Below are 115,000 nucleotides of genomic sequence, written 5' to 3'. Positions count from 1 at the left end.
GTAGAACTCTTAGTCTTGACCATCACGGCCTATGTGTCCAGAATGCAAGGTGAACAAACACCTACCATTTTGATTTAGTCAGTTAAATTGCCTGGACTAAGATTTCAGACCGGGCTGCTCCGGGGCCCCTTGGGAGAGGAATCCTGCGCGAATACGGGTTTATTATATTTGATGTTTATACATTCCGAGCATGTAAGAGACTTAGGTATACACTCTGGTTAGTTATAGGTTAGATTAGTAGAAAGTTGAGTTTTGATTTTCTTTTTTTGTTTCTTTTTTTTCTCTTTTTGTTTTCTTTCTTTCTCTTTTCTTTGTTAAATTATGACTATTGTATATATGATTTAATTGTACATCAATGTTTGTATTTGAGAGTTTTGTTTATTTTTGTAAATTTGCAAAAATGTTAAATTTCAATAAAAATATCTACAAAAAAAAATTGCCTGGACCGCCAGTGTGCGTCAGATTGGTGTTAACAACACAGGGCTGGATTTAGGAATGCTTTCCTAAACCTTCCCCATGCTGCTGTCTTGGTCTGGCCACCAGAAGAATTGTTATATCCACCACCTGCTGATAGGGGAGATGATGACCTAGTGGTATAATTGCTGGACTGTTAATCCAGATCTGCCTGTATTGCTCACAAGACAAAACTTTTCACTGTGCCTCGGTGCAATAAATTCAATTCAGTTAATGTTCTGGGGAAGCCAGGTTCAAATCCTGCTGTGGTAGGTGGGGAATTTGAATTTTTTAAAATAAAAATTCATTCATGGGACGAGGGTATTGCTGGCTCGACCAGTATTTATTGACCAGAGTTAACCACATTGCTGTGGGTCTGGAGTCACATGTAGTCCAGGCTGGATAAAGATGGCAGTTTCTTACCCCAATGGGAATTGGTGAACGAGATGGGATTTTCTGACAATCAACAATGGACTCATGGTCACTATTAGATTTCTAACTCCAGATTTGTACTTCACTCCCTGCTCTGGTAGGAATTGAACTAGAACCTTAGGGTAGTCACTGGATTACTAGCCCAATGATAATACCACTAGGTCATCATCTCCCCAGTGCCTCACTAAAGTATTTAAAACCTTGAATTATAAGTCTAATGATGACCATGCATCCATTGCTGATTGTCACAAAACCCTGTCCAGTTCACTAATGTTCTTCAGGGAATGAAACCATCATCCTTACCTGGTCTGGGCCTACATGAAACCATCATCCTTACCTGGTCTGGGCCTACATGAAACCACCATCCTTACCTGGTCTGCCCCTACATGAAACGGCCATCCTTACCTGGTCTGGGCCTACATGAAACCACCATCCTTTCCTGGTCTGGGCCTACATGAAACCACCATCCTTTCCTGGTCTGGGCCTACATGAAATGGCCATCCTTACCTGGTCTGGGCCGACATGAAACCACTATCCTTACCCGGTCTGGGCCTATATGAAACGGCCATCCTTACCTGGTCTGGCCCTACATGAAACCACCATCCTTTACTGGTCTGGGCCTACATGAAATGGCCATCCTTACCTGGTCTGGGCCTACATGAAACTCCATCCTTACCTGGTCTGGGCCGACATGAAACCACCATCCTTACCTGGTCTGGCCCTACATGAAACGGCCATCCTTACCAGGTCCGGGCCTACATGAAACCACCATCCTTACCAGGTCTGGGCCTACATGAAATGGCCATCCTTACCTGGTCTGGGCCTACATGAAATGGCCATCCTTACCTGGTCTGGGCCTACATGAAACCACCATCCTTACCTGGTCTGGGCCTACATGAAACCACCATCCTTTCCTGGTCTGGGCCTACATGAAATGGCCATCCTTACCTGGTCTGGGCTGACATGAAACCACCATCCTTACCTGGTCTGGGCCTACATGAAATGGCCATCCTTACCTGGTCTGGGCCTACATGAAACCACCATCCTTACCTGGTCTGCCCCTACATGAAACCACCATCCTTACCTGGTCTGGGCCTACATGAAACCATCATCCTTACCTGGTCTGGGCCGACATGAAACCACCATCCTTACCTGGTCTGGGCCTACATGAAATGGCCATCCTTACCTGGTCTGCCCCTACATGAAACCACCATCCTTACCTGGTCTGGCCCTACATGAAACCACCATCCTTACCTGGTCTGGCCCTACATGAAATGGCCATCCTTACCTGGTCTGGGCCTACATGAAACGGCCATTCTTACCTGGTCTGGGCCTACTTGAAACCACCATCCTTACCTGGTCTGGCCCTACATGAAACCATCACCGTTCCCTGGTCTGGCCTACATGAAACCACCATCCTTACCTGGTCTGGGCCGACATGTGACTCTTAACTGCCCTCTATAAATGCTGATTTTTCAGACACACTCATCCTGTGAATGAATTTAAAAAACACATTTTTTTTCAGTTTTAGATGCACCATCCAATCAGTGTTCTTTTCCTATTTTGAAATAAAATCCTGGACCTGTTCATGAGACACTATATTCTGTCTGTTTGACCCCACATCTTCCATACATTACTTCAACCATCTGTTCCGCCCTGGATCCCAGCCTGCATTACACATGCAGCCGGCTCTTGGCAAGAAAAACTTTGATTTTACAAGTTTGTTTGGATTTAGTTGCGTACATCCAGATATTGTTGTATCTGCCTCAGTACAGTAGCTGTAAGAAATACAGTTTGATCATTTTAGCCTGGCAAATAATGTAATGTAGAATTCATATCTACATTCATAATGTAGAGTCATAGAGATGTACAGCATGGAAACAGACCCTTCGGTCCAACCCATCCATGCCGACCAGATATCCCAACCCAATCTAGTCCCACCTACCAGCACCCGGCCCATATCCCTCCAACCCCTTCCTGTTCATATACCCATCCAAATGCCTGTTAAATGTTGTAATTGTACCAGCCTCCACCACTTCCTCTGGCAGCTCATTCCATACACGTACCACCCACAAACTTGATTGAGACGCTTCCTATCAGAAAATAAATAATTCCCCTTGTAGTGTCGTGCATTATTTTGCATCTACTTTGCTGGACTCCATAGTTGTGGTCATGTTCACATTACAGTCACTGCTATGCAGTTCAGTCCGTCCTGTCCTTCCATGAGATTGTGGGTAATCTGATAATCCTCCACTTTCCAGCCTTTCTCTCCCAAAACCCCTGATTCCCATCCTGACTAAAATCCTGTCTGTCTCAGCCTTGAACAGCCCTCTGTGTTAAAGAATTTCACAAATATACTGTCTTCACAGAGAAAAAACGATTCTCTCCCCCTCCTCTCTGTCTGAAGTGGACAATGATGCCCTCTGGATCAGTGGTGCTGGAAGAGCACAGCAGTTCAGGCAGCATCCAAGGAGCAGCGAGATCGACGTTTCGGGCAAAAGCCCTTCATCAGGAATAAAGGCAGAGAGCCTGAAGCGTGGAGAGATAAGCTAGAGGAGGGTGGGGGTGGGGAGAGAGTAGCATCGAGTACAATGGGTGAGTGGGGGAGGAGATGAAGGTGATAGGTCAGGGAGGAGAGGGGGGAGTGGATAGGTGGAAAAAGAGCTAGGCAGGTCGGACAAGTCCGGACAAGTCATGGGGACAGTGCTGAGCTGGAAGTTTGGAACTAGGGTGAGGTGGGGGTGATGCCCTCTGGTCCTCGAATCTCCTGCAAGGGGAAACAACCGTTCCCTATCTACCCCGCCAAGACTCCGAGGCATCTTCTACGTCTCAATAGGGTCACCTCTCTTGCCTAGAAACAGATAACCGAAAGAACTGCAGACGCTGGAAATCAGAAGTTGCTGTAAAAGTTGAACAGGTCTGGCAGCATCTGTGGAGAGAAATTCTGTCTCTCCCCCAGAACATCTGATTTCTCTCCAGAGATGCTACCAGACCTGCTGAGCTTTTCCAGCAACTTCTGTTTTTGTATCTTTAAACAGAGACTTTGGTGAGGGTGGAGTGGTCGCGGGAATGAGACATCTGTTTTAAGGACAGGCCCAACGAAACCAGATTATTCTGATTATTATTTATTATAGTAGGATTTTTACAATTAAGGGTAAGGCCTTGGGTGTTGTTAGTTTTGCATCGTTCTGGAGGTCATCCCTCAACCACCGACCTTTCAAGAGAGTTGGGTAGAGTTGTAGAACAGGGACAGAGGGGTTCAGTTACATTCAGTTACTTTTCTCCTTGAAGCATCCGAGGCTGATGTGCAACCTGATAGGGGTTTATACAATAATGAGAGGTATTAGATGTATGTTTGCTTTGCTGGGTTGGAAGGTTCGATTTCAGACGTTTCATCACCATACCAGGTAACATCTTCAGTGAGCCTCTGGGCGAAGCATTGGTGGTGTAGCCCGCTTTCTATTCAATGTCTGAGTTTCCTTGGGTTGGTGATGTCATTTCCTGTGGTGATATCATTTCCTATGGTGGTGCAATTTCCTGTTCTGTTTCTCAGAGGGTGGTAAATGGGATCCAAGTCAATATGTTTGTTGATAGCGTTCCGGTTGGAATGCCATGCTTCTGGAATTCTCGCGCATGTCTCTGTTTGGCTTGTCCGAGGTTGGGTGTGTGGTCCTTCCTCATCCATATGTAAGGACACTAGTGAGAGTGAGTCATGTCGTTCTGTGGCTAGTTAATGTTCATGTATCCTGGTGGCTAGTTTTCTGTCTGTTTGTCCAATGTAGTGTTTGTTACAGTCCTTGCACGGTCACTAATTGACATTAGTTTTTCTTATTGTCTGTATAGTTCATTAGCTGCTGCTTTAGTGTGTTGGTGGGTTTCTGGGCTACCGTGATGCCAAGGGGTCTGAGAGGTATAGACAAGGTGCATGGCAGGTATCTTTTCCCTAGGTTGGGGGATTTAAAGGTGGGGGGGGCACATTTTTAAGGTGAGAGGAGAGAGATTTAAGAAAGACACGAGGGACAATTTTTTTTTACACAGAGGGTGGCTCATGTGTGGAATGACCTTCCAGAGGAAACGATGGATGCGGGTACAGTTATAACTTTGAAAAGACTTTTGGATAAGTTTATGAATAAGAAATATTTGGAGGGCCTTGGGCCAGGAGCAGGCAGGTGGGGCTAGTTTAGTTTGGGATTATGTTCAACTTGGAGTGGTTGGACTGAAGGGGCTGTTTCCGTTCTGTGTTACTCTATGACTCCTGTGAGCACAGGAGATTAAGGGAAAATTTAACTGAGGTGTTCATGAGGGCTGGATTTAAACCCAGTGGCAGACAGGCAGCAGAGAACATGTTGAAGAGACATCAACCAGAGGGGGCAATTTGGAGAGTTGATTCTCAATGCAGCAAGTTGTTCTGGTCTGGGATACACTGCCTGGAACCAGCGACATTGGAAATTTCTTGAGAATGAACTGAGGGGAGTGAGCTGTGTCAGAGGCTTGATGAATTCAGTATGTTCCTGTGTAGGAAACCATCGAGGGTGAATAGCAACCTCTTCCATTAACACTGATCCCACTGCGGTCTCATATTTTGGCTTCGAACCTCCAGGGAGATGCAAGAAACATCCTGCAGACCCTCTCGGCCCAGCAGCCTATGACAGCCAGGTACAGAGGAGGGTGGGAACGGAAGGATAGATCGAGTGAGTGCGATTTTGTTGGTGCGAAGAGGAGACGCAGTGGGGCAAGGGAATTAATTGGTAGTTCTCTCTGGTTCATTCACGTTCGACAAGCTGCCCGGTAATTGTATTGGATTTTACAGCCACAGGACCGGATTTTTTGTCACTAAAGATGAGGCACAAACATTTTTTTGACAAGCAAGAACAGAGAAGCTCTGGTTTCGAGTGGACGACTTGGGAAATGAAACTGAAAGTTAAAAGACATCCTGAGGGTTTAAGTGTGATTAAAACAAACATTCCCCAGGAGCATTACAACATAAAAACAAGTTGAGATTTTATTTCAGACTGTTGATTTTTTAAATAAATGGTGATTCATATATTTTCCCTTTACTTACAAGGGATTGCCATCACTGCTCCATTGATAAGTCATGGAACAGACACCTTCTGAATTACTGTCGGAGGGTCAGTGCTGAGGGAGTGGGCACTGTCAGAGGGTCAGTGCTGAGGGAGTGGGCACTGTCGATGGGTCAATGCTGAGGGAGTGGGCACTTTTGGAGGGTCAGTGCTGAGGAGCGGGCACTGCTGGAGGGTCAGTGCTGAGGGACGGCCGCACTGTTGGAGGGTCAGTGCTGAGGGAGTGGGCACTGTTGGATGGTCAGTGCTGAGGGACGGCCGCACTGTTGGAGGGTCAGTGCTGAGGGAGTGGGCACTGTTGGAGGGTCAGTGCTGAGGGACGGCCGCACTGTTGGAGGGTCAGTGCTGAGGGAGTGGGCACTGTTGGAGGGTCAGTGCTGAGGGACGGCCGCACTGTTGGAGGATCAGTGCTGAGGGAGTGGACACTGTCGGAGTGTCAGTGCTGAGAGCGTGGGCACTGTCGGAGGGTCAGTGCTGAGGGAGGACCGCACTGTTGGAGGGTCAGTGCTGAGGGAGTGAGTACTGTTGGAGGGTCAGTGCTGAGGGAGGGGGCACTGTTGGAGGGTCAGTGCTGAGGGAGGGGGCACTGTTGGAGGGTCAGTGCTGAGGGAGTGAGTACTGTTGGAGGGTCAGCGCTGAGTGAGTGGGAACTGTTGGAGGGTCAGCACTGAGGGAGTGGGCACTGTCGGAGGGTCAGTGCTGAGGGAGTGCTGCACTGTCAGAAGTCCTTGCTGGAAATCCTGCATTTAGAATCGACTGTGTGGAACTTGTACTAATGGTTGCTGAGCAACTCTCTCCGTACTTAGTTTCTGTTTTACAAACCTAGGAACTCAAATGAAACAGAAACTCGATAGCTACAGTAAGACACACCCTTGCTCAGTTGAAGTTCTTCGGAACCTGATAAACTTTCCAAACCTCAGTATTTGGACTAATTGACCAACCCAGTTGAAGCCCATCTTCCACCAGTCTCTGCAATTTGATTTTGTCAATTTAAAAAAAAACAATAGCATTTGATGTACTCTCACAGTCCAATCACAACAAAAATGGCTGGAGAAATACAGCAGGTCAGGTAACATATGAAAAAACGCCATTGTTTCGGTGGAGAAATGAGATGGACTGTGTTCTTAAAACTGCTGATTAAAAGCAATCTATACGGAATCTCAGTGTGATTTGACTCTGTTAGTTACCACAACAAAACTCAAATAACACCTTTACCATTGTTGAAGCTTCCAAACCACTTTATGAGGACATTTTAAGAACATTAGAAAGGTTGGTACATCATCAAAACATTTGACACTGAGCCACATAAGCAATATTTAGACAGGTGGCTGAAAGCTGTGTTGAATAAGTTTACAGAAGTGTCTCAGAGGAGTGAGAGGTTTAGAGAGGGATTTCTACAGCTAGGGGCGCAGGGGGCTGAAAGCACGGTCACCAATGAAAATCTGAGGATGCTGTAGGGGACAGAATTGAAGGAGAAAGGAGATCTGGAAGGGTTGTAGAACTGGACAATGTCATAGCGATAGGGGCAGTCCTATAGAGACATTTAAGCTGACTGGACTGAGAGAAATATATTTTCTCAAAGGGGTAGGGAACACTGATGCAAGTTTATCAGAGTCATAAAGCTGTATACCATGGAAACAGACCCTTTGGCCTGGCCAATATTTGTTGCCCATCCCAATTGCTCTTGAACTGATGAAGGGCTCATGCCCGAAACGTCAAATCTCCCGCTCCTTGGATGCTGCCTGACCTGCTGCACCTTTCCAGCAACACATTTTCACCTTGAACTGAAGAGCCAACCACATTATTGGGAGCCTGCAGTCACATGTAGGCCAGAATGGAGATGGATATGAGTGATCTGCAGTTGGATTCAGCAATGTCATAACTTAGAAGTATGGCAGAGGCGGGAATTGGCTAATTATCTGAAGAGCTAAAAATGTGTTGCTGGAAAAGCGCAGCAGGTCAGGCAGCATCCAAGGAACAGGAGATTTGACGTTTCGGGCATAAGCCCTTCTTCAGGAATCTGAAGAGAAAGGATTTCCAGAATAAAGGTGGGAGAGTAGCTCAAGCCAAGTTGCTCAAATAGGGGAGGGAATGGAAGCCCCACGCTTATTGCGACCATTCCCTTAGGCTACCACGGTAATTGCAGAACCGGTGAGTGGGTGGGCGCACAGAGGGAAACCGAACTCCGAACACCAGAGCAGCTTCAAAACAAATTTAATGGAGACTCTCCACCTGAGACTGGGCCATTCATAAATCCTTTCATGGCTGGGGAGGTGGGAAACGACGTGCGCACAGACCAATCAGAGCCCGACGGGCACAGGGCGGTGATGGATTGGTCACTATCTTGGCCATTTGTCCAATCGGAAACGGCCAGGGTGGGTCCAATATTTTGAATGTCAGTCAGACCATCCAATCGGGAGTGGTCATGGGCAGAGGCGCCGCGCGACCGGGCCGTTAACCGCAATTGACAGCACCTCAGTCCATTCATAGAGTCCGGGGACGGCGGAGTGGGCGGAGATCAGCCAATCGCCGTCGAGAGGAGGCGGGTCCGCCAGCACCCGCGCGCCTCCCCCCGTTTACGAACAAACATCCACCCTGTCCGGTCCGCACCAACGGACTTTCCAGGAATTCGCCCAGCGACCAATGGGGGAGGGGCGAAGGGCGTCGCGTCCAATCGGCGTGGCGCTACCTGGGGAGGGCGGGCGTTCGGGTAAGACCGACGGCCATGCGGACCAGTAGAAAGGGAGCTTGTGTGTGATGGATGGCGGATAGCGACCAATGGGCGCGACGAGATGAGCAAAGTGGTAAGCGATTGGTCAGACATGGCGTCCAATGAGAGGCAGGAGGTCGGGGGGCGGGTCGGAGACTGGTGGAGGGGGGGGCGGGGCGGTTTTTTTTAATAACCGGAGCCGAGCGGCCGGGAGGGTTTTTTTTTCTCGTCCGTCGCTGTCCCGTCGGTGAGGGCTCTCCCTTCCCCCGCCGCCCCCACCCCCCACCCCGAGCCCGGCCGCCCGGCTGGAGGGCGGGCAGCACCATGGACGGGCTGGCCGTGGAGGTGCGCGGCTCGAATGGCGCTTTCTACAAGGTGAGGCGAGCTGCCGGCGGAGCGGAGCGGACTCCAGGCTCAGGCTGCGGCCTAGTGTCTGAGGGCAGGGCCGGGCCGGGCCGGGGACACGCCGCTCGCGTTCACACCCGGCTCGGGGGAGGGGCGGCGGGGGGCAATACGGTGGCTGTAGGGATCGACGGGCCCTTGGACGCCCCACACCTACCCCCGCCTCCCCCCCTCACCTCTTTTTTTTTCCCCCCCCCCCCCACTCCCCTCACCTCCCTCCCCCCCCACTCCCCTCACCTCCCTCCCTCCCTCACCTCCCCCCTCACCTCCCCCTCACCTCCCTCCCTCCCCACCCCCTCACCTCCCCCCTCACCTCCCTCCCCACCCCCTCACCTCCCTCCCTCACCTCCCCCCCACTCCCCTCACCTCCCTCCCTCCCCACTCCCCTCACCTCCCTCCCTCCCTCCCCACTCCCCTCACCTCCCTCCCTCCCTCCCCACTCCCCTCACCTCCCTCCGTCCCCACCCCCTCACCTCCCTCCATCCCCACCCCCTCACCTCCCCCCCTCCCCACCCCCTCACCTCCCCCCTCCCCACCCCCTCACCTCCCCACCCCCTCACCTCCCCACCCCCTCACCTCCCTCCCTCCCCACCCCCTCACCTCCCTCCCTCCCCACCCCCTCACCTCCCTCCCTCACCTCCCCCCCTCCCCACCCCCTCACCTCCCTGCCTCCCCACCCCCTCACCTCCCTCCCTCACCTCCCCCCCACTCCCCTCACCTCCCTCCCTCACCTCCCTCATCCCTCACCTCCCCACCTCCCCCCCTCCCCACCCCCTCACCTCCCCCCCTCCCCACCCCCTCACCTCCCCCCCCTCCCCACCCCCTCACCTCCCCCCTCCCCACCCCCTCACCTCCCCCCCTCCCCACCCCCTCACCTCCCCCCCTCCCCTCCCCCTCCCCTCCCCCCCTCCCCTCCCCCCCTCCCCTCCCCCCCCCTCACATCCCCCCTCACCTCCCCACCCCCTCACCTCCCCCCTCCTCCCTCCCTCACCTCCCCCCTCCCCACCCCCTCACCTCCCTCCCTCACCTCCCCCCCCTCACCACCCCCCCCTCCTGAACTCTCAACTCCTCACCCCTCGCCTCCCCCCACCTCCACTCTCACCCCCCCCACCCTCACCTCCACTCTCACCCCCCCCACCCTCACCTCCACTCTCACCCCCCCCACCCTCACCTCCACTCTCACCCCCCCCACCCTCACCTCCACTCTCACCCCCCCCACCCTCACCTCCACTCTCACCCCCCCCACTCTCACCCCCCCCACCCCCTTCATCCCCCCCACCCCCTTCATCCCCCCCTTCACACATCCCCTCCCTCACGCCCCTTATCTCTCTTCCCCCCACCCCCCCTACTCCTCACCCTATCTCATTGGAGGCACCAGCCCTGGCTAAGGATGTAAAGACATGGGGGAAGTGCAGTACTGATTCACCATTGACTTTGTTCCTTATTGGGATGTGGAATCACTGGCTGGACTAACATTTCTTGCCCATCCCTAGTTGCCCTTGAGAAGTGTTGAGTTGCTGCTTGGAGTGGCTGCAGTCCATGAGGAGTGGCTGCACCCACAATGTGGTTAGGGAGGGGTTCTGACCCAGTGGTACTGAAGGAATGGTACTATTTCCAGGTCAGGATTGTGAGAACCTTGGTGGGGAATTTGCAGGAGGTGATGGTTCCATTTAAATGCAGCCCCAACCCTTCTCAATAGTAGAGTTTGTGCAGATAGAAGTTGCAGTCCAAGTATCCTTGTCTGTAGCTGGGTATGCTCTACTACTGTTACTGAGTGAGAGTGAAAAGAATGGATGTTGTAAGTTGTGGTGGGATGTCATTCAAGTGGGCCTGTTTTATCCTGCTTTACGGAGCCAAGCTGTTTGTGTTAGATCGTTGAATCCTTTGTCTCCTCAACATCTTCCTTGTGGGAAGGGTTTGGCAAGCAGGAGACTGGAATGGCTGGGTTGGTTTTGTCCTGTTTGTTTCCTTGATAGGACGTACCCAGATGCTTTTTGACATCTACCTGGTAAAGTTAATGTTGGTTCGGCTCTAGTACAGCTCTACCAGAGGTTTCACTAGTTCTGTTCGGTATAACACGTGGTAGTCGAGTCCTCCAGTCTTTACTGAATCCAATGGGTTCAGACATTACTTGATGCCATGCGTGAATTAAGTTAGCTGAAGTAATTACTGGTTTCTGTAATGGTTGGAGGTTGATGGATCATACAATATTACAAGCAGGAGGAGGCCATTTGGTGCTTGAGTCTTTCATGATCTTTTCAGTAAGATCATGAGTCATCTGCCTGTTTCAGATTCCACATTCCGCGTACCTTGGTAATGTTAGACTCTCCTGCTTAACAGGAATCTATCTCCAAGATATTTTAACGACTTTGCCACCACCTGAGGCAGAATTAAACTTTATACAACACTGGGGTTCTGCTTTTTGATGTCTAAATGTTTGACCCTGAGTTGTTGCTGATTTGTCATCTTAAATTGCTGCAGTCTGAGGAGTAGGAATACATAGTACAGTACTGTAAGTGCAGTTCAGGATTTTGACCCAGCCTCACTGCAAGTTTCAGAGATGTACAGCATGGAAACAGACCCTTCGGTCCAACCAGGTATCCCAACCCAATCTAGTCCCACCTGCCAGCACCCGGCCCATATCCCTCCAAACCCTTCCTATTCATTTACCCATCCAAATGTCTTTTAAATGCTGTAGTTGTACCAGCCTCCACCACTTCCTCTGGCAGCTCATTCCATATACGTACCACCCTCTGAGAAAGCAATATATTTCCAAGTCAGGATGGTGGGCGGCCTGAAGTTGGGGTATTTCCATCTGTCCTATTGCCCTTGTCCTTAATGGTATGGTTATAGGGTTATCTAAAGAGGTTTGGTGAATTTATAATGTATCAGTGGATGGTGCACTCTGTTGTTATACATTTGGGAGTGGAGGGTGTGGATGTGGTGCCAGCCAAGCGGATGCTTTTGTTGGAGCTGCACCCATCCAGGCAAGTGGGGAGTATTCCATCAAATGCCATGGAGCCTTTTTGAAATAGTGGACAGGCTTTGGAGACTTGGGAAGCAACTTATTCTCAACGTTGCCAGTTTTGACCTGATCTTGTAGCCACCCTTTCTGTAGTTAGCGTTCACTTGCTGGTCAGCAGTAGCCCCCAGGTTGTTATGAGGGATTTAGTGATGGCAATGCCATTACATTTCAAAGTAATGTTAGCTTTGTTTTTGTTTTGAGGTGGTGTGAATGTTATTTTCCACTTGTCAGCCCAAGCTTGATAGCTTCCAGATCTTGCTGCATTTACTATGGACTCTTCAGTATCGGAGGAGTTGAGTGGTGCTGAACACTATGCAATCATCAGCGAATATCCTGACATCATCTCTTTCTGATTCAGAGAAGATCATTGAAGCAATTGAAGATGGTTGGGACTAAGTCTACACTGAAGAATTCTTCACTGTTGTGGCACAGGTGGGGGAAGGGTAATTGTGACAGCATTGGACAGGAGCCAGTGAAATTAGATTGGGGTGACAGTTGAGGGTAAATTCACAAGACACAAATCCAATTGGCTGGAATGCTCCTGTTGGGATGAAAGACAAGATGGCAAGCTTCAGAAATCTTGGATGACAAGCCAGAAAAGGTTGGTCAGAAAATGAAAAGGAAGCATATGTAAGGCTTAGGAAACTGATATCAAACAAGCCCCGTGATAAGAAAGGAAGCAGAAAATTTATTGGAAAAGAAATTAAAGCGAGCATGGACTGTGAGCAATGTCTTTGGCAAAAAGGATTAAGGAGAATTCCCAAGGCACTTTATAGTAGGAACCGGAGGGTGGATCAAGAAAGGCTAGATCCATTCAGGGACAAAAGTGGGAATGTGTCAAGCCAAATGGGTGAGGTCCTGAATGAGTACTTCATGGTCTTCACCAAGGAGAAGGACATGGCTGGTGGGAAGATTAGGAAGGGGCATGATAAGGCCCTGGGGCTGAATGAGATCTATCTCAGGATACTAATGGAGATGAGGGGGGGAGATTACTGGGACCTTGATAATCTTTGTATATTCTTTAGCCACAGGCAAGGTCACAGGAGCCTGGCAAATAGCTATATTGCTTTAAGGGTGGCAGGAATAATCCAGGATGTTTTAAACTGGGGAGTCTCACATCAGTGGTAGGGAGGTTGTTGGAGAAGATTCTCAGGATTTATTCTCATCCGAAGAAGAATGGAGTTATCATGCATCATCAGCATGGCTTTATGCAGGGGAAGGTCTTCTATCTCAAACCTGATGGAGTTTTGCATCACCCTTCCCTCCCCTCCATGTTTGATCAGCTGGGTGATCTTGGCTGAACCCAAACTGAGCGCGAATGGACTGGTTAATGCTGACCAAGTGCTTGAGAGCACTGTTGATGACCCCTTTCATCACTCTACTGATAATTAGGAGTACATTGGTGGGGTGGTCATTAGCTGAGTGAATTTGTATTGGAACAGCTTGGCTAGTTCTAGCACATTGTGTTCTTCAGTGTGATTGCTAGCATATTGTCAGGACCCATAGTGTTTGCAAGATCCTGTGTCTTCAGCCTTTTGAGTGAGTTGAATGGGCTGAAGACTGGCATCAGTGATGCTTGGGGCATTTGGAGACTGAGGTATCATTTATTTGAAGATTGTTGCATCCTTATCTTGAACACTGATGTACTGGGCTTCCCCTATGTTTATGGATAGGCATTTCTATGAAGGTGCCTCATCTAATGAGTTGTCCACTTGTCCACCAGCATTCACTATCTGTGGCAGAACTGAAGGGCTTGAATCCAAACTGGCTGTGGAATAATTTAAGATGACTTGTTACCTATGCTGTTGGCACAGTGGTATCCCAGTGTTGTAACTTCACAGATTCCATTTTTACCTATGCCTGGTAGTGTTCCTAGTATGTTCTCTTGCACTCATTGAGCCAGGGGTTGATATCCTCTTGGCTTGCTGGTAATTGGGAGGGTTCAGGGTCCATATTTGACCTGAAACCCTGAGACTTCATGCGATCTAGAGTTCATGAGGCAAGTCTCTTGTGACTGTATGCCACTATTCCATCATCTCTGGGTGGGGTAGGGTGTACCTGTGTTGGTATCTGGGGCACTGCCTGGAATTAATGATTTTGAGAATGTCAGGCAGTTGCTTAACTAGTCTGAAGTGGTTCTCCCAGTTTTGGTGCTGACTCCCAGATGTTAATAAGGACTTTGCAGCATTAACAGGGATGAGATTGTTTGTCCCTTAGTCAATGCCAACTGTCTGTCTGGTTTAATTTCTTTGAAACGTTTTAGTTTGATTTGAGAAGGCAACCGTGTTGACTGTGGGTCTGGTGTTGCATGTAGGCCAGACTGTCTAAGGATGGCAGATTTCCTTCCCTAAAGGACTTTACAAAGTAGATGGGTTTCTGCAACAATTTTAATTCCAGATTCTTTGAATTCACTTTGCCATCTGTCTTGGTAGGATTCAGATCCACATTGCTTGGGTCCTTACTAGTCATAGCTTTAAGTATAAAGTGAGGTCTGCAGATGCTGGAGATCAGAGCTGAAAATGTGTTGCTGGTTAAAGCGCAGCAGGTCAGGCAGCATCCAAGGACCAGGAAACTCGACGTTTCGGGCAAAAGCTCTTCATCGGGAAGGGCTTTTGCCCGAAACGTTGAGTTTCCTGTTCCTTGGATGCTGCCTGACCTGCGCTTTAACCAGCAACACATTTTCAGCTCTAGTCATAGCTTTAGTCCGGTACCATTACAAGGATACAGCAGTATGCTTAGGTGATTACCTTTAAATTAGAATTGTTTGCTGGAATGTTTGTATTCTTTCAAGGCATGTGGGTGTTGCTGACTAGGTCAGCATTTATTTACCAGCCCTGGTTGGCCTTGGAGAGCTGCTCCCTTGTACTGCTGCAGCCTGTCATGTGCGTGTCATAAAGGGGCCTCTACATTGTTGTTAATGAGTGATTCCCAGGATTTTGACCAATTGATCATGAAGCAGTGGCCACAATGGAGCAAGCCAGGATGGTGAGTGGTTTGGGGAGGAATTTACACGTGGTGGTGTTCCCATATCTGCTACCTGGAGTCTTTAAGGCGGTTGACACCATGGCTTTGGAAGATGCTGTTGGACAAGGATCGGTGAGTTGTTGTGGTGCACAGTCCCACTGTCAAAGGGCCATGTTTTCTGATGCCTTTTTATGAAATAGTTTATTTCTTGCTTCAGTGAAAGGAGAGAGCCTGCTGTACTGATCCGTGTTTCCACCACCTTAAATCCGTTCTGCTCCTGGAAACTGGCATATGCCATCACAGTAAAGAAAGAGGTCATTGATCGCGTTGTGCATATTCTGAAATTTGGTGCATTGCTCAGGAAACGCTGTTCTCTACTACCATGAGTGTTAATGTACCACACTGACTGCTGATCAGTGCAGCTTGGCACCTCTCCAGGCTGGATCACATGGGAATTGGGATGCTGAAGGGGACACGATTGGAAGAGCTGACATCTTTAACATCCTGGATGAGGTTATAGACATGGGGGAGGTTATTGGGGCTGAGGGGAGGAGAGGTAGGTGATTATGGACATGGGTAAGGTTGTAGGGGCTGGGAGGGGGTTATGGACACGCAGAAGGTTGGAGGAGGTTATGAATGTGGGGAGGGATTATGGACATGGGAAAGATTGTAAGGGCTGAGGCGGGGTTATGGATGCGAGGAGGGTTATGGACACGGGGAGGGTTGGGGCTGGGGGAGGGGCGTTGTACACGTGGGGAGGGTTGAAGGGGCTGAAGGAGAGGGATTGTGGACACTGGGAGGATTATTAGGGCTGAGGGAGGGGTTTTGTGGATGCAGGGAGGGCTGTAGGGGCTGGGAAGGGGGGTTATAGACGCAGGGAGGGTTGTAGTGGCTGAGGGGATGGGTTACGGATGCGGGGAGGGTTGAAGGGGCTGGGGGAGGGGGGTGATGGATGCGAAAAGGGTTATTGGGGCTGAGGGAGGGGTTTTGTGGATGCGGGGAGGGCTGTAGGGGTTAGGGAGGGGCGTTGTGGACATGGGGAGGGTTGTTGGGGCTGGAGAGGGAGGTTATGGACGCGGGGAGGGTTGTGGGGGAGGGGGGGTTATGGACGCGGGGAGGGCTGTGGGGGAGGGGGAGTTATGGACGCGGGGAGGGTTGGAGGGACTGGGAGAGGGGCTTTATGGACATGGGAAGGGTTGGAGGGGCTGTGGGAGGGGGGCTATGGATGCGGGGAGGGTTGGAGGGGCTGTGGGCGAGGGATTATGGACGTGGGGTGGGTTGGAGGGGCTGGTGGGGGGGTTATGGATGTGGGGTGGGTTGTCGTGGCTGAGGGGGAGGGGTTATGGGTGCAGGGTGGTTTGGAAGGGCTGAGGGTGAGGGATTGTGGACCGGGGGAGGGTTGGAAGGGCTGAGGGAGGGGGGTTATGAGCGTGGGGTGGCTGGGAGGGGCTATGGACGCGGGGAGGGTTGTTGGGGCTTTGGAGGCGGGGTTATGGGCGCGGGGAGGGTTGGAGGGGCTGAGGGAGGGGGGTTATGGGCGCGGGGAGGGTTGTTGGGGCTTTGGAGGCGGGGTTATGGGCGCGGGGAGGGTTGTTGGGGCTGAGGGAGGGGGGTTATGGGCGCGGGGAGGGTTGGAGGGGCTGAGGGAGGGGGGTTATGGGCGCGGGGAGGGTTGGAAGGGCTAAGGGAGGGGGGTTATGGGCGCGGGGAGGGTTGGAGGGGCTGAGGGAGGGGGGTTATGGGTGCGGGGAGGGTTGGAGGGGCTGAGGGAGGGGGGTTATGGGCGCGGGGAGGGTTGGAGGGGCTGAGGGGGAGGGGTTATGGGCGCGGGGAGGGTTGGAAGGGCTGAGGGAGGGGGGTTATGGGCGCGGGGAGGGTTGGAAGGGCTGAGGGAGGGGGGTTATGGGCGCGGGGAGGGTTGGAAGGGCTGAGGGAGGGGGGTTATGGGCGAGGGGAGGGTTGGAAGGGCTGAGGGAGGGGGGTTATGGGCGTGGGGAGGGTTGGAAGGGCTGAGGGAGGGGGGTTATGAACGTGGGGTGGGTTGGAGGGGCTGTGGTGGGGTTATGGACATTAGGAGAGTTGTAGGAGTGGGGGTGTGGGGTAATTGGACGTGGGGAGGGTCGTAGGCGCTGTGGGTGAATTCACGGATGTGGCGAAGATGAGGTTACGGAGGAATTGAAAACCATGATGAACGTCTTAAAGACAGGGGCTTGTGACAGGCAAAAGGGACTAGTGAAAGTTAAGCTGTAAACCATGGTATTAGTGGCCCCTGCATACACAGCATTTACTCGGCTGGAAGGTGTGGATTTGGAGTCACGCCAGAGGCTGCCTGGGCCCTTAGAGAATCACTATGTTTTACTGCGTGGCTGGCTCCCTAATGTTGCTATTGTGATATTTTCTTCCGTCTCTTAGTGAATATTGTGTTTGGGGCCCACGAGAGGTTTCCAGAAAGCCACCTCATTCTTTGTGCGATGACACGAATGTTTGTGCACACGTTTCCTAACTATGGGCCATGTCATTAATGTTCCTGAAGCTCAGTGATGCAGAGCTCAAACAGCCCAGTCATTTAAACAAACCCAGCCTTGTTTCTGCTGCCAGCGGCTTCTTGTTCCACAACGTGTACAGATCCTTACCGGATAACGTCTGATGTAGAGTGCGGACAGAACGAGTGTCCCTGCATATTTTTGAGCAGAATTTGTCGATGGGCCTATATTTTTAGCCAACAGACAAGACGCTGAGGCTTGGTCTGGGCAGAGTTCCAACCAGAGTGGAGCTTCCCCCCCCACCTTCCAGGGTGGGGGTGGGGGGGGGAGCGAAGGCCTAGCAGTATTATTGCTCGACTGTTAATCTGGAGACCCAGGGAATGTGCTGGGGACCTGGGTTCAAATTCTGCCATGGCAGATGGTGAAATTTGAATGCAATTTCTTAAAAAAGCTAGATAAAGAGTCCAATGATGACCATGAATCAATCTCTGGAAACTCATCTGGTTCACTGATGTCTGTTAGGGAGAGATACTGCCAATCTTACCTGGTCTGTCCTACATGGGACTCCGCGCCCATAGCAATGTGGTTGACTCTCAACTGCCCTCTGGGATGTGCAGTAAATGCTGGCTCAGCCAACAACGCCCTCACCCTATGAGTCAAGAAATAAGGATGACTTACTGTTGAGCACTGTATCCCATGCCATCTCAAGGCCATTTTGAAGCTAAAATTAGGCTTTTGCTGGTGAAAGGGTTAAGCCCTTTGTGGTTCTGCTTCTTGAATCCAATTTCCTGATGTGCTGCATTGACATCACCTGTAAAGCTGTCCCCCGAACAGAAAGAAGTCTCTAATTTTGCTATTAGACACTCTCTGGATAGCTTCTGTAGTGCTGCAACTCGGTGATGGGCTGTGAAGTTTCATGGATTATTTTTCATTTGCTTTGAAGTTAATGCGTTGCTGAATGAGATTGTCTCTGGATTATAGTTAGAGGGTGTTTTGCTGGGAGATGGCGTGTTTGCTTCCTTCTGAATTTTTTAAAAAACCTTTTGTGATTAGGGAAGAGGACTTGAACAGGATTCAGAGCTTCTGAAAGATTTGTTTTTGGCCCCCTCCAAGTGCAAAAATATTTTGTTTTCCAAACCAGTTCTGTCAGCATTTGCTTCCCAGCCAGTGTTGAGTTGGGTTGTTTGAAAAGGAGTTGTTAACCAGTAACAAATGAAATCCAATCTAGGTGTAAGTGCTTTTGGGCATTGTCTACTAAACAGTTGAAACTACAGTCCTGTGGTTTGATGTTATCTGCCCACTTTGAAGATGCAGGACTGCAATTTAAACAGTTGAGTTATCCTTTACCTTCACTGAATATAGTAGTTTTAAAACCAGGAATTCTCCAGCTGTGCTGGCCCCTCAAATTTTCTCACGCTGAGTATCATTAAATTGATTTTTTTGTAAAAAGAACAAACTATCATTAGTTCTTGTGAAATAATGCCTTTGTCTTATAAAGGTGAAGCCTCTTGAAATCGAAACAATCGAGTATCTTACTGAACTCTGGGGTTGAGTTGACTAGCAAACTTTGTGTGTCCTTACATTATAAACATGGTAAAGATATTCAGCCTTTCAAGGATTTTCCAGTAGTCACTTCAATCAGGTGTCTGCTTTAGTTTGATAACCTTTAAAACTACCAACCACGAGTTCATTTATTTACTGATGGGATGCAGGCATCACTGGCTGTGGCAATGTTCATTTCCCATTCCTGGCTGTCCTTGGTGATGATGTGCCTTGAATGCTGCATTTCAATTGGTGTAGGTACAGCCACAATGCCTTAGGGAGGGAGTTCCAGGATTCTGGCCCAGAACTAATAAAGAAACTAATATTTCCGAGCCAGTGCTGTGCACCTTGGAGAGGATCTTGCAAATGCTGGTAATTCCCTATCACAGTATTTTATTGTGCTCCTGACTTAAGCCTTGATGACTGGATAGGTTTTGGGGTATCAGGAGATGTCACTAAGAGTCAGAGTTACGGAGGATATGCAAGTCCTGGGCCACCTGACACCGGAGGAAGAATGCCTCATCCTCCACCTTGGGACCCTCCAACCACACGGCACCAACATAGACATCACCAGTTTTCAAATCCCACCCCCAGCACATCCCTGATTCAACCTTCCAACTGTGCACCACCCTGTTTCTCTTTCTCTCTCTCTCCCCCCCCCCCCCCCAACCCCCCCATTCCCAAAACATCAACTCTTTTCCTTGGATGCTGCCTGATCTGCTGTGCTTTTCCAGCGGCACGTGTTTGCGACTCTGACTGTCCAGTATCTGCAGCCCTCACTTTCTATTAGTTCAGTTATCATCTTGTCAGTGGTAATGCCCTAGGGTATGGGTTGTGGGGGTTTCACTAATATCAAGGGGTAATGGTTTGATTCTCTTTGGAAATGGTAACTGTCTGGCACTTGTCTGCCATCAATGTTATTTATCACTTGAATCTAAATCTGGATATTGACCGATCTTTCTGCATTTGAACATGAATCCGTTTTGCATTTGAGGGATTGCAAATGACACTGAATGCGGTGTCATCATTGGTGAATGCTCCTACTTGCTCCCTTACGGAGGTAAGGTCATTGAAACAGCTGAAGACCGTTGAACCTATGCCGTTTACTGAACAACTTTGTGCACTGATGATTGAGCTGAGATGATTGCTCAGTGCCCGCAACCATCCTCCTTTGGTCTGACTCCCATCTTGCTGGGAGGTTCCCTACCACTTTCCATCGACTTGAGTTTTGCTTGGGCTATTTAATGCTGTGCCTGTGGCCAAATGGTGACCTTGGATCAGAGCAGTCGTTCTCACCTCCCCAGGGATATTCAGATTTCTCCAATCATTATTGGTGACCGTCCCAGCTATCATCAGTTCTTGTAAAATCTGTCTGGTTTGCTGTTCTTGAGGGAAGAAATTTCCAATTATTTTTTGATCTGCCCTGCATATGACACCAGACCTGCAGCAAATGTGGTTGACTCTTAACTGCCCTCTGAAATAGCTAAGCATGGCGTTTAGTTCACATTTCATGGGACCATGATGTTCATGTTCCATGGAAAGGTAGGACAGTGTCGTTGAATGGCTGAACTATACCAGTTTGCCCCTTCAGTTTCAGCTCTTCCTGACAGTAAGATGTGCATCTAGTCCTAGCAGCCTCAAGCTCTGAATCTGAGGGGACAGGTGGGTGACCTAAATGTTAAATCAGCTTGTCTTAAAACGTCTGAGCTAAGTGCAGTTGGTTTCGTTTAACTGCACAGACTAGTAAAGATAGTGTGCCCATTAGTTACCTTGAGTCTATTTTTGCAGTTTTCTTGGTCATTCATGCCACATCTTTTTGTTCCTAACTCCACTTCTCAAATCGGTGATCTCCCTGTTGTGTTTGGAAAGCAGTATTCTATTCTGTCTGAAGATTTGACTGATTTTGATTCAGATTTTCGGGTGTCATCACCATCCCACCCCCTCATGAAGAATGCTTCCTCTGTCCATTAACTGTTAAGTACCTCACTAATTGTGGCATACTCCTGCTATCTGATTTCACCCCTTCTCTTGCAGGCTATCATGTGCTCTCATGCTTGCATTTCTCTCTCTTCCCCCCCCCCCCACCCCCAAAAGTGTCTCAGGTTCTTGCTCTAAGACATTGACCAAAGTTTACCCCTGACCTAGCATGCCCTCTCAGTTTAGTTTTTCTTGGGTCCACTCCATGCTCCTGCAGACTATCTAACCATGAATTGTGGTCTTCTCCCTCCACAAGTCTGTCAGGGAAGATGAGAATTCATTCCAAGATAAAAAATGAGACGCGGGAGGAACTTGGGTTTGGCAACATTTCTAGAGAGAATGCCAGTGTATCCTGTCAGTGGAACTCTGTTCACTGTTTCTTCCCAAATACTGTCAGACCTGCTGTGGTTCTCCGTTCTTTTATTTTGTTAGATTTCCGGCAACCACAGTACAATGGTTTAGTTTTAGTATTTTGGCAGGTGTGGGAACGCCACCTGCAAACCACTCGCCTTCCTGATTTGGGACAATGTCACTCTTCCTTTCCTGTCATTGGGTCACATCTTGGCATTCTCTCCCTCGTGACCTTCAGCACATGGACTGCAGTGGTTCAACAAGACAGCTCTCTGCCATCTTCAGGGAAGATGGGAAATAAATGCTGACCATGCCAGCGAAGCTGATATCCCATGAAGGAATTCTTTAAAATTCTCAGTTGATTTCAGCCGTATCTGTTCCGTTAACCAGTGTGGCTGTCTTATGTGATGCTGGGATCCAGTAATGTGGTTTCCCATTTTAAAATGAGATAAATGGAGGTGTTGCATTTTGGGAAAGCAAATCTTAGCAGGACTTGTACACTTAATGGTAAGATCCTTGGGTGCAGGTTCATAGCTCCTTAAGTGGAGTCGCAGGTAGATAGGATAATGAAGAAGACATTTAGTAGGCTTTCTCTTATTGGTCAGAGTATTGAGTATAATAGTTAGGTCATGTTGCAGCTGTGCAGGACATTGGTTAGGTCACTTTTGGAATATCGCATGCAATTCTGGTCTCCTTCGTATCAGAAGGATGTTGTGAAACTTGGGGGTTTCGGGGAAGATTTCTGGGGATTTTGCCGGGATTGGAGCATTTGAGCTATAGGGAGAGGCTGAATAGGCTGGGGTTGTATTCCCTGGAGCGTCGGTGGCTGAGGGATGACCTTATGGGATTTGTGGAATCATGAGCATGGATGGGATGGGTGGGCAGTCTTTTCCCTGGAGTAGGGTGTCCAGAACTCGAGGACATGGGTTTGGGGTGAGAGGGGAGGAATATAGAGGAGACCTAAGGGGCAACTTTTTCATGCAGAGGGCAGTAAATGTGGAGTAGGCTACCAGGGCAAGTGGTGGAGGCTGGTACTGTTGCAACATTTGGGGGGGCATCTGGATGGATATGTGGATTGGGGGGGTATTGGCTGGGTGCTGGCAGGCGAGACTAAATTGGGTTGGGATATCTGGTCGGTATGGACAAGTTGGACTGAAGGTCTGTTTCCGTGCTGGACATCTCCATGACTGACTAAGATGGATATTGAAAGCGGTGAGTACCGAGAAGCCTCTGACAGTGTTTCTAGTGGTGCCTTGGGCAAAGTGAGTGGAGTAAGATGTGTAAAGGTGCTCCATCTTCAGTGAAAGCAGGTCCTTGCTGATTCTGAATATATGCCTGTTAAACGATTCACATATCGGGTTTCCTGCTGATTTTGCAGTTTAAAAACACAGCCAGGGCAGTCTATTAGAATGATGCAGCTTCATCACTGCTCTGTACTGAGTTTGCAGGCATCCAGTGTAGTCACTTGTGTTGTTTACCTCAGTATGGGGGTGGTCTGGGCTATGGCTGATATTTGAACCTAGCAGGTCGCAGCCATGAATGCTGGGTATTCAGAAAGCCAGCGGAGGGAAGGAAAGCGTCTCCGCTGAGGCCAGGGCTGCAATTCAGCGAGGTAGCTATCGTTTTGTATTCAGGCAAATTCCACAGTGAGAACCCAGGAGGGTGCTTGTGGGGAGATGTACCGGGGCAGCTGGAATTTTAAGGAGTTGCCAGTAGGCTCCCGTTGTCAGCTTGAGCTACAGGGAGAAGTGCTGCTGTCACGTCTGGGTTCAGGAGGTGGTAGATATTTTTAATCAACTGCATGTGTAATCATGACGTGTGAACTAAATAGGCTTGTAATGAGAAAACAAAGATCTATAAATTGGTACAACTCTCCATTTTCAAGGATTAACTTGTTTAAAGATGAAAAGTTAAGTCTGCGAGGCTCATATGTCCATTGTAAATTCCCACATGTCTGAGCATAAAGGGAATCCAAAGTGTTTAAATTCTTCCCCTGTTTTCCATCTGTTCTGCCATCTTGTCTGTAACCATGGCAACGTGGTGCTGGGCTCCCTTTTACAGATGTTGTAAAGCAAGTGATTAGTCAAGCTGAGCCAGTCTCCTATCTAACGGGTGGAGTGAAAGCACCATTGTAAAGGGATTGTCAAGTCCCAACTGCTTGTCATCTCTGTTTGCTTTCCTCCCCAAAATGATCTCCTCTGGTCAGGGTTTGACTGCTGACAGTGGATGTCACATCACTGACTCAGTAAGTGACTCTCCGAGCAGCACTCTTCATTAGAAATTGGCTGCCTTTTAAACCTAGGATGGCGACTTTGTATACTTTTCACTGTATTCATGTACAGGTGACAAGTGTATTGTGTGGAGCTGCTGCATCAGTGGAATAATGTGCGTTGAGAGAGGTTACAGATGGAATTTTGTGCTGTATCTGAACCTAACTAGCTGTGGTTAAACAATGTTGCACATGCATGTGAACTGGGTTATTAATATCCCCTCTCCTTTGCTTTCCTGATGTATCCTGGTGCCCAGCCAGGCTGATTTTATAAACCTCAAACTAGCTGTTTGGGAAACTAATACCACTGTTCAGCCAATCCATTCCTTTCCAATCATTCATGTACAAATTGAGTGGTAGGGGATGGAAGCAAGCCTTGAATTTCTGTAACACCGTTTGTAGCCTCAGCATTGCACAGAGCTGTGCAGCCCGTGAAAGCTTGTACTGTTGGAATGCCGGAAGTGCACCAGCCAGTTTGCACGCAGCAAGCTCCCAGCTGTCTGTGCATCACATTATTGGCTGCTGAAACCCTCCTTGATACCTGTCACCTTGACTATCCGAAAGCATCTCGCCAGCTTCCTCCTCCTGACAGAGTTTGAATTCATTCTGAAACTGACTGTGTCCTCGCTCTCCAGTTCAATTCACTCGTGATGCCAGTGCTGCTGATCAGAGCTGGTTCCTGGTGTGGATATGCCCCAACTTTAACATTCACTTCCTTGCTTTCAAATTGTCTTTATGGGGGATGTGATGGCCTAATAATATTATCAGGAGAATCGACGTTTCGGGCATAAGCCCTTCTTTAGGAAGGGCTTTTCCAGCAACACATTTTCAGCTCTGATCTCCAGCACCTGCAGTCCTCACTTTCTCCCCTAATAATATTATCACTAGACTATTCATCCAGAGACCCAGAATTGTTCTGGGTTCAAATCTAGCTGCAGTAGATGGAATTTGTCATCTAAACAACTGTCAATTGTCTGAAAATTCGACCTGCTTTCCTAATGTCCTTTTAGGGAAGGACCTTACCTGGTCTGGTCTACATGTGACTCCAGGCCCACCTCAATATGGTTAACTCTTGGAGATGCCAACAAAAGGCTGGCCTAGCCAATGGCACCCACATCCTGTGAAGCTATTTTTAAAAAAAAAAGGCCAGCACCACCTCATCTGTAAATCCCTCTCGCCCTGAGGTCAGCTGTTACTATGTGGCTTGGTGTCAAATAGTGGTCATGCTCCTAAGGATTCAAGGGAAAGTTTTATGCATTGAAGGTGCTTTATCACAAAAACTCCCCTCAAATAACAATTGGCCTTTTGTGTCCATGAGATTGCAGACAGTTCTTTGGATTGATCTTGTACTGCAGATGGTCTAAAACAGCTTCATTTTAGGACCTTTTTAAATATAAGAATTTTAGCTAATTGGCTTTCTGGTGAGCTAAGCTAGTTTGAACACAGTTGTGACCAGGAAATAATTCAATTTTCCCCCTGAAGGTGTTTGGGAGTTTTTTTGTGTGTAGTAGCGATCCTAATGTGCAGGTCCGTTTCTGTACCGGAGACAGCTACCAACTATAAATTGTCAATCTCCATCATTGAGCTTCAGTGACTTCTTGCCAGTGATTAGACAGCGGTAGCTATTGTTGTTTAAAAGAATCTGGAAGGATTGTGTCAACTCAAGGTGAACCAGTGATTAACTATTAACACCCTAATTGGCTTCATTGCCCAGCATGAGGAGTACCCCTATTCCTGCCTCTGGCATTGCCTTGCCTGGTCAGAACTCACGCTGTTGCTTTCTCACTGGCAGGATATTGCATTGTAAGTGTTCAGGCATAACCTTAAGTTCTGGATCCCTGAAATGGCTAAATCTGTGAATGAAGTTAGGTAGGTCTTGTCTGACCCCTGACCTTTTCTGGTTACTGCTAAGATTAGCTTTGAATCAAGGGGGAAAGATTGTTTAATCCTAATAGTTTTATTCTTGAAACCAAATTATCGTCTCAATGCTGATTGGATTAATCCAGTGGGAAATTCCGGCAGATGGAGCTCAGATGTTGAGGGGTGGTAGATACAGGACAGATGTCAGAGGTAGTTTCTTTGCTCAGTAGGAGCGTGGAATGTACTAACTGCAACAGTAATAGACTCGCCAGCTTTAAGGGCATTTAAATGGTCATTGGATAAATATGTGGATGAAAATGGAATCGTGTCGGATAGATAGACTTCAGATGGGTTCCACAGGTCGGCACAACATTGAGGGCTGAAGGGCCTGTACTACTACTGCTGTAATATTCTATCTATGGGCATGAAAAGTCATTAGTTCGTGTATAAACGTGTGTTTGGAATGTTCTCTGGTTTTTCAACATCAGAAATTTAGCAGATATCAAACGTGTGAATGGATTTTCTTTTTAGATACCTGGTATAAAGCTGGCCTATATCTTGAGGGGACTGAATATAAAGGGGAGGCAGTGATACTAGTTATATGACAGCCCCTTCTGGAGCAGCTGGATTCAGTTCTGGGCCCCTATGAAGCAGCTGTTTGCTTTGGAGGGCAAGCAGAACAGATTCACCTGAATGGTTCTGAGGCTGACCATTACACCTTGATCAGCTGCACAGGTTCAGTTTGCACACTCTCAGGCAGTGCAGAATGAGGGCAGAATCTCCAAAGTAGAGCCAGGCTGTTAAATGGAGGCAGCTGGTTAGGTGTGATTAGAATAATCGGGTTGAAAGACATCAAAGACATAGATGAGAGTTTCAGCAGCCAATGAGGTGATAGAGACATGCGGGAGATTAGAGCTGAAAATGTGTTGCTGGAAAAGCACAGCAGGTCAGGCAGCATCCAAGGAACAGGAGAATCGACGTTTCGGGCATAAGCCCTTCAGGAATGAGGAAAGTGTGTCCAGCAGGCTAAGATAAAAGGTAGGGAGGAGGGATTTGGGGGGAGGGGCGTTGGAGATGCGATAGGTGGAAGGAGGTCAAGGTGAGGGTGATACCCCACCAACCTCCATGTACGGCATATCATCCACTGTCATTTCTGCCACTTCCAAACGGACCCCACCACCAGGGATATATTTCCCTCCCCTCCCCTATCAGTGTTCTGAAAAGACCACTCCCTCTGTGACTCCCTTGTCAGATCCACACCCCCCACCAACCCAACCTCCACTCTCGGCACCTTCCCCTGCAACCGCAAGAAATGCAAAACTTGCGCCCACACCTCCCCCCTTACTTCTCTCCAAGGCCCCAAGGGATCCTTCCATATCCGCCACAAATTCACCTGCACCTCCACACACATCATTTACTGTATCCGCTGCACCCGATGTGGCCTCTTCTACATTGGGGAGACGGGCCGCCTACTTGCGGCACGTTTCAGAGAACACCTCTGGGACACCCTGACCAACTACCCCGTGGCTCAACACTTGAACTCCCCCTCCCACTCCACTAAGGACATGCAGGTCCTTGGACTCCTCCATCGCTAGACTATAGCAACACGACGGCTGGAGGAGGAGCGCCTCATCTTCTGCCTGGGAACCCTCCAACCACAAGGGATGAACTCAGATTTCTCCAGTTTCCTTATTTCCCCTCTTTCCCCCCCCCCCCCCCCCCCCCCCCCAACCGTGTCTCTGTCAAATCCCTTGAACTCAGCACCGCCCTCCTAACCTTCAATCATCTTCCTGACCTCTCCGCCCCCACCCCACTCCGGTCTATCACCCTCACCTTGACCTCCTTCCACCTATCGCATCTCCATCGCCCCTCCCCCAAGTCCCTCCTCCCTACCTTTTTTCTTAGCCTGCTGGACACACTTTCCTCATTCCTGAAGAAGGGCTTATGTCCGAAATGTCGATTCGCCTGTTCGTTGGATGCTGCCTGACCTGCTGCGCTTTTTCAGCAAGACATTTTCAGCTCTGATCTCCAGCATCTGCAGTCCTCACTTTCCCCACATGCGGGAGATTGCTGTGTACAAACTGATCTCTGCATTTCCTACATTATTACAACTCCAAAACTTGAGCTAGTCCGAGCTGAGAGAATTAAGCATCTGTTTAGCTCTGGAACCACAATAGGTTGATGGTGTTAAGGTCTAGATGCAAGCTGACTTGAGTGTATATGCCAGTGGATTCCTATGAAGGGAAGGAGCTGGTTGTGAATTGACATTTTGGTGGTGAGCTTCGGTCAAGGATTCAACATCTTGCCAAATCACCAAACCAGAGCAGAAGTAGTCCTTTTGGCTCTGAGAACCTCCACCATCCACCTGGATCTCTGCCGATTTCGTGCACTGCCCAAGCCCTTTTTTCTCAATATGAAAGAAATGGCTTTAATGTCGTTAAGCCTCCATTGCCCTTGGGAAGGAGAATTCTAACGATCCATAACTCTCTGAAGAAATTCCTCCTCCTTTTCTTCCTCTCCTAAATGATCTATGCTGTTATTCTGGAACTCTCTTCTCTAGTTCTGATCGCAATTCTGTTTTGTCGTCTCACTGCTCCCCAACCAGCTTTCACCATCTTTGCCTCCCCCAACTCGTTCCCAAACGTCAGAGGGCTGTCATCTGAACTAAGCTGCTTAGAGTTAAATTGTATATCCCAGTAAGAATTTTGATTGCATCAAGGGGATCACTGCTTATTCATCCAAATCTGCAGATCACAGGCTAGCTTTCAGTGGCCCAGTGGTTAGCACTGCTGTCTCACAGCACCAGGGACCCAGGTTCAATTCCACCCTTGGGCGGCTGTCTATGTGGAGTTTGCACTTTCTCCCCATGTCTGTATGGGTTTCCTCCGGGTGTTCCAGTTTCCTCCCACAGTCCAAAGATGGACCGGTCAGGTGAATTGGCCATGCTAAATTGCCCATGGTATTAGGTGCATTAGAGGGAAATGGGTCTGGGTGGGTTGCTGTTCAGAGGGTCGGTGTGGACTTGTTGGGCTGAAGGGCCTGTTTCCCTACAGTGTGGAATCTAATCTCCACTGACCTTCCAGGTACTATGCTCCAACTGTGAACCTGGGCTAGATTCTAACGATAGAATGTGGCTCACTGCTGAAGGTGTCACCAAGCTAATTCTGAAGTTCCCAACTGTCAGCTATCTTAGTGACAGCTGCTGTCCAGCCCCTAAACTGGATGAATGTCTTTTGAATAAGACACCAGTGCTAGCTAACGTCTCTGGAATTGGATTACTGAATTAGTAGGGTTTATTTGGAAGGGTGAATTTCCTTTTGAGGAATAAGAGAAAGATTGCAAGAAGCAGCCATTTGACCCAATTAAAATCTCCCTGTTCTAGTTGACAGCTAGATTTTTTTTGAATACGTTGGAACTTTGAAGAAGCTGATGTGGTTTCTGTGCTAGATTAAATATTAATTCCCAGCCTGGTCTGTCATGTTTTTCAAATTATTTCACAGTTTCAAATGTATTCCAGAAATGGTGTGTTAAAAATGTAAAGGATTCCAATATTGTAATTGAGTACAGAGCCCTTTGAACCATTAAAAAAAGTAGAGGGGTTTGGTCTTTCCCACTGTGTGGTATAGTGATCCTGATGGGTCACAGCAGAAACTAGAAGCTCTGTGCTTCCTATTTATTTAAAGTTGCCTGAATGTCCTGATGAAGGGCTCTGGCCCGAAATGTCAATTTTCCAGCTCCTCGGATGCTGTCTGACCTGTGCTTTTCCAGCACCACATTCTCAACTCTGAACGTACCTTTGGTACAATTGCTGTCTTGTTGCAGCATCACAACTGCTGTTCTCCTCTTTCCCCAACCCCCACAAATGTTAATTACAAACATTTTTAAGTTACTGAACTAAGCTGGTTAGAGTTAAGATGCAGGTCAACTATAATCTAATTGGAAAAAACATCCAATGATTGAATATCTACCTCTTGGTTTGACTTTAATGGAGTCAAAGTTTACCAGCCCATTGTTCAAGGATAGATTGCATTTAAAAAGAAGAAAATCATGTGTGAAACAGTTACTTGGCCCTCTTGTCTTGGTTCAAATATGAAGATGAGATTTCACCTTCCCTCTGTGAAATTTGGTACTGATTTTCCCCCAGCTTTATTTCTGGCTTTGTACATGTACATCGTTGAAGGCCTATTCTAGACCTGGGTCTTCATGCCAGGACATTGGTTTCCCACCCAGGGCATCCCCAGCCTTATCCCTTTAATGCCGTTCCCTGTTCAAAATTTAATGTAATTCCCAAAGTTTGAGAGAAGATTTGTAGCTCGGGTGCTCGTTGTTGTGGTTCTGTTCAACGAGGAGAAAGTGAGGTCTGCAGATGCTGGGGATCAGAGCTGCAAGAAATGCAAAACTTGCGCCCACACCTCCCTTACTTCTCTCCAAGGCCCCAAGGGATCCTTCCATATCCGCCACAAATTCACCTGCACCTCCACACACACCATCTATTGCATCCGCTGCACCCGATGTGGCCTCCTCTATATTGGGGAGACAGGCTACCTACTTGCGGAACATTTCAGAGAACACCTCTGGGACACCCGGACCAACCAACCCAACCACCCCGTGGCTCAACACTTTAACTCCCCCTCCCACTCCACCAAGGACAGGCAGGTCCTTGGACTCCACCATCGCCAGACCATAACAACACGATGGTTGGAGGAAAAGCGCCTCATCTTCCGCCTAGGAACCCTCCAACCACAAGGGATGAACTCTGATTTCTCCAGTTTCCTCATTTCCTCTCCCTCCACCTTGTCTCAGTCAAATCCCTCGAACTCAGCACTGCCTTCCTAACCTGCAATCTTCTTCCTGACCTCTCCGCCCCTATCCCACTCCGGCCTATCTCCCTCACCTTGACCTCCTTCTACCTATCGCATCTCCATTGCCCCTCCCTCAAGTCCCTACTCCCTACCTTTTATCTTAGCCTGCTTGGCACACCTTCCTCATTCCTGAAGAAGGGCTTATGCTCGAAACGTCGAATCTCCTGTTCCTTGGATACTGCCTGACCTGCGCTTTTCCAGCAACACATTTTCAGTTCTGTTCGCCGAGCTGGGAATTGTGTTGCAGACGTTTCGTCCCCTGTCTAGGTGACACCCTCAGTGCTTGGGAGCCTCCTGTGAGGCGCTTCAGTGATCTTTCCTCCGGCATTTGTAGTGGTTTGAATCTGTCGCTTCCGGTTGTCAGTTCCAGCTGTCCGCTGCAGTGGCCGGTATATTGAGTCCAGGTCGATGTGCATATTGATCGAATCTGTGGATGAGTGCCATGCCTAAAGGAATTCCCTGGCTGTTCTGTTTGGCTTGTCCTATAATAGTAGTGTTGTCCCAGTTGAACTCATTGCTTGTCATCTGCGTGTGTGGCTACTAAGGATAGTTGGTCATGTCGTTTCGTGGCTAGATGGTGTTCATGGATGCGGATTGTTAGTTGTCTTCCTGTTTGTCCTATGTAGTGTTTTGTGCAGTCCTTGCAGGGGATTGTGTAGACTACATTGGTTTTGTTCATGCTGGGTATCGGGTCTTCGTTCTGGTGAGTTGCTGTCTGAGAGTGGCTGTTGGTTTGTGTGCTATGAGTCCTAGTGGTCGCAGTAGTCTGGCTGTCAGTTCGGACATGCTCTTGATGTATGGTAGTGTGGCTAGTCCTAAAGTGCATAAACCAGACATCCCACTCAGACCCATAGTATCACTACCAGGGACACCATCTCTCAAACTGGCTCAAGAACTACAGCAGAAACTGAAACACCTGATCAGCAGATTCAGACACGCTATACAGTCAACACAGGAATTCTTGGACATCATCAGAAATATACACATAGACAAGGAAGAAACTATGGTCTCATTCGATGTAATGGCACTGTTCACCTCTATCGGCAAAACCCTAGCCAGAGAAACAATAGCCAACCTGCTGGACATACAGAAGAGACAACAAGACAGGGAAGTTATCAACAAAGACTGCATACTCAAACTACTGGACCTGTGCCTCACAACACACTTCACATTCAACAATCAAATATATGAACAAATCAACGGCACACCCATGGGCTCACCCATCTCTGGACTCCTAGCAGAAGCGGTAATGCAAAGGTTAGAACAAACAGTCTTACTGCAAATTCAAAGCCGAAAATGTGTTGCTGGAAAAGCGCAGCAGGTCAGGCAGCATCCAAGGAACAGGAAATTCGACATTTCGGGCATAAGCCCTTCATCCTGATTGATTCAATTGAAACATTGAATTTCCTGCTCCTTGGATGCTGCCTGACCTGCTGCGCTTTTCCAGCAACACATTTTCGGCTCTGATCTCCAGCAAGATGACACCTTTTGTAATCATTAAAAACACAGAAATAGAGAACACACACCGGATCATCAACGCCACACTCACAGGAATCCGATTCACTAGAGAGGAAGAAAAGGACAACCAACTCCCATTCCTAGACGTGATGGTACAGAGAACACCGAATGGTGAATTCACCACAGAGGTATACAGGAAAGCCACACACAGACCAAGTCCTGAACTACGAAAGCAACCACCCCAACACACACAAAAAAGAAGTTGCATCGAGACACTGTTCAAAAGGGCCACAACACACTGCAGCACACCTGGAACTGCAAAAAGAGGAAGAACACCTATACAATGCATTCGCCAAAAACTGATACCCGCGCAATTTCATCAGCAGATGCCCAAGGGAAAGACAACGGAACGAGGACATGCTGCAACCCAAAGGACTAGCCACACTACCATCAAGAGCATTTCCGAACTGACAGCCAGACTACTGTGACCACTAGGACTCATAACAACAGCACACAAATCAACAGCCACTCAGCAGAACGAAGGACCGATACCCAGCATGAGCAAAACTAATGTAGTGTACAAAATACCATGCGCAAAACACTACATAGGACAAACAGGAAGACAGCTAACAATCCGCATCCATGAACACCAACTAGCCACGAAACGACACAGCCAGCTATCCTTAGTAGCCACACACGCAGATGACAAGCAACATGAATTCGACTGGGACAACACTACTATTATAGGACAAGCCAAACAGAACAGCCAGGGAATTCCTAGAGGCATGGCACTCATCCACAGATTCGATCAATATGCACATCGACCTGGACTCAATATACCGACCACTGCAGCGGACAGCTGGAACGGACAACCGGAAGCGGCAGATTCAAACCACTACAAATGCTGGAGGAAAGATCACAGAAGCACTTCACAGGAGGCTCCCAAGCACTGAGGGTGTCACCTAGACAGGGGACGAAACGTCTGCAACACAAATTCCCAGCTCGGCGAACAGAACCACAACAAATGTAATTCCCATCTGGATTTAATGCCGCTTTTTGCCTACAGCTTATTCACCCCGTCACATCATGAAGGGTTGGAATGGGAAGCTAATGCTTTGTTGGAGTTTGAGTACTGAGGATGCTTTAAATGGCTTTTCTATACTGACTGACTTCTATCCTAATCCATCCAGGTTTGCAGAGTGAAAAACTGGGCTTGCACTTTGAGTATCCTTTGCTTTCAGTTTAGCGCTGCCTCTTGCTGAAGAGAGAGCACCAGGTGTTGGCATTGTGATGTTTGAAAATTTGTTGCATTAATTTGCTTTGTTACTTTGAAAGGAATAGTATGGGAGTCCCTTCATCTTTTGGGTAGAGCAGAACAAGTTCTCATCACATTCCTCATGTCAGTGTTGACGTGCTTGGCTAAGGTGCTCCAGTTCTCCAACTGCCAAGCTAATTTAGTAGGGATGCCTATGACCATATTATACACTGCACCTCTTATGTTCACTGTTAGCTGAGTATCATTAAACATGCTCTGTCCGTACTTTGCCGCCTTGCTGAACTTTCATGATAACTTGAACACTGTAAAATCGTGTGTTGCCAAACCAGTGGTTCAGTCCAATTTCCCTCTGCCTTCCTGCTCAATCCCAGTGCCTTTTTCAATTTACCTGTACCCAGGTACTGAGCTCGAAGGACAAAGCACACGGGCTGAATTTGTTTACTCGGGTGATACTTGCTACTGAACATCTGCAGTGTGTCAAATCAAACTCTCTCTTTTTTATTTTCGTGGAAGGATGGGCTATCTTAATTGCATTCCTGAAATTATTTGCGAGGAATGCAGTGGTGTGTAATTTAAGACTAACCTACCACTTGACTGCAAATTTGTCATCTGGGTTTGAGTGTGGTGCTCAGCAGGTCCTAGCCCCTCAAGGCCTATGTTTATGCAAAGGTGTCAACTTGCAGCTGAGCTGTCAATCTCTCATTTTGTATCTGTCTGTCTATCTAAAACTTTGCTCCCCAGTTAGAATTTGAACTTTGAAATTATTGCACAGTTGACTCTGTACACATTGTGGGTGAGATGAGCCATCATTTTACCCTTCAATGGTGATCTATCTTCCAGGTTACCCCAAGCTTTCTCTCTCATGCTCATGCCTAGGAGGCTGAAGCTCAGGACTTTGGGTTCTGCTTTATGGAATGTTTTGCGCCTTTTTGGATTGGTTACTGTTTGCCGACACCTTGTGTTCCTTTGTCTAACAGAAACACTTTGACCGAGCTAAAACCTGGGGCCATGGTTCTCTGTACTTCATACATGGGCATCTTCTCAAAGATCCATTTGTGTTCATTGTGAACGTCCTGTGGGAGATTGATAAACTTGTGAATGGTTCTAGTTTGAATCAATCTTCTGATCCACTGCTGTCTCTTTAAAGTTTTTTGTATTGAACAACTTAATGAATCTATTTGAACTGACTGACCCAGGGTGATATTTCACTATTAATGTGTGTTCAAATAATTTTGATAACTGAAAGAGTTTGCATTTTGGAAACTTGACTGTAATGCGTAACCCTTTTTGGGGCTGGGAGGTTTCTGTCTAACAGTATCGGATTCGGTTAGCCTGTTTATGGAATCTAACTCCCAGCAGGCAGGAACAGTTTACACATTGCCCTACAATTGTTAACAAAATTTTTGACATTGAGCCATTAAGCTAGCTTACTCAAAATGTAAAGGAACCGAGTTTAAGAAGGGATTTTCAGGCAACTGAATGCAAAATCACCAGCCTGAACCTGCTGGAAACTGTCTATCAGTAACAGGAGAAGGAAGCTGCTTTATGTCTGAGTTTCTGATAAGCCAAACACCATGATTGACTTTGGAAGTGGGCATTGCAATGGAGAGGGCTTGGCAAGAGACCAGGGGTTTAACCAAGATGAGAATTTCAAACTTTCAGATGTCAACCACTTGAGCCATTTTGTGAGTTTTTGCCCCTCCTGGAAGGAGGTGGTTAGCAGGTCAAAACTGACCTCAGCAAGTTCAAACCCAACTGCTGTTGTGTGGTGTGCTGCTAGCTGTGGTTTCTCGTGACCCTCTGGGAAGCAGAGAGGGTGTTCCCACTTGTGGGGGAAACTCGAACCACGGGGCATGCCCTCAAATTGAGGAGGAGGAGGTTTAGAATAGAGTTGAGGAGGAACTACTTCACCCAAAAGGCTGTGAATCTGTGGAATTTCCCATCCAATGAAGCAATTCAAGCTCCCTCAAATGTTTTTAAGGCAAAGATAGATGGAGTTTTGAAAAGTAAGGGAATTAAAGATTGTAGTGAGTGGGCAGGTAAGTGGAGCCGTGATCTTCTTGAATGGCAGAGAGGGCTCGAGGGCCAGATGGCCTCCTACTCTTATGTTCTTTTCCCTTCCAGTCTGTCAGCTTCCTCATTAGCATGGTCCTTGTTTCATGGTGGGGTTTTGAGTATAGGAGTATGGATATCTTGTTAGTTATGGGGCCTTGGTGAGACTGCAGCTGGAGTATTGTGTAGTTTTTAAAAGTTCCTCTTACCTAAGGAAGGGTGTACCCTCCCGTTTTAAGGAAACGAAATGGAAGGTCAGCTGCTTTGGGGCTGTACGAGGGAAAATGGGCTTTTATTCTAAAGGATGTTGAAGATTGGTGATCTTATTCAAGAGTACAAATCTTGTTAGGGAATGACAAGGTGGATATAGGTAGGATGTTTTCTCTAGCTAGCAAGTCTAGATTCAGGGGATGTAATCCCTGAATAAGGGAGGGCTCTTTCGAACTTGGATGAAGAATTTCTTCCAAAGTGTTCCTGAATCTTTGGAATTCTCCACCTCAGATTGTGGAGGCTCAGGCATTGGTCTCTAGAAATCCACTGCTTTCTGTCTTGAACATACTCCTTGATATCAGTGGAAATGACGGTAAGACTTTTCCTTGGTCAGATGTATGTGACAACATAGGATTGATTGGTTTGTTGACCTCTACGTCCCTTGTAATATCAGCACAGATGGTGAATAAAAGAATCAACTGAACAGAGAAAATTAATGCAATGTCTAGCATTTGTATCTAGCCTCTTAGAGACAATAAAAGTCTTTTTCTATTTGCTGCCTTTCAGGCTCCTTTGTTTTATTGCCAGTGTCAACTTTAATTTAGTCGCGTGAATCTTTAGAGCACCTCGCTGTCCAATTGGCTTTCAGTTTGCAGTTGTTCAGGGATCAGAGATGCATGTCGTACAATGTCCTTGGCTGTGAATTCAGTGGGAGAATGGAAGATATAGTTTCTGCCTCTTATGGGTAATGAGGAGAGAACTTAGACACTGATATAGCTCTGACTGAAAGCAAACTGAGGTGGTTTCAAGCAAGATGTGCCCATGTTGTAAGGGTTTCAAAAAAGCACCCCAGTCCCAGACATTTTTGATTTGCAGGCCAGTGTGAGTGATGATAGCAGGAGGCTGGGGGAGGTGCCTTTGTCTGCTGTATTGGTATTAGCGCAGGTTTTTATTGGAATGCCTGAGGTTAGCAAAACACTGAAAGTCAGTCCTTGTATTTTGTCAGCTTTAAAAGAGAGTTCCATTTTGAAACTGATTGTGGAGTCTGTAAAAGAGCAGAAGCTGAGTAATGTAACCGAACAATCCCAAATAAGGTTGTGTCATAGATACTGGCATCTGAAGCCTCCACGGTAAGATTACCTCGCATCACATCCACATGGTAACCAGCCAGTGACAGTCATGGGTCTCTTGGGCTGTTTGAGAAGTCTGTCTCTCTGTCTGTCTGTCTCTCTGTCTGTCTGTCTCTCTGTCTGTCTGTCTCTCTGTCTCTCTGTCTCTCTGTCTGTCTGTCTCTCTGTCTGTCTGTCTCTCTGTCTGTCTGTCTCTCTGTCTGTCTGTCTGTCTGTCTGTCTGTCTGTCTGTCTGTCTGTCTGTCTGTCTGTGTCTGTCTGTCTGTCTGTCTGTCTGTCTGTCTGTCTCTCTGTCTGTCTGTCTCTCTGTCTGTCTGTCTCTCTGTCTGTCTGTCTCTCTGTCTGTCTGTCTCTCTGTCTGTCTGTCTCTCTGTCTGTCTGTCTCTCTGTCTGTCTGTCTGTCTCTCTCTCTGTCTCTCTGTCTGTCTGTCTGTCATTTCCTCCCACTGGTGGTAGCTAAGTGCGGTCAGGGATGAGTTGAGCACTGTGATTAAAAATATAGCAGCGACTCCACCTCTAAAGGATTGACCGGCGTTGCAAGCTTTTGTTTCTGGTTTTTACCCTCTACACCTTTCTCACCTGTAGAGACTGATTGATTGTCCACAAACTTCTGAGCAGACAGCTTTTCACTTTTCCATGCAATCAGTTTCAAACTTTGTAGAAAGCTTAATGTCCTAATTGCTCTAACTTTAATTGATTACTGTGTACTATTGTACTGAAAGCAGTGCTGACTCATGAGTTCCAATCCTAGGGTCAATTAAAATGGGCCAAAAGCCCTGTTTCCATACTGTACTGTTCTGAAGTCTTAACCCCTCTTTTCTCTGTAATCTCATCTACAAACTTGCACCCCTCTGATTATGCCCTACAGTGGCTTTAATTTTCCCATAACTTGCAGGCAAACATTCAGCAGCTCAAATCCCAGTCTCTAAAATTCTGCCTAAATTCTCTCCTCCTTATCCTGTGCCATCCTGGAGAAAACAGCCTCGTCTCCTACTCTTTGACTAAGGTTTTGGTCCCCTGGCCTGAATACTTCCATATGTTGCTCCAAGTTCAATTTTGCTGGTAGCGCTCCACAGGTGTGGATATGTATTATATGCAGCAAAACCAAGGTGTTGCCTCTGGGTTAGTTCATTATCTATTGAAGGGAAGATTGAAGTGCACTTAATGAGAACAATTTGAGAGAAGTCATGAATTGGAAATGCTGGTGTTGGACTGGGATGTTAAAAATCTCACAACACCAGGTTATAGTCCAACAGGTTTAATTGGAAGCACACTAGCTTTCAAAGGGTGATGAAGGAGCGTCGCTCCGAAAGCTAATGTGCTTCCAATTAAATCTGTTGGGCTATAACCTGATGTAGTGATTTTTAAATTTTGAGAGAAAGCGGTGTTAATGTGTGGATTGTGCTGTCCTCCAATGAAACTGATGTCAAGACAATTAGTCAGACCCACATCTCACTAGTTAAGGAGGGGTGGACCTGGATTGGAGGTGGCTCAATGAAGGTTGCCTAGACATTCCAGGGAGGTAGGGTTGTCTTATGAGGGAAAATCAATAAAACTACAACATAACCAGCTGCTGTTTAAAGTTAAGGATGCAGGGAACTTGTAAGTCTACTTTAGAGATATCTGGGTGTGAAGGATACTAGCAGATCAAAGGTGTAGATTGGAAGTTTAACTTCGGGAGGAAAAAAAAGATGGTGAGCTTGTAGAGGGTTTAAATATGTGGATCTGGATCACATCTCGGCTGACTTACGGTCCCTAGTATTAAAGGATGGAGGAAGCTTGAAATTACCGTGACGTGGATGTCCATATGTAATGCTTGTCCAGAAAATATTGGGTGGATTGTCAAACATCTCTGGCATTCTGCAGTAATTGAGCATCTCTGGTCAATAAACAAGGTGCTACTTGTTTTTAGTCTTTCATGGGGTGTGTCATGAGTAAGGCCAGCAGTTATTGCCTCCTGTAACTGATCTTGAAGATCAGGCTAAGTTGAATCACTGTTGACCTGCAGTCTGAGAGATGTAGTTACATCTACCATGCTGTTGGGGTGTGAATGTTGGACAGCACTGTTCCTGCACTGGAATGAGTGAGTGTATGTTTCTCGCAAACACTAAGCTCTTGATGTCCAGGGCATCCAACATTGAAAGCTAGTCCCATTTGCCTACGTTTAACCCATATCCCCTTCAACCTTTCCTATCAATGTACCTGTCAAAATATCATTTTAAACATTGTTGTTGTAGTTGCATCTGCCACTTCCCCAGGCAGATTAATTAGATTACTTAGTGTGGAAACAGGCCCTTCGGCCCAACAAGTCCACACCAACCCACCCAGACCCATTCCCCTACATTTACCCCTTCACCTAACACTGTGGGCAATTTAGCATGGCCAATTCACCGAACCTGCACATTTATAAACCTCTCTCTTCTAGTTTTGGGCTCCCCTATCAGAAGGGATGGAACTGGTTATGTTAAACTGCTGGTCAGGTAGTTGTGTGATGGCAGTTAGGTCTGCAGCCCTTCAGCAGAGACCAGTTTGGTATTAGCACCCCTTCCCAGACTTGTCTCCACTTCTCCAGTCAATAACCAGTTACACTGGCCTAGTATTTGCAGTAGCAGAGCAACTAACTTGTCGAATTGGAATTGAGCCTGGGATTTTGGGATGTGAATGTATTTATGCTGTTTGAGGCTAAATCCAAGAAGGCTTAATGCTATGGATGAGTAATGGAGAGAGGTGGAAGTGATGAGTCTAAGAATGAAATGGCGTGAGAATTGAACACGGAAGTCAGATGAGCAGTTGCTACCATGAAACAACTGTAGATGCTGGAAATCTGAAAGCAAAACAAATTGCTGGAGAAACTCAGGAGATGTTTCCGAACGGAGGAGTTGTCACTGGACTCGATGGTTAACTCTGTGGTTTACTCTCCACCTGCTGCCAGACCTGCTGAGCTTGTCAAACGTCTGTTTTTGTATGGCATTGTTTCTGCCCTTTTAGATTTTTTTTTGTGTGGGGGTGGGAGGTGATGGTGTTGATCTTGGTAGAGTGTGAAGGGCTAATGGAAGGAAAGACAGCTGCCAAGTCAGATTATTGTAGTGCCTTTCACAGCCTTGGGAAACCTGAGAATTTATAGCCGATGGAACATACTGTGGGCAGTTCACTTGCTCAGCATTGTGGCATCTTTCAGTCATTTTGAACGCATATGAGGCTCTGCTTTAAGAAATGGCACCTCTGACTTTGCTGCCTTCCCTGGTCATTTTGGGGGGTGGCACTTGAGTCTGAAGACTTGCATTGTGTATGTAATGGGGGGGGGGATGAATTTTGAAGATACAGCCAATGCCACTCTCTGGAAAGTGGTTCTGAACCCGAGTGACTCGGTAATGAGTGGCACATGCAACAAATGTATGATCTGATCAAAGAAGTATTTGCTTCTCCTCAAACGTATTGATGGGGATTTAGTGAACTGGAATAAATGCAGCGATGGCAGAAACCCTGCCTGGTTTAATAGTCATTTGTGTTATGTACTGAGTGAAGTTGGCTGAGACTTGACAGTGGTAGGAATGATTTGGGACAGTGACTAACTTGGCAGATAGTCTGTTCTAAACACAGCACTTCCTGCTTACTAATGGAATGACTAGGATTTGTACCCCCACCCCCTTCAGTGCTCTGGCATATACCTGGGTGAGAATTGGAAAGCTGCATTTTGACTTTTGTCCAATACCATTCTTCCTCAGCTGCCAGGGCATGTGCCATAATGACCCCACGTAATGTTCTCACCATGTTTAACTTTGAGACCAATATATTGGGTAAAATCCTGGTGTGATATAGGTTTGGCGCAGTAGGTTATATCCCTGTCTCTGAATTCCAGGTTTAGCTCCCACTGCAGGATTTGCAGTGCACGTTTTTATATCATGGCCAGTCAAGTTGAGGATCAACTTGTAAACCTTCCCAGCGCACATGAACGGTAGGCAGTAAAAACAAGAGATTTCTGGTTAGTCGTGTGGCCGAAGGAAGTTTGGGGCCTTTGCTTTCACTGCCCATAACTCAGGGCTACAACATCCATTGTGTATATTGCCATGGCAACTTGAACTCCTTAGGGGCCAGTTAGATTGGCGATTTGGTGTCAAAACCACATGGTACAATCCTCATTTGAGCCTGCTGCCTTGCTGTATCTGTGATGGTGTGAATCAGACTGGCTCTTGGACCACAAACTCCCTTGAACAGGAAAACCATAGTGTGTTGTGTTGGAGGTTCCTGGGCTAGTTTAGGAGTGATGGGGGAGCTTGTGATTCTGTTTGAGCAAAGCTGTGTGTCAGGGGGTTTGTATAGAATTCTTCTTGTAACGACTTTATTTAACCTGCTTAACTTTCCCTTCTTGGGGAAACCTGGCATTTTGCACTAATCTTTTATCTGCCATTTATCGCTATGAACAGAAACTCTCATGAGCAAATTTAAAAATCTCTCAACACCAGGATATAGTCCAGATTTGATTGAAGGACTAACTTTTGGAGTGCTGCTCCTTCATCAGGTGGTTGTGGAGTACAAGATTGTAAGGCAGCGTTTATAGCAAATGTTTACAGTGTGATGTAACTGAAGTTATACATTTGAAATATACCTTGATTGTAAGTGTCTCATGTGTTAGAATGACCATGTTAGTTTCACGTTTCATTCGTAAATCTCAACTTGTTTTGAAAGTTACACACTCGGGTTAGTTTTACGAGGTACTTTCCTAGATTGATTTTTCTTTGTATTTATGGTTGGGTAGCCAGAAACACTCCTACAGAAAATACTCCCCAAATGCAGATCAGGATTGCTGAGGGAGAAAGGGAATGGGTGACCAAAACGTGGAGAAAGAGCAGGTGTCCCCTGCAGTCATCTCCCTCCAAAACAGGTATGCTGGTTTGGATACTGTTGGAGATGGCTCACCAGGGGAAGGCAGCAATAGCCAGGTTCATGGCACCGTGGCTGGCTCTGCTGTTCAGAATGGTGGGGAAAAAGAATGGAAGGGTTATATTCATGGGGGATTCAACTGTAAGGGGATTAGATAGGAGTTTGTGGTGGAAAAGAGACTTTCGATTGGTATGTTGCCTCCAAGGTGCGTGGGTCAGGGATGTCTTGGATCAGCTGCAGAACATTCTGAAGGGGGAGGGTGAGCTGCCAGCTGTTGTGGTGCACATAGACATCGATGATAATAGGTAATCAACAGGGTGAGGTCCTACAAGCAGAACTTAGGGAGATCGGAGCCAAGGGCCTCCAAGGTAGTAATCTTAGGATTATTACCAGTGCTCTGTGCTTGTCAGGGTAGAAATGGAAGAATCAGTAGGTTGAATGCGTGGCTTGAGAGAGGGTGCAGGAGAGAGGGATTCTGATCTTTGAGGCGGTGGGACGATTACAAAAATCAGATGGTCTACACCTGGGCAGAATGTCCTTGAGGGGGCTTTTGCTAACACTGGGGAGGGTTTGAGCTCCTGTGGTGAGGGGGATGGAAATCAAATGATAGTGGGCAGTAAGGAGGTAGTAACTAAAGTTTGTAAGGAACTAGATAATGAAGTCAGTGTGACTATGGGGAAGAGTAGGCAGGGAGCAGATGGACACGCAGGGTCAGGTGGTTGAGGTGCGTTTGTTTTAATATGTGAAGTGTAGTGGGTAAGGCAGATGAACTCAAGGCTTGGCTTAGTACCTGGGAGTATGAGGTTGCTATTACTGATCTTTTGATTCACAGATAAGTGAATGGGCAGGAAGTGGTGGGATACAGATTCTTGGAAAATAGGTGGCAGGTTTATATGGAGGCTGCAAGTTTGGGAGGCTGAGGGTCCTGTGCTGTAATGTTTTTCTGTGACTCTACTCCCTTTGTACTGGGAGGTGGCATTCTGGTATAATTTGGATAAAATGCTCCTTGGCAGAGGGTTTAAATGTCTGCCAGTTTTGAAAATGGGATGTTCTTCAGTGTACATGAAGGAAAAGGATGGTTTTCATCAGTGAGGTGGTGCATGTAGAGCTCGGGCTGTGCAGTCAGATATTGTTCCTCCTTTGCGATCTTTGATTCTGTGGTTCATGTTGCTGCTATCTGACATACCACTTTGGTCCAGAGGGGTTTATCCACTGGTTAACCATACAAGCCTATCTGGATGGAACACAGTTGTGGTGTGTCCTTGCTCAGTACAAAACAAGTGCAGAGCTTTCACCAGAAGAAGAAAGGTGGCGAGTGGCTCTGTTCCTGCAAGTATTCTCTCACATCAGCCTCGCTGTGGGCTGCCTCTAGTCTTGGCATTCATGAGTGAGATTGATTTCACAAGCTCCAGTAGCTGCTGGCTTTTTATAGCACTGCCCTTTTCCCTCCTCCATGCTGGCTGGCCAGTCTGGATTAAAAATAAACCAACGTGGAAACTTCTAACTTCGCCTTTGTTTCATTCTCTTTTAACTTCCAATATCACGGTTTTAAGATGATCTCCCTTTCTGTCTCTCAAGCACCACTTATCCCTCTCCCCCCAAACAAACTAAGGGCACACGGCTGGGTTTTGGAATGAATAAGTTGCTTTCCACATGTACTATCAAGTTAAGTGAGAGTTTTGTTAGGAAAATAGGGAGAATGTGGAACTTCCTCCCAAAGGGAGGAGCTGGGGTGTATATCAATATAGGAGGGGAAGCTGGATAAACACACTGAAGAGAGAAATCAAGGGATGTACTGAGGATGAGAAGTGGCTTGTTTGGAGTAGAACCACAACAGAATAGCTGGCCTGGTCTGTTTCTGGGTGAAGTAAATTATAAATGGTAATTGTACAACTGACTTGCTAAGTTAACATTACCTTCCATGTTGAAGGTACTTTTTATTAATCCTCTTGTGCAGACTCTGCCCTGACTTTCTCATCATGTTTTGTTTGTTACCTTTATAACTGTAGTTGGTGCCAACCTGAAGTGCAGGGCCTGGGAGGGGGGTGCAGCCTTTGCATTGACCCCTCAAGGGCAGCTGTTTGTGTGGTGGTGGACCTTTGTGCAGCTGTTCAAGTTTTCAGCACCGGGGTGAATTAGTCATTTTGGAACAGTTCTCTGGTCATCTGCTCAGTATAGAAACATTCCTTCAGGTTACAGTTCTGCTATTTTAAAACCACGCTCCGATGTGTTCACTACTGTTGGTTCCGATGTGATTTTGTCCGGACTGGATCAGGAGATGGAGTAAGAAAGATTTGTGTCACACTGATAGTAGCCATATCTAGGCCAAAGTGAGGATCCAAGTTGAGAGTGTGGTGCTGGAAAAGCACAGCAGGTCAGGCAGCATCCGAGGAGCAGGAAAATCGATTCAGGAAAAAGCCTTTTGTCAGGAAGGAGTGGCCGTATCTGTCGATCCAGAGTAATCCACTAGGTTTCAAGAGCTCAGTCATTTTGATTGAGGGCAAGTGTGGGTTTAATACTACCTCCTTCATTAATTCACAGGATGAGGGGCATCACTGGCTAGGCAGCATTTATTACCTGCGCTTAATTGCCCGGGGGCAGTTCAGAGTCAGTCACATTGTTGTGGGTCTGGAGTCACATGTAGGCCAGACCAGGTAAGGACAGCAGTTTGCTTCCCGAAAGGACATTAGTGAACCAGATGGGTTTTTGTGACGATCGATAATAGATTCACGGTTATTATTACCATCTTAATTCCAAATTACTTAAATGTAAATCCTGCCATGTTCCATGGTTGGGTTTGAACCCAGAGATTCCCTTTGCATTGACCCCTCAAGGGCAGCTGTTTGTGTGGTAGTGGACCTTGGTGCACAGTGTGGAAACAGGCCCTTTGGCCCAACAAGTCCACACCGACCCTCCGAAGACCCATTTCCTCTACCCGATTACTCTACATTTACCCCTGACTAATGCACCTAACCTGCGCATCCCTGACATTATGGGTAATTTAGCATGGCCAACTCACCAAACCTGCACATCTTTGGACATCCCAGGTCCCTAGAATATCGGTCTGAGTTAACAGTGCAACGATAATACCACTAAGGCCATCACTGTGCCAGGGCACATCTAATATCTCTCAAATAGCTTGGCTTCTATACCAGACAAATAGTTCTTTCAGAACAGGGACTGGAAAGATGGTGATTCACCTCATCCAAATAGATGTTTGCAAGCTATTTCTAATGTCACTTAGCATTGCCCATTTATCTTTTGGGTCTGTGGGGAATCTGAAATCTAGGTTGAAGTGTGCTGAGGGGGTTTGAGTATTGAAGGTGGCGTCAGTAGATTACTTTTAGTTTGCAGAACCGCTAGTATTCCAGTGTGGCAGAAGGTTGGTGACATGCCTGTCAGCAAAGATCACTTTACACAAGGCTTAACATTAGATCCCAGGATTCTGAGAGATGATAAAGTTTGAGTATATTTGAAGCACTTGGTGAATTATTGAATCATTCTTAACTTTGGTCAGTGTGCTGGGGTGAGGGAGGTGCAGTTTTGAGGCCTGTAATCTAGTATTAGTTCTTGGATGGAATATAATTGTTTTTGAAATATATTCCTGATGGGATTCTGTGATCTGATATGTTGGAGGATTGGATAGTGAAGTCACAGCTGATTTTTAAATTTGTTCTTTTCCTCATTCTCTCTATTGCTTCGATTTTATTTAATTTGTCTCTTTTTTTTCTCTCTCTCTCAGGGATTTGTCAAAGATGTTCATGATGATTCCGTCACCATTGCCTTTGAGAACAAGTGAGTACTGCTGTTTTGGCTGACTTTTTTTCACCACTTCTTGGTTTACTGTTCTGTAACCATCACACAATCCTGCAGCCTACTTTCCAGGTGTGTATCCTATGCTATCAGCCTCCTGTGATTCTACTGTTGAGGACACACTCCACTTGCCAGTAAACTACTACTAACAATTCCATGTCCAATCAGTAATAGAGGGAAATGGCAATTATAATCTGCAATGGGCACTTCATCTTAAATGACTGGGTGATGTTCTGTTTTGTGTGGATGCTGCAGTCAGGGGGAACAGCTGGATTAGCTGGGTTGGCTGTTTCAATTAACCTTGTTGGTTTAAGGTATTGGAGGGGTGTGGATTATTATTGAGTGATGGTCACCTGGCTTGTGAGTTGAAGCACAGTCTGGTTGTCACTGGGTTTCTGTAGTGCAGAGTAAGGTATAGTACCCAAGTGGCAGGGATACTTGGGCCATGGTTATGAAGTGGTACTGTCAGGGCAGGATGATCTCTGCGAATTTCCATCTGCTATATACCTTCTGAGTTAGAGTTTGGTGAATTTCACTGTTTATATTGGTAGAGTTCTTGTGTTTGTAGTGGGAGTCTAACTGTGTAAGCTTGGCAGTTCAAACGATCCATTGTTATTTCAGGTTACATTGCTACTTTCCACAGGGTTTTCCTTGAAGCTGGAAGCATGTTTCTTTCTAGGAATGTGGGCATTACTGGCATTTCCACCTCAATTTAATTGCCCTACTTGAGCCACCACAGTCCGTATATCTATGCCTGTCAAGAAGGCGCTCCAGTATTTGACCCAGGGACCGTGAAGGTATGGTGGTATAGTTCTGAACTAGAATGATGTTTGATTGTTACCCTTACCTTTTCAGTTGTAGAGGTTGCTGTTTGGAGGAGCCCTGATTTGCTCAGGGCAGCACAATGTCAGTCAATGGGTTCCTTTCCACCTGGATGGTGTCAAGCTCATTGTGTTGCTGGAGCTGTATCACTGAGGCAAGTGGAGAATATTCCATCACACCCCTAACTATTGGCTAAACCCTGGCAAATGGGGCTAGATCAGTTTAGTATATCTGATCCGCGTAGGCGAGTTGGACCCAAGGGGCTCTGTTTCTGTGCTGTTTAATTCTATGACGAGTAGGTGTTCGTGAGTCGCGAAGTGAGTTTAAATAACTGTGAAATACCACCCTGTGTATATAAAACATTTCCTAGCTCGGTTTTGTCATTCATCTGATGCAAGCTTCATGGAAATGCAGTTCCAGTCTTGCTTCTGACCAGTTCCTGTTTGATGTTAGTTCTGATTTATAGTTAAGCCATTTTGCTGATGGTGATGCATAGGCTTACCAGCCTGACTTGTCATCAAAGGGGATAGTCGCTTTCCGTTTTAATCAATTCTCAAATATGTTGCGTTGACGGAACCCCATTTTCAAATTATCTTGGTTCTGCTATTCCCTCAGTTACTCAAGAGAATGCTCTTAACTGTGTGTGGGAAGTGTTTGTTCTTCATCCATGGGATGTCAGTGTTGCTGGCTAGGCTAACAGTTAATACTTATCCCTTCACCCTTGTTAAAGTGAGGGTGAGCTGTCATCTTAGTAGTTGTTGCTGCTCTTGGTGTAGGTGGACTTTTGGTATGTTTAGGGAGGGGTGCTTCATGCTTTTGAGGAAATGTGTGCTTGCGTTGGGCTATCAGTGAGCTGGGTGGGCCTGATTTTGTCTCCTTGTATACCCCCCTCCTAGTTGAGACAGTCAACAGAACCACAGCGTATGTAGCAGCCATCCTCCAGTTCGCATTTCACTTTTCACTCCAGACTCTCAGCTTTCCACTGGACCAAGCAGACCACAGTTTTAAGAACCTCTGCTATAGAAGTTTGTAATAACTTTCATTTGTATATTTACCATAGTAAATCAGTCCCGAGATTGATTTCAAACAGAATTTGATGTCCTGTCATTTGAAGTATTAAGCAAACTGCTTGAGCAAAGCAGCAGTGCCTGAGGTAGGGTGTTTCAGGAGGGAATGCCTGATTAGATTAGATTACTTAATGTGGAAACAGGCCCTTCGGCCCAACAAGTCCACACCGACCCACCGAAGCGCAACCCACCCGTACCCCTACGTTTACTCCTTACCTAACACTACGGGCAATTTAGCATGGCCAATTCACCTGACCCGCACATCTTTGGACTGTGGGAGGAAACCGGAGCAAACCCACGCAGACACGGGGAGAATGTGCAAACTCCACACAGTCAGTTGCCTGAGGTGGGAATTGAACCCGGGTCTCTGGTGCTGTGAGGCAGCAGTGCTAACCACTGTGCCACCGTGCCGCCCTGATCTTACGTAGCTGAAGACATGATCTTCCAATCTTGGGGAAGTGATAATGGAATGTCTGCCATATGTCAGAGTTGGAGGACAGATCTGAAGCTTGCAGAGCTTCAGGCATTTCTGGGTGAGTTGGGTTCAGAACGCTTAATGTCCTAAAAACCCACTCAAAACACGACTCACAAGCACTCTTCGTTTCTGTGTTGGCAATTGGTGTAAAACCAACCAGTTTCTACTTTAAATTCCATTTCAAATCCAATCCCTCGACACAATAATGGAATCCTGGGACTCCAATTATATGGTTTGCAAATGGTGATATTGTTTTGTGTATTTATAACTCTTTCAGCACTGCAAAGCTTTTATTTGCCTGTGTTATCCTTGGGGCATGGCTGATTCAATATCATTAATTACTCATCTGTAATTGACAGTTTATTATTGCGGCATCAGTTAGAATGAATGTGACCTGTGAGCCTGCTGCGGGCTTGTGGAGGAGTCCAATCAGCCAGGACCAGCTTCACTCAATGGGGGATTACACTTGATGGGCTGAATGGCCTACCTGTTTGTATGAACTTTGAACCATTGCTGATGACTGCTTGGTCGACCCAGTCATGAAGGGAAACCTGTGACAAGGTTAGAGGTAGGCTGACAGACTCCAGTCAGCAAGGTCTGTGCAGCAAAAGGAAAACCATTGAAGTCCAGTTGAGGTTCTGGTGACCCCTGGGTTGGTTTAAGCCTTTTTTTCCTTCCGTTATCTGCACCAGAGATCTTATTTGTGGAATTCCCTTCTAGCAAAAATGCTGCAATAATTGTTGTGGTTAATATTTTTTTGACTTGTTCCCCTGGATCATGCTTCTAGCAAACTTTGTTTGATGACTGCAGTTGTATTTGGAGCACTGGTCTCTGCTGGCCTAGCCTGTGATACAGAGCATTATTGACCACCTTTTCCCTCTACCCCAGCCTCTGGCTGTGTTGAAACACAGGGCTGTCGTCTTGTTCGTAATTCTGTTAGTGTCGGGAAACTGTCCAAAGCGTGGCTTACCTTAGAGCGGGTTTGATTGGATTGTGTTCTACTGGGTCCCAAATGGAAGTTAATTCAGGCTTGTTTAGGCCTGGGAATATTCAGAGACCCTTGTGCATACCTTTTTAACAAAGAGAATGACCCATGTTTTTGTGGGACAATGCTTCGTTGTGTTGCAATTCTCAAAGTCAGACACAACTTGGATGCTTGTGAAGATCTTCCATCAACTCATCTGTGGGTCGGATCCTTGTTTGATTTGGGTGAGTGTAGTAGCCATTTGGCTCATAGTCCGAACTTTGAGATGGAGGGGAAGTACTTGATAAACTCTGTATGGTATCAAAAGCAGACTCGTGTCCTCTTTCCTGTAGGATAGGATAGAGGATGTTGAGGGGTGACCTTTTAAAATGTATGAAGTTTCCACTTGTGGAAGAGCCTGTAACTAGGGACTGTAAACAAAGGCAGTCACCCAATAAAGCTCACGGGGAGTTCAAGAAACATCTGTCCCAAGAGAGTGGTGAGAATGTGGGAACCGAAGCACGTGGATTAGAGAGGATTTGGTGATATGATGATGGGCTGAATTATGGAATGAATGGTTACAGCACAATGTCACCCATTCACCACCGTGTCTCAGCTGGCCTCCTGAAGGAGCATTTGTCTAATGCCACTCAAATTTCCTATGTAGTCCTGTAAATCTTTCCTTTTTGTCAATGATCCAATTTGTTTTTGAAGTCTTAATTTGAACCGGCTACAGCCCTTGGACAGCCCTTAACTACTTGCGGTGTGTCTCTGTATCTTGCCACTGCTGCTTTTTACCTGTTGTCTTAACACCGTGTTCTGATTCTTGACCCTTTCACCAGTGGTGCTGTTCCTCCCTATTGATTCTGTCCAACCTCTTAGATTTTGAACACTTCAGTTAAATCTTCTCAGTCATAGACCACAAAAATGGACCCTTTGGACCAACCAGAATCCCAAACTAAACTAGTCCCACCTGCCTGCCCCAACCTGTATCCTTCCAAGCCTTTCCTATTCATGTCCTTATCTAAATGTTGTAATGGTACCTGCATCCACCACTCTCGCTCAACAGTGTCTCAATGAACTATGTATTCATTTTGAAGGGAGGAACATCCAGATAAGGGAACACACATATGAATGGGGTGGCCATTACAATCAATGAGTATTGAAAGTTGAGATCAAGCCCTTTTCTTTTATACAATGAATGTTGTTAACTGGATTCATACAATGGATACTTTCCCCCTTGTTAGCTGACCTTGCATACTGAATGCTTCCAATATTGTTAAATGGGCTCTACATATTGAATGCTTTTCCACTTGTTATCCCATTACCCTTGCCTGCAGATCTTATCTGATCTGAGTCATGCTCAGCTGAACCTCTTGTTTCACAAAACTCAAAACTTAACTCTTTCCCTGCCTGCATATACCCTGTACACATTCCCATTCATGCAAACCATTTCATGATTTGGTTAGCTTTTAGCAGCTGAGAGCTAGCTTGTAAGATTCCCTTGTGTCCTGTCTGGTTAGATACTAGTAAAGTAGGCCTCCAATCCGGCTCCCTGGAGTTGAGGGGATTGTTTGTGGACTGAATTTATCCCATTTTCTCTCTCTGTCTTGCTGTGGGTCCTGGAGGATGTTCCAATCTTGCCATGATACCTCACTGTTAGGTTCTACCATGTTCCCTACTAAACATGATCTTTCCTTTCAGTCTTAACCTTTCAAGGTTTGAAATTGTTCTGCCACCAGTGAAGACTCTTGTCTCATCCTTGTGTGTATGTAGTCTCACCCAAAACAGTCCAAACTCTCGACAGGACAATCTGAGGAATGCTTCAGCAAATCTTCGGTGAAAGAACTTTGGTATAAGGCAGAAGGTGGTTGGAGAGTGAAGGCCAACTGATGCAGATTTTGAGGGGGAAGGTAGAGGTCACTGACACTACCAAAGAGGAGCTTATGGTGTCAAATGTTCCTGAAATGCTGGATTTGCATTAGTATTTGTTCTCCCCAGGTAGTTGGATTCTGCCACCAGCACCCCACACCCCTGGGTTAGGATCAGTGCCTCATGTAACACAACTACAAGAGTTGGCCTGACCTAGTTCTATATGGTGTGTTCTCTCTGGCAGACATGTCAGTGTGAATCCTCTGATAGCAGGGCTGCTGATGGAGTGCTCTTAGTCTTAACGCACTAGCTGGCTACTGCTGGGGTCTAGGAGCTGATCAGACTGCAGCAACTGCCGAGCTTTTGTCAACTTGTGAAAAAAGTTTTCTTTTTTTTAAAAAAGAAGTCTTGCCGGAGGGAAAGGCTGTCCCAGTGGTGGGAAGGTGGTAACCAGTAGGCCACTGATTTGAAAATATTTGATTATTGAGCCAGAATAGAGATGGAATTTGAATTGTTCAATATTTGTTTGATAATTATATCTTAATAAAAAAGTGAATCAAGGGGTGAGAGATACTCGGAGTGGTGACTAAAGAGGAAGAGAAAATTACAGAGCCCTTGGGAAGGAGTGGGACTAATTGAAGAATTGCAAACGGTCAGATGGATCAAAAGGCTTTCATGCAATGATCAGTAACCTGCTGGTAATAAAACCAACATTTGTTCGTTTTAAATCTGCGATACATTTCAGCGAAAGTATTAAGGGCTGTGGGTCACAAAGGAGCGAGGTCATAGATCAGCCATGATGTCATTGGATGGCCAACCAGCCTGTGGAGCTGACTCTTACTCCATGTTGCTAATATATCCAGCATAGTCCTCCTGCTCTGGGTAAGGATGGGATGGCCATGAGCACCCTGTATTGCAACTAAAAGCATGAGGGCTGATCTTTCTCCCCACCAGACTGTTCACTCCATTCCAATGGTCAGGTCTTTGAGGGCATTACCCACGTGAGTCCCAAACTTGTCTGGCTGTGGGAACGGGAACGGGAGCAGGAGCAGGAGTCCTGGTTGGTGTCCATTTGGTTGTGTTCACAAGGGCTTTATCATTGTCTCCTGTTTATTTTTTTTGCGTCCCCCACCACCCATGAAATAAACATGCGGCTGTAGTGTATTGTCCAGTGGGTGTGGTTCAGCTTTGTTTAAATAATTGCTGAACACCTTTTATATTCTGGAGGTGATTTCTGCAGGCAGTCTGGGTGACAGATGTTTCACAGGAAGCTCTGATTTTGTGCAATGTGATAGAATGCCCCACAAAGGAGAGCAGCAGATCCTGGATTTACACTGGACTTGGAGATTCCAGGAAAGTGTCTCCTGTTGCAGTTATTGCCTTAATCATGTAGCCTGAGCTGAGTGATCACATCTGGGAAACCGAGGAACCATTGGATCTACAAGGGAAGGGACAGAGCCAAGGTCGAAGCTATTGAAGTGATGAGCTTGGTCGAACTCCTGAAGGAGTAGGGGGATTTATTAAATGGTACCAACAACAATGTGATGTGAGAAAGAGGACATTGAGGAGCTTAATCGTGTCCTCACCATATGATTGTAGTCTGTCCTTTCCAAGCTGAGTCACAGATTCACTTCTGAGAAAGTGACCCATCCTGATGGATTTATCTATACTGCTATCCTGCCCACCCAATCCTCCCCTCCCCTCCATCTCTCTTCTGATTTTGATGGATAAGACTTGATTGGGAGCGCAAATTGCTACTATTGTGGGAAAGAAATCTGCATTGTTCCCTCACCTGGTTGAATAGTTTTGAAGTCTTCAGATTAACAGCTGAGTGTATCCTGCTAGATACCTACCTGCAAAGCTTTTGATTTATGAAATCACTTTTGCAGTATCTTTGAGATTGAACATTGTGGGACTAGTGGTCATCGTCACTGGTGGATTGAAAGCTGTAGCCAGAAGGTGATAGGTTAGTGGTTTCTGTCTGCTCGGAGGCTGGTCTCAAATGGGTGTAAGCGAGAATAAAATTGACCATTTTATCAGGCCTCGTGCAAGGGAATGATTCATCAGTCAATGAGCAATCCCGTGTCATTGAGAGTTGAAGTTTACATGGTGAGGGTTTGTTTCGGCTAACTGAGCACATAGCAAAATCCCAAGTCTCTTTCCCTGGTGCTGCCTGTGGTTATGCTCTGTATTCTCAGTTGAGTTGTTATAGAAGCTGAAAGTTCAGGCCTTTAAATAGACTGTTATATTAATAACACTTCTCCTGCAGGAACTCCCATTCCTTCAGCTTGTATGTGACCATAGTCCCACATCTACAGTAGACTCCTCGTGCTTTCTGACATGTTCTTGAAAGCGGTTTCATTGTAAATGGTACGCCAGTTTCAAGGTCCCACAGTGGTTGATGCAGTCCCTGACTGGAGCAGTAGGAAATGGGTACACCTGCATTCTCTATTCTCTCTCTGTATGGGAGGCAAGCAAGAGGCGTCCTCTGTTTCTGGGCTATGTTCCACATTCCTGACCTAGTCACCATCAGCTTGTCGCTTGTTCTCTGTTCACAGCTGGCAACCTGAGCGACAACTTCCATTCAGTGATGTGCGTCTACCGCCTCCTGCAGATTTCAACAAAGAAATCAGTGAAGGTGATGAAGTTGAGGTAAGACCGGTGCATGCATAATGTTCAGCGGTTATGTTAGCTTTGGTTTTTCTGGCACATTTTCCTCCCTCCTGCCCCAAAACTCGAAGCAGCGCAACTTGCTCTTGGTCTTGTAATGGAGCCTGAAATTTCAGTGCTACATAACATTCAGTTAGAGATGTTTGAACTCATGTCTACTGCTTAGACTTCATAAGTCTCATACCCTTGCTCGACAAAAATCTATTGAATAAAATCAAAGAACTGTCAATGTTGCAAAGTTCTAAAGAGGAGCAGTATTGGGCTCCCGGATAATTGTTTCTCCCTCCACAAGTGCTGCCAGACTTTCTGAGCTTCAACAGTGCTGTGTCCATTTCGTGAATTTATCCACCTGCCTCAGTTTTTCAGTTGACTCATCATTTTGCTGGGGAAAGTTGGAGACTTTTACTTTTTTTTAATTTAAAATAGTGCTCCCTGATTTCACCTCTGGGCAGCCTAGCTGCATTTCCCTCCAGGGGGTGGAACTAATTTGTTTGAAGTTATTGACCTTATTAAATGTTGTGGCCAGAAGGAAGAGAAGGTGGTGATTCTCCCACTTGCATTGGGGCAGACTGGAAACACTGCAGTATGCCAAGGGCCAGTATATGAAGATGGCAGGGAGGTGCTGAATGGAAATAGCAAGCACCCAGTAGCTTAGGATTATTCTGACAGGCTGGGTTGGGGTGTTCGGCAAAGCAATCACCCAGTCTGTGTTTGGTATCCCCAAGGTAGGGGAGATGCCAATGGATGGCCATTGAAACTAAACTGAACAACACTGTTGTAATATTTCAGGTATACTCCAGAGCGAATGAACACGAACCCTGTGGATGGTGGTTGGCAAGTGTGCGGATGATGAAAGGAGATGTGAGTATTCATTGCAGCTGTTTTTGTGATCCTTTAGGAGCCAGACGAGGCTCCGTGATGTACAGCACAGAAACAGACCCTTCGGTCCAACTCTTCCAAGCTGACCAGATATCCTAACCTAATCTAGTCCCATTTGCCAGTACTTGGCCCATATCCCTCTAATCCTTTCCTTTATATGTGCCTATCCAGCTGTTGCTTTTAAATGTTGTGAATATAGCAGCCTCCACTTCCTCTGGCAGCTCATTCCATACACTTACCTCCCTCTGCATGAAAAGTTGCCCCTTAGATCCTTTTCAAATCTTTCCCATCTCACCATAAACTTATGCCCTCTAGTTTTGGCCCCCCCCAACCCAGACCTTGTCGGTTTACCCGATCCATGCTCTTCATGATTTTATAAGGTCACCCCTCAGCCTCTGACGCTTCAGGGAAAACAGCCCCAGCCTGGTCAGCCTCTCCCTGTAGCTCAAATCCTCCAACCCTGGCAACATCCTTGTAAATCTTTTCTGAACCCTTTCACATTTCACAACATCTTTCTGATGGGAAGGAGACCGGAATTGATGCAATATTCTGAAAGTGACAGAACCAATGACCTGTATAGCCACAACATGACCTCCCAACTCTTGTACTCCATACTGGGAATGAAGGAGGAGCTTTACAAAACAGCTTCCAAATCCAAGCAGCTATTATGCAGCAAAAAGCAAATAACTGCGGCTGTTGGCAATCTGAAACAACTGGAGAAACCTAGCGTGCCTGGCAGCATCTGGGAAGAGAGCAAGAGAGAAATGGTGACTTGATGGATTCTGAAGAAGGGTCACTGAACCCAAACATTGAGTCTGCTTTCTCTCTATAAGTGCTCCAGACCTGGGCTTCTGCAGCTATTTCTCTTCTCATTTGAGCTGGTCACATGGTTTTTATTTTTTTTCAAAACCAAACCAAAGGAGCATATATGAATACTAGATTCCAGGGGATTACCTAGAGTAGGAATAGCTGTGAGACCCTTCTATACATTTACAGAGAAACCTCCACGATCCAGCATTTAACTGTCCGGATATCAGATTATCCGGCAAGATCCTGATGCTCGGCTAAACTGTTAACCAACATTGGTCCATCCGGAATTCGATTAAACGAGTGAAATACCGCCCGCCCGTGTCCTTCGGGTAATCGAGGTTCCTCTGTATTCGGTTTGTTTCATTCTGGTGCACGTTGCAGACTGTGTGGTAGAGATGCCTGTGGCTATTGACTCTTCCAAGTAACCTTCCACCTCCTGCCCATCATCATGGAGGCTTCAGCTCTTGTTTCGAACCCAGAGCCAATGTCGTTGATGCCATAAAATGTTCTCCTGTTTCCATTCTTTCCACCTCCCTAAATATTTTGGCCACTTATCTCCTCGGTTCAGTCTCTTGTAATTCTCATGGTTCCTTTTAAATGTTGCTGCTCTCAGCACATTGAACTCTCCAATTATTATTCGCTGCCTTCAAATTCGGCGCAGTGGAAACAACTTAGCTTCACCTCAATTCAATTTGTTCAATGTAGGGTGGAAAGATGGCCTTGTTCCTTCCATGAGGTATTTAGGTGATGGTACTTTGTGCTTGTACTGTAAGAATGGTGCATTTATTTGTAGCTTAATGTTAATCTTTCATTACTCTTTATCTCTTTTGCTATTCCCGGTTAGCTGCTGCGTTTGTCTATTGTTTGTATGTGATGGCACATTTTCAATCTGATTACTTAGTTTGATGAATTTTTTGGATAGAAGTTGTTTTGCTGATAAATGCTTGGTCTTTGGGTGTGAGCTTCACTCAGCCAGTATTTATTGCCCATCCTTAATTGCACAAGAGAAAGTGGTAGGAAGCGATCTTCCTGAACAAGTACAGGAACACACTCAGTGCTGTTAGAGAGTGCCAGGATTTTGACTCCGTGGCTGTGAAGGAACAGTGAGTGAGTTCCCAAGTCAAGATGGTGTCTGGCTTGCTGGGGACCTTTTCCAGCTGGTGGTGTTTCCAAATACCTGTTGCCCTCGCCCTCTAAGGTGGTGGAGGTCATGGGGTTGGAAGGTGCTATCAGAGGAACCGTGGGGAGTAGCCACAAAGCACCTGGTAGATGTACACAGCTGGTACTGTAGGTGCTTCTGGATATTGTACAGTGAAGCAGGATGTGCTTTGATTAGCCTTTTCAGCTGCAAACCTGTTTGTTAAATGCTATAAAAATACTGAAGAACATGCACCATACAGGCCAGTCTATTCCAGAGCCAGTTCTCGTCTCCCAGAAAGCTGACTTCTCAAACACTGGATTGTGAAGCCCCAGCATGGTTTTCCCTTTGGTAATCATGCCGTGGGATTATTTGACAGACATTTAAAGGGAATGACCTGACCTGCCTATTCTACGCTGCTGTTCATTATGCATAAGATGCATTTCGGTGGAAGGAAGCTGCCCACATGAGGGAGAATGAAGTGGGTTTCGAAGCTTTGAAATATGTTGGGAAAGAGATTTCATTTGAACAGTAAACTCCAGAAACCAGTTTGGTCAATAGTTCTGTGTATTCTATGGCAACCTTTGAAATAGCCAAATGCTTGAGGATGCTTAATTTGTTAATATAGAGCTTGTGCTGAAAAAGCCCAAGGTAATTTGCAAGAAACAAAAGGGGAAACATTTATTAGAGAAGATTGCTGCTAGGTTTGATGAATTGCTGTGGCAAATACACCAGCTTATGATGACTGACCATTAACTGCCAAATCTTTTACTGAAAATGGGCACGTTGACTCTGATCAAGACATTGCCCTGAGAATTTACCAGACTGCATTTGCAAAATGTTCCATGTCTAACATTTAAGTGCAATTCCTTGATTTTACTAAATATTCTTGTGTGCTAAAAATTATGCAGATAACCACCTTAGATTGTCTCTGTCTCTGTTTCAGAATGATACACTAATCCTAGAGCCTGTTTTACAGTATGGAAACAGGCCCTTTGGTCCAACACATCCATGCTGTTGATATGCTCATCTGATCTAGTCCCATTTGCCCATATCTCTGTAAACCCTCCCAGGTGCCCTTTAAATGTTGTAATTGTATCCGCTGGCAACTCCTTTCTCTCATGCATCGCCCTTGGGTCTCTTTTAAATCTTTCCTTCTCATCTTAAACCTTATCCTTTAGTTTTGGGCTTGCCTGCCCTGGGGTGGGGGGGTAAAAGATTTTGATTACTTACTCTATGCATACACCTCTTGATCTTTTTAAACCTCTATGGTCACCCCCTCAGCCTCTCCTTATAGCTGCAACCCTCCAACCCTGGCAGTAGCATTGAAAGGGCTTGAAAAAGACTTACAAGTTTCACAACCACTTTCCTATAGTAGGAGACCAGAATCGAACACAGTATTCCAAGAGTGACCTAACCAATTTCCTGTCCAGCCGCAACATGGCATCCCAACTCCTATAGGAGAAAGTGAGGATTGGACATCAATCCAAAAGTGTGGCACTGGAAAAGCGTAGCAGGTCAGGCAGCATCTCGGGAGCAACAGTTGACGGTTTGAACAAAGCATTCCTGATGGAGAGCATATACACAACGTCAACTCTCCTCCTCCGATGTTGCCTGATGGGATGGAAAAGCACAGCCAAACTCCTATACTCCACTTGCAAGGAATTATACACCTGCACCCCTAGGTCTGTGTTCAGCAATACCCCCAGGCCCCTGTCATTTAAGTGTGTAATCCTGCCCTGATTTGCCTTTCAAAAATGCAATACCTCACCTACATTTAAGTTGAACTCTGACTTACCCATCATTTAAATCAGGCTCCTCAGATGCTGCCTGACCTGCTGTGCTTTTCCAGCACCACACTAATCTAGACATTTATCAGGTTCGCCTATTCTAAAGTCAGGGAATATTTCATTATCACCCTTCTTAAACAATGACATCGCACCCTCAAACTTCCAGTCTTCTGGCACCTCGCCTGTGGCTAGCATTGCTACAAATATCTCAGCAAGGAGCCTGGCAATCTCTTCCCTAACTTCCCACAAAGCTCTGGGAAGCATGTGATCAAGTCCCTCGGATTTATCTACCTTTATGTATTTCAAGATGTCCACCTCTTCTGTAATAGAGGTGTTTTTTAAGGAATTGCTATTTCCCCAAGTTCGCTCACTTCCATATCCTCCTTCATCGTAAATACTGACATGAAATACTCATTTAGTATCCCACCCTTCTCATGTGGTTCCTCAATGTTGGCCTTGCTGGTCTTTAAGGACATGTTTTGTGGGGACGATGATTGAGGGAAAATTGAATGATATTGTCTACGTAGACTTCAGTAAACCCTTAGACAAGGTCCCTCTTGGCAGACTGGTACGAAAGGTGGAGTCACATGGTAACGGGCTGAGCTGGCATGGTCAATGTAGAACTGGCTTACTCGTAGAGACATGTGTAACGGTGGAAAGATGCTTTTCAGGATGGAGGGTTGTGACTCCCGGTGTTCCACAGGGATTAATGCTGGTACCTCAGTTTGTGGTCTTAAATGATTTGGGGGGGACCCCATAACTAGTTTTGTAGGCTATACGAAGATTGGAGCTCTGGCTAGTGAGGAGGATTGTTGGAGGATACAGCAGGATATAGATCAGTTGGAGGCATAGGCAGAAAAATGGCAGGTGGAATTTAATCGAGACAAATGTGAGCTGATGCATTTTGGAAGGTCAAATACAACTGGAAATGTATAGAGTGAATAGCAGAACCTTTAGAAGTATTGCTATGCAGGGGGATCTGGGTGTGCAGGTCCACAGATCACTGAAGGTAGCAGTGCAGGTAGATTAGGTCGTACAAGATCTGTGGCATGCCCCCCTTCATTGGAAAGGGGGTTGAGTATAGGGATAGACCAGTGATGCTGCAGCTCTACAGAAGTTTATCTAGGCCACAAGTGGAATATTGCAAACCGTTCTGGGCACCACTCTCCCCGAAGGGGAAAGATACTTTGGAGAGGGTCCAGAAAATGTTTACCAGGACGTTGCCTGGTATCAGGGATTTTAGCAATGAAGAAAGGTTGGATAGACTGGGTTTGTTTTCACTGAAATGCAGGAGGTCGAGGGTGACCTGATAGAAGTTTAAAAGATTGTGAATTGTATGGATAGAGTGGGAAGTACGAGGCTTTTTCCCCAGGGTGGAGGGGTCACTTACTAGGGGGCACAGGTTCAAGGCGTGGGGGTGGGGGTATGTTTAGTGCGAGGCAGGTTTTTCACACACAGGATGGGGAGTGTCTGGTATACACTGCCAGAGGTGCTGGGAGCAGACAGAATAGCAGCATTCAAGCAGCACCTGGACAAGGACATGAGTAGGAAGGGAATACAGGGAACCGGATCCTGTAAGTGAAGACAGTTTTGTACGGAATGGCAAAATGTGTGGGCACAGGCTTGGAGGGCTGAAGGGCCTGTTCCTGTGCTGTGTTGGTCTTTGACTCCCTTCTCTCCCTCATTACTCTTTTGTCCTTAATCTATTTGTAGAATCTCTTAGCTGACAAATACGGTTAAGGAGAATGTAAGGTCGTGTCCCCTTTTTTTTTTTGCTCCTCCTGAATTCCCTCTTAAGAACACTCCTCCTGCCTTTATGCTCCCCTCAGGATTCACTGGATCCCAGCTTTCTATGCCTAACATTCCTCCTCTTTCTTTACCAGAGCCTCAATTTCTAGTCATCCAGCCTTGCCCTTCTCATTAACAAGAACATGCTGTCTCTGAAATCCTATTTTGCAGGCCTCCCACTTTCCAACAGTCCCCTTATCAGTGAATAGCCTCTCCCAATCAACTTTTGAAAGTTCTTGCCCAATAATGTCAAAATTGGCCTTGCTGAGCTAAACTTTAAACTTTTTGATCAAGTCTATCATTTCCATAACTACTTTAAAATTAATAGAACTATGGTCGCTGGCCCCAAAGTACTTCCCCACTGACATCTCAGTCACTTGCCCTGCCTTATTTCCCAAGAGTAGGTCAAGTTTTTTGCCTCCTAGGAGGTACGTCCGCATACTGAATCAGAAAATGTTCTTATGCGCACTTAACAAATTCTTACCTATCCAAGCCCATACCAGACAGTCCCAGTCTGTTTGAGAAGTTAAAATCCCCTACCATTACCACCCGACTATTCTTACAAGTCCTGACAAGCTTGTTTCTCAATTTCCCACTGACTATTGAGGGGCCTATAGTAAATCCCAAAAAGGACATCATCCCTTTCTCATTTCTCCTTCCAGCCAGCACATTCCTGGGAGATATCCAGTGAAGTTAATCTCCCCAAGTACAGTAATGTTTTTGATTCAGGATAACATCACTTTCCCCCTCCTCCCTTGCCCCCTCTTTCTATCCTTCCTATAGTAGCTACACCCTGAACATTAAAACGCCAGTCCTACCCTTCCCGGAGTCACGTTTCTGGATTAGTTATGATATCCCATTCCCGTGTTCCCTGAGTTCATCTGCCTTACTTGTCAGGCCCTCTGGTATTGAAATAAATGCAGTTTAATTTCAGCCTTGCCTCATTCTCTGTCTTGATTTGAGAAAAGGAGGAAATCAAATAGTGTACCAACCTCGGGCTTTATTTCTCTTAGTCTGTTTGGGTCTTCCATCCCCAATGAGTTACAGGATGTTAGTCCCCTTCCAGTTCAGGTACAACCTTGTACAGGTCACTTCAACTCCGAAGAGATCCCGATGATCCAAGAATGAGAGTCCATGCCCCCGGAGCCAGCTCCTCAGCCATGCGTCCATCCTTGTACTGTCGCCAGTACATGGCAGTGTGTGGAAAGCTAGTACAGGGGCCTGTTGGCAGACCAAAAGAGTACGTATGCGCACTGCTGATTTCAACTGAACAGAAGTGTGTGTTCTGGTCCGTTTCTTGGCAGTGGTTGACCAATCAGTGTTTTATTTACAAAATTAAGACATTACAGGAATGTACCTCCCAACTCTGTCACACCAATATCATCTCCTTTTCTGCTGAAGTAAAACTGTAAATTAGTGTGGGTTATTGGAGACTGATCCTGTCAGATTGTTATACGTGAGTTTGGGTACAGATTGCTGCTTTTATTGTTTCAGTTTTATGTGATAGAATACGCTGCTTGTGATGCCACATATAACGAAATTGTCACCATGGAGCGACTTCGCCCTGTCAATCCGAACAAGACTGCCACCAAGACCATGTTCTACAAACACACCATCCCAGTGCCAGAGGACCTGAAAGAGGCGTGAGTCTTGTCTTGTGGTATTTGATGGTCAGTCTATCAAGTGTAACCATTAGGGCAACACAGGATCTCAGTGGTTAGCACTGCTGCCCCCCAGTGCTAGGGACCCAGGTTCAATGCCACCCTCTGGCAACTGTCTGTGAGGAGTTTGCACATTTCTCCCCATGTCTGCGTGGTCTTCCTTCCGCAGTCCAAAGATGCTGCGGTTAGATGGATTGGCCATGTTAAATTGCCCATAGTCTAGGTAGGTTAGCCGTGGGCAAAGCAGTGTTACACAGATAAAGTAGGGATCTTGGTCTGGGTGGGGCACTCTTGAGGGTTAGTGTGGACTCAATGGGCTGAATGGCCTGCTTCCACTCTGTCGGGATTCTATGATCTCATTTTGAAATATCCATCAGGTTTCATTCAGTTAAATCATAGCTGCTCTTAACTCTATCCATTTACCTGGATTCCATTATCCAGTTCCCATATGCAACGCTCCTGTTAATTTCCATCTAAGTTTTTATTCGGATTCCACCACTTCATATCTTCACCAATAAATAAGTTGGAATTTGATAAAATTTTCTTTAATTAAAGAATTCTTGTTCTTTTGAATTTAAAACCTGATAGATATGTAGTATTTAATTGGCCACCTTGGGAACTGGGTGAACGACTTCATTATTAAGTTGTGGAGTAGTAAGGTGTGTGTGACATGACACTCCACTGTCTATTGTAATGCCATCTTTCAAAAGTGTGTCATAGTTTGTGAAGAGCTTTGGGTATCCTGAAATTGTGAAAGGTGCTGTGTGTTTCCTTGTTTATGTTCTTTCTCATGACCCCATCCTGCTTCCTGTTGTAGCTGCGCAAATGAGAATGCTCACAAGGATTTCAAAAAGGCTGTTGGAGCCCACTCCATCGTGTACAACCACAGCACCAGTGAGCTGGTCCTCCTGGTAAGCACTCAAACTAACATCAAAGCACGCACTGCTGGGCCTCTTTGGTGCTGTCCATTCAGCACCTCAACTGGCAGGATGTACCCAGAATCCTCGCTCGTGTGTCTTGCTGTAGATGATGGGTTTATTTTTGACCAGGGTTATGTTGGAGTTTATGCACTCCATGTAGATCAAGGTATGTCTCTCTGAGAGCACAGAGCAGGAGGGGCACAAATGGGTGGTTTGACAAACTGGGAAGGCTGCTCCAAATGTTGGTTGGGATCGTGCAACATGATGCCAACCACGGCCCTTAAAGCAAAATCCCCTTTTCCTGAGTGTACTAGTCTCGTTGAGTATTTGTCAACCCACTCGGTCACCTTTCCTGAGTAGGTGGAACGTGAACTGAGATTTTCTGGTCCAGAGATAGGGTCGCTACTGTTGTGCCACAAGACCCGACCAACCTCTGTAATACTAAGCAGAGTCACAGGCTAGGGCACAGGAGCTTGCTGGGATAGGAGTTACAGATGATGAATGGATCACCAATTGCAGAGCTGCACTATTGTGATTTGCTGATCCTGTTAACCGCAGGGTTGTTGGAAATCCTGCAGGTACTTGTGATCTGGAATAAATGAGTTAGGAGTTATTGACGAGATTTAATACGCTTTCGAGTAAGTGCTGATTCTGAAGTGGGTGGGGAGAAGGAAGTGGAAGGAAAGGCCTTTGAGGTTGGAGGGGGAGGGGGGAAGATGGGAAGGTGTTAACAGGCATGAGGTGTAGTGGTGAGTTGTGATGGAAGCTGAACTTTGGGTCACTGACTTGGGTTACCAACCTTGAACAAGCCACTGAGAGAAAGCTGGTGTGTGTAGCATGCAGGTCCAACCGCTAAATTTCAAAAGGATTGAGAGTAACGATGGTTCTCCTCTGTTCCAGTCTATTAATGAGTCCACTGTGAAACGTGCAGGCTTGCTGAGTGACATGCACTTCCGCAGTATTCGCACTAAACTGATGCTGATGTCCCGAAACGAGGAGGCAACTAAACATCTTGAGGTGAGTGAGAGGGGGGAGCCGGAGGAGAGGGACTGGGTCTGAGGCTGCAAGCATCTGCTGCACCTTGATGTTGCTTCCAGGCAGCTGAGGGGGGGTATGGGGTATTGACTATTCAAATCCTCACCCCCACCCCCACCATCTGCAACCAAAATTAAATGTGGACTCTCTCAAGCACAGTGCCTAAAGTATAACAACAAACTGTAGCTAGTTGTTGCCTTTGAGTCCTACAATCATACAGCAGGGAAACAGCCCCTACAGTCCGACCAGTCCACACTGACCATGTTCCCAGACAAAACGCCCACCTGTCTGTGTTTTGCCATATCCTTCCAAACCTTTCCTATTGATCCAAATGTCCTTTAAATGTTGTAACTGTACCTGCATCTAGTGCTTCCTCTGGCAGTTCATTCCACACACAAACCACTCTAGTTTAAAACAAAATTGTCCCTTAAGTCCTTTCTAAATGTCTGTCCTCTCACCTTAAAACACATGCCCCCTAGTCTTGAACTTGCCCCAGCTCGGCTAAAAGACCCTGGTCATTCACCGGGATCCAATGCTGCTACTTTTTGTGAATGACTGACTGACTGACTGACAGACACCCAGCAGCTGTCAGTCAGTCAGATCCTCCGGAGTTCAGAGATACTTAAGCTGAAAGTATTGAGAATAGGAATGCAAGTTTTTCTTTAATGTTGGATCTCTTACTAAAAGGCTTGGTGCAGATTTGGAAAAAGCCTTAAAGAATCTCTGCTCCCATTGTTCAGAGGCTCCAGGGTTTTGATTTAAGGATTTATCTTCAAAAGAGGCAAATGCACTTTTTAAATCTTTTTTTAAAAACCCTTCTGAACTCCTGGCAGAATTCACGTGGGACTTGACTTGTGCATGAGAGTGTACACAGATGGACCTCAACTTGCCTGGTATCTAAGAGTTTGTTTGCCAGGATTTTGGGGCTGCTTTAGGGACTCCGTCTTGTGGTTTGGACATTGCTGTGATAACCCTGGTATTTAGAGAGGTCAAAGCCCGAAGCAACATTGAGTTGAAGGTTTTGAAGTTAGTTGACTTGCCTCCTGTTTGACTGAATAGCAGGCTGTCATTGGCTGATGTTTGTTTCTTTCCCCTCCGATAAACGCTGCAGACCACCAAGCAGCTGGCAGCTGCATTCCAGGAGGAATTCCGAGTCCGGGAGGATCTGATGGGACTTGCGATTGGAACACACGGTGCCAATATTCAGCAGGCCAGGAAGGTGCCAGGGGTGACAGCAATTGAATTGGATGAGGGCACGTGCACATTTCGGATATATGGAGAGGTGAGAGGCAGGAAGGCTGCATCCGTTATAACCTGACTCCTGTTGCTGAGTTTGTTTGAATAATTGGAGGAAAATAGAGCATTGCTTGTGATGTTTTTATTGAAATATGGACCATCTCTAAAACACCCTGTATCTTACTGATGCATTCAGTATGATTAGGTGTATGGTTTGTAATAGTCAGTAAATGTGACACAGAAGGCCATTCGGTCCATCAGATCATCTCCTTCATTTTAAATGTCTCGAGAAAGACTGCAGAAAGTTACGTAACGGGAATCTCAAAGTTCTTGTCTGTGACGCTCAAAAGATGAGCATCCAAGCTCCTTCGATAATAAGGAAGGCAAATTGAATGGTGGCCTACATTTCAGAAGGATTGGGGTATAAAAGCAGGGAGGGTTTTCAAAGATTTCACAAGGTGCTGGTCAGACCACAGTTGGAACAGATTTTTGGGCCCCTTGTCTAGGGAATGATGAGCCAGCATTGGAGCCAGTCCACAAAAGCTTGACTGGGCTGATACTGGGTATAGAAGGACTCTGAGGAAAGATAGAGTAAACTAGGCCTGTACTTGGTGGAACAAAGAATGAGAGGTGACCTTTTGAAGTGTAAAAGGGTCCTTGGGGGAGTGGACCAGGTAGATGTAGATGTAGGCAGGTTATTTTCCTTCATGGGAGGGAGACTCTGGAAGCAGAGGCATCATCTGAACAATGGATCACACAAATAAGACTGGTGAAGGGAATTTATCTGTGGAAATCTTTAGCACAGAGGGCTGGTGAGGCTGGATCACTAAGTATATTTGAGTCAAAGTTAAAAATCTCACAGCACCAGGTTAAAGTCCAACCAGTTTAATTGGAGGCACTAACTTTCAGAGCACCACTCCTCCTTCAGGTGGCTGTGGAGATGCCCCGAAAGCTCATGTTTCCAATTAAACCTGTTGGACTGTAACCTGATTTTTAACTTTGTACACCCCAGTCCAACACCGGCTCCTCCACATCATGTATTCAAGTCAGATTTTCTTGATCTTTAAGGGAATCAAGGGTTCTGTGGAAAAGACAAAATGGAGTTGAGAATTGAGATCAGCTGTGATTTGTGAATAGCAGAGCAGACTTAATGGGCTGAATGGCCTATTTCTGTTTCTCTTATGGTTCTTTAGAGCTACCTAGTTAACAGCGTTTCCTGGCCTTTCTCCATAAATGTGTTTTCCTGCAACTTCGAGCCAAAATCTGGATAAATTTTATTCCACGTGGATTCCGTAATCCTTTTAGATGGTGTGTTCTGTTATAAATTGCTGTTTTTTTTTTCCTAATAAATGGTTTCTTATTGTCTAGGAATCCTGCACAAATTGCCTTCACTGTGTCATCTGGTTCCTTACACACTCCTGTCACTAGAAATGGGTTTTCTACACCCTGATCAAAGCTTCATCGTTTTGATCTCCTTCCTTCCCATCCTCACTCGCTCTCTCCCCACCCTAATACCTTGCTTGACACTCTGTGCCGGCCTCAGTCACAGGACAGTTAGATTCAGTGTTTTATTAATGACATTGGGTATCAGGCTGGTTAAATTTCCACTGGCATCATGCATAATGTTCATCTGGGCTGTCATCTCAAACAGCAGTGACTGGTTTTAACTTGTTCTGGTGGTACCTAAGCAAGTCTTAGTTACCTTTCTCCATAATGCTTTCCATTAATTTGAATACATCTTGAATAAAAATCATCTAGTCTTGGTAATAGTCCGAAACAACTGCCGCAGAGTCATTTTTTAAAAAATACCATCTGGTTCAGCCAAGTTCTTTGGGGAAGGGCATCCTCTGTCCTTTAACAGGTCTGCCCACCCCATACCATGTGACAATATGGCTGACTCCTCCAAAATGGCCAAGGAAGCCACTCAGCTGTGTGAACCTGTTCCAACAAGATCTAACACGGTCTCTGATGAAGGCAGCCCCAGTCTCTCGGACTCTGCCTGTAACTGGCTGACTTGTTTTAAAAACTGGGGGAGTCTTATTCCCACAGACTGGTCAGGTAGCAGTCAGGCTGGGCTTGTATCTGGTACAGTTTCAGGTAAGAAGTGACTTAATTGAGGCAAGATTTGCTGAGGGACGTTGGTGGGTGTGGTGAGGATGCTCGCTCCTTGTGGGAGCATCTTGAACTAAGGTCTTTTTAAAAGCAAGGGATGGCCCATTTAAGGTCGATGAAGATAAGCCTGGTCTTAGAGCTCTTTACCTCAAAAGGCTGGGAAGACTGAGCCTGCAGAATTAGGATGGCTCCTGAGATGATAGGGTTAACATTTCTCAAAGATGGAATCTCATGGGCTGTTCGCCTCACTTCATGAAGTGTCTTGACCCGTCCTGGTCCCATGAGGACTTGGGAAAGCATGTCTAGATAGGACTAGGCAAAGTGCCATGAAGTGAGTTGTCCAACTGGTATAGAGCGATATATACACTGAACAGCAGAAGCAGCATGCAGTAGGTACAGCCAAGTGGGCTCACAAAGGATGAATTGGATCCACAGCTCGACAGGTGTGCGTGGCTAGGCTCAAGCGTCTCCATCGTCCTGAGCAGTGAGCACACCAAGCTGAAGGGACCATTTTGAGCCCAAGGTGAGAGTGGGAGATCCACCTGTGATTCTTTAGAGACGCCACCTCTACAGCTGTCAGTCTTCAGTCACGTGAGGGACCAAATAGCTGAACAGACTGGATATAGCAAGGCCAGTGGACCCTGGTGGTGGTGCTGAAACACAAGCTCTCCGGTTAAGCTGCTGCAGTCCAGCTCCAACACCGGGCAGCAGTCGGTAATATGCAAAGTTGTCAGGGTGTCCTATTCACCAGGAGTGAGACAAATCCAATCAGGCAGTAAGTGCTTCAGTCTCCAGTTCTTCGAGTTAGCGGAAGGTTAGCGAGTTCTGAGAAGATTTGTAGCTCGGGTTGAGGTTCTATATGTAGGTTTGCTCACTGAGGTGGAAGTTGTGTTTTCAGACATTTTGTCACCATACTAGGTAACATCTTCAGTGAGCCTCCAGATAAAGCTCCAATGGTGTAGCCCGTGTTCTATTTTGTATTTGGGTTTCCTTGAGTTGGTGACGTTATTTCCTGTGGTGACATCATTTCATATGGTAATGTCATTTCCAGTACTTTTTCTCAGGGGGTGGTAAATGGGATCCAAGTCTGTGTGTTTGTTGATAGAGTTGCGGTTGGACTGCCGTGATTCTAGGAATTCTTGTGTGCGCCTGTTTGGCTTGTCCTAGGATGGATGTGTTGTCTCAAAGTGGTGTCCTTTCTCATCTGTATGTGAGGATACTAGTGAGTAGCTTTTTGTGGCTACTCAGTGTTCATGTAGCCTGGTGGCTAGTTTTCTGCCTGTTTGTCCAATGTAGTGTTTGTTACATTTCTTGCAAGGTATTTTTAAATGACGTTAGTTTTGCTTGTTTGTTGAGGGTCTTTGAAGTTCATTAGCTGCTGTTCTAGTGTCTTGGTGGCTTTGTGGGCTACCATGATGCCAAGGGGTCTGAGTAGTCTGGCAATCATTTCCCAGGTGTCTTTGATGTAGGGGAGAGTGGCTAGGGTTTCTGGACATGCTTTGTCTGCTTGTTTGGGTTTGTTGCTGAGAAATCTGCAGACTGTGTTCATTGGGTACCCGTTCTTTTTGAATATACTGTATAGGTGATTTTCCTCTGCTCTGCGTAGTTCCTCTGTGCTGCAGTGTGTGGTGGCTCGTTGAAATAATGTTCTAATGCAGCTTCGTTTGTGGACATTGAACTATAGAAGCAATCATCCCAGTATTTGGTCCGTATGTGTTGTTTTCCTGTAGACACTGGTTTGAAGTTCCCCATTGGCTGTTTGCTCTTCTGTGACATTTAGGAAGGGCAGCTTGTTGGTTTCCTCCTCTTTTGTGAATGTTATACCAGTAAGAGTATTATTGATGGCCTTGAAGGTTTCCTCTAATTTGTTCCGTTTAATGATGACAAAGATGTTTTCCACGTAGGGGACCCAATGTTTGAGTTGGATGGTTGGCAGAGCTGTTTATTCGAGTCTGTGTTACTGCCTCTGCTAAGAACCCTGATATTGGAGATCCTGTGGGGGTTCTGTTGGATTGGCTGTAGGTTTTGCTGTTGAAGGTGAAGTGGGTGGTACGGCATAGGTCCATTAACTCAACAATACTGTCCTTGCTGATGAAATTGGTGATTGGTGCATATGACTTTGGGTCTTCTAATAGTGTAGTCAGTTTTTCCTTCGCCAGGTTAATGGATTAGAGTAGTGCTGGAAAAGCACAGCGGTTCAGGCAGCATCCGAGGAGCAGGAAAATCGAAGTTTTGTGCTCCTCTGCTGCCTGAATTGCTGTGCTTTTCCAGCACCACTCTAATCCAGAATCTGGTTTCCAGCATCTGCAGTCCTTGTTTTTACCTTGGCCAGGTTAATGTTGTTGGATGTAAACAGGGCTGTTACATCAAAGGAGACCATTACTTCATCCTCTTCCATCTCTGTGTCATTGGTGTTCAGGAATTCTTGGGTGGAGTGGATGGAATGGTGTGAGTCTTCTAAGTGTTTTAATCTTTGGCCAGTCTGTATGTTGGTGTTCCAGGTAGAGCGACTGTGGGTCTGAGGGGGGCTCCTGGTTTGTGAATTTTAGGTACTCCGTAGAAACGTGGTGTTGGAGCCATCAGGTTTCATTTTTCGGAAGTTAAACTTATTTCTCCAGTTTCCTGAAGTTTTTTGATTAAGGCTGTGATTCGGTTCTCTAGGTGTGGGGTCGGTTCTATTGTCACTTGTTGGTAAGTTGGTATCTGCAATAATTGCATTTGTATTCTCAATGGAAGGTGCTGAGATCGTTGGGAGTGGTCAGTTTTGTATTTGCTGATAGATAAACTGTTTTTTATTTTTGCTTTTCCAGACACCAGAAGCAGTAAAACAGGCTAGAGGTTACCTGGAATTCTCTGAGAACTCTGTTCAAGTGCCACGAAGCCTCGTTGGTAAGTGTTGTCCCAGGTACCGCCTATAGTCAGCAGCAACTTCACACCAGCTAACCTGCAGCCCTGCACACCACACAGCTTACTGGAGAAATGATAGCAGGTGGCGAATTGTGATGGCTATGTAACTGAGTGAATCATGCAGTTATAGTACGTACAAAGGAATGAGTTTATTGAATAGTACATACAAAATTGTGATAACTTCAGATGCAAACAATTGCAGGATTCTGGGCTTGTAAGGCCCAGAATTATACCACTGGCTTCTTTGTTCTGTTTTGTGGAGTCATAGAATCCCTTCAGTGTGCAAGCAGACCATTCAGCCCATCAAGTCCACACTGACCCTCCAGTGAGCATCCCACCCAGACCCAACCCCTTACCCTGTTCATGAAACCCTGCATTTCCCGTGGTTAACCCACCTAGCCTGCACATCCCTGGGGCAATTTTGAATGGCCAATCCAGTCCAACTTGCACATCTTTGGATTGTGGGAGGAAACCCACACAGACACGGGGCAAATGTGCAAACCGGGTGGAATCTAACTGAGGCAGCGTGCTGCCCATTATAACCTCGAGCTGTTTGTCATATTCTTCCTTACTGACTCTGCATAGGATTGCATCATAGGGAAGGAGGCCATTTAGCTGCTGCTCTTGTGCAGATACATTTCCTGTCAACCTGATTTGTATTTTCAGGTTCTGCTCCCATTGCTATTCCACTCCCTCTTGCACCAGGGGAAATAATACCTCCCTCTGTATAATAGGTACAAAAGAAAGAAACTTTTATTCAGACAAAAGGTAGGCCAATCTAGAGCTCACTCCTAAACCTGACTCTGGATGCTGGACTGCTTGACCTTTTTCAGACCAAACTCAGTAGATTCTCCTTGGGGAGGGCTGTATAACAATAGCGGGTAAATGGCTGTCTGCTCTTTCTGTCTGTCTATGTTCATGGTAATTGTAATGTGATCTAAATCCTGCTCCAAACCATTGAAGACAATCTCGGGTGTAGCATTCAGACAAACAAACCAGAGAGTTCCTATTCCTATTTCCAGTCTGTCAGATGAGTTGCCGTCATCTTTCTGCTGGGCGCATTGACCTGGCTGCATTTGAACAATGAGAGGTCAGAGCACCAGGGCTTCAGCTGTCTTCCATGATGCTTTCTACGGCCACGTTACCTCCTAACACAATGCATATGAGAAATTGTTTCTTGGATACATTGACCAAGTCACTGAGTATATTTGAAAGAGTTTCTCGCTTGGTAAAGTGATCCAAGGTTACAGGGGAAGACTGAATGAGAAATTATCAGTAGTAATTGAATGGCAGTGTAGACTGAATGGCCTCACTCTCACCTATGCCTTTTGGTTATTGATTCTATCAACTTGTCTGGAATCAGCTCTTATGTTCCCATTGGGTCATCCCTCCATGGCCTTTGTATCCTTCCTAAGGTGGAGCCCAGATTGATGTGTGTTTTTTAATCATTTTGTGTGAGAAGGCCAGCATTTATTACCTTTCTACAATTGCCCTTGGTCTCCCCTGCCATTTCCGCTGCTGTGGTGGGATTCACACCAATGTGCCCATTCGCCTAACCCTGTGTGTTACTAACAGGGTTACGTCACCATGATACCTGCATACCCAGGAGTTTCTCCAGCCGTTGTCCCCAGAGCTTTGTATAACTTTGACCCCATTTTTTTTATTTTTTTTGCCTTGAGATAAAAGCCAATGATTTGGTAACTTGAATTCTTTAGAAGCTTGTCCACTGGCTTTGATCTCTATTCTTGGAACACCTTAGAGGGCAGCCTCCTCTTCTCCCAACCCCCCAAATCTCTCATTCCACGAAAGTATCTCCTCATTTAGGAAGTCCTCTGCATTCTTGGGTCTAAAGTGGGCTTATAGAGCGAGTTCAGGTGTGAGGGACTACCTACTGACTGTCAGTAGCCACCTGCAGTTTCCTCTTGCTGCGTTAATGGTTGTCTTCAACTTGGCTGTATGGACTGACTTTGAATTTAGTGGCCATGGAAATTTCACTCCGCTTAATGCTGTGTGTGTCTGCAGTAAGACAATTGCCCTGATAACTTTGCCAGTCTAGGCAGTGTCCTCTGGTTTTATACTGGAATGGCAGAGTCCTTCATATCAGGCCAGCATTAGATTCTGAATGCTAGGTATTCTAACAAAAACAAAAGCCATTTAATATCTTAGGGTCCTACCCTAACTAGTAACTTGTAACGAGCTAATAACTGTCCATGTCTCTTTGCAATGCAGGCAAGGTGATTGGCAAGAATGGGAAAGTAATTCAGGAGATTGTGGATAAGTCCGGTGTGGTGAGGGTCCGCATTGAAGGAGACAATGACAAGAGACTGCCCAGGGAGGAGGTCAGTGCCTCACAGTGTCGTTCCCTGTCGGGTTCCAGTGGTAATGTTGCTGTATTCATATCTCTTTTTTTGCTCTGAATAATAAGGTGACCTTAATCATGAGGGTTTCTTAAGGGCCAGACTCCCAGCCAGTGACTTGCCCTGTACACCCTCAAATCCCTGGATTCGCTAAGTGATGTGGAACAAGATTCCTGTAATCCAGCAGTGCACCAAGGGATCACAGCACTCTGGGAATTCGAGAATCCTCCACAGTCTGTCTGGCGTTTCAGCCACATGCTCCTGATGTGGATATACTCCCAGGGCTGCAAGCTGCAGTTCAGAGCTGCCTTAAGGTGACCCTTGTGTGACTGATTGAGATGGTATGAGCAATGTACTTGGTAAACCAGCCAACTGCAGGTCAACGTATCACCCAGCGAAGCCCTGGGCTCTTCTCCCATTGCGACTTTGGAGCCTGTAACGTCCGGGTACTGGTAGACAGTGACTCCTCTGCTTAACAGTGTGTTCCCCTCTGTCTGCAGGGAATGGTTCCTTTCACATTCGTTGGCACCAAGGAGAATCTAGTGAACGCTCAAGTGCTGCTGGAGTATCACCTGTCCTATCTGACGGTAATTGGGAAACCGTTTGACATGTAACTACTTTCACTGTTGGGTAGAATTGGAGAAATGGGAGTGAGCAAGACCTGGTACGGTCAGGGTTTCTGTCTGGAGACCGTGAAATTCCAAGTATCCTTTCTTTGTAAAATACACAACCTCTCAAGGTGCACATGTATCCTATCCATCATGTTACAACAGTACATCCTAATGTAGAAACTTCAGAATCAATTGAGGAGCTTAAAAAAGGAGCAATTTCCACTAAGGGAGAGCTGATTAACCATGAATAGATTGGCCAAAAGAACATGTTAGTTCTCTTATACGGGGTTGTGATCTAAAACACTGCCTGCTGTTTCAAAACAACCTTGATCGATATTGAAAGGGGGGAGTGCGAAGAGGAGAGGGGCTGGGTGGGACTAAGGGCTGGTAAAACTGTGTTTACACTCAGTATATCCTTTGTCTCGCGGTTATGTATGAGTGGGTATGGTTGAACAGCGTGTGTCTAATACTAAACCGCACAGACAGCCCAGAGCAGGTCTGCGGTGAATTTGAGCGGTACACAAACCCGAGTGTGTACTGGGTGTTGCACATGTGTGCCTAAGAGTTGTGGACTAATTTACAACTCCTCATCCTTGCACCAATCCCCCGCCTCTGTTTTTGTGATATTTGATAACTAAATATCTGGTATTTGCGTGGCCCCAGGAATGGATTTCTCCATGCTCATCACTTGTGTGTCTAAATACGACAGTGTAGTGACCTCTGCCAGTGCTCCCAATGGATCTGCAGTCTCTGATTTGGTGTTGGCCTCTGTGAGAGGGGGAGCTGTGTTATGTGGCACTGTTAGGATGTTGCATTCCTGCCCCCTACACCCCCTGCTAAACAGCAAACTCCCGAGCTCAGCAACACTGAGTGCAGGTATGTCACCTCCTGTTGCTGCCTGTAATGCTGGAATATTTAGTTCTTTGGCCTTCAGCTGCTTCTGCAGCTCAGAAGCTGTTGATGGTTCAAGCTGCATCACCCATCCCCATTACTGTGTTTTGAGTGAGCTGCTTGCCTGTATAACATCCGGGATTGTTTCATCAGTAATGTTTGCTAATGTTTGAATGTAGTGCAATCAGAAACGTGGTAAAAGGTTGGACCTTCGTTACCTGAATTGAAATTCAGTACCAAATGCAAAAACAAATGAATTGCATTTCTGTAGCACCTTTCATCATCCTGGGATGTCCCGTAGTCCTTCACAGCCAATGAAATGCTTTTTGAAAGTGTAATCACTGTTGTAATATGGTAAATATGACAGCTAAGTTGTGCATGGTAGGATCTCTCAAACATCACAGTAAAGACCAGGCAAATTCCCCCTGCCAACCCCTTCAAAACAATCCTGAGAGGTCTGACTTTGGATAGCACCATTTGAGGTTCTCTGGTGAAAGCCCATGGATCCGTCAGCATCTGAAAGTGGCTATCGGGTCCACCAGCTGCCTCGGGCACTGCTTTCCTACTCGTTCTGTTTCTGATTTTCCCCCTCACTTGTAAGTTTTCCTTTTTTTTAGTGGTTTGAGTCTTTGGTATGTTGCACAGTCTAAACTGGGCAATTTATCATTAATCTGAGGATAATAGAACATAGAAAAATACAGCGCAGTGCAGGCCCTTTGGCCCTCGATGTTGCGCTGATCCAAGCCCACCTAACCTACACTAGCCCACTTTCCTCCATATGCCTATCCAATGCCCGTTTAAATGCCCATAAAGAGGGAGAGTCCACCACTGTTACTGGCAGGGCATTCCATGAACTCACGACTCAGAGTAAAGAATCTACCCCTAACATCTGTCCTATACCTACCACCCCTTAATTTAAAGCTATGCCCCCTCGTAATATCTGACTCCATACGTGGAAAAAGGTTCTCATGGTCAACCCTATCTAAACCCCGAATCATCTTGTACACCTCTATCAAGTCACCCCTAAACCTCCTTTTCTCCAATGAGAACAGCCCCAAGTGCCTCAGCCTTTCCTCAAACGATCTTCCTACCATACCAGGCAACATCCTGGTAAACCTCCTCTGCACCCGTTCCAGTGCCTCCACATCCTTCCTATAGTATGGCGACCAAAACTGCACACAATACTCCAGATGCGGCCGCACCAGAGTCTTATACAACTGCAACATGACCTCAGGACTCAGGAACTCAATTCCTCTACCAATAAAAACCAGTATACCATATGCCTTCTTCACAGCACTATTTACCTACGTGGCAACTTTCAGAGATCTGTGTACATGGACACCAAGATCCCTCTGCTCATCCACACTACCAAGTATCCGACCATTAGCCCAGTACTCCATCTTCTTGTTACTCTTACCACAGTGAATGACTTCACACTTACCTACATTGAACTCCATTTGCCACTTTTCTGCCCAGCTCTGCAGCTTATTTATATCCCGCTGTAACCTGCCACATCCTTCCTCACTGTCAACAACTCCACCGACTTTCGTATCATCCACAAACTTGCTCACCCAACCTTCCAGCCCCTCCTCCAGGTCATTTATAAAAATGACAAACAGCAATGGTCCCAAAACAGATCCTTGCAGAACACCGCTAGTAACTGCACTCCAAGATGAACCTTTACCATCAACTACTACCCTCTGTCTTCCAGCCAGCCAATTCCTAATCCAAACGTCCAACGCACCCTCAATGCCATACCTCTGTATTTTTTGCAGTAGCCTACCATAACGGCTGACTGCGGGTAGAGTGATCACGAAGAGAGATCTGATGGTTCTTGATAAACCTCAGGTAAGCATGCCTTTGGGGGTTTCCTGCAGGATTTCAGTTGATGCAGGCCCATACCCAGCAGCTGTAAGCCGACACCTCTCCGAAGGTGCTATCGGGCGCGTGTAACTCAAACCACAGTCAAAGTTTTCAATCCATGTAAACTTCAGTCAGAAATTCCAAACATTCTCCCTCCTTCCTCAGATGTGGAGATTTTTGGTGCCAGTGTTAACTGCTGCTGAGTGAGTCTTTATTTATCCAAACCACCCCTTCCCCCAACCCCCTAACTCAAGCGCCCAAAAATAAGCATGAGGCTTGTCTTTCGGAGAGAACGAACAAAGCCAGAGTTGTATTAAATAATCCTGCCACTGAATCTCTTTGGAAGAATAGCAGCAAATCACTGGGAATAGCAGTGGGAGAAGCTCCCCCGCTAGGGTTTTTGAGTGGTCCTGGGCTGTCCACATTGTCCCTTCGTGGATTTATCCCAAAGTGAACTTTACTCGGCAGCTCTTTCCATTGCTGCAGCTGTCCTGTCTTGTTTTGTATCAGCACGTGCACTAGCCTGCATTCTGCAAACACCTTGGAGTGCTCCTGGCTGTTGGAAAGGCAGCTCTGCCCCCAGCAGGCTATGCCATTAAACAACACCCAGATTACACGGTTTCCCCTCTGTCTGCAACATGTCCTGACTAACAGCCATCATTGGACTGTGTAACTCGCACCATCGACAAAATTCAAAGAACTTGCATCAGTTCGCTTTGCCACGTGATTCCTCAGGGTGGTCTGTCAGTCTCACAATTGCTGTACACTTTTTGATATTAGATTCAGTGATACTCTATCGCAGGTGAAAAACCAAATGGTTTCAATTGAAAAGCTGTTCACTCTCCCTGCTCACTTTGTTTTGGGGTGAATGCTTTTGAAGAATTTGCATGGTCCCTGGGAATTGATCTAAATTCAGCTCCTAATCAGAGAGAATTTAGACCACAGAAACAAGACCCTTCAGTCTGTGACCATCATCTCAAACTAAATTAGTCCAACGCTTGACCCAATTCCCTTCAAACCTAAAAGTCTCTCACCCCCAGGTTATAGTCCAACAGGTTTAATTGGAAGCACTAGCTTTCGGAGTGACGCTCCTTCACCAGGTGGTTGTGGAGGGCACCATTACAAGACGCTGAATTTATTGCAGACTTCTGTGCCTTCCAATTGTCTCCACAACCACCTGGTGAAGGAGCGTCGCTCTGAAAGCGAGTGCTTCTAATTAAACCTGTTGGATTATAACCTGGTGTTGTGTGATTTTTAACTTTGTACACCCCAGTCCAACACCGGCACCTCCATATCATCCCTTCAAACCTGTCCTAATCATATACTTACCTAAATACTGTTTAAGTATTGCACCTGTACCCATACCCACCACTTCCTCTGGCAGTTCATTCCACGCAAACTATAAAATAACAAGAAAATTGCCCATTTTTTATTTTTTCTCCTCTACCTTAAAAATATGTCCCCAATCTTGAAATCCTCCATCCTAGGGAAAAGACATTTGCCGTTCTACTGCTCATGATCTTTGATAAGGTCACCTTTCAACCTCCCAGGGGAAAGAAATCCAAGCCTATCCACCTCTTCCCATAGCTCCCAGCAACATCCTTTTATAAGTCTCTTCTGAGCCAGTTTAATAATATCCTTCTCATGACAGGGCAACCAGAACTGGACAAAGGATTCCAGAAGAATTTCTGCCCACAATTTGTACTGAATCATCAGACTCCTTTTCAAGATGCTTCAGGAACAGTGGGGCCACTTGGGAAGGAGGGAAGATGTCAATGCAAGTCACATTGAGTGGGGGGGAATTGGAGGTCGCAGAATGTTGATCTGTGCCCATTGGCTTGGAGGGAGGCCCTCTCCTGTACCACAGGTTGAGTTTGAGTCCCACTGCAGAGTTGAACACTACTCCAGTCCTGAGAGAGATGTGGTATTAAATAACTCTCTGGTTCCCTCGAGGGGATATAAAAGATTCTGCTGCACATTCTCAAAGTGCCTGAGGTTCAGCTAAACTTAGTGAGCTAAATTATCCCACAGCCAACAGAATCTAGCTTAGTTGCTGCTTGTGGGAGCTTGTGGACTAACCAGGTGTTTTATTTCCTGCATTACAATTGTTCTAAAATACTAATTGTTGGTAAAACTCTTTGGGATGTTGCAAAATGCGTTCTACACATGAGCTCAATGACCACCACGTTTTGAGGCAGAGTTGGTTACACTCGGACGATGGAAGGGTTGTGCACACGACAGAGGGCCCTCGATGATGTGGTCCAGTCAGAGGGCCTGGCCTTCATGGGGGGGGGGTAATTGTGGGATAAGGGGTTTAACCATTCTGCTGAAATGTTGAACTAATTCCTGCTTGCTGATGCCACTGGCAAACCTGGTGGTGTCCCTCCCTTTCCCTGCAGGAAGTAGAACAGCTGCGTCTGGAGAGGCTGCAGATCGATGAACAACTTCGCCAGATTGGCATGGGTTACCGCCCGCTGTCTACCCGCGCTGACAAAGAGCGTGGCTACATGACGGATGACAGCACTGCCTCTTCCATCCACAGCTCACGATCCTACAGTGGCCGAGGACGAGGGAGGAGAGGTACCTACCTTCCAACTTGGTGCTCTTTCAGGTCATCTGACTTGTCTGTGCAGCCTCTAGTTCACCTTCAAAAATTAATTGTGATGAGCAGCAGCAATCTCTCATCATCGCGGCACGGTGGTTAGCACTGCTGCCTCACAGCGCCTGAGACCCGGGTTCAATTCCCACCTCAGGCGACTGACTGTGTGGAGTTTGCACGTTCTCCCCGTGTCTGCGTGGGTTTCCTCCGGGTGCTCCAGTTTCCTCCCACAGTCACAAAGATGTGCGGGTCAGGTGAATTGGCCATGCTAAATTGCCCGTAGTGTTAGGTAAGGGGTAAATGTAGGGGTATGGGTGGGTTGCGCTTCGGTGGGTCGGTGTGGACTTGTTGGGCCGAAGGGCCTGTTTCCACACTGTAAGTAATCTAAACTAATCTAACTCTTCCTTTTTAATGGACCCAGCACTGACAGCCATGTCTCCCGACTGCCTCCTCCCTAATCTCTGGAATTCTGTCACAGCCCTTGCATCTCTCCATTTGCCTCCGTTGTTTGATTCCCTGCCCGACATCTCCTTTTTATTGTCAAATCTCCATCTCCCATTCTTGTGGCAACCCCTTGGGATGCTTGTGCCATCTTCAGGGCACTACAGAAATGAGCTTTCGCAGTTGCTGAGTCTGTAGCGACTCGTACTGTTTCCCTTCTCTCCTTCCTCCCTGCTCCATCAGTCACCTCATTCTTCATTCCCAACCCCAGGCCTGACTCTCAACAGACTGACCGTGCTCCCCTGCTGGATGGAGGGCATCTTGCCAAATATAGGAATGGGTAACTGTTTTCTGCCAGCAGTTAACCAGCTTAAAGCCCACCCACAGAGCGCACACTCCATTAACCTCCAACCTGTTCTCATCACAGACAACAACTCCGACTTCTCCAATGCTTCCGAGACAGAATCCGAGCGGAGGGATGAGCTGAGTGACTGGTCGTTGGGTCAGGCGGATGAGGATCGGGATCGCAGGCAGGGATCGGATCTGAACCGGAGGAGGCCAGCTGGAGGCCGGGGGCGAGGGGGCCCTCCCTCTGGGAGAGGCCGTGGAGGAGGTCGAGGCGGGACATCGTCGATCAGTGCTGGTAACCGTGGAGTCTCTATTCCAGGGGGGAGTTCGGGAGATCTGCCTGAGGCAGTGACATCGTCCTGTCACTCTCTGATTGTGATCAGTCAGTCCCTCCCTGAGGAGGAGTTAGGGAGGTGAGGCAGAGGATTGAGCTTCAGCTGGAGTGAGAATGGGGAGGGAGAGGCTTTCCCGTTCTGGGAGTGAAGGGAGGGCTGTGGGAAGACTGGGCAGGCTGCCTGATTTTCTACCCTGCCAACCGATCCTTAGGCAGCTGTTCCCCGTCACTTGAGAATGATGTCTGTTGTCTTTCTGATGCCTCACACCTAGGAGTAACTTTCATAGGAACAGGGTTTTCGTCAGCTGTACCCGTGAAATATTCGGAGACCCTCTCCCTTTAAAAGCTCTCAAAGCTGCAGGAGTCATTTGAAACGATGAAGTGAGTGATAGCTGTTTTGGTGAGGAAGGTGAGGGTAAGAATTGGGATGAGCTCCCTGGAGTTGGAGTATGGATGGGGAGTGTGCCTGGAAGTGCTGCCAGAATGCTCCCTGGTATAGACTACCTTTCAGGACAAGGTTTGGAAGGGATTTTTGTTTTTTTTATTGGAAAGGTTGTTGAGTGAGTTCAGATTATTCATTGTGATATGTGGGTCACTTTGGCAGATGTGAGGAGTTGAAATACCTTGTCCCATCTGTAACTGGGTTCTCTCTGGTGGATAAAGAGGCCCGTTCACAGAGAGGTCCTTTTGAACGGAAGGTCTGCAGTTCACAGGCAGAGCTGGTGCACTTCAGTGGCCTCTGCTCCCACTGGCCTTTTTACCAGCTGTATGCTGAGAGGAGTGGAATGACCTTTTAGGAAGGCACCTTGCATCACTGCAGGACGTCCCAGCGCACACTGTAGCTGCCGTTGTAACGTAAGAAAGACAGCAGTCCCTTTTCCCCTCAACATGATCCCATCAAAAGCCAGGTGGTGATTACCCAGATTGTCTGGTTCAAAGTAGTGACTCTGCCCCCCCTTTCACTCCTCTTGGCAATAATTCTGAGATAATCTGAAAAGATGTCACTTCCAGCATGAGGTACTGTAGCTGTATTTAATTCCCAGTGATCCTGCAGGGCTGTGTTTATGGTTTGTTTCAAGAGGAGGTTAGAAGGAGTTAGAGAGCAGAGACTGTGGTGATGGTACTCAATACCAGGAAAGTGGCCTGAATCAGAATGCAAACTGCGGGGAACATTAAGGCCACCTTGGAGCACTGGGGTGAAGTTTATATTTAACAAGTGCAGCGACACTGGGATGGGACAGTGGCTAAGTTCAGGCTAGTGTGGGTTAAACATCAGTCACGGATGTTTGAGGTGCTAGTCAATAGCGAAGGTTTGTATCTCTGTCTCTCTCTTTCTCTGTGTCTCTGTCCCCTGTGATGCTCAGTGTGCTTCTCTCTCACTGTGTGTGCCTGCTCATGTTGTAGTGCTGAAGGATCCTGACAGTAATCCCTACAGCCTGCTGGAGAATGCAGAAACTGATCAAGCTGGTGACACGGATGCCAGTGAATCCCATGCCAACACCAGCCGGCGCCGCAGATCACGTAGACGCCGCACCGATGATGATGCCACCATGATGGATGGCGTTGTGGAGTCTGACACTGCGTCTGTCAATGAGAACGGTGTGGGTATGTGCCAGGCAGTGTTCATTCTTTTGTAAGGGGAATGATGGCTGGGGATATGGTGCAGAAATTCTGTACCGATTTTAAAAATCCTGGAATGGGGCAGTACAAAAGGAAGCCATTCAGCCCTCTCCGCCCCCGTCTTGCCCATAGCTTGGCAAAGCATTCTCCTTGAAGAATTTTTCTAATTTCCTTTGGATAGCAATGTTCAAATCTGCTTCCACTGCCCTTTCAGGTGGCAAGTTCCACATTGTAACCATTTTTTAAAAAAAATCTAATCTGCCCCACAGATTATTTTGGCAGTTCCATCAATTTGTGTCCCTGCGCTTTACTGGCCCGCCTGCTATCGGCAAAAAGAATCCCTCCATTAAATCACCCCTTTACATTCTCCACGGGAAACTCTGCAATCCGGCTTCGGTTCTGGGAAATCCCCTCCCTGCCCATTAGAGGCTGTAGGGCCTTAATGTCCTTCTGAAAATGTGATCCAAAGTGGGGGCAGGTAAGAGGTGTGTGGTCCCTTGTCATGTAAGACACTCTGTAGCCAAATTGTGCAGAGCAAGATCCCAGGAGCAGCAGCATGGCAACAGTGAGTTGGCCTGAAATTACTGAGCCGTATTAATGTTGCAAGTTAGGTGTCGAACCGGAGGCTGGAATTCTTTCCTTCTGCAGTAATTGGTTGTGAAATGTGGAGAGTTTAATCAGTTCCTCAATGTGATTGTAACCACCTTTCTTGTTAGTTGAGTCATTCAATTCCTACGGTGTGGAAGCAGGCCGTGAGCACATAGAGTCCACACTGACCTTCCGAAGAGCATCCCAACCTCCTACACTATGCATGTAACCCTGCATTTCTCACAGCCAGTCTACCCTAACCTGTACATCCCTGGGCACTATGGGACAATTTCCCATGGCCAGTCCACCCTAACCTGTACATCCCTGGGCACTATGGGACAATTTCCCATGGCCAGTCCACCCTAACCTGTACATCCCTGGACACTATGGGACAATTTCCCACGGCCAATCCCACCCTAACCTGCACATCCCTGGGCACTATGGGACAATTTCCCATGGCCAGTCCACCCTAACCTGTACATCCCTGGACACTATGGGACAATTTCCCCATGGCCAATCCACCCTAACCTGCACATCCCAGGGTTGTGGGAGAAACCGGAGGAAACCCAGGCAGACACTGGGAGAATGTACAAACTCCACACGGTCAGTCTCCTGAGGGTGGAATTGAACCTGGGTCCCTGGCGCCATGAGGCAGTGGTGCTAACCACTGAGCTGCTCTAGGTTTGGAAGAAATGGAACCAGAGGCCAGGTTAAAACTTTGCACTTGTGGTTTTGTGTTTTGGGTGCGGAAATGATGATGGGCTTTGGTCTGAGCTGTCATTGTTTGTCTCCTCCCCTGACCTGCCATCTCTGCTGTCTTCACCCGGTGTGCCCGTGCAGACGAAAGTGAGGGTCGACCTCCCCGAAGGAACAGGAGCAGGCGGCGTCGCAACCGTGGAAACAGACTGGACAGTTCCCTGAGCCGAGACCGGCAGCCAGGTGAGGAATTAACCATCTCTCTGACAGGGCTGAGACAGCATTCCCAGTGCCCCCCAGCCCCCTCGCTTGCTCGCTCTACTCTAACCCCCCTCCCCACATGCATGCAGATCCCCAGCCCTTGTATATTTCTCCAGTTCTCCCTTTGAACAGTTTCCTACTGAATCTGCTTTAACTCAGCACAACTCTAAACAGAGACTCCTGTCCCCTCTTCCCCCTTCTTTCACCAATGTGTCCACTTCCTGTCAATGGGAATTCTTTCTCCGTAAACTCCACGTAATTTTGAACAGCTTAGTTAAATCTTCCCTACCCCACCCTGCTCCCAACAGGAGTGATTCCAGCTGCTTGTGGTCACCGATGGGAAGTGGGTGAATGATGTTCTAAGATGCCTGTTACCTCAGTTACAGTGGCCGACTACATTTCTCGTGCGGAGTCGCAGAGCCGACAGTGTGGGTCTCAAAAAGAGCAATCCGAGGGAACCCCTGAACAACAGCCCAAGGCAAAACAACAGGTAAGTTATGATTTAGATTCGATTCCCTACAGTATGGAAACAGGCCCTTTTGACCCAATGAGTCCACACAGACACTTCCAAATAGTAACCCACCCAGACCCATTCCCCTACTCTATATTTCCCTCTGATTAATACACCTGACTCTCAGCAATTTAGCATGACCAATTCACCTAACCTGCACATCTTTGGATTGTGGGAGGAAATTGGAGCAGCCGGAGGAAACCCATGCAGATACATGGGGAGAATGTGCAAACTCCACACAGACAGTCGGCCGAAAGGGGAATCGAACCTAGATCCCTGGCGCTGTGGGGCAGCGGTGCTAACCACTGCCACGTAATCTCCCTTTGCGCACCACACCGCTCCTCTTTAGCTGCTCATTGTTTGTTTTGAAATAATTGGGTCAGCCTTAGTGATCAGTGTTACATAGCCACTTATTGGGCTGGGTGGAGAATGAACAACTGCACAACAAAATCCTCACTGAAGGCCAGACTGGCCGAGGTCTGTGCTCGCTCCCAGGGTAGCAGATTGGAGCACCTGGCTTGAAATGTTTCTCTCCTCTTGGGTTGTTTTGAACTCTTGGGCTGGACTGATTGGAAGCTGGCTTTACTTCTCAAGGTAACGCTGTGACTGTTCTAATCCCTTAATGATGTCCTTCCTCGAAGGACTCTGGCAGCTTTTATGCCTTTTGTTTGCAGTGGCATTTCCTTCTGTCTGGAGAATGAGAGAGACAGGAGCAGAAGGAGAAATGTACTCTGACTAAGCTAAACTCTGGGCGAGTGATACTCTCAGCTAATGGTCCCCTTATTTTAGACTCTGCCTGCAGTTCCGTATTCCTGTCACAGGGAAACAACATCCTGTCAGTAAGTGAGGGGTGGTTTCTGGCTGACCCAGACCCTGAAAGCATTGTCAGCTCCATGGGAAGAGGTGTGAAGTCCTCAGGCAAGTGAAATGTGGTGCAATGGTCTGTTTGTGCTTGGCCTCCCTCAGGAGCAGGCGGACCCCAGTGATGAGCCAAGTGCCGTGCCCAACGGCCCCACCAGTAGTCCGAGTGACAGCGCCACCAAGAGAGCGGGCAGCTCCCAGGAGCGTGGGCGAGCAGGAGCCACCATCAAGCAGCAGGCTGTGGTGAACGGCGTTTCGTAAAAACGCCACAGCCTCCACCCTTGAATCTCAGTCCGCTTGCATCATGTTTATTCAATAGTGCTTGTCAAAGCTTGCCAAAGATAGGAAATCTGAATACTACGTAACTACTACTTACCAATACCCGACTCGACACAGCACTTGCCCTCCCCTTACCCTCAGCACTGGACAGAGGTTTGAGGGGAGGTGTTCAAACATATATCTGTGTATCTGTTTTTTGACATTTAATTAAAAAGTTCGAGGAAATAAAAAAAATACACTTAAAAAAGCAAAAAAAAAACACAAAAAAAACCCATTTAATTAAAGATGTTGTGCCTTCTAACAGTGTAAAAGGAAACTGTGGGATTTTGTTTTCTGATGTTTTGATGGCCCAGGTCAGTGACTGATATATTTAAATAAAGAGGTTTGGTTATAGAAGCTGAAGATGGATAGATCAGAACGACTCTAGTAGAGAATGTGAAGGAAAGATGTCGGTTACTTAAAAGCTGTATGTTTCAAAAGAAAACATTAAAAATTCTACAGGGAAAAAAATTGCAAAAAAGGAAACTTGAGTATGCAACCACTTCTGGTAAGGAGACACTGTATAAAACGATGCAGTCTGTATTACTTGCACTGATTAGTAAATCAAAAAAAGAACAAGTATAACTGGGGGGAGAAAAATAACTAAAAGCAGAAATGATTCAGTCATTGCTGATTCGAATGTAAGGAGAAAACACTGGAAGGGAAGGAGAGGTGGCGAGGAGCAGGAAGGAGGGCTGAGTGAAAAACGAGGAGGTGGCTCCAGAGATTGTCAGGAAGGTTGGACAAAGCAGCTTCAGTTAAAAGGTTAATTTATTTTCACTGTACAGTATTTAAAAACCGAACTCTCTATAGCCTTGCATCACACTAACCCTAACGCCCACATTTCTTCAGTGCGTGTGTATGACACTGAGCCCGAGCAGCTGGTTTTGATATTTGTTACCTGTTGTGCTGCAGGAGAATGGCTAGTGCGTGTGATCATGAGACTTCATAATGGCAAAAATAATCTAAGGTTAATAATTCTTTTCTTTAAATTACTTCATGACCCTATTTACAAAACGTGCACACCGCTCCTCCCTGATGGCAGTGGTGAGACTCTGAAGCCACGTGGCTGTTTGAGTTCTGACTGAGCAGTAACTGAAGGCATTGGCAGTACCAGCCTGGTTTGCTTCAGGGTAGGGAAGGAGACAGGTTATCACACCGCAGAGGCTGTGAGAGCCTTGTTAAGAAGGGCGCCCCCCACCACCGCTGGGTCCTGCCTGACAGTGAGCTGACCGGAGCAGGAGTCATTGCAGTAACTGGAGAGCAACAGTCAGCCAGCCACAACTGAGGGCGATTTAAGAGGAGTGAGCTGCTCAACCACTTGGGGAGTTGGGTGAGGTGCCCGGTGTGAGACTCCCTGCCCTCTGGGTGTGTGCGTATCTTGGTTGCGAGTTTGCTGCCACGGATGAAGTAATTTTGTTTGCGTTGAAATTTTTACAAATGATTTTGCCCACCGTGCATCTTCAACAGTTTGAAGGGTATTTGAAACTGCGTTACGGTGTCAATTTGGATCTGTATCGTACACACTGGTTGTTTCACATGGAAACCTGGATGGTGCTGCAAATTGGTTGGCTCCGTGAGTGTAGGAAAGGGTTGGTTTCCTGTCTCTGAACTGTCTTGTGTATGAGATCCCAAACTATGAATGTTTTTGTCCTTTGTTTTTCTTTTTTTTTTTTAAAAAATTGTTTCTTTTTGGTTGATGTGCAATATGTTTTCTTTGTATGCAAGTAGTTCCAAAATAAAGTTTGATCTTCCATCTTCTAAATGGCTGAACTGTTTCTTTGATTGATGTTTCTAAGTTGGTGCTTCCCAGCCTGATGACATGGTCCCTTGCTGAGTTTACATCCAGTACTGGCACATGTTGCAGTTTGAAACCTCCCCAGGGTGCATTTAAGGGAGAAGAACATAATAGGCATAGTCCATCTGGCCCCTAGAGCCCCCCCCTCAGTAAGAGCTTTTCGTGGACTCAGCTCCACTTACCCACCCGCTCACCGTAACCTTTAATTCCTTTACTGTTCAAAAACCTATCCTTGTCTTTAAAACGTTCAACAGCATAGCTTCAACTGTTCTGCTGGATAGGAAATTCCACAGATTCCCAACTCTCTGGGTGAAGAAGTTCCTCCTCAGCTCAGTCCAAAATCTGTTGCCCTCCTTATTTTGAGGCCACGCCCCCTAGTTCTAGTTTCACCCACCAATGGAAACAACTTTCTTGCTTCTACCTTGTCTAATCCCTTAAAGTTCTTTCTGTAAGATTCCCCGTTCTTCTAAATTCCAGTGTGTACACTCTCCTCATAAGCCAATCCCCTCAATTCCAGCATCAACTCAGTGAACATCCCTCCGGTGCCAGGATATCCTTTCTCGAGTAAGACCAGAACCGTACACGTGATGAGGAGACGCTGGTGTTGGACTGGGATGTACAAAGTTTAAAAATCACCCAACAACAGGTTACAGTCCAACAGGTTTATTTGGAAGCACTAACGTTCGGAGCGCTGCTCCATCATCAGGTCCTTCATCCTTCTCCACAACCGCCTGATGGAGGAGCAGCGCTCTGAAAGCTGGTACAGTACTTCCAAATCTGTTGCACTACAACCCGGTGTTGGGTAATCTTTAGCTTTCTAGAACTGCACACAGTATTCCAGGTGTGCCCTCACTAACATCCTGTACAGCTGCAGCACAACCTCTGTTTTTAAACTCCATCCCTCGAGCAATAAAGGACCATATTCCATTTGCTACCTTAATTATCTGCTGCACCTGTAAACTACCTTTTTGAGATAAGGGCACCCAGGATGTTCTCAAGCACAATGGGTTTTAGTGTCTCAGAAGGAATTCAGCAAGGGCTCTGAGCTGAAGGTACAGTGGCCTGTGTTGGAACTATGGACCTCAAGCTCAGGGTTGAAGGAATGCAGATATTTCAGAAAATTTGAAGGGTCACGTGAGGTCAGATGCAATAGGACAGCCACTTGAGAGCTCAGTGCTGATGAGTTATTAAATAGCTGGTAGTTGTATCTGTAACCCACCTTGTGTATACTGGGTGGGTTTCTGGACTGGACTGGCATTATCTGTGTTGAACTAATTCTATTTTTATTAACAATTTACCTAGTCCCATCCTTACACCATCTTCCCCATGACCTTGCACATTCCTGCTCATCACAGTAGTCCTAACCCCCTATTGTATACATTGAACCTATGTGCTCTCTGGCTCTGTGATTTTTTTTTTCCTTTTGTGAATAAGTCCATACCCTCTTTGAGCATTTTTTTTGAGAGGGAACAGTTTCTCCCTGTCCAGTCCCATGACCCTATTTCATTAAGACCAGGTTCAGCTTGCATCTAAATTCCATGTCCATGAGATCTAGCCCTAGAGGGTACTGTCAAATGAGGTCAACTATTGAGGATGAATTTCTTCTGAAGGTGATTAATCTTTGGGGAGAGGAGTGTAGGTAAAGTCATCAGAATATGTCTGAGGCAGAGTTACATTTTAATTGAGGGAATCCAGTGTTAAGATAGCTGTCAGCAGTCACTGGGGGAAACTAGCAAGGAAATGAACTTAAAACTGCAATCCCGTCAGCCTTGGTCTTGTTGAGTGGGAGGGTTAGATCAAAGGGTTGAATGGTCTACTGCTTTATCTTCAAACCAACCTGCATTGTAGGATATACTGCACAAGCTGTCCCTGCTAGTGATCATTCTTCACTAGAGCCTGCTCCCAGATTTATTATAAACCTCCTCCCTTCTCCCTCGGTGACTGGTCCAGTTTTAATCTTCATATGACTTGGCTTCAACCAGTCGCTGTTGGTAGGGACTCTACATCCTTCCTTTGGGTAAAGAATTCTCTATTATCATTGAGTCATACAGCACAGAAACCGACCCTTCGATCCTGCTTGTCCATGCTGAGCAAATGCCCACCTAAATTAATCTAGTTCCGTTTGCCAGCATTTAGCCCATATCCCTCTAAATCCTACCTATTCATACACCCAACCAGATGCTTTTTTTAAATGTCTCCATGTCTATTTACCCTATGCATGCCCCTCCTGATTTTAGAAACTTTTATAAGGTCACCTCAGCCTCAGACACTCTTTTTAAAAAAAAAACCCAGCCTGTCCAGCCTTCCAAACCTGACAACATCCTTGTAAATCTTTTCACCACTCTAACAACTTACAGCAGAGAGACCAGAATTGAAAAGTGGTCTAACCAATAACCTATAGAGCCACAATGTGACCTCTCAACTCTTACACTCAATGCATTGACCAATAAAATCAGGGGGTCAACAGCCTGAGGGCCTGTGGTTCTGCTCTTACCCTTTAAAAGGGAACATTCCAAGACTCAACCAACATTTGGCATCATTTTAAGGTACCTCTCAGCTATCCAGTTTTCAAGCAAGTTGAGAAATATTATAGAACATAGGGCCTCATGGCTTCATGATTGGTTGGGGTTTGCATCACATGTAGGATGGTTAAAAAGGCATTTGGCATGCTTGTCTTCATTGCCCAATCCTTTATAGCAGTTGGAGATGTCATGTTGAGGTTGTACAGGACATTGGTGAGGCCTCTTCTGGAATACTGTGTCCAGGTCTGGTTGCCCTATCGCAGGAAGGATAATGTTACACCAGAGAGGGTTCAGAAAAGATTTAACAGGATGTTGCCAGGAATGGATGCTGAGTTATAAAGATTGGCTGGGAATTTTTTCACTTGTGTAGAAGATTGAGAGGTGATCTGATAGAGGTTTATAAAATAATGAGGGGTCTAGAGAGGGTTAATTTAATGGTAGTTGTCGTTTCCCAAGGGTGGGGGATTTCAAAACTAAGGGGCACATTTCTAAAGTGAGAGGATAGAGATTTTTAAAAAGGCATGAGGGGGGCACCTTTGTTGCGGGGGGTCACATGTGGGATGAACTTCCACAGGAAGTGTATGTGGGTGCAATTAGATTTGAACCAGTAGATGAATAAGGAGGGTTTGGAGGGATATGAGCCGGGTGCTGGCAGGTGGGACTAGATTAGTTTGGGATTATGGTCAGCATAGACGGGTTGCACCGAAGGGTCGGTTTCTGTGCTGGATGACTTTATAAACGTACCCTGTTGATGCTTTCCTGATATGTATTACCCCACCATTTCAATATTGTCCTCTAGTCTTCTGGGCACCATTTCCAATTCCTCAATATGGTTTAATTTTACAACAGGACAGCCCAAGTTGCCTGCAGTCTTACCATGTTTAGCACCATTTCTCCCCCCCCCCCCCCCCCCTTTCAAATTCTGACAATGCTAAAGAATTAAAACAATATTTTTTGTGTTGGCCTTGCTAATTTGTTGTGAAGTTTCCTACTTGTGCTTTGAGTCCACCCCTTGCTCCTCCAACCTGTTTCAGCTCTGTACTTAATGAGCAGTCCAAATGGCAAAATATCAAAGTGTCACCGAGAGATTAGTCAGAAGTGAGTGTGAAGGATGAGACCTGAACTCCGTGCAGAGTGTCGTGCCAAACTGAGGGGCTGAAGTCCGATACCATTGGGATGTTTAAGGGATCACTTGATTTATTATTGTCACGTACTTACATGCAGTACAGAGAGATCATAAAATACAAAGATCACAAGGTAATTGAACAGAGTGAGGGATATAAAGTTACAGCTGCAAAGAATCTACACAAAAAGTGATATCAACATGTGTTTGAAATCAGACCTGACCATACAGCAGTCTAATAACAGTGGGGAAGATGCTGCTGGTGAACTGTTGGTCTATTCCAACAACCAAAGCTGATGCACAGACTGACTTATCTGCAACAGAAACGGGCACCGCATCGAGTCATAGAGACATACAGCACAGAGACAGGCCCTTCGGTCCAACCCATCCATGCCGACCAGATATCCCAACCCAATCCAGTCCCACCTGCCAGCACCCGGCCCATATCCCTCCAAACCCTTCCTATTCATATACCCATCCAAATGCCTCTTAAATGTTGTAATTGTACCAGCCTCCACCACATCCTCTGGCAGCTCATTCCATACACGTACCACCGTCTGGGTGGAAAAGTTGTCCCTTTAGATCTCTTTTATATCTTTCCCCTCTCACCGTAGACCTATGCCCTCTAGTTCTGGACTCCCCACACCCCAGGGAAAAGACCTTGTCTATTTACCCTATCCATGCCCCACATTATTTTTAAACCTCTATAAGGTCACCCCTCAGCCTCTGACACTCCAGGGAAAACAGCTCCAGGGAAAACAGCCCCAGCCTGTTCAGCCTCTCCCTGTAGCTCAAATCCTCCAACTCACAACATCTTTGTAAATCTTTTCTGAACCCTTTCAAGTTTCACAACATCTTTCCAATAGGAAGGAGACCAGAATTGCACGCAATATTCCAACAGTAGCCTAACCAATGTCCTGTACAGCCATAACATGACCTCCCAACTCCTGTACTCAATACTCTAACCAATAAAGGAAAGCATACCAAACGCCACCTTCACTATCCTATCTACCTGCGACTCCACTTTCAAGGAGCTATGAACCTGCACTCCAAGGTCTCTTTGTTCAGCAACGCTCCCTAGGACCTCACCATTAAGTGTATAAGTCCTGCTAAGAATTGCTTTCCCAAAATGCAGCACCTCGCATTTATCTGAATTAAACTCCATCTGCCACTTCTCAGCCCATTGGGCCCATCTGGTCCAGATCCTGTTGTAATCTGAGGTAACCCTCTTCGCTGTCCACTACACCTCCAATTTTGGGGTCATACCTGTTTTGTTTCTTTTATTAACGCGGAGGTAAAATTCAGAATGTTCTGGATTGGTAGGGGAAGGTAGAATAGGAGAACTGACCATTGAGGGAGAATGCTGTTGAGAGTGAGTGAGCAGGAACCTTTAGTAAGACAGGATATGAAATGTTAGGGCAGGAGTGTGGTGTCTGACCTGTTCTGTCATGGCTGGTCTGGTTACAGTCCCAGCTCCAGGTTGACACCTGTCCCCCATAAACCTTGACCCCAGCCGCCCGATCTGAATTGTAACTCTGTCTTGAGTGAATTCATTAATCCAGCCTCCACTGCTCTCTGAGATCAAGAGATTAATCACCCTCTGAGGTGGAGGGGAGTAAAACTCTTCATCTCTGGAAAAAAACATGAGGCATTTTGTTCTCAAACAGTGCCCCCTACTCTCAAAAAAAAACACAAGAGACCAACTCCTTGTATACATGATTCCCCAGACCAACAAATGGGTGCCACAGCACTGGCTGTCCATTGATCACAGTCAGCATAACCTTTCACAACTGCTTACCCCAGCCCCAAGGGAGATTTACAGAAACCAGGGGCTGGAATAGGTCCATTCATCCTACTGCCATTCTATAGGATAGTGGCCATGTCTCTCTGCATTCCCACTTCCCATCCAAATGTTGATACTTTCAATGTTTTAAAAAAAAGACCAATTCCTTTCTTTAATGCACTCAGTCACCCAGTCTCCCTTCAGATCATTGGAGATAGAAACAGGAGGAGGCCAGGCCATTCAGCCCCTTGAGCCTGATAGGATCGTGGCTGATCCAACATTCCTCAAGTCCACTCCCCTTGCCTTTTCCCTGAAACCCTTGATTCCCAGACTGATCGAGAATTTATCTCAGAGACCCAAGGGCACTGCCTCTGTGTGTGTGTGTGTGTGTGTGTGTTGGTGGGTGGTGGGGTGTGTGTTGTAGTGAATTCCAGAGCCCAGGTCTAAGGAAATGTTTCCTCGGCTCTGTCCCAAAATAAAAGGCGAGCCCACAGTATCCTGGGAATGTCAGTGCCCACTCCACTGGAACCCCCTGGATTTAGTCTCCATCCCCTGGATGTATAACCCTGTAGCTGAGAATGTGTCGCTGGAAAAGCGCAGCAGGTCAGGCAGCATCCAAGGAGCAGGAGAGTCGACGTTTTGGGCATAAGCCCTTCTTCAGGAGATGTGGAATCTCCTGCTCCTTGGATGCTGCCTGACCTGCTGCGCTTTTCCAGCAACACATTGGTCAGCTCTGATACTCCAGCATCTGCAGACCTCACTTTCTCCATGTCTAACCCTGTCAAGAGTGTGGACCTTTGCAATTCGGGGCTGTAGCCAGTTTAGGAAGGGTTGAGATTTGGGAGGTTCTGGGTGGGGGGGGTAGTGTCTGGGTGGGGGGGTGGTGATGGGTGGGGGTGGGGGGGGGGAGGGGAAGGGGCCAGAGTTTGTTTTTGAAACAGTTGCGGGTGGCTTTGTTGACTCCCTCTCCTTGGAGACGCCGCTTGTGACGCTGGGGAGGGGGGAGAGTGAAGGGGCTGGGGGGTGGGGGGGACAGGAGCCAGTGTCTGAGAGGCAGAGAGAGTCGGGCAGCAGCTAGTGGTCGGTCGCCAACCCCCCAAGCCATCAGCCTCACCGCAAAAGGAAATGCTTTTTCACATCAGGATCTTGTACTGCAGCCTGTTCCTCATCCCGTCCATCCTGACCCCTGCACTGGGTAAGCACTGAACTTAAATAGGGGACAGGACCCAACCTGACCCTCTCAGACTCTGCCCCAGTCCCTGTCACTCGCTGTTCAAGGGGGGGTGTTGTGTTCATTTATGTAGCGCCGGCTTCCTGGCACATCCACCGGCCATTCCCCCGCCTGACGTTCCCAAAGCGCAGCCACTTCCACCTGAATGAGTTTATATTTTGTTTTTCTCATTTTACTGATTTGGGGTAAAACAGGAATCACCCTTTTCCCAGACTCGGGCTCGGCCGGAAATCAACTCCCCCCCGGGAGAGGACTCCCACTCCCTGAACACATTCCCTCAGTCCCACACTCGGGCTGCTCTCTGGGATCACTCTCCCACACTCTGGGTTCACTCTCCCACACTCTGGGATCACTCTGGATTCACTCTGGGATTACTCTCCCACACTCTGGGATCATTCTCCCACACTCTGGGATCACTCTGGGTTCACTCTTCCACACTCTGGGATCATTCTCCCACACTCTGGGATCACTCTCCCACACTCTGGGATCACTCTGGATTCACTCTGGGATTACTCTCCCACACTCTGGGATCACTCACACTCTAGGATCACTCTGGGTTCACTCTCCCACACTCTGGGATCATTCTCCCACACTCTAGGATCACTCTGGGTTCACTCTTCCACACTCTGGGATCATTCTCCCACACTCTGGGATCACTCTCCCACACTCTGGGATCACTCTCCCACACTCTGGGATCACTCTCCCACACTCTGGGTTCACTCTGGGATCACTCTCCCATGCTCAGGATCTACTCCCACTATCCCTTCCTCTCTCCTTCCACAGGGTAAGTGCCTGTTATAAGGTCAGCTTTTGCTCCCTTCCCTAATTGCCCCTGAACCAAGAGTGCTGCTGGGCTATTATGGAGGGAAGGTAAACTCAGCTCAGCTCTGGGCCTGGAGTCACGTGTGAGGCCAGACCGGAGTAAGAAGAGCAGGTCTCCCTTCCTGAAGGACATTAGTGAATCCCAAGGACTTTCCCAACAATTGGGAATAGTCATGCTCCCACTGACAGAGACTCACGTTCAACTCCAGGTTTTATTGACTGAATGTAAATTCCACCGTCGATGGTATTCCTGCCTGGGTGTCGGGATATCTGCTCTCGCCATGTGTGTGTGTGAGTCTGAGTGTGTGAGAGATTGTGCATGTGTGTGAAAGAGAGAGAGATAGAGAGACTCTGTGTGTGTGTGAGAGTGTGTGTGTGTAAGAGAGAGAGTGTGTGTGTGTGTGTGAGAGAGTGTGTGTGAGAGAGAGACAGCATGTGTGTGTGTGAGAGAGTGTGTGAGAGAGAGAGACTGCATGTGTGTTTGTGTGTGTGATAGAGAGAGACTGTGTGTGTAAGAGAGACTGTGTGTGGGGGGGGTGTGTGTGTAGGATGGTGTGGGTGTGTGTATGTGGGGTGTGTGTGTGTGTGTGTGTGTGTGGGATGGTGTGGGTGTGTGTATGTGGGGTGTGTTAGGGTGTGTGTATGTGTGTGTATGATGGGGTGTGTGTGTGTGTGGTGGGGTGTGTGTGTGTGAGGGTGTGTGTGTGGTGGGGGGTTGTGTGTGTGAGGGTGTGTGTGTGGTGGGGGGTTGTGTGTGGGGGGTGTGTGTGTGTGTGTATGTGTGTGTGAGGGTGTGTGTGTGGAGGGGTGTGTGTGTGTGAGGGTGTGTGTGTGGTGGGGGTTGTGTGTGGAGGGGTGTGTGGGGGGGTGTGTGGTGGGGGGTTGTGTGTGTGTGGGGGGTGTGTGTGTGGGGGGGTGTGTGTGTTGGGGGTGAGTGTGTGTCGGGGGTGTGTGTGTGTGTGTGTGTGTCGGGGGTGTGTGTGTGTTCGGGGGGGGTGTGTGTGTGTGTGTGTGTGTGTGTGTGTGTCGGGGGTGTGTGTGTGTGTCGGGGGTGTGTGTGTGTCGGGGGTGTGTGTTCGGGGTGTGTGTGTGTGTGTGTGTGTGTGGGTGGGGGGGGGCGGGAGGGGGGTGTGACACAATGATTGTGTGATGGCGTCCCGAGGAGCTACAATGAACCTGCTGCTGATTGAGTGTTTCTGCCCCAACAGTAGCTGCTCCTGTCGTGAAACCAATGCCTTTTGAAGATGAGTACATAACTGAGAGTAAGTTATCGACAAAACAATACTTCCTGGAAAGGACTTGATGAGAGAATATCAATGTGGATTGAATTCTTCATTTTAAACTTGAGATTGATAGCATTTTACCCACTGAAGTGGCATTAAGGGAAATGTGGATATTCAAGATTAGATTGAATTCTATTGGATAGTCAATGTGGCTTTGTCAGAGGGACGGCAAAGCCACATTGACTGGCCCAAGCTGACCAACATGTCCATCCACACTAACCCCATTTCCCTGCACTTGGCCCATACCCTTCTAAAACTTGCCTATCCAGCTATCTGTCGAAATGCCTTTTAAGTGTTGCTCATGTACCCACTCAAACACTTCCACTGGCAGCTCATTCCATTGGCGTACCACCCTCTGGGTAAAAATGTTGCCCCTCAGGTTCCCTTGTATTCTTCCCCTCTCACCTTAACCTGATGCCCTCTAGTCCTCGATTCCCCAACCCTGGGAAAACGACTGAGTGCATTCACTCTATCCCTGCCCCTCATGGTCTTACACACTTCTGTAAGACCCACTCCCCCCCTCAGTCTCCTATGCTGTAAAGAAAAAAGGTCCCAGCTTGTCCAACCTCTCCCTATAACGCAGATCGTTGAGTCCAGTGTAGATGTTTGTAGATGTTTTCTGCAGTCATTCCAGTTTAATAACATCCTTCCGATAACAAGGTGACCAAAACAGAATATAAGTCTGGCCTTACCAACATCCTGTATAACTACTATATAACTTGCCAACGTCAATGTCCTGCCTGATGAAGGCCAGGGTGCCAAAAGCCTTCTTCACTGCCCTGTCTACCTGGGACTCCACTCTCAGAGAACCGTGTACCTGAACCCAAGGTCTCTCTGTTCCAGAACACTCCTTCAGGCCCTACCATTCACCATGTGACTCCTACCCTGATTTGAGTTTCCAAAACGCAAGACCTCACACTTATCCATATTAAACTCCATTTGCCATTCCTGGGCCCACTTCGCAAACTGATCAATCTCTGGTAACCTTCCTCACTGTCCACAATCCCGCCTGTTTTAGTGTCATCAGCAAACTTACTCATCGTGACTTGTACATTCGCATCCAAATCATTGATATGGATAGCAAACAGTAATGGGCCCAGCACAGACCCCTGAGGGACTCCACGTGTCACAGGCCTCCAGTCGGACAAGCATCCTTCCACTATTACCCTCTGCTACCTACCATTAAGCCAACTGTGTATTGAATTTGCCAGCTCCTCCTGGTCTCCATGTGATCTAGCCTTCCAGAACAGCCTACTCTATTAAAGGCCTTACTGACATCCATATAGACTACATGTAACACCCGGCCCTCATCAACCTTCCCTCGTCAACTCATCAAAGAACTCTTAACAAATGTGGGAGGTGTGATCTCCCACTCACACAGCACCAGAGTTTGGATTGTAGATGTAGACCTACACTAAGATGTAGATTTCAGCAAGGTCTTTTCACATGGTATCACCTGGGGAACTGATAAAGGGTAACTAGGCAAGATGGATCCAACATTGGCTTTAGAATGATTATGGGGAAAGGCTATTTGTGTGACTGGAGCCCTGGGGGTAGTGTTTGTAAAGGGGTTAGCCAGAGAGTCTGAGTTTCCTCAGTGGGGCTTTTAATATGGACCCATCAAGGAGCCCTGGTTGACAGATATAAACAGGACTATCAGGGGTCCTCTTCACTCTGAGGGCTGGCTCTGAACAGTCAATACTAAAGTCAAAGGATGATTTGGTGACAGGATACCGGCCTCTGCGGAGTTAGTTCACACACCGGTGAACCACAGTGCTGAGGGAGTGCCGCGCTGTCGGAGGGTCAGTACTGAGGAAGTGAGCACTGTCGGTGGGTCAGTGCTGAGGGAGTTCTGAACTGTTGGAGGGTCAGTGCTGAGGGAGTGCTGCACTGTCAGAGGGTCAGTACTGAGGGAGTAGGCACTGTTGGAGGGTCAGTGCTGAGGGAATGCTGCACTGTTCAGTGGGTCAATGCAGAGGGAGTGCCGCACTGACAGAGGGTTTGTGCTGAGGGAGCTCCGCACTGTCGGAGGGTCAGTGCTGAGGGAGTGCGCACTGTCGGTGGGTCGGTTCTGAGGGAGCGCCACACTGTCGGTGGGTCAGTGCTGAGGGAGTGCCGCAGTGTCGGAGGGTCAGTGCTGAGGAAGTGAGCACTGTCTGTGGGTTAGCACTGAGGGAGTGACCACTGTCAGAGGGTCAGTGCTGAGGGAGTGAGCACTGTTGGAGGGTCAGGGCAGAGGGAGCGCCGCACTGTCAGAGGGTCAGTGCTGAGGGAGTGAGCACTGTTGGTGGGTCAGTGCTGAGGGAATGCCGCACTGTCGGAGGGTCAGTGCTGAGGGAGTGCCGCACTGTCGGAGGGTCAGTGCTGAGGGAGTGCCGCACTGTCGGAGGATCAGTGCTGAAGGAGTGCTGCACTGTCGGAGGGTCAGTGCTGAGGGAGTGCCGTACTGTCGGAGGGTCAGCACTGAGGGAGTGTGCACTGTCGGAGGGTCAGTGCTTAGGGAGTGCCGTACTGTCGGAGGGTCAGCACTGAGAGAGTGCCGCACTGTCGGTGGGTCAGCACTGAGGGAGTGCCGCACTGTCGGTGGGTCAGCACTGAGGGAGTGCCGTACTGTCGGAGGGTCAGCACTGAGAGAGTGCCGCACTGTTGGTGGGTCAGCACTGAGGGAGTGCCGCACTGTCGATGAGATGTTAAACCGAGCCTCCCTAAGGTGGCCGTGAGCCATTCGATGCTGATGATTTTGGATTCTCTGGGTAGTACCAGAATTGAGTCCCGTGCCTGATTCAGACGCTGTCCTGCTCAGCAGGACCTTGCTGGGTTTTGCCTGACAGCTCACCCATTGGCTGGCGTTCACTGAGGGATGATGGGTTCAGGAGGAATTGTCATTGTTTTTCATTTCCCCACCAAATAACCTTCTCATTTCTCTCAGTCGCAGCCATCGACTACCCAGAGGAGAGGATTGAGGCCTACACAGATGAGGGAATGGTGGAATATATCCGAGATAAACGAGCAGGTACCTGATAGAGTCCATGTCTCTGTGTGAAACTGGCTCCAGTTTGTTCCCTGGAGCATCTCCTCCCTCCCGTCCTCCCCCCGAATCCCTCTCGCTGCCTATTTCTGAACTCTGATAACATCCTCTGTCTCCTGCTCGTTACTGTCACTCCCTCCCCTGTGTGCTCTGACCCTCACTCCCTCTGTGTTTCCCTTCCCTAATAGTCCTTGAACTGACCAACTCGCTTGGACCATCCCAGAGGTCAGTTCAGGCTGTGGGCTCTCATGCTAAGAGATCAGAGCTAAGATTTTTGGATCCACTGATTGTATCTGCGCCCACCTCCCCACCAATCTCTTCATCAGCTGATGAAGATACCTGAAATGTTAACTCTGTTTCTCTCTGTCTCCACAGATGCTACCAGACCTGCTGAGTTTCTCTAGCAATTTCAGTTGTTGTGGAAATGGTTTATCATTTTGTCCTCTTAACATAATTGTTGTTTAGTTTGTCCATTTTTGCTGTGAATCATTGTTCCACACAATTCTGGTCTCCTTCCTATCGGAAAGATGTTGTGAAGCTTGAAAGGGTTCAGAAAAGATTTACAAGGATGTTGCCAGGGTTGGAGGATCTGAGCTACAGGGAGAGGCTGAACAGGCTGGGGCTGTTTTCCCTGGAGCATCGGAGGCTGAGGGGTGACCTTATAGAGGTTTACAAAATTATGAGGGACATGGATAGGGTAAATAGGCAAAGTCTTTTCCCTGGGGTCGGGGAGTCCAGAACTAGAGGGGCATAGGTTTAGGGTGAGAGGGGAAAGATATAAAAGAGACCTGAGGGACAACTTTTTCACCCAGAGGATGGTATGTGTATGAATGAGCTGCCAGAGGATGTGGTGGAGGCTGGTACAATTACAACATTTAAAAGGCATCTGGATGGGTATATGAATAGGAAGGGTTTGGAGGGATATGGGCCGGGTGCTGGCAGGTGGGACTAGATTGGGTTGGGATATCTGGTTGGCATGGACGGGTTGGACCGAAGGGTCTGTTTCCATGCTGTACATCGCTATGACTCTATGACAGGGTTAGTTTGTTAATCAACATTTCTGGGTCTGAGTTATCCTGCGCTGTCATAACATTGCTTTGAAAATGACATGCCATTGCTATGGAACACTTGCTGTAAAAATGTGAACAAGATCACTTTGTAAAAGCCTCTCTCTTGTTGTGTCGACAGAGCCCTCACCGTCTCCAACCTTCTGGCCGATTGAGGAAATTGTCACAACGAGTAAGTAAAGGCTAGAGCCACCCCAGCGCCTCCCGAGAAAAATGAGTATGAGGTTAGATACCGGGGCTGAGCAACTTACTCCCTCATTCACAACTAGAGGCCCTGTCACTTGCAGGATCGAGACAGAGGTGGAGAGATTTTTGGCACCTCCTGGGGGGGGGGGGGTCAGGTCAGGAGGCAAACCGCCGTTGAGGGAGGTGATTGTACTGAAGTGGGGAGCAAGGTGGAGGGGCTGTCTTCCTGCCCCAGTTGGTTAAGAGATTCTGGCTTCCGTCTGTGTGTCCTTGCTCTGTAACAGTGCAGACAGCACCACTGCAGAGCTGGTAAACTCTCTCCTGCCCTGAGAGAGTCAGGTGAGGCAGTCACACACACAGTGCAACAGGCATCCATTCATCCGAACATGCCCTGAGACTGACCATGCATTGTTCAGCAATGTCAAGGGGATGTACCTTGTATCTAACCCCGTGCTGTCCCTGTCCTGGGAGGGTCTGATGGGGACAGTGTAGAGGGAGCTTTACCCTGTATTTAACCCTGTGCTGTCCCTGTCCTGGGAGAGTCTGATGGGGACAGTGTAGAGGGAGCTTTACCCTGTATCTAACCCCATGCTGTCCCTGTCCCTGAGAGTGTTTGATGGGGACAGTGTAGAGAGAGCTTTACCCTGTATCTAACCCTGTCCTGGGAGGGACTGATGGGGACAGTGTATAGAGAGCTTTACCCTGTATCTAACCCTGTGCTGTCCCTGTCCTGGGAGGGTCTGATGGGGACAGTGTAAAGGGAGCTTTACGCTGTATTTAACCCCGTGCTGTCCCTGTCCTGGGAGTGTTTGATGGGGTCAGTGTAGAGGGAGCTTTACCCTGTATCTAACCCCGTGCTGTCCCTGTCCTGGGAGGGTCTGATGGGGACAGTGTAAAGGGAGCTTTATGCTGTATCTAACCCCGTGCTGTCCCTGTCCTGGGAGTGTTTGATGGGGGGACAGTGTAGAGGGAGCTTTACTCTGTATCTAACCCCGTGCTGTCCCTCTCCTGGGAGTGTTTGATGGGGGACAGTGTAGAGGGAGCTTTACCATGTATCTAACCCCGTGCTGTCCCTGTCCTGGGAGGGTCTGATGGGGTCAGTGGGAGGGTGTTTTGAGTATTCAGGGGCTGCATTGATGAGGTGATGCTGTCGGCTATATTAGTTTCCAATGTTGGGTTGGTTTGAATTTGGAATGAGTAATGGTTAGCTTGAAGTAAAATAAGTTGAAATATTTGGGCTTTGGGTTAGTTGCACTGGGGGGCTCAGTTGAGTTGAACTGTCTATTTGACTGGGGTGGCTTTTAAAAAAAACTCTCTTGTGGGATGTGGGGGTCTCTGGCTGCCCTGTCCCTAGTTGCCCCCCATGAGAAGGTGGGGGTGAGCTGCCCTCCTGACCCGCTGCAGTCCATGTGCTGGAAGTTAGACCCACAATGTCCTTGAGGGAGGGAATCCCAGGATCCTGACCCAGCCACACGGAGGGAACGGTGATATATTCCCAAGTCGGGATGGGGAGGGGCTCGGAGGGGAACGTGCAGGGGGTGGGGTTCCCCTGTATCTGCTGCCCCTTGTCCTTCTGGATGGAAGTGGCCGTGGGTTTGGAAGGTGCTGCCTGAGGGTCTTTGGTGAGTTTCTGCAGGACATCTTGTAGATGGTACACACTGCTGTTACTGAGGTGGGGGTGGGTAAGGGAGGGAGGGGATGGTACACACTGCTGTTACTGAGGGGGGGTGGGTAAGGGAGGGAGGGGATGGTACACACTGCTGTTACTGGGGGGGGTGGGTAAGGAAGGGAGGGGATGGTACACACTGCTGTTACTGAGGGGGGGTGGGTAAGGAAGGGAGGGGATGGTACACACTGCTGTTACTGAGGGGGGGTGGGTAAGGGAGGGAGGGGATGGTACACACTGCTGTTACTGAGGGGGGTGGGTAAGGGAGGGAGGGGATGGTACACACTGCTGTTACTGAGGGGGGTGGGTAAGGAAGGGAGGGGATGGTACACACCGCTGTTACTGGGGGGGGTGGGTAAGGAAGGGAGGGGATGGTACACACTGCTGTTACTGAGGGGGGGTGGGTAAGGGAGGGAGGGGATGGTACACACTGCTGTTACTGAGGGGGGGGTAAGGGAGGGAGGGGATGGTACACACTGCTGTTACTGAGGGGGGTGGGTAAGGGAGGGAGGGGATGGTACACACTGCTGTTACTGAGGGGGGGGGTGGGTAAGGGAGGGAGGGGATGGTACACACTGTTGTTACTGAGGTGGGGTGGGTAAGGGAGGGAGGGGATGGTACACACTGCTGTTACTGAGGGGGGCTGTGGGTAAGGGAGGGAGGGGATGGTACACACTGCTGTTACTGAGGGGGGTGGGTAAGGGAGGGAGGGGATGGTACACACTGCTGTTACTGAGGGGGGGTGGGTAAGGGAGGGAGGGGATGGTACACACTACTGTTACTGAGGGGGGTGGGTAAGGGAGGGAGGGGATGGTACACACTGCTGTTACTGAGCATCGGTGGGTAAGGAAGGGAGGGGATGTTTGTGGGTGTGGGGCCAATCAAACGGGGGCTGCTTTGTCCCTGGATGGTGTCGAGCTTCTTGAGTGTTGTTACAGCCACAAGTCACACTCCTGACTTGTGCCTTGGAGATGATGAGTGGGCTTTGGGAGATTCAGGAGGGGAGTGACTTGCAGCAAGGTTGTTAGGTGTAGCCACGGTGTTTATATGGCACAATCAGCTGTGTTTCTGCTCATTACAAGCTCAGAGTGTTGATAGTGGGGAATTTAGTAATGGTAAAACCACTGAATGACAAGGTGTGGTGACGAGATTGTCTCTTCCTGGAGATGGCCATTGCCTGGATTTGTGCAGGGTGAACTGACATGGTTTGCAATGGGGGCAAGTTGGATAAAGGGGTTCAGTTGAATTTGCTTCAGGAGGAGTTGGGTGGACTTTGTTTGAGGTGAGTATGGGTTATGTCATTTTGGCTTGGGTTTTGGCTTGGGTTGGGGGATGTGTATGGTCGGTGCGTCTGAGTTGGGATGATGGGTCTCAATGGTTGGTGGGGCTGAATTGGGTTGGGGGGTGTTTATGGTCGGTGGGTTTGATTTGGGTTGGGGGGTGTTTATGGTCAGTGGGGCTGAGTTGGGTTGGGGGTGTTTATGGTCGGTGGGGCTGAGTTGGGTTGGAGGGTGTTTGTGGTCAGTGGGGCTGAGTTGTGTTGGGGGGTGTTTATGGTCAGTGGGGCTGAGTTGGGTTGGGGGGTGTTTACGGTCAGTGGGGCTGAGTTGGGTTGGGAGGTGTTTATGGTCAGTGGGGCTGAGTTGGGTTGGGGGGTGTTTACGGTCAGTGAGGCTGAGTTGGGTTGCGGGGTGTTTACGGTCAGTGGGGCTGAGTTGGGTTGTAGGGTGTTTATGGTTGGTGGAGGTGAGTTGGGTTGGGAGGTGTTTATGGTCAGTGGGTCTGAGTTGGGTTGGGGGGTGTTTATGCTCAGTGGGTCTGAGTTGGGTTGGGGGTGTTTATGCTCAGTGGGTCTGAGTTGGGTTTGGGGTGTTTATGGTCGGTGGGTCTGAGTTGGGTTGGTGGGGGGTTATGGTCGGTGGGTCTGAGTTGGGTTGCGGGGTGTTTATGGTCAGTGGGGCTGAGTTGGGTTGGGGGGTGTTTATGGTCGTTGGAGGTGAGTGGGGTTGGGGGTGTTTATGGTCAGTGGGTCTGAGTTGGGTTGGGGGGTGTTTATGGTCAGTGGGTCTGAGTTGGGTTGGGCGGTGGTTATGGTCGGTGGGTCTGAGTTGGGTTGTGGGTGTTTATGCTCAGTGGGTCTGAGTTGGGTTGGGGGTGTTTATGGTTGGTGGGGCTGAGTTGGGTTGGGGGGTGTTTATGGTTGGTGGGGCTGAGTTGGGTTGGGGGGTGTTTATGGTCGGTGGGTCTGAGTTGGGTTGGGGGGTGTTTATGGTCGGTGGGGCTGAGTTGGGTTGGGCGGGGTTTATGGTCAGTGGGTCTGAGTTGGGTTGGAGGGTGTTTCTGGTCGGTGGGGCTGAGTTGGGATCGGGGGTGTTTATGGTCATTGAGGCTGAGTTGGGTTGGGGGTGTTTATGGTCAGTGGGTCTGAGTTGGGTTGGGGGTGTTTATGGTCGGTGGTGCTGAGTTGGGTCGGGGGGGGTGTTTATGGTCATTGGGGCCGAGTTGGGTTGGGGGGTGTTTATGGTCAGTGGGGCTGAGTTGGGTTGGAGGGTGTTTATTTTCGATGGGTCTGAGTTGGGTTGGAGGTTGTTTATGGTCATTGGGGCTGAGTTGGGTTGGAGGGTGTTTATTTTCGATGGGTCTGAGTTGGGTTGGAGGTTGTTTATGGTCATTGGGGCTGAGTTGGGTTGGGGGTGTTTATGGTCGGTGGGTCTGAGTTGGGTTGGAGGGTGTTTATGGTCGGCGGGGTAGAGTTGGGTTGGGGGTGTTTATGGTCATTGGGGCTGAGTTGGGTTGGGAGGTGTTTATGGTCAGTGGGTCTGAGTTGGGTTGGAGGGTGTTTATGGTGGGTGGGGCTGAGTTGGGTTGGGAGGTGTTTATGGTCGGTGGGGTTGAGTTGGGTTGGAGGGTGTTTATGGTCGGTGGAGCTGAGTTGGGTTGGGGGGCTGTTTATGGTCAGTGGGTCTGAGTTGGGTTGGGGGGTGTTTACGGTCAGTGGGTCTGAGTTGGGTTGGGGGGTGTTTATGGTCGGTGGGTCTGAGTTGGGTTGGAGGGTGTTTACGGTCAGTGGGTCTGAGTTGGGTTGGAGGGTGTTTATGGTCGGTGGGGCTTAGTTGGGTTGGGGGGTGTTTACGGTCAGTGGGTCTGAGTTGCGTTGGGGGGTGTTTATGGTCGGTGGGGCTGAGTTGGGTTGGGTGGTGTTTATGGTCGGTGGGTCTGAGTTGGGTTGGTGGGGGGTTATGGTCAGTGGGGCTTAGTTGGGTTGGGGGTGTTTATGTTCGGTGGGTCTGAGTTGGGTTGGGGGGTGGTTATGGTCAGTGGGTCTGAGTTGGGTTGGGGGGTGTTCATGGTCAGTGGGTCTGAGTTGGGGTGGGGGGTGTTTATGGTCAGTGGGTCTGAGTTGGGTTGGGGGTGTTTATGGTCGGTGGGACTGAGTTGGGTTGGGAGATGTTTATGGTCGGTGGGTCTGAGTTGGGTTGGAGGGTGTTTATGGTCGGTGGGTCTGAGTTGGGTTGGGGGTGTTTATGGTCGGTGGGTCTGAGTTGGGTTGGAGGGTGTTTACGGTCAGTGGGTCTGAGTTGGGTTGGGGGGTGTTTATGGTCGGTGGGGCTGAGTTGGGTTGGGGGTGTTTATGGTCAGTGGGTCTGAGTTGGGTTGAAGGGTGTTTATGGTCGGTGGGGCTGAGTTGGGTTGGAGGGTGTTTATGGTCGGTGGGTCTGAGTTGGGTTGGTGGGTGTTTATGGTCAGTGGGGCTTAGTTGGGTTGGGGGGTGTTTATGTTCGGTGGGTCTGAGTTGGGTTGGGGGTGGTTATGGTCAGTGGGTCTGAGTTGGGTTGGGGGGTGTTTATGGTCAGTGGGTCTGAGTTGGGTTGGGGGTGTTTATGGTCAGTGGGTCTGAGTTGGGTTGGGGGTGTTTATGGTCGGTGGGTCTGAGTTGGGTTGGGGGGGGTTTATGGTCAGTGGGTCGGAGTTGGGTTGGGGGTGTTTATGGTCGGTGGGGCTGAGTTGGGTTGGGCAGTGTTTATGGTCGATGGGGCTGAGTTGGGTTGGGCGGTGTTTACGGTCAGTGGGTCTGAGTTGGGTTGAAGGGTGTTTATGGTCGGTGGGGCTGAGTTGGGTTGGAGGGTGTTTATGATCGGTGGGTCTGAGTTGGTTTGGAGGGTGTTTATGGTTGGCAGGTCTGAGTTGGGTTGGTGGGGGTTATGGTCAGTGGGGCTTAGTTGGGTTGGGGGGTGTTTATGTTCGGTGGGTCTGAGTTGGGTTGGGGGGTGGTTATGGTCAGTGGTCTGAGTGTGGTTGGGGGGTGTTTATGGTCAGAGGGTCTGAGTTGGGTTGGGGGTGTTTATGGTCAGTGGGTCTGAGTTGGGTTGGGGGTGTTTATGGTGGGTGGGTCTGAGTTGGGTTGGGGGTGTTTATGGTCAGTGGGTCTGAGTTGGGTTGGGGGTGTTTATGGTCGGTGGGGCTGAGTTGGGTTGGGGGTTGTTTATGGTCGGTGAGTCTGAGTTGGGTTGGGGGGTTTTATGGTCAGTGGGTCGGAGTTGGGTTGGGGGTGTTTATGGTCGCTGGGGCTGAGTTGGGTTGGGCGGTGTTTATAGTCGGTGGGTCTGAGTTGGGTTGGAGGGTGTATATGGTTGGTGGGGCTGAGTTGGTTTGGGGGGTGTTTATGGTCGGTGCGTCTGATTTGCGTTGGTGGGTGTTATGGTCAGTGGGGCTTAGTTGGGTTGGGGGGTGTTTATGTTCGGTGGGTCTGAGTTGGGTTGGGGGGTGGTTATGGTCGGTGGGGCTGAGTTGGGTTGGAGGGTGTTTATGGTCGTTGGAGGTGAGTGGGGTTGGGGGTGTTTATGGTCAGTGGGTCTGAGTTGGGTTGGGCGATGGTTATAGTCGGTGGGTCTGAGTTGGGTTGTGGGTGTTTATGATCAGTGGGTCTGAGTTGGGTTGGGGGTGTTTATGGTTGGTGGGGCTGAGTTGGGTTGGAGGGTGTTTCTGATCGGTGGGGCTGAGTTGGGTTGGAGGGTGTTTATGGTCGGTGGGTCTGAGTTGGTTTGGAGGGTGTTTATGGTTGGCGGGTCTGAGTTGGGTTGGTGGGGGATTATGGTCAGTGGGGCTTAGTTGGGTTGGGGGGTGTTTATGTTCGGTGGGTCTGAGTTGGGTTGGGGGGTGTTTATGGTCAGTGGGTCTGAGTTGGGTTGCGGGCTGTTTATGGTCAACGGGGCTGAGTTGGGTTGGGGGGTGTTTATGGTCGTTGGAGGTGAGTGGGGTTGGGGGTGTTTATGGTCAGTGGGTCTGAGTTGGGTTGGGGGGTGTTTATGGTCAGTGGGTCTGAGTTGGGTTGAGCGCTGGTTATGGTCGGTGGGTCTGAGTTGGGTTGTGGGTGTTTATGCTCAGTGGGTCTGAGTTGGGTTGGGGGTGTTTATGGTTGGTGGGGCTGAGTTGGGTTGGGGGGTGTTTATGGTTGGTGGGGCTGAGTTGGGTTGGGAGGTGTTTATGGTCGGTGGGTCTGAGTTGGGTTGGGGGGTGTTTATGGTCGGTGGGGCTGAGTTGGGTTGGGCGGGGTTTATGGTCAGTGGGTCTGAGTTGGGTTGGAGGGTGTTTCTGGTCGGTGGGGCTGAGTTGGGATCGGGGGTGTTTATGGTCAATGAGGCTGAGTTGGGTTGGGGGTGTTTATGGTCAGTGGGTCTGAGTTGGGTTGGGGGGTGTTTATGGTCGGTGGGGCTGAGTTGGGTCGGGGGGGGTGTTTATGGTCATTGGGGCCGAGTTGGGTTGGGGGTGTTTATGGTCGGTGGGGCTGAGTTGGGTTGGAGGGTGTTTATGGTCAGTGGGGCTGAGTTGGGTTGGGGGGTGTTTACGGTCGGTGGGTCTGAGTTGGGTTGGAGGGTGTATATGGTTGGTGGGGCTGAATTGGGTTGGGGGGTGTTTATGGTCGGTGGGTCTGATTTGGGTTGGGGGGTGTTTATGGTCAGTGGGGCTGAGTTGGGTTGGGGGGTGTTTATGGTCGGAGGGGCTGAGTTGGGTTGGGGGTGTTTATGGTTGGTGGAGGTGAGTGGGGTTGGGGGGTGTTTATGGTCAGTGGGTCTGAGTTGGGTTGGGGGTGTTTATGGTCAGTGGGTCTGAGTTGGGTTGGGGTGTTTATGCTCAGTGGGTCTGAGTTGGGTTGGGGGTGTTTATGGTCAGTGGGTCTGAGTTGGGTTGGGGTGTTTATGCTCAGTGGGTCTGAGTTGGGTTGGGGGTGTTTATGGTCAGTGGGTCTGAGTTGGGTTGGGGGTGTTTATGGTCGGTGGGGCTGAGTTGGGTTGGAGGGTGTTTATGGTCGGTGGGTCTGAGTTGGTTTGGAGGGTGTTTATGGTTGGCGGGTCTGAGTTGGGTTGGTGGGGGGTTATGGTCAGTGGGGCTTAGTTGAGTTGGGGGGTGTTTATGTTCGGTGGGTCTGAGTTGGGTTGGGGGGTGTTTATGGTCAGTGGGTCTGAGTTGGGTTGCGGGGTGTTTATGGTCAGTGGGGCTGAGTTGGGTTGGGGGGTGTTTATGGTCGTTGGAGGTGAGTGGGGTTGGGGGTTTTTATGGTCAGTGGGTCTGAGTTGGGTTGGGGGGTGTTTATGGTCAGTGGGTCTGAGTTGGGTTGGGCGGTGGTTATGGTCGGTGGGTCTGAGTTGGGTTGTGGGTGTTTATGCTCAGTGGGTCTGAGTTGGGTTGGGGGTGTTTATGGTCAGTGGGTCTGAGTTGGGTTGGGGGGTGTTTATGGTCGGTGGGGCTGAGTTGGGTCGGGGGGGTGTTTATGGTCATTGGGGCCGAGTTGGGTTGGGGGGTGTTTATGGTCGGTGGGGCTGAGTTGGGTTGGAGGGTGTTTATGGTCAGTGGGGCTGAGTTGGGTTGGGGGGTGTTTACGGTCGGTGGGTCTGAGTTGGGTTGGAGGGTGTATATGGTTGGTGGGGCTGAATTGGGTTGGGGGGTGTTTATGGTCGGTGGGTCTGATTTGGGTTGGGGGGTGTTTATGGTCAGTGGGGCTGAGTTGGGTTGGGGGGTGTTTATGGTCGGAGGGGCTGAGTTGGGTTGGGGGTGTTTATGGTTGGTGGAGGTGAGTGGGGTTGGGGGGTGTTTATGGTCAGTGGGTCTGAGTTGGGTTGGGGGGTGTTTATGGTCAGTGGGTCTGAGTTGGGTTGGGGTGTTTATGCTCAGTGGGTCTGAGTTGGGTTGGGGGTGTTTATGGTCAGTGGGTCTGAGTTGGGTTGGGGTGTTTATGCTCAGTGGGTCTGAGTTGGGTTGGGGGTGTTTATGGTCAGTGGGTCTGAGTTGGGTTGGGGGTGTTTATGGTCGGTGGGGCTGAGTTGGGTTGGAGGGTGTTTATGGTCGGTGGGTCTGAGTTGGTTTGGAGGGTGTTTATGGTTGGCGGGTCTGAGTTGGGTTGGTGGGGGTTATGGTCAGTGGGGCTTAGTTGAGTTGGGGGGTGTTTATGTTCGGTGGGTCTGAGTTGGGTTGGGGGTGTGTTTATGGTCAGTGGGTCTGAGTTGGGTTGCGGGGTGTTTATGGTCAGTGGGGCTGAGTTGGGTTGGGGGGTGTTTATGGTCGTTGGAGGTGAGTGGGGTTGGCGTTTTTATGGTCAGTGGGTCTGAGTTGGGTTGGGGGGTGTTTATGGTCAGTGGGTCTGAGTTGGGTTGGGCGGTGGTTATGGTCGGTGGGTCTGAGTTGGGTTGTGGGTGTTTATGGTCAGTGGGTCTGAGTTGGGTTGGGGGTGTTTATGGTTGGTGGGGCTGAGTTGGGTTGGGGGGTGTTTATGATTGGTGGGGCTGAGTTGGGTTGGGCGGTGTTTATGGTCAGTGGGTCTGAGTTGGGTTGGAGGGTGTTTATGGTTGGTGGGTCTGAGTTGAGTTGGAGGGTGTTTACGGTCAGTGGGTCTGAGTTGGGTTGGGGGGTGTTTATGGTCGGTGGGTCTGAGTTGGGTTGGGGGTGTTTATGGTCGGTGGGTCTGAGTTGGGTTGGAGGGTGTTTACGGTCAGTGGGTCTGAGTTGGGTTGGGGGGTGTTTATGGTCGGTGGGGCTGAGTTGGGTTGGATGGTGTTTATGGTTGGCAGGTCTGAGTTGGGTTGGTGGGGGGTTATGGTCAGTGGGGCTTAGTTGGGTTGGGGGGTGTTTATGTTCAGTGGGTCTGAGTTGGGTTGGGGGGTGTTATGGTCAGTGGGTCTGAGTGGGGTTGGGGGGTGTTCATGGTCAGTGGGTCTGAGTTGGGTTGGGGGGTGTTTATGGTCAGTGGGTCTGAGTTGGGTTGGGGGTGTTTATGGTCGGTGGGTCTGAGTTGGGTTGGGGGTGTTTATGGTCGGTGGGTCTGAGTTGGGTTGGGGGGTTTTTTGGTCAGTGGGTCTGAGTTGGTTTGGGGGTGTTTATGGTCGGTGGGGCTGAGTTGGGTTGGGCGGTGTTTATGGTCAGTGGGTCTGAGTTGGGTTGGGGGGTGTTTATGGTCAGTGGGTCTGAGTTGGGTTGGGGGGTGTTTATGGTCAGTGGGGCTGAGTTGGGTTGGGGGTGTTTATGGTCAGTGGGGCTGAGTTGGGTTGGGGGGTGTTTATGGTCGGAGGGGCTGAGTTGGGTTGGGGGTGTTTATGGTTGGTGGGTGAGTGGGTTGGGGGGTGTTTATGGTCAGTGGGTCTGAGTTGGGTTGGGGGGTGTTTATGGTCAGTGGGTCTGAGTTGGGTTGGGGTGTTTATGCTCAGTGGGTCTGAGTTGGGTTGGGGGTGTTTATGGTCAGTGGGTCTGAGTTGGGTTGGGGTGTTTATGCTCAGTGGGTCTGAGTTGGGTTGGGGGTGTTTATGGTCAGTGGGTCTGAGTTGGGTTGGGGGTGTTTATGGTCGGTGGGGCTGAGTTGGGTTGGAGGGTGTTTATGGTCGGTGGGTCTGAGTTGGTTTGGAGGGTGTTTATGGTTGGCGGGTCTGAGTTGGGTTGGTGGGGGGTTATGGTCAGTGGGGCTTAGTTGAGTTGGGGGGTGTTTATGTTCGGTGGGTCTGAGTTGGGTTGGGGGGTGTTTATGTTCAGTGGGTCTGAGTTGGGTTGCGGGGTGTTTATGGTCAGTGGGGCTGAGTTGGGTTGGGGGTGTTTATGGTCGTTGGAGGTGAGTGGGGTTGGCGTTTTTATGGTCAGTGGGTCTGAGTTGGGTTGGGGGGTGTTTATGGTCAGTGGGTCTGAGTTGGGTTGGGCGGTGTTTATGGTCGGTGGGTCTGAGTTGGGTTGTGGGTGTTTATGCTCAGTGGGTCTGAGTTGGGTTGGGGGTGTTTATGGTTGGTGGGGCTGAGTTGGGTTGGGGGGTGTTTATGATTGGTGGGGCTGAGTTGGGTTGGGCGGTGTTTATGGTCAGTGGGTCTGAGTTGGGTTGGAGGGTGTTTATGGTCAGTGGGGCTGAGTTGGGTTGGGGGGTGTTTATGGTCAGTGGGTCTGAGTTGGGTTGGGGTGTGTTTATGGTTGGTGGGTCTGAGTTGGGTTGGAGGGTGTTTACGGTCAGTGGGTCTGAGTTGGGTTGGGGGGTGTTTATGGTCGGTGGGTCTGAGTTGGGTTGGGGGGTGTTTACGGTCAGTGGGTCTGAGTTGGGTTGGTGGGGGTTATGGTCAGTGGGGCTTAGTTGGGTTGGGGGGTGTTTATGTTCAGTGGGTCTGAGTTGGGTTGGGGGGTGGTTATGGTCAGTGGGTCTGAGTGGGGTTGGGGGTGTTCATGGTCAGTGGGTCTGAGTTGGGTTGGGGGGTGTTTATGGTCAGTGGGTCTGAGTTGGGTTGGGGGTGTTTATGGTCGGTGGGTCTGAGTTGGGTTGGGGGTGTTTATGGTCAGTGGGTCTGAGTTGGGTTGGGGGGTGTTCATGGTCAGTGGGTCGGAGTTGGGTTGGGGGGTTTTTTTGGTCAGTGGGTCTGAGTTGGTTTGTGGGTGTTTATGGTCGGTGGGGCTGAGTTGGGTTGGGCGGTGTTTATGGTCAGTGGGTCTGAGTTGGGTTGGGGGTGTTTATGGTCAGTGGGTCTGAGTTGGGTTGGGGGTGTTTATGGTCAGTGGGGCTGAGTTGGGTTGGGGGTGTTTATGGTCGGTGGGGCTGAGTTGGATTTGGGGGGGTGTTTATGGTCATTGGGGCTGAGTTGGGTTGGGAGGTGTTTATGGTCATTGGGGCTGAGTTGAGTTGGGGGTGTTTATGGTCGGTGGGTCTGAGTTGGGTTGGGGGTGTTTATGGTTGGTGGGGCTGAGTTGGGTTGGGGGTGTTTATGGTTGGTGGGGCTGAGTTGGGTGGGGGGTGTTTATGGTCGGTGGGTCTGAGTTGGGTTGGGGGTGTTTATGGTCGGTGGGGCTGAGTTGGGTTGGGCGGGGTTTATGGTCAGTGGGTCTGAGTTGGGTTGGAGGGTGTTTCTGGTCGGTGGGGCTGAGTTGGGATCGGGGGTGTTTATGGTCATTGAGGCTGAGTTGGGTTGGGGGTGTTTATGGTCAGTGGGTCTGAGTTGGGTTGGGGTGTGTTTATGGTCGGTGGGGCTGAGTTGGGTCGGGGGGGGAGTTTATGGTCATTGGGGCCGAGTTGGGTTGGGGGGTGTTTATGGTTGGTGGGGCTGAGTTGGTGTGGAGGGTGTTTATGGTCAGTGGGGCTGAATTGGGTTGGGTGTTTATGGTCGGAGGGGCTGAGTTGGGTTGTAGGGTGTTTATGGTTGGTGGAGGTGAGTGGGGTTGGGGGGTGTTTATGGTCAGTGGGTCTGAGTTGGGTTGGGGGGTGTTTATGGTCAGTGGGTCTGAGTTGGGTTGGGGTGTTTATGCTCAGTGGGTCTGAGTTGGGTTGGGGGTGTTTATGCTCAGTGGGTCTGAGTTGGGTTGGGGGTGTTTATGGTCGGTGGGGCTGAGTTGGGTTGGAGGGTGTTTATGGTCGGTGGGTCTGAGTTGGTTTGGAGGGTGTTTATGTTCGGTGGGTCTGAGTTGGGTTGGGGGGTGTTTATGGTCAGTGGGTCTGAGTTGGGTTGCGGGGTGTTTATGGTCAGTGGGGCTGAGTTGGGTTGGGGGGTGGTTATGGTCGTTGGAGGTGAGTGGGGTTGGGGGTTTTTATGGTCAGTGGGTCTGAGTTGGGTTGGGGGGTGTTTATGGTCAGTGGGTCTGAGTTGGGTTGGGCGGTGGTTATGGTCGGTGGGTCTGAGTTGGGTTGTGGGTGTTTATGCTCAGTGGGTCTGAGTTGGGTTGGGGGTGTTTTATGGTTGGTGGGGCTGAGTTGGGTTGGGGGGTGTTTATGGTCGGTCGGTCTGAGTTGGGTTGGGGGGTGTTTATGGTCGGTGGGGCTGAGTTGGGTTGGGGGGGGTTTATGGTCTGTGGGTCTGAGTTGGGTTGGAGGGTGTTTCTGGTCGGTGGGGCTGAGTTGGGATCGGGGGTGTTTATGGTTATTGAGGCTGAGTTGGGTTGGGGGTGTTTATCGTCAGTGGGTCTGAGTTGGGTTGGGGGGTGTTTATGGTCGGTGGGGCTGAGTTGGGTCGGGGGGTGTTTATGGTCATTGGGGCCGAGTTGGGTTGGGGGTGTTTATGGTCACTGGGGCTGAGTCGGGTTGGAGGGTGTTTATGGTCATTGGGGCTGAGTTGAGTTGGGGGTGTTTATGGTCGGTGGGGCTGAGTTGGATTTGGGGGGGTGTTTATGGTCATTGGGGCTGAGTTGGGTTGGGAGGTGTTTATGGTCATTGGGGCTGAGTTGAGTTGGGGGTGTTTATGGTCGGTGGGTCTGAGTTGGGTTGGGGGGGTTTATGGTTGGTGGGGCTGAGTTGGGTTGGGGGGTGTTTATGGTCGGTGGGGCTGAGTTGGGTTGGGGGGTGTTTATGGTCGGTGGGTCTGAGTTGGGTTGGGGGGGTGTTTATGGTCGGTGGGGCTGAGTTGGGTTGGGCGGGGTTTATGGTCAGTGGGTCTGAGTTGGGTTGGAGGGTGTTTCTGGTCGGTGGGGCTGAGTTGGGATCGGGGGTGTTTATGGTCATTGAGGCTGAGTTGGGTTGGGGGTGTTTATGGTCAGTGGGTCTGAGTTGGGTTGGGGGGTGTTTATGGTCGGCGGGGCTGAGTTGGGTTGGGGGGGGTGTTTATGGTCATTGGGGCCGAGTTGGGTTGGGGGTGTTTATGGTTGGTGGGGCTGAGTTGGTTTGGAGGGTGTTTATGGTCAGTGGGGCTGAAGTGGGTTGGGGGGTGTTTATGGTCAGTGGGTCTGAGTTGGGTTGGGGGGTGTTTATGGTTGGTGGGGCTGAGTTGGTTTGGAGGGTGTTTATGGTCAGTGGGGCTGAATTGGGTTGGGGGGTGTTTATGGTCGGAGGGGCTGAGTTGGGTTGTAGGGTGTTTATGGTTGGTGGAGGTGAGTGGGGTTGGGGGGTGTTTATGGTCAGTGGGTCTGAGTTGGGTTGGGGGGTGTTTATGGTCAGTGGGTCTGAGTTGGGTTGGGGTGTTTATGCTCAGTGGGTCTGAGTTGGGTTGGGGGGTGTTTATGGTTGGTGGGGCTGAGTTGGTTTGGAGGGTGTTTATGGTCAGTGGGGCTGAATTGGGTTGGGGGGTGTTTATGGTCGGAGGGGCTGAGTTGGGTTGTAGGGTGTTTATGGTTGGTGGAGGTGAGTGGGGTTGGGGGTGTTTATGGTCAGTGGGTCTGAGTTGGGTTGGGGGTGTTTATGGTCAGTGGGTCTGAGTTGGGTTGGGGTGTTTATGCTCAGTGGGTCTGAGTTGGGTTGGGGGTGTTTATGCTCAGTGGGTCTGAGTTGGGTTGGGGGTGTTTATGGTCGGTGGGGCTGAGTTGGGTTGGAGGGTGTTTATGTTCGGTGGGTCTGAGTTGGTTTGGAGGGTGTTTATGTTCGGTGGGTCTGAGTTGGGTTGGGGGGTGTATGGTCAGTGGGTCTGAGTTGGGTTGCGGGGTGTTTATGGTCAGTGGGGCTGAGTTGGGTTGGGGGTGGTTATGGTCGTTGGAGGTGAGTGGGGTTGGGGGTTTTTATGGTCGGTGGGTCTGAGTTGGGTTGGGGGGTGTTTATGGTCAGTGGATCTGAGTTGGGTTGGGCGGTGGTTATGGTCAGTGGGCCTGAGTTGGGTTGGAGGGTGTTTATGGTGGGTGGGGCTGAGTTGGGTTGGGAGGTGTTTATGGTCGGTGGGGTTGAGTTGGGTCGGAGGGTGTTTATGGTCGGTGGGGCTGAGTTGGGTTGGGGGTGTTTATGGTCAGTGGGTCTGAGTTGGGTTGGAGGGTGTATATGGTCAGTGGGGCTGAGTTGGGTTGTGGGGCTGTTTATGGTCTGTGGGGCTGAGTTGGGTTGGGGGGTGTTTACGGTCAGTGGGTCTGAGTTGGGTTGGGGGGTGTTTATGGTTGGTGGGTCTGAGTTGGGTTGGAGGGTGTTTACGGTCAGTGGGTCTGAGTTGGGGGGGGTGTTTATGGTCGGTGGGGCTTAGTTGGGTTGGGGGTGTTTACGGTCAGTGGGTCTGAGTTGCGTTGGGGGGTGTTTATGGTCGGTGGGTCTGAGTTGGGTTGGAGGGTGTTTACGGTCAGTGGGTCTGAGTTGGGTTGGGGGGTGTTTATGGTCGGTGGGTCTGAGTTGGGTTGGAGGGTGTTTACGGTCAGTGGGTCTGAGTTGGGTTGGGGGGTTTTTATGGTCGGTGGGGCTGAGTTGGGTTGGATGGTGTTTATGGTTGGCAGGTCTGAGTTGGGTTGGTGGGGGGTTATGGTCAGTGGGGCTTAGTTGGGTTTGGGGGTGTTTATGTTCGGTGGGTCTGAGTTGGGTTGGGGGGTGTTCATGGTCAGTGGGTCGGAGTTGGGTTGGGGGGTGTTTATGGTCAGTGGGTCTGAGTTGGGTTGGGGGTGTTTATGGTCGGTGGGTCTGAGTTGGGTTGGGGGTGTTTATGGTCAGTGGGTCTGAGTTGGGTTGGGGGTGTTTATGGTCGGTGGGTCTGAGTTGGGTTGGGGGGTTTTTTGGTCAGTGGGTCTGAGTTGGGTTGGAGGGTGTTTCTGGTCGGTGGGGCTGAGTTGGGATCGGGGGTGTTTATGGTCATTGAGGCTGAGTTGGGTTGGGGGTGTTTATGGTCAGTGGGTCTGAGTTGGGTTGGGGGGTGTTTATGGTCGGCGGGGCTGAGTTGGGTCGGGGGGGGTGTTTATGGTCATTGGGGCCGAGTTGGGTTGGGGGGTGTTTATGGTTGGTGGGGCTGAGTTGGTTTGGAGGGTGTTTATGGTCAGTGGGGCTGAATTGGGTTGGGGGGTGTTTATGGTCAGTGGGTCTGAGTTGGGTTGGGGGTGTTTATGGTTGGTGGGGCTGAGTTGGTTTGGAGGGTGTTTATGGTCAGTGGGGCTGAATTGGGTTGGGGGGTGTTTATGGTCGGAGGGGCTGAGTTGGGTTGTAGGGTGTTTATGGTTGGTGGAGGTGAGTGGGGTTGGGGGGTGTTTATGGTCAGTGGGTCTGAGTTGGGTTGGGGGGTGTTTATGGTCAGTGGGTCTGAGTTGGGTTGGGGTGTTTATGCTCAGTGGGTCTGAGTTGGGTTGGGGGTGTTTATGGTCAGTGGGTCTGAGTTGGGTTGGGGTGTTTATGGTCAGTGGGTCTGAGTTGGGTTGGGGGGTGTTTATGGTCGGTGGGTCTGAGTTGGGTTGGGGGGTTTTTTGGTCAGTGGGTCTGAGTTGGTTTGGGGGTGTTTATGGTCGGTGGGTCTGAGTTGGGTTGGGGGTGTTTATGGTCGGTGGGTCTGAGTTGGGTTGGGGGGTTTTTTGGTCAGTGGGTCTGAGTTGGTTTGGGGGTGTTTATGGTCGGTGGGGCTGAGTTGGGTTGGGCGGTGTTTATGGTCAGTGGGTCTGAGTTGGGTTGGGGGGTGTTTATGGTCAGTGGGTCTGAGTTGGGTTGGGGTCA

General features: G+C 48.3%; 1 protein-coding gene across 2 annotated transcripts; it reads left to right on the top strand.

The window, feature by feature from the left end:
• The first annotated feature begins 8,883 nt into the window (after window positions 1-8,883).
• LOC132835143 (RNA-binding protein FXR1-like) lies at window positions 8,884-85,441 on the top strand. Of its 2 annotated transcripts, none has more exons than XM_060854471.1 (17): window positions 8,884-9,051; window positions 45,161-45,213; window positions 52,990-53,083; window positions 53,891-53,962; window positions 61,001-61,149; window positions 61,985-62,078; window positions 62,988-63,104; window positions 64,234-64,404; window positions 69,281-69,359; window positions 71,607-71,716; window positions 72,235-72,321; window positions 77,499-77,679; window positions 78,567-78,782; window positions 80,226-80,426; window positions 81,870-81,968; window positions 82,373-82,476; window positions 83,464-85,441. In XM_060854471.1, the coding sequence occupies exons 1-17, from the start codon at window positions 9,001-9,003 to the stop codon at window positions 83,617-83,619; spliced, it is 2,034 nt and encodes a 677-aa protein (XP_060710454.1). In that variant the 5' UTR covers window positions 8,884-9,000; the 3' UTR covers window positions 83,620-85,441. The 2 variants fall into 2 exon arrangements, with proteins under 2 accessions (XP_060710454.1, XP_060710453.1); XM_060854470.1 differs by having other exon boundaries at window positions 82,367-82,476.
• Window positions 85,442-115,000: the final 29,559 nt, after the last annotated feature.

Source organism: Hemiscyllium ocellatum, chromosome 44 (assembly GCF_020745735.1).
Source record: "Hemiscyllium ocellatum isolate sHemOce1 chromosome 44, sHemOce1.pat.X.cur, whole genome shotgun sequence".
NCBI lineage: Eukaryota > Metazoa > Chordata > Chondrichthyes > Orectolobiformes > Hemiscylliidae > Hemiscyllium > Hemiscyllium ocellatum.
Note: the sequence above shows the minus strand (reverse complement) of the source record. Positions and strands in the feature narration are given on the sequence as shown.

What these genes read in the sequence shown, in the direction of transcription:
- LOC132835143 (XM_060854470.1), top strand. Translation starts at nt 9,001, where the DNA reads ATGGACGGGCTGGCCGTGGAGGTGCGCGGCTCGAATGGCGCTTTCTAC. An exon ending in CGAATGGCGCTTTCTACAAG is followed by an intron (nt 9,052 to 45,160) that starts GTGAGGCGAGCT and finishes TCTCTCTCTCAG; the next exon opens with GGATTTGTCAAAGATGTTCA. An exon ending in CCAGTGAGCTGGTCCTCCTG is followed by an intron (nt 62,079 to 62,987) that starts GTAAGCACTCAA and finishes CCTCTGTTCCAG; the next exon opens with TCTATTAATGAGTCCACTGT.